Genomic DNA, 144,179 nt, shown 5'->3' on the forward strand with positions numbered 1-144,179 from the left:
TGCCCAAAATTTGAACACATGACCATGGAGATACTGTATGTGCTATAACTTCAGGAGCCAGTTACAGTTCATTCTGTGCGGCCATAACTTTGAACAGGTGCTGAATAACTGGTTGCAAGTACTACTTGTGCAGTATCAACATGCAACTTGCTGTCCCTATTGATCATTCCTTGCCTTTTGCCTGTTTTAAGTAATTAATGTGACTTCTTTTCAAAGTTTACATTCCTTGCGCCTCCTCTTTAAACCAAATTTGAGTAAGAGGAGATAGGAGTGAATATACAGCTTTGAGACTTGTGCAGCTTAGAATGACTTAGGCCTGTCTCACTCCTGGGCTGGATAATGTTTCAAGGACGTAGCAGTGAAAAATGTTGCCAGGGCAACCTTATGTTCTTGGCTGGGTGTTAATAAAGCTCCATTTGAATGTGTTTGGTTCCGTGCAATATTCTACTGAGATCTTGCAGATATTTTACAGTTCTTTCCTATCTGTCATTTTTCTGATTATAATTCTGGACTCAAAACATTTCCAACTGATGATGCCACGTATTTGAGTACACTGAAGAATTTGATGCTCTTTGTGCAGCTCTCCCAGACAGGTGTATAAAAATGAGTTCTAGTTTATGCTGTTGTCACCATACATTTTGGTGCAAACTTTCTATGTTCTTCAACTAATATGGGAGATGAAAAAAGCCAGAAAAAAATGGAAATTGCTTATTGAAGTACTTTGAATGGGTACAATTCTTGGTAAAAGTATTCAGAGTTGTCAAAATCCCATACCGCCATCTAGAGGATAAGGAATATAAAATCATGTTCTAGTTTCCGTATTCAATAAGATTAATCTAACATAATTCATTTAAAACACAAAATACTTTTTTCCCCAAACAGGTTCCATATTGTTTTACTGAACCGATTTGACATTACCCAGGTATAAATGTGTGTCTTCCATTTCAGTGAAGATATTTATCATCATTAAATACTATTAGTAGTCATTTAAAAGGAATTAATAAGAAATGTTCAATTTTCAGTTCAACTTTAGGAGATACTGTATATGTAGCATAAAAATCACTGAAATGCTGAAAAACTTTCCTCTTGTATCTTTACATTAGCATTTAGAAATAATGTCCTTGCTTGTTTTTAATCTTTTAATTATACAAACTAAATATACATCTCATGATATAATATACAGCAAAATACCAGTTAAGGTCATAATATAACAAAGTGAGAATGCAAAATACCCCATAAATCAGTGTTATGAAAACAATAATTAACTAAAACACTTTAGTTTGAGAAAGTTATTGAAGAGAGAAACTGCCGTTTCACTCCTTTGGATTTTTGAGACTGGAATTTTCATCGCTGAGTGAAACAGCTGTACACTGTGACATCATGTGACCATATTGATGGCAATTGCCACCCTTAACTGAATCCCATCATTCATTAACCAAAGTCCTATCCTAATCTAAGCCATTCTGGGCTTGGTCCCTCTCAGCTCCAAACTTGATTCTTCAAAAGAAAGTACTGATTTTCCTTCAATTCCTGCCAACTGTCTATTCCTCCCACCCCAGTCTCTGCTCTTTTGTGCCATCTTCCTGCACTCTGCCTTGTAGGGTGGCAAGTAGCCCAAGAACCATGCAACTCTGGAGATGCTTACCATCCTGCAGATCAATGGTTTCTTGGCATGCTATAGTTCTGGGGCTGCAAAAAGCCCTTGAGTTGCAGCACAGTAAAGCCCTTTGCAGCATGAAGGCCAACCCCAGCTGGACCCATCAGTGCACCTATCCCAGTCGCCCTCACCACCCTGCACACAACCACCCAGTTAACCTTTGCCATCTTCTTGCTCTCACAGCTACTGAAGTATGCCCTGTCTGGCTCTGTGCAAGGCAGCTGCTGGCCATGTGAGGCCATCTTCTGCAAATCTAATAAGGAAATCACAATCGCAACCTGGGGAAGAAAGTCTTGTAGAGCCAGCAGTTGCTTCTCCAAGACTCAGTCTGGATACACCTTGTCGGCAGTGGGAGCATGAATACAGCAAAGGTCAACTAGGGCACCAAGACCCATGGAGTGGAGGGGGGCAAAAGGTCACAGATGGGGGAGAGACAGGCAAGCCAGGGGAACTGAAGTGCCCCTTTAGTTGTAAGTGTGGGTGGGCTACCAGATGCCCAAAATTTGAACACATGACCATGGAGATACTGTATGTGCTATAACTTCAGGAGCCAGTTACAGTTCATTCTGTGCGGCCATAACTTTGAACAGGTGCTGAATAACTGGTTGCAAGTACTACTTGTGCAGTATCAACATGCAACTTGCTGTCCCTATTGATCATTCCTTGCCTTTTGCCTGTTTTAAGTAATTAATGTGACTTCTTTTCAAAGTTTACATTCCTTGCGCCTCCTCTTTAAACCAAATTTGAGTAAGAGGAGATAGGAGTGAATATACAGCTTTGAGACTTGTGCAGCTTAGAATGACTTAGGCCTGTCTCACTCCTGGGCTGGATAATGTTTCAAGGACGTAGCAGTGAAAAATGTTGCCAGGGCAACCTTATGTTCTTGGCTGGGTGTTAATAAAGCTCCATTTGAATGTGTTTGGTTCCGTGCAATATTCTACTGAGATCTTGCAGATATTTTACAGTTCTTTCCTATCTGTCATTTTTCTGATTATAATTCTGGACTCAAAACATTTCCAACTGATGATGCCACGTATTTGAGTACACTGAAGAATTTGATGCTCTTTGTGCAGCTCTCCCAGACAGGTGTATAAAAATGAGTTCTAGTTTATGGTGTTGTCACCATGCATTTTGGTGCAAACTTTCTATGTTCTTCAACTAATATGGGAGATGAAAAAAGCCAGAAAAAAATGGAAATTGCTTATTGAAGTACTTTGAATGGGTACAGTTCTTGGTAAAAGTATTCAGAGTTGTCAAAATCCCATACTGCCATCTAGAGGATAAGGAATATAAAATCATGTTCTAGTTTCCGTATTCAATAAGATTAATCTAACATAATTCATTTAAAACACAAAATACTTTCCCCCCCAAACAGGTTCCATATTGTTTTACTGAACCGATTTGACATTACCCAGGTATAAATGTGTGTCTTCCATTTCAGTGAAGATATTTATCATCATTAAATACTATTAGTAGTCATTTAAAAGGAATTAATAAGAAATGTTCAATTTTCAGTTCAACTTTAGGAGATACTGTATATGTTGCATAAAAATCACTGAAATGCTGAAAAACTTTCCTCTTGTATCTTTACATTAGCATTTAGAAATAATGTCCTTGCTTGTTTTTAATCTTTTAATTATACAAAATAAATATACATCTCATGATATAATATACAGCAAAATACCAGTTAAGGTCATAATATAACAAAGTGAGAATGCAAAATACCCCATAAATCAGTGTTATGAAAACAATAATTAACTAAAACACTTTAGTTTGAGAAAGTTATTGAAGAGAGAAACTGCCATTTCACTCCTTTGGATTTTTTGAGACATCCCTATTTGCACTTATTTTTCTAAAAAAACTGGAACAGCAGGAGAATGCCACTCAGAAATTACCATAATAGATATTTCAGTACCCCAGCTAAACTCCTGTTGGTTTAAGATCATAACCCACCCTTCTATTTTCTGGGTCCCCAATAAGGCATTTGGAAGGAGGCAATCTACTTCTGGGCATTTCTCTTGGTGCCCATCAGATGCCCTGCCTCCCAGATTGTTTCTGTTAAAGAAAACTAGTTTTACAATGGAAAGCTAGCATGCTGGAAAGCAAAGGGCCAGCTCCCTTCATTCTATGCTACGTACAACTTGTTCTTCTCCAATTTAAAAATCCAGCAGAATTTGACCTCTCTATCCTTTCACTACATGAATGTTTTCCTACCCTGGATAAGACAGAAAGCTCTGTTCTACATGTCTTGCAAAAATGTAACATTGCTGGAACAAATGCTCTATTTCAGGGGTGTCAAACTCAAGGCTCACGGGGTGGTTAGATCTGACCTGCGGGGCCACCCTGGAAACAGTGAAGGACTGGCCCACGGTGCTCCCGAGATCTGTTTTCGCTGGCAGAGGGTTGCAGGAAGCCATCCCAGCCAAAAACGGAGTTTGGGAGTCCATTTTCACTGGCAGAGCACTTGGGCCACCATAGGCACCCCTGACATGAGAATTGTCAAGCTGGCCATGCCCACCCCAGCCCCCCAAGGTCAAACACAACCCTGATGTGGCCCTCAATGAAATCAACTTTGGCATCCCTGCTTTATTTTGATTAACTGGGTTTCCATGCAGGTTGTTTAGGAAAGTCACTTTTAATGTGAGAAAGGGAACAGATTGCTTCTTGATGGAATAAATATTATTTCCCCTCCTCTCCAGCTCTCTCAGCAGGACTATTCTGGACTTTCTTCAATAGCCAATTTAACTTTTGCATTTCAGAGAGAAAAAGAGGCACATTACCACATTCCAGGTATTCTTTTCACAGTCCACTAACTGAACTTGTGCTTTCTAATCACCCATAACAAGGCTACCAGAAATATTTAAGACTTTCTTTGAGATGAAAATGCATATCAGTGGATCACATATCAATTATAATCCATGACATCTTTTGGAAATGCATAATGCCTCCTGATACCAGTAACTAGTCATGCACTTTGTGTTAACAGGGGACAAGAATGCTGTTTTGTGTTAAAAACTCAATATTTAAATTAATTCAGCCACATGTAAAATGATCTGGTATCTTTAAAAAAATTAATTTCAACTTTTTTTGAATGTTAGAAGAATCTGTCATTGTTGTGGTCTCCTATATTCAGGTTTTTAACCTCTTTAATATTTTCTTAATTTTTGGGGGGGAGTTTAGGTAAGTTCTTATAAAAAACAAAGTGAATTAAATTCTCATGCACACCTGTTCTCAGGTAGTTATTATGAAACAAATTCAAGAGGCTCACAAAATAGTTTTTTTAAATAATATGTTTAAATATTTGCTAACACTTTAATATTATGTACAAAATGAAAATAAGAATAAATAATATGTAAGAAGTGAAGTACTGAATTTCACTCTACTAAGAACTAAATTGCTTAGCCACTGTGATAGTTGTATTTAAACCTTTCTATTCCATTCAAAATAAATATTGCTGGAAGGCCCTGCCTCAGTGCCTCATACTAGTGAAATACTTTGAACATTTCCCAAATTTGGCTGGAGTTATGGCAGTTGCAATCCAACAAATCTAGACAGCTAAAGGAAGTCTGCATCAGAATTGCATGTTGGGATATCCTGTGCACATGACAGAAACACACACAGAGGACAAGGGAAGAACCTGCAATGATGCAATCCTCCTTGGTAAGTGCTTAATTTACAGGAAATAACTGAGCCAAAAAAACATCTTGATGGAAAGTGACCTGCTCAGTCAGATTTCAAAACATTGCTCTTGAGAAGAAATATGTATGCAAAAACAAAACACAGATCTGCCTGAAAAAATATACACTGAAAAAGTTCAGCCATTCTATATTTCAATTATCACTTTCTGCAAGCTTTCAGGATAACTACGCAAGCTACCCTGCACCTCATCTTGTACACCAAGCACTCCTGTGACCCTGTTTTTTTGAGTGGGATATAAACAAACCTCTCCATGAACAGGAAGTCTAAAAAGGATGGTCCCTCAAGATAGGAAGGCATCTGAATATCTTGAATTGAATTTGGCACAAATCTGCAGAGGCTGATTGCTCAATGCACAAAGAAATACAGATACCGTATACATTACAAAACACTGGAATGGGGGGGGAGCCATGTTTGTATCTTAGCTCCTAATAAAACAAAGTCTCTATTAGAGTGTTTGTCAAGCTTAGCAACTTTAAGATGTGTGGAGTTCCAGGAATTCTGGGAGTTGGAGTCCACACTTATTAAAGTTGTCAAAGTTGAAAAACTGCTCTACTGAATGTTTGCACAGATCTATTATCTGAGCCCACCAAAGCAGAGACTGCAACGTCCCCCGCCTACCCACCTTTTGGCCTGAGCAACATCAGCAACATTTACAGTTGTACCCTATGACCATCAATTGTGTTGTAAATGTTGTACCTTGATGAAGGTATCTTTTCTTTTAAGCATATGCACCAAGACAAATTCCTTGTGTGTCCAATCACACTTGGCCAATAAATTCTATTCTGTTCTATTCTAAACATGTGCAAGAGCCTTCCAAATTGTCTAAGTAGTCCTCGATTTACAATAGTTTGTTTAGTGACCGTTCAAAGTGACAATGGCACTGAAAAAAGTGACATGACCATTTTTCACATTTATGACTGCTGCAGTATCCCCATGGTCATGTGATTTACATTTAGATGCTTGACAACTGACTCACATTTATGACAGTTGTAGTGTCCTGGGGTCATGTGATCCCCTTTTGTGACTTTCTGACAAGCAAAGTCAAAGTGGAAACCACATTCACTTGACAACCGTGTTACTAATTTAACAACTGCAGTGATTCACTTAATAAATGTGGCAAGCAAGCAAGTCATAAAATGGGCTAAACTCATACTTAACAAATTTCTCACTTAACAACATATATTTTGGGCTCAATTCTGGTTGTAAGTTGAGGACTACCTGCATACCAATAATCCATAACTTGGCTTCCCTAACTTAATACTATAATAAGTAATCTGACATTTTACAGTGAAAAAAAATGAAGTCAAGTTTACCACAGATATAACAGAGAACAGAGAAGTATCAATACCAGATTCAAATAGCTCAGGGGTGTCAAACTTTATTTCATTGAGAGCCGCATCAGGGTTGTGTTTGACCTTGGGGTGGGGGTGGGGGCATGGCCAGCTCAACATCATTTGTGTCGGGAGTGCCTGTGGTGGCCCAAGTGCCAGTGAAAACGGAGCTTGGAAGGGCTGTGCAGGCCGGTCCTTCACTGTTTCCAGGGCAGCCCCGCAGGCTAGATCTAAGCACCCCTTGAGTTTAACACCCCTGACCTAGTTCATTGGATAGAAAAAATGGCTCAGTATGATATCAGAACAAATTGACAAATTCTCTGGAAAGTAAGCTTTCTTATGACATTGCATGGTGGCCAGGAACTACACCTGTTAGGAAACGGTTATAACCTTCAATTCAAGGGCTGGGGACTTCTTAATTTTCTTTTTCTTCATTATTTGGTGAGACAGTGTGCTTAAAAACCACTCCAAATCTTGATGGTCTTCTGGCCATCTCAAGTACTGCCCCCTTTTCAAAAAGATCCTAATTGGTTGATATTTCATAAGCTGATATTGAGAAAGAGATCCAGCTACCACCATTATAAGGATATCCTCCAGATCTGAGAAATACCTGCTCTGAGCAAAATTAAAGGCTTCCACACACCAGCCATCCTTGAGAAACTGTTTTGTGACCACGCAAATTGTTTTCCTACAATTCCAGACAGCATCATGAATATTACTGATATGATCCTCCCCAGGCAGGAAATCTCTGTCTTCAAAGCAAAGAGCAAATCTGTTCTTCTTAGAATACTGAGAATCTAGATGCTTTATCAAGGAATTTTGGACCCACTCAAAGTCTTTGCTGCTATAGCAAAGATAAGCATCATAATTGTATCCCTGTTGATCCAGTTCTGGTGGGAGCTCCTTCATGAGGAATTGTGTGAGTGTTTTAAACCAGAAGAAACAAACTCCCCTAAAACGAGTAAAAACAACTACTGCTACTAGAAACACAGTTATAGTAACACAGGTAAAAATGAAGAGTGACAGCTGCAGAGGCTCCATGAGCTTGTGTTCATTGCAATTCTCTGTATCTAAGTCTTGGAGAGGAACATGAGCAAACTCCGGTGGTCCAGAACAAAATATGTCATTGTGTGAGCCATCTAAAGTAACATTGGTTTGGTTTAGCCACATAATAAAGTTGCTTAATAGGCAGGTACAGTAAAATGTGTTGTGGGTGATATCCAGCTGGTCTAATGTTGCAAAGAGCTGAGGATCAGGGTAAAATAGCTGATTTGATGACAAATTAAGAACTTTCAGGTTTGTAGGAAAGGCATTTTGAGGAATGGAAGTCAACAGGTTGTTAGACAAGTTAAGTGTCTTGAGTGACATTATCTCACTAAACATACCCTCTGGGATGAAAGTAAGGTAGTTGTTATTGAGATAGAGAATTTCCAGGCGGGAAAGTGCTTTGAACATATCCAAGCATAAACCTCTCTCCCATATAAGCTTTAGCATGTTGTCTCCAAGGTCCAAGTAAATCAACTGATTGTCTTTTGCTATGTCTTTGTATTTGAAACAATAGGATAAACGGTTGTTTTTTAAAACAAGATACTCCAGGGCTGGAAATTGGAGAAATTCATAGAGATCACCCAGATTCCCCAGTCTGTTTCCTTTTAAGTTAAGGACTGTGGCATTTATAAATCCTATTTTCCAATAAGGTGTAGTCTCTATCCGGTTGTCACCTAACATAACACTGAAGAGATTTGGAAGAGAATCGATTACTTTTAAAGCGTTATCCTCGAGATCCACATGTTGAAGCTTTGGTAAGGATTTGAATGGATCTCTATCAATCACTCCAATGTGATTATGTTTTAGATGTATCTGAATCACATTAGGAAGCCCTTCAAAAGTGTCCTTATAGAGCTCACCAAGCAGATTGTTTGATAGGTATAGATACTGCAGATTCTGAAGACCAAGAAATGCTCCATTCCAAATTTTATTTATTTTATTATTGCTTATATTCAGCAGCTTCAAATCATGGAGATATTGAAATACTTGCGGTTTAAGAGTCGCAATCCAGCCTTTTGATATATCAAGCAAGATGAGCCCACTGTCATTAAGACCTGCAAATGTATTAATATCAGGATCAGGAAGATTATTAAATCCAAATGATGCGCCCATACCATGAGAGGACATCTTCAAACCAAACAGTGAGGACCCTCTGATAGCTGCACAGAATTGTTGTGTTAGAGTTGTACCCCACCAATTACATCCAATGTCCAGTGTTTCTATGTTAACATTTTTTAAAGGATTCCCACAAGTAGCCCAATCCACAGATCTTTTATACAGTTCAGTATAACGAAGAATAAACATTTTGAACCTTGCTCCTCGGAAACTATTAAGATCTCCTTCACAGATAGATTCAATAGGGTTTGATTCCAAGTCTAGAATGTCCAAGGATTTGATGTTATAAAATACACTGTGAGGGCGAACATGGGTGATTCTATTGTATCTGAGGTCCAGATATTCCAATGAAATCAAATCTCTGAGATAATCCTTTTCCAGAATGGATCCATCAAGATGATTTTGAATCAGTTGAAGAATACGGATTCTAGACAAGCCCACAAAAGCATCAGGGTCTAACACCATCATTATGTTACTACTCAAATCCATGTGTTGTAGGTTTGGCAAGTTCCTAAAAGCATCTTTTCCTATGGTTAAGGGAAAGCGCTTTTGTGATCCAAGGAATAAAATCTTTAGTTTCTCCCTCAGAGGGAAAGAGGTTGCATTAACTTCCTGGATGAAATTGAAGTTTAGGGATAGAATATCAACATGTTCAGGCACAGGGGGCACCCAAGTGAGATTGCAGAAATCGTAGTAGGCTATCGTGTTTTCCACTGAACAGCTACGAATTGCGAGTGTTTCTCGGCACACGAGCACTGTTCCAACAACGAATATCATGCAGAGATAAAACATCGTGCTTTCAATCTGTGCCTGGAAGAAAAGGATGGGAAAAAGAAAAGCATTATAATTTGCATTGGATCACAGAATCTGAATTAAACATAACAACACAGGTTATAGGGAGAGATCAAAACTCATCTAATAACTTTTTTAAAAATCTTATTGCGAATTGATAAAAAAGGATGCCGTGTTAGTGGTGATCCTGCTTGTTTTCCCTTCTCTTGTTTACAAAAGTATGGTGCTTTGGAAAATGGGAAATTCTGTATTTTCATTACATCCTAAGAAAACATTACTCAAAATGAAACTTATCAACATGGTATTTTCCTATTTAACACAGAAATAAACTACACTGCAGCTACCAGTCACACTTTTCCTGTCACTTTTACGAAAGAAGGCAGAGAAAAAAGATCTCAAACCATGGATGTGCCACTTTTTCGAGCTCAGAGCTTCATTTGTCTCTTGAATGTTATGCTGGAGCCTTATTTCAAAAACAAAAGGAAGGACAAAACTACATTTGATTTACTTTCATTATAATGTAATTTGAATTAGATGCAGCAGTTATTCTCCTCAAAAGTTTGATAATTTTTCTATTTCTGATGGACACAAAGTTGCACAAAACTGTTGACTTTTCAAAGAGCCTGGAGATCTATATTCGTGACTTCCAGGAGTAACATTTAACTCTGGAAACACAGATTGTGGACCTGTATTTCAAGGTACAGTTGTTATTTATTATGTCCAGGCTTTCTGAGCAAGTAATGCCTAGGAGAAAATGTAACTCCAGGATGTCCTAACTATAAATCACTCTGATGAATTTTCTAAGTTCGCAAAAAAGCCACTCAAGTCACCCAAGATTTATTAAATTGCATTTGGTTTGGACAATTCATAAATACTTGTACCTATCTAAACTTTATTTAATTATTTGGTGGATAAACAAGATAAATGGTCTTCCATGCAGACACCATAGCAGGTCGTAAAGCTAAAAAAACTTAGTAATTTAACAGAACACCACTAGGAAATCTGAGGGCTGAAGAGTAATTTGTGAAGTCATAAAAACATCCTAAAACACAGTGTCAAACTCACGGCCTCACGTTGCCGTCACATGATGTTTTGCGACTTTTTTCTCATTCATGGAGCTGGGGTGGGAGTGGCTTGTGCGTGATGCATTTGGCCCACGGGCCGCCAGTTTGACACCCCTGTAAAAAAAGGCAACAACAACCCACTTCTATGCTATTGCCAAGAACATATTCATGGAGCCACTAGGAGTCAGATTTTACTTGAGGGAAATATGGCATTTTTTTTTAACTTTTGAGGGCATCTGCTTTTTTGTTTTGTTTTGTATTTGAATAACAGAATAACAGAGTTGGAAGGGATGAGGTCTTCTAGTCCAATCCCTTGCTCAAGCAGGAAACCCTATGCTGTTTCAGACAAATGGTTGTCCAATCTCTTCTTAAAAACCTCCAGTACTGGAGTACCCACAACTTCTGGAAGCAAGTCATTCCGCTAATTAATTTGGTTCTTCCCTATCAAAGCATAATCCCAGGACTCCAGGGAGATTTCTAAATTCCCAATGCTTTCGCTGCTACCATCAACCCTTCCCTGATTTGAAAATAGTTTTCTTTTCTCCTGTGTTTCTTTCTCTTTATGAGATGTCATTTGTTGGAAGGTGGGAATAATCAGATTCACTTTTTATGTAACGACATTTGACAGTGAATCAAATGAACTGTTATATAATTTGAAAACAGAATTATTAATATGAACACCTAAAATTATAATTTAGGACACCTTCAGCACTCTGGAATTAACTAGGAGGGGGTTCCTAGTGACAGTTCTGATAACCCAGTCATCACAGAGCCCTTATCATATGGAATAATCATATATGATTATATTTTGCACTCTCTCAGTCTCTGATACAAATGAAAAGCACTTTGAGGCTTTCAGCTAATATTTCCAAATCTCCCTCCTTCAGCTCAGCCACACGTTTGCGTATACTAAGCCTCTTAACCAACTTTGCCTCTTTCTGAGTGCCCTCTTATCCATCTTTATTTCCTTGGGCAAGTTAGACAAAGACTTGCACAATTCATGATAACAACAATCAAGCCTCATCCGTGAGATTTACCTCTGTATGCAGGAAGAGACACAATTTCTTATCAGAGAAGATGAAGGGATAGAGAACTGCTATCTTGGATGCCTGTATGTGAGGTGAGGGACTGTTTCTCATGACCTACATTCCCCTTCTCCATGGCTGTTCTTAACAAAGCTTTGCCACCAGAAATACAATTCAAGATTCCTGATCCCCAATGACCATTCACACATGGAAGGTACGTGTGGTCTGAAAGCCTTCCTAAAATGCCTTAGAGATTACAGAGCTGAAAAAACGAGTCTCTCCTCTTCCAAAAAAACACCCTCTTATAAAAAGAGGAACATTTATGTTCTGCTCAGCATGCGTAACTGATAGCTTAGCAGAAGCCCACAACAGATATCCAGCGGTATTGGAATGCTACTAGCTTAATGCCCCACAGATGGGACTTGAGCAATCTGCAAATGGAGAGGAGAGGCACACCATACATAGCCAGTTACTTCTGTTTGTCCAAAGTCTTCAACCTTTGCTTAAGCAACAAGATAATGAGTACAATGTGCCCTCCTTGCTGATAGTGCTGTAGTTCGAATCAGAATGATAGAAGAATGACATAGGTCTACGTTATATGCAATATTTAAGAATTAAACACAGCACATTTCAAATCAAGGAGTGAGGTCATGCTATGTCACATCTGTGAGTTTCACTTTCTTCCACAGAGAATTGTTTTCCCAGTTTCATGTTTTTTCCATCGTAGTGAGGAAGAAATTTGCTTCACTAATATAGTCACTAAGCAGGGGGTTGGATTAGAAGACCTCAAAGCAGGGGTAAAATGCTCCCAGTTCAGACAGGATCGCCCGATCCAGTAGCGATGGTGGCAGGTGGTTCGGAGAACAGGTAGCAAAAATCCCTGCCCCCCTCCCATGCCCAGCTGAGCCGCGTGATCATCAGAGGGTTTTTTTTTCTTCGGCCGAAAAAATGCTTTTAAAAGGCTCCTCTGGCGATCCCAGCTGAATTGACTGATCATCAGAGGCTTTTTTTTCTTTTAAAGAAAAAAAGTGCTTTTAAAAGAAAAGAAAAGCCTCTGACGATCAGGCAACTCAGCTGGGATCATCAGAGGAACCTTTTAAAAGCATGTTTTCTTTGGCCGAAGAGTTTTTTGAAAAAATGCTTTTAAAAGTTAAAAAAAAAAGTTGGCCATGCCCACCCAGTCACATTACCACCACCACCCACCAAGCCACACCCACAGAAGGGGTAGTAACAAATTTTACATTTCACCCCTGCCTCCAAGGTCCCTTCCAACTCTGTTATTCTATTCTATATCTCAATTTATAATAATGCTAATCTCACCAGACTTTTTTTTATTGAAATCCCCCCTTTTCCTTTTTAGATTTCAAATAGGAATCACCTGTTTAACACATATATATGGGAATCTGCAAAGGGGGAAAAACATTCAAGAAGAACATGGAGTTGAAAATTGATCAGCAGGGAAAGGTTTAAGCAATCTTCACGCTCTACCCACTATGTTGCTTAAAAACCATAACCCGATAAGCTGATTTTCTAATAAAACAAAAGTGTCATTTGTATGTGGTATGCTTCAGGCTTACATTATAATAATCTTTTCGGGTAAGAAAGTGGTAATGAGAATTATCATTAAAGTGCTTAAATTTGACAATAAAAAAAGAAGGAACATAGTCTGCTTTCTCTCATATCCAAACAAATGAGAAAGAAAGTAATTTCTGTCTGAAAACTTGTAATTTAAAAAAGATGAGGATGGAAGAAGAAAGGCATCCCATGTAGAAAGATCCACGGAATGCATAATTTTTCTCATGACTGCATGCCAGGACACTAATTTATAATAACCAGGACTGAAATTTACAAAATTTGTTAATACTTGTGATCAAGATGGTAAGTCACTTCTTTATATATTTCTTTTTTTCTTTCTTATATTCTTTTATTTTATATTTCTATTTTCTCTTTCTTTCTTTTCTGTATTATTATCTCTCTCTCTCTCTCTCTCTCTCCCCTCCCTCTCCCTCCATGGCGGCAGGCTACTTCTGCTGACTGCCAGCTGCCAGCAAATCGGCAGTTTGAGTCTTACCAGCTCAAGGTTGACTCAGCCTTCCATCTTTCCAAGGTTGGTAAAATAAGGACCCAGATTGTTGGGGCCATATCAGAGGTGAAATCTACTTACCTTCCTTACTGGCTCGGGAGTGCATGACCGTGCAGACCTTCTGCACATGCGCAAAATCTTCTGCGCATGCGCAGAAGCTAAAAAACACATTACTTCCTGGGCAGGTGGGCAGAGCTTTGCTCCGCCATTGCTACCAGATCACCAAACTACCGGCCACGATCACTACCGGATCACGTGATCCAGTCCGATCTGGTAACATTTCACCTCTGGGCCATATGCTGAACATACACCGTAAACCACTTAGAGAGAGCTATAAAGCACTGTGAAGTGGTGCTATATCTATCTATCTATCTATCTATCTATCTATCTATCTATCTATCTATCTATCTTATCATCTATCTACCATCTATATGCCACCTTTATTATTTTTACGTATAACTCATGGCAGCGAACATATCCAACAGATTTTCCTCCTCCTATTTTCCTCCTCCCCCACCAGAACAGCTTTTGAGGTGAGTTTAGCTAAGACAATCTTACAGACTCCCCCTTTCTAGACTGGTGCCTAGACCAAATTGGTTATTCTTTCATCTTGTAAAAATCTGTATTATGTTTTACCACGGTAATAATAATCTTTGATAAAATAATTGTTATAAAAAGAAAATGGAAATATATTTTTGAGAAAGAGTATTCAACCTAGGTCAACTATGATAAAAAGCAATCTTTTATGTCAAGTAATGCTAGCAAACTCTTCCCAGCTGTCTTAAAGCAGTGGAAGTCAAAATCAAGCTAATACTGATCAGGGAGTTAATATAAAAGTTGCAATATGGAAAAGCAAAGTCAGCCAACAGTTCTTTTTAATCCCTTTCTAAGTTGGCAGATGATTCATAAACTGCTTCTGAGTTGCTTCTTCCTCACAAAGTTGCTCTGATAATCTAAGAGAGGAACAGGCAGCCATTTAGAAGGAGGACCAACAACTGGGAGTCAAAGCATTGCTTGAGATACTGTTAAGCAGTCAAAAATGTCACCCACATATCAGAGAGAAAAGAAGATGGACCTGCAGTGGGATTATGTTATAATGCACCAGAAAAAGGTTCTTTGACCTAACAATGGTTACTAGCACAGAATTTCAGCAGAGCTTTTTTTTGAAGTGGTTACCAGTGATGCAGGACTTACAAATCGTGGAGAAAAATATGTTGACCTTTTTATATTCTTTGTCAAACCAGCTTTTGCTGCCGTAACTTTGGTATGGTGCCTATTTTATTTTTATTGGTTAGAAACTTCTGCAACCTCCGAATGGCTATGTCATAATAGTCCAGGATGCGATTTCATGAACCAGACATGGAACAGAATAGTGATTATTTGGAATAGGTTATTTTTCTGCAGTAGCTTGATTCATATCCTTCTTCTCTTTATGAGGCAAACCCAGAGGGGGCCTAAATTCAAACAGAACTATGTGGGAAGCTTAAATTTTAAATTTAAGGCCAGTAGTATTATTAGAGGGGAGGCAAACATTGTTTATTAGATCAAACTTTGATAATTTTTTACCCAGAACAGAAGAAAAGTCTTTCAGACTGTCAATTGTTCACTGTTTTGCTTACAATAAATAGTTGAAATGAATTAGCCATTTGTGCCAGTTTAAACCTTGCCAAATTTATTTCTTTATTCTTAATAAATAAATAAATTTGGCAAGGTTTAAACTGGCACAAATGGCTAATTCATTTCAACTATTTATTGTAAGCAAAACAGTGAACAACTGACAGTCAGGGAGACCTTTCTTCTGTTCTGGGTAAAAAATTACATTTAATTACATTTAACATTCTTTGAAAGGCAAGTCCTCAATGATTAAGTGGCAGCTTTGATATTTTGCAAAAAAGGCCTAATATTTTGATCCCTCTCTAGCATTTTAGTTTTCTCCAACAATACTGTATCATTAGGCAATTAAATGAGGCCATTTAATTTATTTATAGTAAATAAAGTGACACCATTTTCCAAAACAATATCCTGATGTCATAAACTTCAGCAGTTATACAGAGTTAAATACATCTGAAGAAGAAAGCATCTATTAGATATAGAACAATGTGTTTTAGGATTATAGCAAGCAGTTTTATTTTTAAAGAACTACTCAATGTACAGTCTTGAAATTTAATCAGAAAGATCCACCAAAAGCTTAATTAATCCAGAACAAATATCTCCAAGTCAGAGTTATAGTCATGACATAGAATTATTGAACTATTATTAAAATTATTTGTGTATTTGTATATACATGCATATTCTCTCTCTTTCTCTCACACACATACAAGTATATGCCTTTGATTAAATCTTGACTCCTGGCAACTGCCTGAACAAATGCTGCAGTTTTCTTGACAAGAGTTTTGCAGGTAATTTGCCACTGCCTCTTTCTTAGGGCTGAGGGAAAGTGAATGGCTCAAGGCACAACTGGCTTTATGCCTAAGGCAGGACTAGAACTCACCCTCTCCCATGAGGAGGTCAGGTAGTAAGAGAAACAGAATGGCCCCAGTCACCACACTCCATATTACACCTTTTCAGAGCATATTGATAATTACCACTGAGGTGTACGTAACGGAACATAAACATTCCTAGTTTGATCTAGGAGGACTTTCAGGCAGTTTCTTTTTCTTTTCTTTTTTTACATTCACTGATTCTCAACCACTTGTGTGAGAGGGGAAAAAAATCTCCAAACCTCAGAAAGCGGGATGCTTCCAAGAAGAATGCTGAATGGCTAGGACAGAAAAGAAACAATCCTGGTTGTACCCATCATATAGTGACTTCTTCTGTAGCATCCCTGCCAGTTTTGGTGCTAGGCTTTAATATTACCCACCCTAAGGGGAAAAGAAAAGACAAGGTTAATTGCTAATGAATAAAAAACAAAAAAGAACATCTTTCAGGATCTATCTATCTATCTATCTATCTATCTATCTATCTATCTATCTATCTATCTATCTATTTTTGTCACACAGTATATATAAGCATAAGCATGAAATAGTATATTATTAATAATTAATAAATAATTAACATTATTTACCTGAAATATAACAACAGAGTTGGAAGGGACCTTGGAGGCCTTCTAGTCCAATCCCCTGCCCAGGCAGGAAACCCTACACCATCTCAGTCAGATGGCTATCCAACATTTTCTTAAAAATTTCCAGTGTTGGAGCATTCACAACTTCTGCAGGCAAGTCGTTCCACTTATTAATTGTTCTAACTGTCAGGAAATTTCTCCTTAGTTCTAAGTTGCTTCTTTCCTTGATCAGTTTCCACCCATTGCTTCTTGTTCTACCCTCAGGTGCTTTGGAGAACAGCCCGACTCACTCTTCTTTGTGGCAACCCCTGAGATATTAGAACACTGCTATCATGTCTCCCCTAGTCCTTCTTTTTATTAAACTAGACATCCCAGTTCCTGCAACCGTTCTTCGTATGTTTTAGCCTCCAGTCCCCTAATCATCTTTGTTGCTCTTCTCTGCACTCTGCACATCTTTTTTACATCGTGGCGACCAAAACTGGATGCAATATTCCAAGTGTGGCCTTACCAAGGCATTATAAAGTGGCACTAACACTTCACGTGATCTTGATTCTATCCCTCTGTTTATGCAGCCCAGAACTGTGTTGGCTTTTTTAGCAGCTGCTGCACACTGCTGGCTCATATCTAAATGGTTATCCACTAGGACTCCAAAATCCCTCTCACAGGTACTACTATTGAGCAAGGTACCACATATACGGTACCGGTGCATTTTGGTTTTTTTGCCTAAATGTAGAACCTTACTTTTTTCACTGTTGAATTTCATTTTGTTAGATAGCGCCCAATGTTCAAGTCTGTCAAGATCTTTCTGTAACTTGAGCCTATCTTCTGGAGTGTTGGCTATTCCTGCCAGCTTGGTGTCATCTGCAAATTTGATGAGTTCCCCATCTATCCCCTCGTCCAAGTCGTTGATGAAGATGTTGAAGAGTACTGGGCCTAAAACAGAGCCTTGGGGTACTCCACTGCATACTTCCCTCCATGTGGATGTAGTTCCGTTGAGGACTACATGTTGAGTGCGGTTGGTCAGCCAGTTACGAATCCATCTGGTAGTGATGCTGTCTAACCCACATTTTTTAGGTGTTCGGTGATTCGTTGCTTGATTATCTTTTCCAGAATCTTCCCCGGTATTGAGGTCAGGCTGATAGGTCTGTAGTTTCCTGGATCTGTTTTTTTTCCTTTTTTGAAGATGGGAACTACATCAGCTCTTTTCAGTCCTCTGGCAGCTCCCCTGTGCTCCAGGCTCTTTGAAAGATATAGTTCAGTGTTTCTGAGATCACGTCTGCCAGTTCCTTCAGAACCTTGGGGTGTAATCCATCCGGTCCTGGTGATTTGAACTCGTCTAGGGTAGACAGGTGTTCACTTACCATTTTCTTCCCTATTTTAACTTGTGTTTCTAATCTGTTTTTTGTAGTGCTGTTTTTGATAGGTTGGATTGTTTTTTCCTTTTGTGTAAAGACAGATGCAAAAAATGAGTTAAGTAGATCTGCTTTCTCCCTGTTGCTTGTCATCTTCTTGCCACTTTCTCCCAGCAATGGGCCAATTGTTTCCTTGACTTTTTTATTATTTTTAACATGTTGGAAGAAGCTTTTTTTGTTATTTTTTACTTTTGTCGCTAACCCTTGTTCATTGTGAGCCTTAGCTTTCCTCACTTCATCTTTACAGGCTCGGGCTATTTGCTGATATTCTGCCTTAGTTATTTGCCCCTCTTTCCACTTTTTATATTTGTCCTTTTTGTTTTTCAATTTGTCAGATAGTTCTTTATGCATCCATGCTGGTTTCTTTTGAGATCTATTATTTTTCTTCTTTGTTTGTTTGAAGTGCTTCCCAATAAAGCCAATCTGGATTTCTTTTTAGCTGCAATTCACAAATTTAATTATTTTTAAAAGGGTTTTTTTAATCTGTAAATGAGCTGTACTACATCTTCCATGGCTTTGCCAGTAAAACATGTATTCTTTATAATCCCTAAATTATTCTAGATCCCAAGAAAAAATGTCTTTTGCTTCAAAGATCTTCTTATTGATCTTCAGAAAATGTTGGAAAAGATTTCCACCTAATGTTGTTACCACTCTTCAGTTTCCTTTAAAGACAGCTATATTTCTATGATGTTGGCTTTTACTGAGAATTTTCAGAAGTGCATGAACATCAGGTCAAGAGCTTCTGAAGAGCAATTTGGGCAGCTACTCAACTTATATTTTTCATTTTAGTCAATATAGAGGGTTTTTTTGTCAAACAAAACAAAGAAATAGAAGGGAGGGAGGGAGGGAGGGAGGGAGGGAGGGAAGGAAGGAAGGAAGGAAGGAAGGAAGGAAGGAAGGAAGGAAGGAAGGAAGGAAGGAAGGAAGGAAGATTAGTATCTGAAAAGGCAAGTTAGATGTCTACTGTATAATAAACACAAATTATTCATGGAAATCTGACTAATTCACAAACTATATTAAATTTAGGATTACTCTCCAATTTAAGAAATCTTAAACTGTGTCAGATAAATAGACAGATAGAGAGAGAAAGAGAGATAGACAGACAAGACAATATTAAACTAATTCTGCATAGGAGTAAAACTACAGTTTTTCTGAAGTAAAAGGCAATTTATTTTTAGGTGTAGATTGGTAGCTTTATAAAATAGTCACTTCTTATACAAGAAGTAAGATGCCCTTTCTAAAATGCTGTCTATTGCAGCCTTATAAGCAATCAAAACCATTATCATGATTGTCACCAGTGCCAAATCCTTTTACCAAATATTAGACAAATGCAAGCCTTCTACTGCAGGGTATCTATACAATCTAACCCTAAGCAAATATAGAAGGGCCTTTTACAAAGCCCGCTTTGATGCCCTCCCATCAACTCTACTGGCAGGAAGATTCTTGACTCCTTATTTACAGAGACTTTGTGGATCCAGTGTGTGAGAAACTCTCACTCATGTCCTCCAATGGTGTTTTTTTTATGATGACCCAACATGTGCTTTGATTTCCCCAATCATTTCTACATTTGGGGGTCATATGTTTATTACTTTTTAAGGGATGCTAACTCAATGCTACTTAACAAGTGGTCAAATATTTTCATCAAGTAATTGCATACAACTTTTAATTATATAAGTTGCTTTATTTCTTGTTTCACTGATAATGAATTGCTACACCAAACTATTTCTCTTTTCTCTGTAAAGACCACCCCTGTAAAGGCTGGTCAAAGACTGCAGGAAAGATTTTGATTTGAAGCTAAATTTGTTACTTTCAAGATGCTATGGTGTCTGGCTTCTGTGCACACAGTACTCAGACATGAATCTACAGGCTGTTTAACAATCCCAAAGGTCTTGTGCCTATCAGTGGGAAAGATCCTGCTACAGAAAATCTGTTCACCTGGACATGCATATCAAGCTAATGGAAAATGTTATATTTGACCATAGCTGAAACACAATGATCAATATAATTTAAAAAGCACAATGTGATAAAAATGACAGGACTATAAAGCCAACCATCTAAAAATCAACATCACAATCAATTAAATGGGATTTGATATTTATGCAAACAGATTTACTACATTTCCAGTCTCTGCAATAATCTCTATCAGGAATGAGTATAAACACAAATACCACACACACAGAGCAACATGCAGGCCACACTTCTCTCCAATGTTTCTTTTTTTCTCAATCATGTTTTATTTAACTTAAACCAATTTCAATGTATATATTTTGGTCCCAGGTCCCCCTCTAATCCCTCACCGAAACTTAGATAATTACCTGTTCTTTATTACATTCATTGACCAACCAACATAAAATATATAAATACATCAGTTAGTCAATCGAAAAATAAGATAACATATAGTTTAACATTAGCTTATTAACCTTTGCCAAATTTTATAAACTATAAAAGAAAAAATCGCAACATTTAGCAAAATCAATATATTTTTCTTGGAGAATTAATAATTCAAGTAGAACAAATATAAGTGCCCTGAGAATATTATTATTAAAGGGGTTTTAAGTCAAGAGTCAATGTTCCTGAAAAATTGATGATCTAAACAGTGTTTTCAAGCTTGATAACTTTAAGGACTTCAGCTCCCACATTTCCCCAACCACACATATTAAAGTTGCAAAATTTGGGGGGAAAAATCCAATGATATAAAACAACAGTCTAGCCCTTCAAGAGCTCCACTAATATAGACACAGAGTCTAGTTGCATAAGGAATTTTCTTATATTTCCCTTCCACGATTGCCAGGGGAAGAACGTTAAAGCAGGGTAATTATGGTGCCCTTCTGAATTTTGGATCTGCACTTTCATATAAATATTGGGTTTGTTTGATGATTTGCAGAAACATTTCTAAGCAGAAAGGCCTACTCCCTATGTAGAACCTATCGCCCAAGGGCTTGGCATTCTCAACTTCCAATAACTAGAATGCAATTCCTAACTAAATAATATTTGCCATTTTGAGTTTAAATTATTGGTGAGATGCCAAGAAGACCAAACCTATCTGACCAAAGGACCATAAGAATAGAATAGAATAGAATAGAATAGAATAGAATAGAATAGAATAGAATAGAATAGAATTTTATTGGCCAAGTGTGATTGGACACACAAGGAATTTGTCTTGGTGCATATGCTCTCAGTGTACATAAAAGAAAAGATACGTTCATCAAGGTACAACATTTACAACACAATTGATGATCAATATATCAATATAAATCATAAGGATTGCCAGCAACAAGTTATAGTCATACAGTCATAAGTGGAAAGAGATTGGTGATGGGAACTATGAAACGATTAATAGTAGTGCAGATTCAGTAAATAGTCTGACAGTGTTGAGGGAATTATTTGTTTAGCAGAGTGATGGCCTTCGGGAAAAAACTGTTCTTGTGTCTAGTTGTTCTGGTGCTCTATAGCGTCGTTTTGAGGGTAGGAGTTGAAACAGTTTATGTCCAGGATGCGAGGGATCTGCAAATATTTTCACGGCCCTCTTCTTGATTCGTGCAGTATACAGGTCCTCAATGGAAGGCAAGTTGGTAGCAATTATTTTTTCTGCAGTTCTAATTATCCTCTGAAGTCTGTGTTTTTCTTGTTGAGTTGCAGAACCGAACCAGACAGTTATGGAGGTGCAAATGACAGACTCAATAATTCCTCTGTAGAATTGGATCAGCAGCTCCTTGGGCAGTTTGAGCTTACTGAGTTGGCGCAGAAAGAACATTCTTTGTTGTCCTTTTTTAATGATGTTTTTGATGTTAGCTGTCCATTTGAGATCTTGCGATATGATAGAACCCAGAAATTTGAAGGTTTCTACTGTTGATACTGTGTTGTCAAGTATTGTGAGAGGTGGAAGTATGGAAGGGGCATGCATAAGCGCACAAACGTGCCTACCATTTCTGTCCTATTGTTTTTCTTTTCTTCTTCCTATATATATGCTTATACCTCCTTATATTTACTCATATATGTGTTTATATACTATATAATCTTTTGTATGATACCTACATATACTGTTGTGACAAAATAAAATAAATAAAATAAAATAAATAAATAAAGGATAACTCTGCACAAGAAGCAAATAGTTTTTACAAGAGACTTGACCTCAACCTTAGTATTGCCACTTTCCTGATCTAATATCATATTTGGTACACAGCTGGCAATCTGGAATATGTTACGGAGGAATGTGAATTGCTCATCTTCTAAAAGAGACATCTTGTTATACAGACACAACTGAGCCCCATACAGTAATCAGATATAAGTATTGGCTGTAAATAATTTTAGTGCCACAGGTATAAACTCTGTGCCTCTGGTGATAAGAAAGGGGTTCTATAGCTGAGGCTGATTAGTTTGAACTTGTTCTCTGACATGACCATTTAGTTGCCATGTCCAAGCTTTGAGGCCTCTAGAAAATGGAAGGATTTTTGTCTTGGAAGAATCGATCTGTAAGGCTGCCTCTCTGTAATACAGGGCAAGAGAAAACAGCTTCATTTCAGTCAGGATTAACAACACCATTACTGTATCATCTGTACAGAGTAGGATAGAAATATATCTATTAACTGGCCGTAGGATAATGGTGAAAAACTTGCTTAAGTGGGCTCAGTCTGAGTTTATGTAATGATAAAAAGTCTGAGTTTATGTAATGATAAAAAGTACAGTATCAAGTTACAGTCCGTACAGTCCTGTCTGATGCCACCTCCCTACAAGAATTTATTTTGTGAGACACAAGGAACCACTGCATCCTTCAGTAGTGAGTTTCCAGGGGGTCTAAATAGTAAGGCTAAGAGTCATCCATCAGTAGAAGAGTTTTTCCATTTGCATCCTAGCTTGTCTCTTGAGATTGAATCAAAGGTTGAGACTGAGTCAAAGAACTGCAGAAAAAACAATTGCTACCAAGCTGCCTTCCACTGAGGACCTGTTTACTGCACGAGTCAAAAAGAGGGCTGTGAAAGTATTTACAGACCCCTCACATCCTGGACATAAACTGTTTCAACTTCTACCCTCAAAACAACGCTATAGAGCACTGCACACAGAACAACTAGACACCAGAACAGCTTTTTCCCGAACATTATCACTCTGCTAAACAAATAATTTCCTCAACACTGTCAAACTATTCACTAAGTCTGCATTAGTATTACTATTAATCTTCTCATTGTTCCTATCGCCCATATCCTCCCACTTATACTATACGATTGCAACTTGTTGCTGTATCCATACAATTTATATTGATGGTTTCCTAGTATGATTTGACTGCTTATTTGTTCCCTATGACTATCATTAAGTGTTGTACCTTATGATTCTTGATGAATGTATCTTGTCTTTTTATGTACACTAAGAGCATATGCACCAAAGACAAATTCCTTGTGTGTCCAATCACACTTGGCCAATAAAGAATTCTAATCTAATCTAGGTGAGCCTAAAGTCAATAAATGCAGCATGCAGTGCAGAACAGAGTCTGATAGGGTGTTTCTCAACTGAGTGCCACAGGGTCATAGTTTGATGCAAGGAGAAACAACCTGCCCTAAAACCTTCTTGTCTCTCCAAGATACACTCAGATTTGTACCAGTCTTGTAATTATCCTTCTTGAAGCTTTGCATACATTTTGCTAATTATGCTCAGGAGACTGACAAGGAGATAATCAAAGCTTATCCATTCCCCATGGCAGGCAGAAAAGATTATATCTTCCTATAACCTTCCTTCCCCTCTGCCCCATGAAAAAGAAAAGCAGTTTGTAAGACAATTAACAATTAATAAGGGGGGGAACTATTAGTAGAGAAAGGTTTAAAATCCTGTTCAACAGAAAATCATGTGATTAAAATCTACACACACAAACACAAAGAGATCGGTGAAAAGTCTCTTTAGATTTCTTTTTTTCTGGTGGTGGTGGGGGAAGCACCTGAGAATCAGCCTCACTTCTATTCTATGCATTAATAATACACCCCAACGCATCTGCCTTTCCCCCCATCAATAAAAATAAACATATCTCCTTTTTACTTCTGAAGGGATTGTTCTCTGGAGTCTAGCTGTTGATATAGCTTCACATTTTATTATAGTTAATAATACAGAATGTATTCCATTAAAAAAATATTATTATTATTATTAATTCCACGCCTAGGTGCAGTCTGCAAATATACATTATCTTTACAGAGCTATACCCTGTATTAGTATTCACTGACATTTTGAGGACTTAAAACAGGATTGACATTTTTTTTGGCCAGGGAAATAAGCTATATGTCAGGGGTGTCCAAACTTGGTCCCTTTAAGACTTTTGGACTTCAACTCCCAGAGTTCCTCAGCCAGCTTTGCTGGCTGAGGGACTCTGGGAGTTGAAGTCCAAAAGTCTTAAAGGGACCAAGTTTGGACACCCCTGCTATATGTGGTCAACCAACTTGGAGATGCAGGAGGCAATCTAGTGACACTGCCGGAAGAGGTTTCCAGGCCTGACACAGGGTTTAAAAAGACAGGCCTTTTGTTAATAGACTAGGGGCTGACAGGAGGAGAATGGGAAGATTAACAGCAGTAATGGGGGCTAGTCTCCTTCAAGGGGGCTCATCATATCCACATTATCACTTTTAATTTTAGGATCTTGTCCTGAAAAACCACATCACAAACATTTGGTTGTTTTGCTGCTGAATTCTGAAATCTCAATGGAGGGGGCTCCCATTTGGCCTGGTGTGGGAGTTACATTGAGTTGCTTTGCCAATGAGATGGGCAGTCTGTAAATTTGATATTATCAATAAAATAAATAAAAAAACAGAGATACTGAGAACAGGCTTCCACTTACCCCCAAGCCTGAAATGGCCAAAGCAAGGTGTCCATTAAGCCATTGGAAAGTTGAGAAAAATAAATACAAGATTTAAAATGCCTTGGCCTATGAAGGCACTGCCCTTCAACTCTTGGCTCTAGTCTTCTCTAGCTAAGCTATGCCCAGTGTTTTGGCATCTTCTGCTGAGTTCTGCCTGGAGAGTTCAACACTGTGGGCCATTAGACTGTTCACCTCTGATAGAAGAGGCAGAGGGAATGGCTTTAAGGACAGAGGTCAGATACAAGGGCCAAGCTTCTCTAGTTCACATTAAAATAAAAAGAGGGGGAAGGAAGCGCTTTCAACTTGTAAGATTCTGTTACTATAACTGTACAATAAAGGTATTACTAACTTACATGGTATTGTTTTCCTAGTCTGGTCTACACTGAAGGGCTGGCACTGACTCAAGAGAAATAGGAGAAGGGGATTGAAAGAAAGAACTCTTTTCTAATTTATGAATCATTTCCACCTATGCAGTTCCTATTAACCGCAGTAATCCATGAGAGCAAGTGACTAATCTAAAACCCAAACAACATGTGTTTTATACTATATGGTATTTAACCAAGCCTGTTCATCTTATAAAACACAAAAAACTTCCAATGCTCAGGCAACTCCTGGTAACTTTACTTACACATCACCTACTGTTCATAGCAAGGCTATATAAGAGACTTGCTATTGCTTATCTTATCTTATCTTATCTTATCTTATCTTATGTTCTCTTAACTAAAAAAATGATTTACAGGAACTTTCCATCAAGGTAATACTCTATGAGTCTATATCAAACGGGAGATGATAATATTTCAATTTTTGATAGTGATTATTTTTATATATTTGTTTTTTTATTTGATCGTTGTACACTGCCCTAAGTCACTTCTTGTAAGATTGGGGGTGAGGGAGACATAAACATTTGGTAAATAAATAAGTATCCTGGAAGTGCTAAACCAATGAACAGTTGATATTATCTTTCAGGATTCCAACATTATGCTAAATATTTAGATTTAAAAAGGACGTCAGGTAATCTGAGTAAGACCAGGATATATTATAATGTCAGAATTTTACCCATTTCATTAATAAAACCTGGAAATCTGGTTTTGTGGCGCTTATACAAAAGGACAAAAGATTGCAAAATTCAAAAATGTATACTTAACCCAGGCCAAATGACATTCAACTAGCAGGACAGAGTTAAATGAGAGTTTAAACTGTTGTGTTGCAATAATTTCCCTTTAGGAATACAGCACATAGTTGCAAAATAATTCAGTGATCATTGACTGCTTTTAAGAAACGGAACTTTGGTTTCTGAAGCTTCCTGGATCCCAGGGGTTGACATACCCTGGGCTCGCAGACCAGAATGAACAAACCATAACTAGCCAAGCATTCCACTCTATACAGCCAGTTAATGGTTCTGGGTGTAACTGTGAACCCCCCAAATTGGGCTAATCGATTAAACAGTGATAGAACAGGATGGAAAAATGCATTGTGTGAATAGTTGTGCTCTCACAGCCATACCCAAGTTTTTATCATTCATTTTTCCAGGGATGGATGGATGGAAGGGGGGAGGGAGAGGGGAGGGAGGGAAGGAGAGAGAGAGAGAGAGAGAGAGAGAGAGAGAGAGAGAGAATGAAATCAGAAACATTTTTAATATTATTGAGCAGGGCTCCAAACATAAAGTATTTTAGGTACGCTCAGAAGCACAGCTTACAAATCGTCCTGAGACTGTACTCTGCTCCCACTGAAGAAGGCACGGGAATTGGTATGGGCGCCTTCCAACAAGGATCTCTAATTCCCGCAAGAGATTGTGTGTGTGTGTGTTTGTTTTGCGATCGTTATAAATGTGAAATGTGACACACTCATGGAGAATGGAGCCAGAGACAGCCGATGGGCTCGCCTACCTGTTCGGGCCATTCGATCGAACAGAGGAAGGCTCCAGTTATAGTTCATCCATCTAGCACTGCCCGTACTCCCGGCCGCCCGTCCAGCAGCTGGCGTCTTTCTTCACCCTCCCGGTGATCGATCGGCTCCCCGGCCCACAAGGGTGGGGCAAAAGGACGTCTCACGCCCCCCTGAATTTGCATAGCGCGGCTCGAGTCTTCAAGCACTTAGAGCCGAGGTCTTCAAACTTGGCAGCTTTAAAACTTGTGGATTTCAACTCCCAGATTTGAAGTCCACAAGTCTTAAAGCTGCCAAGTTTGAAGACCTCTGGTTTAAGAGTTTGCGGCTCGGTTCTGGGGACGCTCTTGCCAGTCTTTTTCTTCCGCCCCAAGTCGAAGTCTTCCGAACTCTTCCGCCTCTCCCTGGAGCCAAAAGAAATCAAACCGCAAGCGCAGTTTAAAGCAGTTTTTTTAAAAAAAGCAATCCTCAGACGTGACTTTTCTAAAATCTTGCCCAACTGGTAACTTTTCAGATTACTTAAACAGTTCTTTAAAAAGGACATATTTCTCCATGCTTAGCAGAAACGCGTGATCTTTGCAATTGGACACTTGGTTTGTCAACTTTCATCCGGTTGGTTCCTATTTTACCTTGGTCTTCTCCAGGCTGGTGTTTTGCCCAAGTCCTCAACTTCCCATAATCCCCACAGCCAAGCCTATCAAATTAATGGATTCTAATTCTCATTAGACCGTACTAAAAACAAAGCAAACAAATACCTGCCAGATCAGATATTAAATTTCAGACTGAACTGTCTGATCCAGGAAGGGATGTTTAAAGCCTTTCTGGGAAGAAGCATCAATTTGTTCCAGAAAATAAAAAACAACAGAGTATCTGTACCTACTTTTGTGGTAATTGATTTTTTTAAAAAAAGGGATCCAGTTGGAATGAAGCAAGTAAAATGAAAGTAAATGAAAAGATTTAATTAACACATACCTAAAAAACTAATTAAATGCTTAATTGCAGATTGTTGCCTAGACATTTACCTATTTCGAATAAAATAAACCAGATCTTTGAAAAAATGTTTTTCTTCTGCTTCTCCTTTACTTAAATTTTCTTCATGCAGAAGTTATGGTGGACTTAGATTTTAATTTTGAGAAAAAAAGAAGCTATTGGAGATATGACGAGAAATTGTATAAAATTGAAAAGGATAAAAAATGGATACTTAAAAAATTGGAGGAAAGTTGGAGATTAAATGATAACGGGGAGGTTAAATTTGAAATTGTTTGGGATGCGATGAAAGCGGTGTTTAGAGGGGAGAGTATTAAATTATCAAGTAGGAAATATAAAAATTATAAAATTAAAATGGAAAGAGATAAAAATAAGATTAAAGAATTGGAAAATCAATTTTTGCTTACTAAAGAAAAAAAAATTCTTCAGGAGCTTAATATGTTAAGAAATAAAATGATAGAAGAAGATACAGAGTTAGTAAAAAGAAATTTGAGATTTTTAAATAGGAATTTTTTTGAATTTAGTAATAGAAATTCTAAATTATTGGCAAAGATGGCGAAAGATAAAAGAGAGAAGAGAGAAATTGGAGTTTTGATAGATGATAGAGGTATAAGATGTTATAAAAAATTAGAGAAATGTGAAGTGGTTAGAAACTTTTTTCAGAATCTATATTCAAAGAATTCAATTAATCGGGGAAAATTGCAGAGTTATTTAGAAAAGTATGTGGTGAAAATTGATCAAACATATAAGGAATTGATGGAAGAAGATATAACACAAGATGAGATTAATGGAATAATACAAAAATTAAAATTAGGGAAAGCTCCAGGTGAGGATGGATTACCTGTTGAGTTTTATAAAGAATTTAAAGAATTAATAATACCAAGACTGCAAAAATTATTCAATGGAATATTACATGGTGGGGAAGTACCTTCGTCATGGAATAGAACGGTGATATCCCTAATTCCTAAACCAGATAAAGATTTAGAAAGGATTGAGTCCTATCGGCCCATTTCTTTAATTAATCAGGATGCAAAGATATTTACTGCTATTATAAGTAATAGATTAAATAGATTTATAGATAGATATATAAGTTATAATCAAGTAGGTTTGTGAAGGGTAGATACATGAGTGATATTGTTAGAAGAGTATTAAATATTATAGATGTAGCTGAATATAATGGTGATAAAATTGGTATAGTATCATTGGATATTTTTAAAGCTTTTGATTCTGTACAATGGGAAACAATTAAAGTAATTGTGGAGGCTTTAGGTTTTGGTAATAAGTTTATACATGTTATTTCAAAATTGTACCAAAAGAGCAGTGCAAGAGTGAAGGTGAATGGAATATTAACTGAAGAGATAAAATTAGAAGCTGGTACGAGACAAGGATGTCCCTGTCCCCAACATTATTTTTATTGGCTATGGAAATATTGACAAAATGATAGAAAAGATGAAGAATTAGAAGGATATAAGGGTATAAGATAAATTTGTATGGATGATACTTTAATTATTTTGAAAATGTAGAGAAAGATTTGAAAAGATATATAAGCATTTGATAGAATTTGAAGAAATGACAGGATTGAAAGTAAATTGGTCAAAGTCAGAATTATTGATGGATAGTAATGGTAATGAGTCTGAGAATATGCAAGAGCAATTTGGGATAAGGATTTAAAACACATTGAAATATTTGGGTATAGTGCTTTCACTTAAGGTTAAAGAATTGAAAAAACTTAATTATGATGTGGTGATTAACGAAATTGAGAAGAAGATAGATAAATATAAAATTTTAAAGTTGTCTTGGTTTGGTAGAATTGCAATGTGTAAGATGATGTTGCTGCCCAAGTTCAACTTTTTATTCGAGATGCTACCACTAAATTTGACAGAGAAAGATATTGAAGGATATCAGAAAAACTGGATAAATTTTGCAATGGTGGCAAAAGACCCAGATTAGTGAAGAAAATGTGGTATCAAAATCAAAAGGAAGGCGGATTAGGAATCCCCAAATTATTTAATTATTATTGTGCGTATGGTATCCGGATAGTGGTAAAAATACTTAAAGGTGAAGATAATTATTGGAGAGATTTAGAGTTAAGGATATAGAAATTTGGATCAAGGTGGTTTTAGATAAAGCAAATTTAAAATGTGTAAGTAGAAGTTATTGGTTAAAGGATTAAGTAAAAATGTGGAACAAATTTGTTAAAATTTTAATTCGGATATAATCTTTTGGGGAGACAACTGAATTTGGCGATTAAAAATAATATAAAACGTAATGAAGTGATTAAAGAGGAAAATATAGAAATTATTAAAGATTGGATAAAAGTTATGGAAATGAAAGGAGGAATAAAGAAATTATTGAAAAATTAGGGTTAAGTTGGTTTGAAAAATACAGATAGAAAAATGGACAAAAAACTAAAGGAAAATTATTCGATAAATAGATGTGAAACTGAATTTGAATATTTAGTATCTCGGATTATGAAAGATGAAATTGGGCTAAAGGGACTCGTTAGTAGGGTTTATAAGATTATAAATTCTGATGAAAAATTACAACGAGTGCTGAGGACAAATTGGGAAAAAGATCTTAATATTGAAATACCAGAATCAGAGTCGAATGCCAATTGGAAGAGTACAATTATGAGAACTCTATCTATAAGGATTAAAGCGCACACTTATAAAGTTGTTTGAAATGGTATTTGACTCCAGTAAGATTGTCACAAATGGATAAAAAACTAGTAAAAATGTTGGAGATGTGAGATGGAATTGGGGACTTATGAACATATGTGGTATAATTGTGATAAGGTTAAAAGTTTTGGCAACAATTGGAGAAAATGATATTTGAAATGATGGGGAAAGTAATAACATTGAGAGTGGAAACTATATTATTGTTGGTAATTAAGGAAATAGAATTAACAAAATATGAAAAAGAATTGATTAGAATTATGATTATAATAGGTAGAATTATAATAGCTAGATATTGGAAACTGGATGTGATTTTTAGAATAGAAGAGTGGAATTCTGAAATGTGGAAATTAGCTTTAAATGATAAAATGACATGTGATATTAAAATTAGAAGTGGTGTGTATAAAGAAGATATTTTCTGGAAGACTTGGAAACCATTTGTGGACTTTGCGCTTGGAACATTGGACGCTTCAGTACCTGTACCTCGAGAACGTGGATTTTGGCAATCATGAGGATATATCCGAAGACCCAAATCTTCCTTTTATGTATAGCACAAGGGTGTAATAATGTATTTTCTTTTTGTTTGTTTGTTGCAAAAAAAAATAATAATAATAAAAAAAAAAAAAAATTTCTTTGCCCCCCCTCCCAAATTGTTAATTGTGAGATTGTAGGAAGATGCAAAATCCCAGTGTTCCCTACTCCAGCTCTTTCTCTCTTGTTGTGAAATAAACTCCAAGCTAGCGAAAAGGGAAGAACTTTGGTAATCTGAATTTGCACATAGCCCAATGTGTGCAACTGGCACTTATAAAAGATGTGAACTACGCGACGAGATGAATCAACATGTGCACAAGGTCCCTGCAAACTTCTGGGCATGCATGCAGCATGCAGTTTGATGTACTGAGGGTTCGGGGTGATTATACCAGGGGTATCTGTCAGAGAACCATTGCAATACAGTGGTTATAGTATTTGATTAGGATTGGGGCAGGAGTATTCTCTAGCTGCTTTAGACTGTATTTGCCCTACGTTAGAACAAAGCCCAAAATTCACATTTCCTGCTTTTTCTATCTGTAGAGATTCTCAATCAGCCAGGTCATGGTTATCCCAAAGGTACTTTTTTAGGTGACAACTGGATTTTCTTGTTTTTCCTTACTCTATGTACTTGGACAAACCAACAAGGGATAGCTTTGCATGCTTAGAGTCTGGACAATGAATGGTCCAGTAGTTTTTCTCCAGGTTGTTTGGAAAAGCTGAATGCCTTACATAATAAGCAACCTATGCACTCCAGTGAAGTATAGGTAGTCCTTGACTTACGATCACAATTGAGGCCAAACCTTCTGCTCTTAAATGAGACAACTAAGTGAGTTTTGTCCCATTTTATGATCTTTCTTGTGATAGTTACTAGTCGAATAACTGCTGTTGTTAAATTAGTGACACCGTTGTAAAGTGAATCTGGCTTCCCCATTGACTTTGCTTGTCAGAAGTTTGCAAAAGGAGATCACATGAGCCTGGGACATTGCAACTGTCATAAATGTGTCAGTTGCCAAGCATCTGAATTTTGTTCACATAACCAGGGGAATGCTGCAATGGTCATAAGTGTGAAAAATGGTCATAAGTCACTTTTTTCAGTGCCCTTGTAACTTCAAATGGTCACTAAATGAAGTCGAGGACTGTCTGTAGTGAAGAAATATGCTGTCGACTAAAATTTGGTGGAGTGGTCATGAAGGCCTTAGAAAACATATTCAAATAGTGTGCTGGGATCAGAATAATACGGGCAGTGCAATTTTCTGTGGCACTATGAAAGTGAAAGTTGGATTTTGAAATAGCAGGATAGGAAAAGTATTGAGGCTTTTTTTGTAATCTCTTTATTAAATTTCAACATCAGACATTAAAATACAAACTAACACAAAGAGAAAAGAATAACATTGAGGTCTTTGAAGTCTGATATTGGAGAAGACTCCTGAGAATAGTGGACAGCCAAGAAAACAAGCAAACTAGAAAAGAAGAAAAATATTTCATTATTTGAGACAATTTAAAAATGATCTTTGTTTACAAGAGACACATATTAAACTATCGGATCAAAAATACCTAATAAACTCAAAATTAGGTAAACACTTTGTTGCTTCAGCTTTGGATAAGAAAAATGGTATAGTGGTATATTTGAGAAAAGATATACCAGCCAAATTAATTGAAGCAGATATCCAAGGGAGATATATTGCTATTGAACTTGTGTTAGAAGGAAAAAAGACACTCTTGATTGGTATATATGCACCAAATCAGCAACAAGAAAAATTCTATAGGATGTTGCATGATAAACTGACTCTTTGGGATTATAAATCGTTTATTATACTAGGGGATTGGAATGGTGTAATAGATACTAGAAAGGATAAGAGAATTCTCTCTAAGAAAATTCCTACACATGCAAAGCTGCCCAAATCTTTTTTTGAGATGATGGAAGATTTTGAGTTGAGAGATGTATGGAGAATGCGGAATCTTGAAGATAGAGATTTTTTTTTTCTGATAGGCATCAATCTTTTTCACATATTGATTTTATATTAATCACTAATGATTTGCTTCTTAGGGTGAAGAAAACGAAGATATTTCCAACGTGTTTATCTGACCATAGTCCAGTATGGTTGGAATTGCAACAAGAAAAAGGTGATAGAAAATCCTGGGGAATAAATGAAAATTTGTTTAGATATGAAGATAATGTAAATCAATGTAAAAAACAAATGAAAGAATTTTTTGATGATAATTTGAATAGGGGAACATCAATAGAAATGGTTTGGGATGCGAGTAAGGCATTTATGAGAGGAGTCTTAATATATATTAATAATAAACAGAGAAGTAAACAACAAAAACAGCGTAGGTATTTAGAAGAGGAAATCCAAAAGAAATAACAATTATTAATACATAATCCACATGATCAAAAACTAAAAGATGCAATAAAGATACTACAGAGTCAATTTAATATGATAATGGCAGACCAGGTGGCAACAAACATACAGTATGCTAAACATAATACTTTTTGTAATGCAAATAGACTTGGTAGTTGGTTAGCATATATCTTAAGGAAAAGACAAAAAGCACGTATTATAGAAAAAATAGAATATAAAGGTAAAGAGAGATATCAACAGGATAAAATTAAAAAAACTTTTTTAGAATATTATACAAATTTATATGCTAAAGATACAGTCTTGAATATGGATATTGATAAATATTTGAAAGAGTACAAGGCTAAAGGTTTAACCTTAGAACAAAGGGAAGAATTGAATTGGCCTATAACTTCTGAAGAAATTATTTTGACAATAAAACAATTAAAAATGGGAAAAACCCCTGATACAGATGGACTTACAACAATTTATTATAAAAATTTACAGAATGAGATGGTAGGTCCACTTAAGGAATTATTTAATCAGATACAATTAGGAGGGGGAATACCCCCATCATTTCATTGATACCAAAAGAAGAACAGGATTGCTCTAAACCTGGGAATTATAGGCCGATTTCACTTTTGAATAATGATTATAAGATTTTTGCTAAAATAATAGTGAATAGATTAATGTTAGTTCTGCAACAAAGAATTCATACTGATCAATCTGGATTTATAAAGAGGAGGCAGATGAGGAATAATGTTAGACAGATTGTAAATTTATTGGAATATTTAGAAAAGAACAATCAGATTTCTGCAGCATTTATTTTTTTGGATGCAGAGAAAGCCTTTGATCGCCTGCATTGGGAATTTTTATTTAAATTAATAGATAAAATGCAATTTGGAGATTGTTTTATGAGAATAATTAGAACGATTTATGGAGAGCAAACAGCCCAGATAATAACATAACATAACATAACATCAGAGTTGGAAGGGACCTTGGAGGCCTTCTAGTCCAACCCCCTGCCCAGGCAGGAAACCCTACACCATCTCAGTCAGATGGTTATCCAACATTTTCTTAAAAATTTCCAGTGTTGGAGCATTCACAACTTCTGCAGGCAAGTCGTTCCACTTATTAATTGTTCTAACTGTCAGGAAATTTCTCCTTAGTTCTAAGTTGCTTCTTTCTTTGATCAGTTTCCACCCATTGCTTCTTGTTCTACCCTCAGGTGCTTTGGTGAACAGTCTGACTCCCTCTTCTTTGTGGCAGCCCCTAAGATATTGGAACACAGCTATCATGTCTCCCCTAGTCCTTCTTTTTGTTAAACTAGACATACCCAGTTCCTGCAACCGTTCTTCATATGTTTTAGCCTCCAGTCCCCTAAACATCTTTGTTGCTCTTCTCTGCACTCTTTCTAGAGTCTCAACATCTTTTTTACATCGTGGCGACCAAAATTGGATGCAATATTCCAAGTGTGGCCTTACCAAGGCATTATAAAGTGGCACTAACACTTCACGTGATCTTGATTCTATCCCTCTGTTTATGCAGCCCAGAACTGTGTTGGCTTTTTTAACAGCTGCTGCACATTGCTGGCTCATATCTAAATGGTTATCCACTAGGACTCCAAGATCCCTCTCACAGGTACTACTATTGAGCAAGGTACCACATATACGGTACTGGTGCATTTTGTTTTTTTGGCCTAAATGTAATAGTTAATGGTAGTTTGACAGAAGTTTTTAAGATTGTGAAAGGAACAAGACAGGGGTACCCCCTATCACCATTATTGTTTATTTTAACTCTGGAGCCATTACTGGATAAAATAAGAGAGGTAAAGGAGATAGAGGGAATTAAAATTAGACAACATGAGTATAAAGTGAGAGCATTTGCTGATGATTTGGTGATTATTTTGTCAAATCCTATAAACTGTGTATGTTTGTTGGAAATAATTGATCAATATGGAAAAGTTTCAGGGTTTAAAGTAAATCATAATAAAACAAAAGTGATAACAAAAAATATGACTAGACAACAGAAAGAAAAATTAGAGGAAACAACAGGATTTGAAATTGTAAAAAAGGTTAAATACCTAGGGGTTTATATTACTTCTTCAAATGTGAAATTGTATAAGAATAACTTTGAGGTATTATGGCAAAAAGTTCAGAAGGAAATGCTTGGTTGGATAAAATTACAATTATCATTATTTGGGAGAATAGCAGCCATTAAAATGAATGTTTTACCTAGATTTTTATTTTTGTTTCAGATGATACCAATAATTAAGAAAGATAAAAATTTGGAAGAATGGCAGATTGGAATTAATAAATTTATATGGGAAGATAAAAAAGCAAGAGTTAAAATGAAAATAATTCAAGACATACGGGAAAGGGGAGGTTTAAAAATGCCCAATTTTAAATTATATTATGAAGCAGTTGCTCTTTCGGTAATAAGTGATTGGTTTAACTTAACGGAGGAAAGGATTTTGAATATAGAAGGTTATGATTTACTATATGGATGGCATGCATATTTATTGTATGATAAAAAACTGGATAGAGCCTTTAAGAATCATGTGTTAAGAATTGCTCTTCTGCGTGTCTGGAAGAAATACTATTAAAAGTTGAATTATAAAATTCCTATTTGGGCAAACCCCAGGCATGCAATAGAGAATATAAATATAGAACAGAAACAGAAAATGATTACTTATAAAGAACTTTTATATTTTGAGAGAGGTAATTTACAATTAAAATCCTTGCAACAATTAAAAGAAGAAGGGAGAAACTATACTTAGTTCCAATATGGGCAATTACGAGCTAGGTGGAAAGAAGACCAGAAAATTGGTATCATGCAGAATGAAGAAAACTTGGTAAAACAAATTATAAATCAAACTCAGGCGCATATAAAGAGATTTCAAACTTTCTCTTCCTGAAACTATTGTATGTGATCTATCATCTAATACCGCACTTCGATTCATTCTATGCTACAGAGCCCCCGACTACGATATTACTCATGCTGATATTTTAACCTCATTACTAACTTGGGCTGCCTCTTGCCCATATCCACTCATCTTCCTGGGTTACCTAAATTTACCTCTCATCAACTGGATAACAAATGAAAGTACAACTGATCCAATCCACACAACAATATACAACGCTGTTACTAACCTAGGTCTTGAACAACTTGTAACCAATAATACAAGACTAAACAACTGCCTTGACCTCATCTTCTGCAACAATAACAATACCATTTATGGACTACAAATAAGAGAACCCTTTTCCAACAGTGATCATTGCATGATTGACTTCCATCTTAATATACGTTGTGACTTAAACCATCATATCAATAGCATTCCCATTTACAACTTCAAAAAAGCCAATTATGACTTTATAAACAATGATCTTTCATTTCTAGACTGGCAAAATCTGTTCTCAACCTGTATAACTGCTGAAGACCACTATAGAGTTTTCCTACTCGAAATCAACAGAGTCATCGAACTATACGTACCACTAACTACCATCAAGATTAGGAAAAGCAAACTACCCATATCAATAAAAAAGCTTCAATCTAAAAAAAGATCCCTCTGGAAAAGAAACAAAAAGGGCTATGTAGCTAATTTTAAAAAACGCTACAGAACTATATGCAACCAAATAAAAACTGAATGCACAAATTACCACACCAAGCAAGAAGAAGATCTTCTGCACAAATTCAATCGTGCCTTCTATAATTTTGTCAACAACAAGCTTAAAAACTCTAGACGCATGCCACCTCTAAAAGATCCTGATGGCAATGAATACAATGATGAAGAATCTAGAGCAAACCTCTTTAATAAATTCTTTGCATCAGTTTTTGTCAACAGTGATGGCACTCATCCCACATTCCCAATTTGTACAATCAATGAGCATGACAACTTAATAAATGTTGATTTTACAGAAGAAAATGTTGGTAAAGCTCTAAGAAAATTGAAGCCATCTCTATCCATTGGACCTGATGGTCTTTGTGCTTACTTTTTTTAAAAACTCTCTAGTAATCTAGCAGAACCCCTAAGTATAATCTTTAATATAGCCTTTAGAACCAGTTCCCTTCCCAGTCTCTGGTCGCTAGCCACAGTCATTCCAGTTTTCAAAAAAGGCGACCCCAGCTTAGTTGATAATTATAGACCTATCTCCCTATGTTGCGTCACCTGCAAGGTTATGGAATCCATCATCAACCAATCCATTACCTTACACTTAGAAATGCACAACCTTCTCTCAAATAAACAATTTGGCTTCAGGAAAAAATTATCATGCAATCTACAACTTCTCTACTGTAAAAACCTATGGACTACTAATCTTGAACTAGGTAAATCAATAGATGCAATATACATAGACTTCTGCAAAGCTTTTGACTCAGTAGTACATGATAAACTTCTCCTAAAATTAAAATCCTATGGCATTTCAGGACCCTTACACCACTGGATATCTGCTTTTTTGTCAAACAACCAACAAATAGTTAAAATTGGTAATGCTCTTTCAAATCCTGTTCCTGTCAAGAGTGGTGTTCCTCAAGGCAGCGTTCTTGGACCTACTCTCTTTATAATATACATAAATGATCTTTGTATTCATATCTCAAGTAACTGTGTTCTCTTTGCTGATGATGTCAAACTTTTCAACACCACTGACAATGCATCCACAATTCAAAAGGACCTTGATCATCTATCTGCCTGGTCTAAAATTTGGCAATTACAAATTTCAACCAGTAAATGCTCAGTCTTGCACATTGGAAGAAAGAACCCAATCACAAAGTACATGCTTGATGGACATTGCCTCGCAGATGACCCCCACCCTGTCAAAGACCTTGGAGTTTTTACATCTAACGATTTAAGTTCCAAAGCCCACTGCAACTACATAGCTAAGAAGGCTCTAAGAGTTGTCAACTTAATTTTACGTAGCTTCTTTTCAAAAAACACCACGCTACTGACCAGAGCATATAAAACATTTGTTAGGCCAATTCTTGATTACTGCTCTCCTGTCTGGAACCCTTACCATATATCTGACATCAACACAGTTGAGCGTGTCCAAAGGTATTTTACGAGAAGAATTCTCCATTCCTCTGAAACTAATAAAATACCTTATTCCACCAGACTTGATATCTTGCGTCTAGAAAACTTGGAACTTCGTCGCCTTTGACTGGATCTGGGTTTAGCATATAAAATCATCCGTTGTAATGTCCTTCCTGTCAATGACTTTTTTAGTTTCAATAACAATATCACAAGAGCTACAAACAGATTCAAACTCAATGTCAACCGTTCCAGTTTAGATTGCAGAAAACACGATTTCTGTAACAGAATTGTATATACTTGGAATGCATTACCTGACTCTGTGGTTTCTTCTCATAACCCCAAAGGTTTCACTCAAAAACTGTCCACGGTTGACCTCACCACTTTCCTAAGAGGACTCTAAAGGGGCGTGCATAAGAGCACAAACGTGCCTACCGTTCCTGTCCTACTGTTTCTTTCCCTATGTATATATACGTTTTTAGTACCTCATTTCTCCTCATATATACGTTCATATATTTATAACCCTTTATGCAACGCTTGTATATATATATTGTTATGACAAATAAAAATAAAATAAATAAAATAAATAAAATAGATTGTATAATGTGTTGATAGAAATAGACTCTGAAAGGGATTTAATAAAGAATTGTATGATAAAATGGGCACAAAATATTCAAGAACCAATATTTTTGGAAACTTGGGAAAAATTTGGGTTAGAAATCTTAAATTTACGCAAGCACAGAACTTGAGGGAAAATTTTTATAAAATGTTTTATAGGTGGCACTTAGACCCTAAGAAATTATCATGTATGTATCCAGATATGCAAGCGAAATGTTGGAGATGTAATTGTGATGATGCTACATATTTTCATATTTGGTGGACTTGTAAGAAAATTAAGGCTTTTTGGATAAGGATTTGGTGGATTATACAAAATGTTTTGAAAAAGAAGATAAAGTTCCTACCGCAATTTTTCTTATTGGGAATTATTACGGACTGTATAGTAATCGAGACTAAGTTGATTTTAAATTTAATAACAGCGGCAAGACTACTGATAGGACAATACTGGAAGAAAAAAGAGTTACCTACAATAGAAGAATGGATATTGAAAGTTGCTAATTTGGCTGAGATGGCTAAAATGTCAGCCTTTTTGAAAGACACTACACAAGAAAAATATCTAACTGAATGGAAAAAATGGATTGAATATACGCAAAATAGATATCAGATTGCTTTTGAATGATTAGGATGTATTTATCTTTGATTTGTATGGGGGAAGTTAGGATTTGAGAAGAAGGGGAGGATTATAATTTGTGTTAGAGAAAATTTAGCGAATGATTGTTTTTTCTTTTGAACTATATCTTGTGTTTGTTCTGGGAAGTTGGGGGGGAGGGAGGAGGGTGGTTTTGGAGGGAGGGGAGAGGGGATGGAGTGGGGGGGAGGGGGAAAAAAAGGGGGGGTGAAAATTTTTGTAAAAACTTTTTCAATAAAAAACAAAACAAAAAAAAAACAGGCAAACCAATCAACCTGGAATTCTCATTTGAGACACAAATGACCAGGCATCAAATATCATAGTTCAGATAGGTTAAGTGAATACCTAATTCTTTGGAGAATGTTCTCTTGTTTGGAAGAGTAAAAAAAAAGATAAGAGAATGACCAATAGCAACATGAATAAACTCAATTTCATTGATGCTAAGTATATTACTAGAAAATCTGAAGGACCTAGGTTCAGGGGGTGAATTGTTCCCGGTTCTGACTGGATCCACGGTGTGGCTCAGGCTGTAAGAAGCCTGTTATTAAACACAGCTGCCTGCAATTACTGCAGGTTCTAGTCCCACCAGGCCCAAGGTTGACTCAGCCTTCCATCCTTTATAAGGTAGGTAAAATGAGGACCCAGATTGTTGGGGGGGGCAATAAGTTGACTTTGTATATAAATATACAAATAGAATGAGACTATTGCCTTACAAAATGTAAGCCGCCCTGAGTCTTCGGAGAAGGGCGGGATATAAATGTAAAAAAAAAAAAAAATCTCGTGATCCGGTAGTGATTGTGGCTGGTGGTTCAGCGAACCACTGGCAACACCCGCCGCCCGGGTGTCATTACTTCCTGGTTTTAACCAGGAAGCAATGTGTTTTTTACCTTCTGCGCATGTGCAGGATTTGTGCATGCACAGAAGGTCTGTGTGCACATGTGACACGGCATGTGGACTTCCGAACCAGTAAGGAAGGTAAGTCGATTTCATCCCTGCCCAGGTTAGGGACAGATTGTCATGAAGAAAATCTATGTGTTCACTAAGAGTTGACACTGACTTAATGCCACATAATGAAACAAATTGCAGGTATATAATCAAAAATGGAGTTTCTAAATCTCAAATACAAATTAGGGATTTAAACATAAGGGTATCCCACTTTAATTCAGCTGAGTTCTCCATAAATAATTAGATTATTATTAAAAATAGCTCTTCAAAACAGATGCTTGCTATATTTTCTTTTCCCACAATAATGATAACCTTGTTACTAAATTTAGATTCTGAATTCTCAGAATTAACATTCTCAGAAAAAATGTTTTCCTTTGACGGTGTATTCTTCCAACATCCATCATCAAGTTTTTAAAGTTTCGGTTAATTTTTTTGTCCTGGAATATATAAATATATATAATCATACATGAGGTTAACCTACTCATATGGTTTATTTATTAATTAGTTTTTAAATAATTCATATGGCCACCCAACTCAAACATTGTGTCTGGCTGACGTACAATTGTTCAAAAATAAAGCTAACAATCTATCAGAGCAGTGGGCTAGTACATGCTATGCAAATACAAACATACTTGAACAGCATAAATGAGAAAGGAGGACTTCTGTGGAAATGTATGCTATATTGAAGCACATTTTTCAGACCAATGATAAGCCTCTGGACAAGACTTTGTTGGGTTGGTATCTTTTCCAGGAAGGTATAAAATACACCAAGAATAAAATTTGCCAGGCATAAAATTGCCCTGCTAAGGTGTTTTTTCTTCCTTCCAGGTTTTGCTGGGGACTACAACATAGCAAGGATTTTACTTGCTGCTTCCCTGGGGAATTTATCATGTTTTGTAACAACTGAACAGAGGCTCCATCTCTTTTCTTCCCCCATTCCAGTTACTTCTTCTGTCTCATTGCAACCTCACCCAGTTGGTCCCTCTCTTCCTCTTCCCTTTTTCACTGGTAACCAGTATCCTTCCCCTTTTCATATCTTGGTCAAGGTTCCGCTTGCTTCCAACATGTTGCAAAAGAATCTCAGAAGAGTGAGATCAGCATCATTAAAGCAACTTGGCTTGTTCAAGGTTTCTATCTCAACATAAAAGCATTGCTGCTTCCCAAATTGCATTAACCTTAATCTCTGGTTTACTTAAAATCTGAAGTACTTTATCCAAATAATTTTTCAAAATATGTACCATCTTAGTCTTCTATTTTTTTCTCTCTCTTTCTATTGGAAGGAGGAAAGGAAATCCATGTGTTTCTGTGTCTGTATATGAAGGTTTGTCTACCATAGTTATAAACTGATGGGAATTATTTTAAAAAATATTTTGTAAGCGATTAATTTTAATCAGGTTTTTTTTTAATATCCTGGTTCCACCCCTTGCTTTATTTTTGAGAACGTGTGCTCTAGAAATTGTTCATATACTCTATGCCCACTGCCCACGGAGAATTTTTGTACATTTATAATTCTATATTCTCTGCCCACAGAAAATTTTTGTACATTTATAATTTTCTGCCTAAGCATCCTTTTTAGGAGGTGTCAACTGATATTAAGGATTGACTTTCTTTCAGCTAAATATGGTAGCAAATATTTTTGAAGCATATTTGCAAAGGCAAAGGTTGCCTATTTCCAACCTGTCAACTGAAAGTCTAATTTGATTCTTGAAGATTTATTCCTATCTACAGCTTTCATCTCACCCACATTATTTCATGTTTTACACGGATAATACTATGCTTTAAACTCATGTACACATCAGTTTGAATTTTAACCTCTGCCTTATGTGACAGGTAGCAGATAGGTAGACAAATTCTAGTGATTTAGAATACTAATCAATATATTTAACCTATGTTTAATGTCACAAATCAACACTATACATCTCTAGGGTGTTTCACAGTACATTGGTCTGGAATAAGGACCTTGCTAAACTTGTATTCTACATCCATCAGATTATAAAGACAGGTATATCTTTAGCTCTGCTGGTTGATGGCTAAATTAAACTTTTAGTGTTGCAGTTTCTAAGCTATAAAGTCAAGTGCATTTATGTTACAGGCTTTGAAAGTCTGAGTATCTTCAGTTCTGATAGATGTTTTTATTTTTAAAAGGAAAATGTATTTAGTTTTCAAAAGCCATCATGTATGCCCAATCCAGTAAACAAGCTGGCTTTTCTGCAACAGAGTAGGTAGGGCTATTTGGTGTTCTTAACTAGCTGTTCTTATTAAGCTCCTCTTCCCTTTTGGTACTCAACTGAGAGTTTCATTGGATAGAATAAGAGAGTTGGAAGGGACATTGGAGATCTTCTAGTCCTACTCCCTGCACAAGCAGCAGGAGAGCCTATACATTCTGGAAAAATGGCTGTCCAATATCTTAAAAACCTCCAGTGATGGGGCTTCTTTAATATATCAGACAGCCATTTGTCCTGAGTGGTATTATGGTCTCCTGGTTGTGCAGGAGTAGAAGATCTCCAATATCCCTTCCAATTCTGTTATTCTGTCAAATGAAACTCACAGTTGAGTACCAGAAGGAAATAACAGCTTAATAAGAACAGGTAGTAAAGAGCACCAAATAGCCCTACATACTCTGTTGGATAAAAGCCAGGCTTGTTTATGAACAAATGAAGCTTCAGATATTGCAAATCCAGTTCATTCTCAGGCAAATTCATTTGTAATCCACAGCCCCCAGTGTAGCTGCCTGGGAGATTTGCTGAGTATTTTGTAGTTGACATTAACAAAGAAATTGCTGCTGGCACATGCTGTGCTGTTTCAGCTCTTCAGCACACCAGCTTGAGAGAAGTACATCACATCAGTCTACAGTTACTGTTAATGCATTCTTAGCTGCTTTAGATGTAAAATCAGCCATTTTTATGATAGCATTGGACCCGTTCTTAATATTAAAAAGAGAACTTAGTTAACTTGCCTGGTTAGTTTCTCCCTCAAAATGTATTTTAAAAACATTTTGCTGTTCCCCTATTAAAATGTGGAAATGAGTCATGGTTGAATGATAACTTATGTCCGCACATGCTACAAGAAAATCTTATTTTACGCATATGTCTATTCTTGTTAGACATTTTATATGGAGTCCTTGGTACTCTCTGAGCTTTGTTATTTGCTTGCAGATATTTCATTACTGACTAGTTAACATCATCATTGCTAGTGAGTGTGAGGTTTGCTCCCTGTTTATACAGTAGCTTGGTTTGTATAGTAACTGGCCACTGGCAGGGTAAGCTACCCTATATATACAGTACACTGTATATGCTGTATAGAAACAGGGAGCAAATCTCATGGGTAACCAAGCTCAGAGATCACCCAGGACTTCACACTTCAACTTGAGCTACATATATTATCTTCTATGGGAAGCAATGATCTATTTATATACAATATATGATATAAATATTAAACCCTATCAAAATGTGCCCAATACCAACTTACTGAAGAGGTTAATTAATAGGCAAAAAATGGAAACATCAAAGTGATGCAGTGCCTTATCAAACTGCTTAAACTCGTTAGAGGAAAAAGTAGAATATAAATTAATATTGTAAGTAATTGTGCATCCCATATACCTAAAAAAAAGTCCCATTACTGTATTTGCAACAAATGGCAAAGATGGCAACATAAGAGACATTCAAAAGTAGTCATTCAGAAGCACCAGATAATAGGTAACTATGTCTTCAAATGGCTTAATATTAGATACAGCAATTTGTTAAAGAGCAGCAATTAAAGTAGAGCAAGTGAAACTATATTCTTCCAATCTAAGGTGGAGTCAGCATAGTTCACAAAAGGCTCTGACTCAAAAGTGCAATATGTAATAAGCAACACTTAGTTAGCTACAAACTATTCACTGAAAGTCCAAAGGGTGCAAATACTGAATGCAAATACTGAAAGGATTTCTTCAGACTATTTAATCCAGTGTTTGGCTGGCTGTGTGGGGAAGCTGAAGTCTATATATCTTAAAACACTTAACGTTGTAAAACACTGATTTAAACTGAAAACAAATAAGGTTTAGAGTTAGTGCAAAACAATAACAACAACAACAATAAAATCCTAATTTGGAACATCAAACAGGGAACATAAACTAGAAGCAAGAAGCAGGAAGAATCATCAAGAGATTGGAGTATCTTTTGCAACTGCATTTGGGACCATTGGCTCCCATTCAATGGACCATTGAAATTCAGGGACTCACAGTTCCATTATATTTGAAGGAACCAGATTTTGTGCAGCTGTAATACAATTTTGCAGATGTAAACATTTTGTAAGAATATGAATAGAAAATGAAGAATGTATGTCCAGTTTGAATCTTAGTATAATTTGATCTGTCATTTGAGAAGGAAATTACTTTTTAAATTTAAAGAAGTATTTAAAGTGATATCATACAATCAAAGATATGTTGTTCCATAGTTCTCACAGTATCATTATATTTTTCTTAAATGGTCTGATCACTGATGTAGGATTAGATCCGGAAAATGTTCCTCTCAGTGTGTTTTTAAAAAAAGGAATGTATTATAAAAATGTATTCCATAAATAACAATTGTTCGATGTATATAGAACCATGTACTAATATATTATTTACTGCATAATAGAAAGTTATCTAAACATTCATGACTCAATAAATCTCAGTGACATAGTAATAGCACTTAAATCCCTTAGATTCAGTTTGCAAATTGCATACAATTATGTTTGCGGCCCTTTGAAAGATAACATTAATAAAGAGTTTGCATTTTAACTTCCCAGGGGGTGGTGGGAGGAGATGCTGGCTGTGAGTGCGGGAGACCGAGAGGGAGTACAGAGGACAAAGGTAGCAGCCCTATCATATCATATAACTTTAAACCAAAAATAGCAATAATACATTAGTGCGCTTGAGATTTATTTATTTTATTTCAAAATGACTGGCTTAGTTCAGTGTAATACTTGTTTTGCAGTTGTCTTTCACAGTACTCTTTTCAAAACTGGATACTGTCCTATTTATAAACAAATTAATAGTCCACATGGACAGATTGCCTATCTAGAATCTCTAATCTGTGCTCTCGAAGCAGAAATTAGATGCTCAATTCAGCCATTATTCTTACCTCAAGGATATCTACCTCAATTTACATGAGCCATTATTCTGAAATTTTATATCTGTCATTGTCACCTACATATCCTGGCCTGTTGTGTCATTTGTTATTTACACTGTGGATCCTTCAGAAAAAAAATGTTATCTACTGAGTGTTTTATTCCCAGAAATCTTAGACTAAACTGTACTCGTGATTTTATTAAATTTTGCAAGGTATTACTAAAAATTATGAATTAATTTCAAATAACCAGGAATGGTTATTTGAAAGCAAATTTAAAAGACACTAACAATTTATTTCTGTTTTGTCTAAAATAATCTTCTATATGATTTACTGGGTTGTTTGAAGGATTGCAAATGTTAGAGAAACATTTCCTAATACTATAGCTTGAAGAATTGAGACTGTTAGCATTATGTTTATTGCATACCCTTCTTGTCATGGTTGTTGTTAAATCAAAATAGCTCTAACAGTAAGCTATTTACTTACTTATTTACAGAAGTAAGATTCAAATGTACATAAAATGCATATAGCATGTTATTTTTAATGTTGTTATAGAATGAAAGAAAAATGATCATCAAGAGATGCAAGCTCTCTGAGATACAGAAGATAAAGAAGAAATAAGAGAGGTAAAAACAAAATCAACATGATTTGTGTGGCTTCAAAAATCTTTTATATCAATTTGACATTTACTGATCCAACAGTAAATTAACCCTGAAAATAATATTTGAGTTTCGGTCTCAATATCAAGCTTTGGAATCAGGAACCCATGTTCAGGGCAGTGGCAGGTTTCAAATTTTTTACCACCGGTCCTGTGGGTGTAGCATGGTGGTCATGGCAGGAGAAGGATACTATAAAATCTCCATTCCCACCACACTCCAGGGGAAGGATACTGCAAAATCCCCATTTCCTCCTGATCAGCTGGGACTCTGGAGGCAGAGAATAGATGGGGGTGGGGCCAGTCAGAATTTTTATTACCAGTTTTCCGAACTACTCAAAATTTCTACTAACAATTCTCTAGAACTGGTCAGACCCTGTTAAAACCCACCTCTGGTTCAGTGGCTGAAATGACCATTTGACTTGGTAGAGAAGACATTATCTATCTTTCTTTCTGCCCAAAAGCAGGTGGGTAGTGGAGGAATATATTTTTGATGGGATATGGCACAAAAATCGACCAACCTTCTGAGGATCCCAGGATACTTTAAAGCTGCTTTTTAACCCCCAAATGTGTGCTTAATCTTGTTGTCCTATTACATCCTAAATGTGGCTTAAATTGCAGCTGGATGAATACTTTAGTTGCTTTCTCACAATAGAAGCTTCTCTGTTCCGATTCTCTGTTCAGCAGTACTGTAAGGCTTAAAGATATAATGTCTATAGCAGGGGTGAAATTCAGCTGGTTCTATTTGGATCGCGCGATACAGTAGGGCCGACTGTGAAAAGCCCTGCCCACCCGCACGGATGTCATGACATTCCTTTTTTGCAACGATTTTCATACGTGTGCACATTTGCGAACCAGTAGGGAAGGTAAGTGAATTTTGCCCCTGGTCTATAGGCAACCTTATATAAAAAAGGAATCTTTTCAAGCCTGTATTCTTCTTAAGCATTTTATTTATTTTTTTACCCACATCTTTAAATGAAATGAAATGAAGTTACTTTCAGCTATAATTACTGCATTGATAGCTCATTCTTTTAAAAATTCAGTCATATCTTTACCCCATAGCACAATCCAAATGACTATACAGTAGAAAAATATATAATGAAAATTTATATATACAAAAGTTACCTGTATATGCAATCACTTCCTGATCAGTGTCACCCAACTAATAGCATTTTCTTCTGTGATATTCAGTCCTAAAGCACTCAAAACTGTTCACACTCAATTTAGTTTTCTTTTTCTTTCATGAGAATAACCATTCTATGACTCTTAGATGCTACTGAACCCAGGTCTCTTACTACGTATCTGAGGCTAAAGATTTCCCAACATTTGCTTTTTGGAATAAAAAATATTTTGTATTTTTATATGTTCCCATGTTCAATGAAGTATTTTAATGCCTCCCTTCCCCAGATCCCCTAACACAATAATTAGGAAGTATCAATATTTCATCATTTGCCTGTGACATATCGTATTCTTTAGAGTATCATCTACAGTACTTTTACTTAATTTCAATATAATCTTCAGGTTCCTTCATATGAGTTTCTACCCCCAATGATTAAGCTTTTCCTTGAGTCCAAGTGTTTTATTTGCTCGCAGTAAAAGTTTCCACCTTGAATTTCATGAAGAAATTTAGAAGTGACCCTCTTTGATTTTAATTTCAAACATTTATTTCTCCCTTAATAAATTAAATTTGTAAATTATGGTCCATCATAAATATGAAGCAGCTTTGATTAAACAGAATTTACATTATCTGAAATACTTCTATTATGACTTGCACTTGTACCTTTGTCTACTCTTCATTGGTGTTTTAAAACATCTGTTAAAACTTCCTGCGATGCAGATACACTTGTCACTATTTCACAAACGTGTAATTCTCCTGTAACGTTTAGTCTCATCAAATCCTCAGGATTCATTTTGTAAAGCTGCTGTTGAATAGCTGATGCTCTCAACCCCAAAGTTGATTTAAAATATGCGCACAAAATCTGATGACATTATAATGAGGAAGATTTATAAAAACAGAAAATATCCTTGCCTCCATCTGTAATCAGTCTTTATATAGAGATTCATATAGATAATATAGATATGTATGTATACATATGTAAATGATTTATTCCCCTGCCCCAATAAGATATGAGAAATATTTGTGCAGATTAAGGGTCTTCATCCATCAATGGAATTTCTAGAAAATAAAAGAAAGAATTAATGGGCTTTAATTGTGAACTGTCATATGGAATGACCTGCAATTTTATTGTGTTACAACATATCAGCAATAAGCCTGCCAGTTCTTAAGATAATTCAGTTATGCAGGAATTCAGGCAATCTTTTGTAATTATTCTCTGCACAATTACTTGTATAATCAGAATCAGTGACTTCATAGAATCAATTCAATTTATTCAAGGCACTTTATAAATGGCTGTGCAATGAAGCAGTTTTTCTGGCGAATGTGCCTTATGGCAGATGATATAGCTTAAATTTGGCATATAGGTAGTCCACACTGAGTGACCACAATTCAGTCATTAGGAAAAAGTCTTGACTGTGTATGATCTTATTTCAGTTTTGTTTGTGTTTTAGACTTTCAAAGGTCTTAAAATGTAAACTGACTATAAATCTACTTTTTTGTCACTGTCATAAGTAAGACTGGTCATTACACATGGTAATCACTAAACACGGACCACTTATAATATATATTTCAGTTGAATTTGGGTCATTTGTATAATTATGGCACTATACTATCCACTTAATTTTGTTGCATTCTGCTTTGTTCCAGAATGGAAGGAATTTCAAGACTAAAATGTGTTAGGGCTTTTAGAGTAATTCTGTGTCTTTAGGGAAATAGGATATGTTGCTGCTCTGATTTGTTTGTAAAAGAAATAAAGGCTGAAAACAAATAAATAAATAAGCAAATAAACAAAGGAGAATATAAGCAAATAAACTCTACAGTTTCAGGAATCGAATGTTGTATGCTATTCTCTTCATATACCTGTTTCAACTGGAACACACTGTGAATGATTAACTAAAGATTTGCAAGATTTGGTTCCCAAAACTTCCAGACTATTCCCAGAATGGCTGGAGAAGTTCGATTTAGAAGAACAGAATATTCTGCAAAACACTCAATTCCTGGAATGGTAGGTTTTGCATAATTTCACTGTTTCACTTATAATAAATTACAAACATTAAATTTGTACTTTCTTTGATATTGTAGAAGATGCTATTAGACTACAGCACAATTATATTCAGCATATTAGCCCACTGAAATGCACATACTGGTATTCAGAAAATCCATACTCAGTAAAAAGACATGATTTTTATAGGATCTTGAAATATTAATTGGTTAACTTGAAGGTTATAACAAAAAAAAAGAATAATTTGGGTGTAACTAGGATATCAGCATGACTTCTTTTTTCAGCCCGCTTCAAAATTAAGTTATAAAACCAAGTACCAGAATTGTCTTTAGTCACCTAAATCCAATAGAAGAGAAAATTTCTCCTGAAATTCTATTCTGAGTTGGGACAAAACTGGACATTCCATTTTGTTCTGAGTGTTCCAACATCCCTTGATGGGATTTAAAAACACTCCTCCAAGAAACGGAGTCTTAAAGACAATATTAATTAATAAGACAGCAGATACAGATTCCACCTCATCACGGAGAAAATCTATGTGATTGTTAAGAATCAACCACAACTTGATCAAGTTCTTTAAAAAATCAGAATGACTGTACAATACGTATAATATTGTACAATAGAGAGTTGGACTTGAAGACCTCCAAGGTCCCTTCCAACTCTTGTTATTGATAGCATGTAATTAATCATCAATCAATTGGTTTATTCTCTATTGGCATTGGTGGAGATAATTAAGTGACAGACACAGTGGGAGAGACTAAACATGGGCTTTATAGTATGTTCACTGAAGGTCCTTTGTGCACAGAGAAAATAGACTGCTACATTCCAGAGAGTTAAAATTATCATTGTATTAAATTCCTTGTTACATGAAAGTTAAAGATTATGGACTGTAACAAAAATTAACTGGCAACCTACTTTAAAAGAAAACTCAGCAAACACAAACACAAAATATACAGTAAGGCTAAGTATTCGTATGCTATTCAGCCAAACATTATCGCTTTGGATAGTAAGACAGGTGGCATTTAAATTTAATAAATATTTAGCTTCAAAACTGAATTATTGATTTTTGGGGTTTTGGAGTTTCTTGAGTTTTCAAGAACTCAACATTAAAAATGTTACTTTTTTCATTCTGTCAAAATATAGATTTTTTTATTCTGGGTTTGGAATTTTTCAAAAATTTGGGGCATTTACAGGATACCCTCAAAACTTCAAAAATGCACCTGACCAAAATAGATTGGAGGTTTTGGAATCTGGGCTCATGAGATAGCCATACATGGCTATCTTCATATTCTGTACCTAGATAACTATTTAAGTTCCCTAATTATTTACTGATTCTATGAATAAATAACTGTCTATGAAAACAAGCTAAACAGAGTCTCCAACAAATATTCTGTCACAACAAAAACATTAACAATAAATTTGGTTGACACGTAGTATTGATTATGAACAAAAATATTCGCTTTGCTTGTCCTGATTTTTTGAGATGAATCAGAACTGCATCTTATAACAGACAGAAATCAATATTAATAAAAGTATTTCAGAAACACAATCAGATATTCAGACTCTGAATGGCATAATTAACTGGTGTCCTCCAATTAACATTGATGATGAAGCGTACCCACCATCCACCAGTTCATTTCCTGCCAATAAATGACAGATATATACTTGCTGGATCAGCAGTAAAAAATTGGCTTGTAAAGAAGCTCTGCTAGAAAAAAAATGGGGGTGGGGAGGAGAGAGAGAGAAGCTAGAACAAAGAGACAGACCATGGATCTGAGGATAGTTTGCTTCTCCCAAGCACAATCTCATGGCTTTTCCATATGGAAAAAACTGACGCTAAAATAATCCTACATAAGGTTCAACATTCAAAATTACCATCAGCAATATCAATGCTTGGGCTGGTTGATGCTACTTCTTCAGTGGTGCTGTTGATAACATCAGTTCTGTCTGAGACAGGATGAGCTCCCATCTGACATGCAGAAGATGTGTATAAACTCTGGAGAAGTTCTGAAGAGCCTGAAATGCTGTCACAGGTGTCAAATTCAGCTGGCAACCTGTTCAAATCATCTGGTCCAGGATAAGCTGGAGGATTCTGATCATCGGCTTGAAAAACATATCCCTGGCCTGCAGGGGGTGCACATCCAGATGCCAACTCATTTATGCCACTACTCACAGCTTCATCATAAGAAGGAAGCATGACAGGAACACCATCCACCACCACAAAGTCTGGGCCATTGCTACAATTCTCTTGAGTATCTCTAGATCAGGGGAAAAAGAGAATGTATGTGTATAAAAATGATGTTGAGAATGACTGAACATCCTTTGCCAGAAACAGAGTTCTTCGAGAACAAAATTTTAAATCATTTGAAATGCAGTTATTGTTGGATAGGGCCCAAGGCTCAACTCTGTAAAGGTCCTTCTGAATCTTGAATCTATCTATCTTCCAAAGTGTTAGCAATTCCCCTCCCCCCTCCAGCTTAGTGTCATCTGCAAATCTGATGAGTTATAATTTTATCTTCTTGTCTAGATCACTTATGAAGATATTAAACAGTACTGGGCCCAAAACAGGACCCTGAAGTACCCCAAAGCTTCCTTTCATGTAGATGTAGTTCCATTAAGGACTACACACTGGGTATGGTTGATTAGCCAATTGCAAATCCATCTGGTGGTGGTACTGTCTATCACATCTTATCAAGATAGAAAAATGTAGAAAGTAAGTTCACTGTCATCTGCTCATCAAATGCTTTAGTGAAGTCCAAGAATACTATGTCCATAACATTTTGTTGGTCCACTAATTTAGTCATTTCATCAAAGATGGATATAAGTTTTGCCTTGTATGAACTGTTTTTAACAAACCTATGCTCCTTTTTTGTAATCACCTTGTTTATTTCTAGGTACCCACAAACCCTCCGCTTGATTATTTATTATCTTTTCCATGATGTCAGGCTGATTGGCCTATAATTTCCTGGATCCATTCTGGGAGTTGCAGCCCTAATGCCACTAGAGGAGTCCTGCTTAGGGAATGCTTAGGGAATATGCTATACATTTAAAAAACCAAAACAGATTTGGCCTTAAAAATGAAATGATGTAGTCAGTGAAGCTTTTTTAAACAAGACACTGAAGCTTCCCAGACATCCGTTTGTGTTTGCTAGCAGAATGCTTTACCCACTAAAACATTTCATGCTTGTATGGCTCTCCCTCCTTGTTGAACAAGGAAAAGCTATGTTTACCTTTGAAACTTGCAATTCACTTACTACATAGGAAGTCTACAGCTTTGCTTTTGCAGTCAATGAAAGCAGTCTGTTTTCCATTGCAGAAAATTCTTGCAGTGTCTGTTTCATAAGCCTCCCCCATCAAAGAAAACTAAATGAATGGCTAAGTAACTGATCAAGGTAGGTGGGCTTGATGGGGGAAGTACAAGCTGTATGTTAAACAGTGAAAAGTTAGAACAGGTAGATGAGTTTTGTATCTTGCTGGAATGTTTATTAAAGATGGAAAGATGAATATAATAGTTTTAAACTTACAAAATATGGTATTAAAATATATTAAAATAGGTTAATATGGTGTCTGTCACACAGAATAGGCGTTTGCTTAAAGAAATGAAAATGTCTATGTATAAATTACTTGCTTCTGTTCACTTTTGTTATATGAAAATAAATGTTTTCTAGATCAAGAAAAGTGAAAAAGCAAACCAATAAATGGAGAAAGACATTACTTAAAATTGTATAAAAAGAGATATGGTCAAAAGTAAATATGTATTGGATACAAAAGTGTATGATTAGTGCAGAATGAAATAAATATATTTAGATAATTTGGGAATATAGAATGAAGTTTTAATTATAAAATAAATATATGAAGAATGAGTGAAAGGAAGTGGGAATGCCAAAAAAATAATAATTGGACACAATTGATGAGAACATTTTACTTGACTCTGAAAAGCGCAATACTCCTACTTTAATATGATACATTGATCGTACTGTTTTCAGAAAACAAAGCAGGTTATTACAGTTATATAAGTTAATTGTAGTACAAATCAGTTGCAAATAAAATTCCTAAGAATCATTAACTGCTTTTAATGCAAAAATTAAACCAATACTAACCTTGGAAGGAAATGTGCCTTAAATTTGGTCTGGAACATTCTGGCAAGAATAACTAACAGAAGCATTAGAAGAACACTAGTAGCAGTGAATGCCACAATCTTCCATGTCCGCAAAAGAGTTTCCTGGTTATTTGGCCAGGCTTGTTCTGTGAAACAAAGAGTAATACGAAACACTAGATAATAATGGCCTTTTAGTATACACAAGAATCAGAACCCAAACTACAAGCTAATCTACAGAGCTACAAACACAACAAATATGATTGTTTACATTTATTTATGCTTTTACAAATTTATTTCCAATCTAATAAATGATCACATGTGAAAGCAGTGATATCTACAGTTCAAAACAGAAAGATGGTGGCCACGGCCATGGGAGATAAACCACACATTGCTGATATATTTATATATATATTTATAATATAGTCATATATATATGACTATATTAATATAGTTGTTACATACTCATACTCATATATATGCTTATATATTGTACAATTATTTCATGCTTATGCTTATATATACTGTGTGACAAAATAAATAAATAAAAAAAATAAATATTTATTGACATTGCACATATACAAAAGGAGCAGGGTTTGGATTGGGACACCTCCTGTGGATATTTCTGTTTTGAAAGCAAAATAAATGCTACAAGTAATAAAATATTATGGAGGCAGTTTCAATTCAAAACATACTTTTATTTGAAAAAATTAATGTTTAAACATTTAATATCCAGATTCCATTCTTACCTGTTTTGATACAGTATACTTGATATGATGGAAACCATTTTCCATACTGGCAGGTGATATATTTGTAATCATTACTGAGAGTGTAGCCAGGATCACAGTAGAACTCAACCACAGTTCCATGATTGTAATGTTCACAAGGCCGCGGATGGCAGATATAATCTCCATGAGTCACCATAGGAGGTAGTGGACAAACTTGGACATAAATAAAATAATTTTTAAAATGTGAGTTAATTATAGTAACACCCAGCATCAACAGAAATAAGAATGTACCAATATTTCTATATAATGCTACCTCAGTCAAAACATAAACATATCCATAATTTTACACCACAGGTACCAATATATTACACATCAACTGATTAGTTTCTGCACAATGGCAGGTTCAATGCTATGAATAAAAAACAATAAAACAATTACTGTTGCTGAAAACACTGTTGTGCAAACATTAATGTCAGATTTTATTAAAAATAACCAAAATAAACTTTACACAATTATATTCCCAGTATTATGCCTCTATTTCATTCTTATAATTTTATAAAGTACTTTAAGCATACTTCATATTTAGTCAATGAAATATATGCTAGAATCTACAACTAACTGACAGTATAACATTTCAACAGGAGCATAAAGATTGAAAAAAAACATCCCTTTTATTGCAATAAACATTCCTGTATCTACTAAAACAAGCAATTTAATTTAATTTAAAAATTCTTAATACAAGATATATCAAAATAGTTAATTAATAAAAATTCTTAAACAACCCTTAAATTTCTATTTAGAAAACTACATAATGAATGTGATCTACTCAAATATCTAAATTTCTCTGAAGTCAATGAAATTGTATTGCCTGGTGTATTTGTTCAAATCTAAGATACAAAATAGACTTTGGTGAAAAGGCAGGAGTGTTGATTTCTATTAGTTGTTTTTTTACCAGTATAACACAAAATAATCATCAATATCTACATATTAACACAACTCCATTCCAGTTTCTCCAACCCAATATTCTGCTATTTTTAATATTCCCAGCTAGCACAAACACAAATTGCCAGCAGTAACTGGCAAAACCTTATATTCGTTTTTTGTGGCCCTACATTGAAACTTCAGAAACCTGAAGGGAGGAGTCAACAGAAGAAATGAAGGAAGAAGAAGACAACGAGGCGACAACAATGGAAATAACAGTGATTGATGAATTAAACCAGGGGGAAAATGTATTAAGAGAGTTGGAAGATACAGTTGGAAGGGAGATAAGGGCTTGGGCAGAAATTTTGGAAACCAGGCAGAGGAAGAGGGTAAAGGTGGGAGAAATACCTAGACTGAATAGTCAAGAAGCAGTTTCAGATAGAGATAAAGATCCTAGAAAGGAAGGTGGGAGGCAAATTAAAAAAAACAACAACCCATAGCAACCAAAGTATTGAAGCGGGCAATAGACGATGGATATTTTTTTTCTTTGTATTGATTTCCTTTTCCTTTTCTCTCTCTCTTTTCTTTTTCCCCCCCTTTTTTTTGTTTCAGGTCAGTGACACAATTAGAAGCCAGGTAGGATAGAAAAAAAATGTTTTTCAGTAAAAGGTGACATGTTTAAAAGTTAGACTAAGCGATAGAAAGAATAGAAAGGGGAAACTTCAGAAACCTGCTATACGACCTTTAGAATGAAACCAGGAGTTATTCACACAAAGCGTATGCAACACTGTAAAAATTGTTGAAATAGCAATAGCATTTATATACTGCTTCAACCCTCTCTAAGCGGTTTACAAAGTCAGCATATTGCTCCCAACAATCTAGGTCCTCATTTTATCGATCTCAGAAGAATGGAAGACTGAGTCAACCTTGAACCAGTGAGAATCGGCAGTCAGCAGAATTAGCCTGTAATGCTGCATTCTAACCACTGCACCCCCATTGCTCATATATAACTCTTAACTTTTTTTTTATTAAATTATGTCTGGATCTGGCAAAAAGGTTCTTTGTAGCATAAATAGTTCTCAGTACCTGCAGTTATTATTCTGTGGTGAATGTCTGCTTGGAGGGTAGAATTCATAATCAACAATAGTTACAACAAATCGGTAATATCAGGTTTGAAGCAGTTTCAAATTGTGATGTCACATTCATTCTCAGTATAATTGCACTGATTATTATCTTTGTGGCCTATGCATCAACAGTAGTGAATAGTGATGACAAAAAAAAAAACTTTTTACATTGAATCATACAGTATTATAAACAAAGGCCATAAAGAGGACCCTTCATGTTGGCAGGTGATCTAAATGCACCGATTGGTAAATTGCAGCTTGGCTGGGAAGATGCCTGGAAGCATGAATAATAATTGGTACAATTAAACTCACTATTCATTTGCAACAACCTATTTGGGGACAGGCCTGATCATCAATTAACTTGGTAGTCATGAGCACTAAATGTTGCTTCTATGATCAATTATTTCCTAATAGGAAGGCACTTTAAGTCTGCTGCTAATGATGTCAGGGTATTGAGAGGTGCTGAAGTATAGCAATGTCTAACCATTACCTGGTTCAATGCAAGATCAAATTGAAATCTGTGCTACCCTCTGATCTGCCCCTGAGTTTCAGTTGAACTTACTGATCTGAATAATGTCAAGAAGCCACAGACCTGACACTCTGCAACCAAATCAGCATTATGTGTGTAGAGAAGCAGCGATTTGAAGTTGGAAACACCATCAATGTGGCAATAAGAATTATCTGCCCTTGCACACAGAAAAGATCCAGCAAAATGGATAGCAAATTATCCATTGATACAAGAGATAATAGCCAAGCTTGCAAATCTGACAGTTGCTAAAATGCTGACAAACAATTGTTCAAGAAGCTGAAAAGAAGACCTTTTGAAAGGGGGTAGCAGCAGAGATTGGGACAACAAATGTTGTTGTTGTGGCCTGAAAGCTGCCAGCAGAGCTAGCAACAGAGTCGGGCAAGGAGGAGGTTGAGAGACAGTCTGGGCAAGCTTTGGAGCCTTTGGAAGGCTCTGATGAGGAAACAGAATCAGAGGCAGATGCAGAGCCGGAGCTTTCTGTCCACCTTCAGGTGGAGAGGTGGCTGTCTTCAGGGACTGAACTGAATGAGGGGGAGGAACAGATGGGGCCCATCCTAGATGGGCATATATGTAGAGAGGAGAGGAGAGCAACGGAAGGCAATAAGCTGACTCTCTGGCCTGTTGTCACAGAGAACCATTTGTTTTCCAGTGTACATCAACCAAGTCTGATTCCTTTGCCAGAACCAGGTTTGTTGGGACTAATTGCTCTACATTTGAGATGCTATCCAAGTCCTCCTGCTGGGAAATAACAGGGAATGAAGTTGCCTCAGCCGGTGTGAACAGGGACTGTTTCTGCTTGGCTTAATCATTGAAAGGATTTCTTTATCTTGAGTTTTCATGTGAACAGAGACTGTTCTTGCTGGTTTCAGAAGGGAAAAAGACTTTCATTTGTGACTAATTACTTTTGGTTTTGTTTATCCAACTTGAACAAAGACTGTTCCTGGCCTGTTTTAAAAAGGGGGGGTTGTTTTACTTGTGAGTAAGCGGTTTCTCATTGCTTGTGAAGGCTGGGCCAGAACACTCTTGTCAATCTTGAAAGCGTTGTCAGGCAAGCAGAGTTGACCTAGCATAGGCATCAGTAATGATAACTGTGAGTGAGTGGCTAAAATACTAGCCAAGGTGCTACAAGACTGGAAATAACATGTTGACTTGCGTTTAAATTGTGAAGCACTAGCCGCATTAGATCAAGACCAAGGATTTAGATGAATTCTCTAATATGTGAAACTACTAAACAAAGCGAGATTACTGCAGTTACAGTATCAAAAATGGAAAAAATGGAGAAACTGCAAGCCTTGACCAAGACACGGAAGGCCTGTTGTGATTATATTCGCAGACTCTATTGAGGTAGAAATACTGTCAGGGAAATGGGTGTGAACATGTCACTTTAAAACTAACACTCCAAACTTGAGGGAAAATGAAATACTCAATATTCCATTATGCTTTATGGCCATAACATTTTTTTTATATCTTGAATGTGTGTGAATTATACAATAGAGAAGACTATATTTTAGACATGAAGGTCAAATTGATCTCCGCTTAGAAATTAAGCAACTTCTGTTGCCTATTATACCTGCCACTTCCATCATATGATGAAAGCAAATTCAAATGGCTGTCATTTAAAGAAAATGAATGGAAACGTAACAAATCTTCTATACTGAATTTCTGTTACAAGAATCTATTTCCATAGGCTAACTTGCAAAAATCAATTATTCAACTGCCAGATGTCAAATCTCCAGTTTTAGGTTTGTTAAAACTCCAGGTTCCTTCCCTTCTGAGGAAGAAGCAATCTTGTCCCTTGTTCTCCCGTAGGCTGCTATGCTTATTTCATGGCTCTGTTACACAGTAAAGACATACTGCATCAATATAAATAATGCATGCACCAATTCACAACAGTATATTTTTCATAGAAATCACAATTCAGTAATTTTTCCCCTTCCACCAACTCACATAAATGATGCATTTCAAAAGTAATTCCACTCCTCCCTCTGAAAGAGTACAATCAGACACTAAATAAATCTTCAAAAAGAATTGATTGTAATGTACAACACTCTCCCACATACTTTAAAACATGGTTTTCTTTGCATTTTACTGGTTAAGGCTTTATAAATGATAATACTGTATATACAGTAAAACTAGAGCATATAATTCATACAGAAAGCTTTTCCAGCAACCTAAGGGAATGCTAGAAGTTTCATCAGGAAGTCTGCAGAAGGTCTTAAACACTTTCCTTGTTTGGCTTAAAATAACTCTGTTAAATAGGAAATAATTGTTGGTATTAGTCAAACAGATTTTTTTCAATAAGCAAACCACAGAAATTAACTATAGCTGCTTAATGGACATTTTATCATTCTAGCTATGGTCTCTAGCCATTTCTCCTCTGTTATTTTTACATATTTTTTCTGCTGGTTGCAGAATTCTAACATAAGTAACTGTTAAGTCTTCCCAGTACGTTGATTTAACAGCAAGCAAAATGAAAAGATTTTCTATCGCAGAGATTAATTGCTCTAAAAAGAAAAGTTTAAGCCAAAGTAATGCCATCTCTAAACATCCATAAATATTCAATACATTAGGGGGCATGATTATTAGGCCCCCCAAAAACAATATTAAGAAAGGAAGAAAAACAATTCTACACAGTTAACTTGGATCTGTAATTAATCTAACAAATCAGACAGGCGAGGGAAAAGTTTTTCTTTAGAAATATAGGCCTAAATATGATAGATACATTGGAAATTTACTAGAAGTTTTAAAAATATTAAGGTGATATCATGTCATATTGTAAGCATTCAGTATCAAATATAAAAATACCAAGAACATAAAGCATTGTACAATGCTTTAACACAGAAATTAAATATAATGTTTTCTGGCCAAGGAATTATATTCAATCTATCATAGGAAATAGAAATATGTCCTAAAGCGTAAAAATAATTAACATCTGGAATAAGATTGTGATCCACTGTGAATAATGGAAAGTGTAACAGAAACAAAAAAAAAGACAATGTAAAGTCATTATCATAATGCAAAACCCACGTACAAGTTTTTGTATTACAACCTTTGGAGATTACAAGTTAGCTTTAAAATCTGTTTTTTAAAAAACATACTATGTTGCTTTTGGACAGAACAGCTGGATTTACAAATCATATTAAACTATGATTAAATATTTGATGTTTCAGCATGTTAACATAACATAACATAACATAACATAACATAACATAACATAACATAACATAACATAACATAACATAACATAACATAACATAACATAACATAACATCAGAGTTGAAAGGGACCTTGGAGGCCTTCTAGTTCAACCCCCTGCCCAGGCAGGAAACCCTACACCATCTCAGTCAGATGGTTATCCAACATTTTCTTAAAAATTTCCAGTGTTGGAGCATTCACAACTTCTGAAGGCAAGTTGTTCCACTTATTAATTGTTCTAACTGTCAGGAAATTTCTCCTTAGTTCTAAGTTGCTTCTTTCTTTGACCAGTTTCCACCCATTGCTTCTTGTTCTACCCTCAGGTGCTTTGGTAAACAGCCTGACTCCCTCTTCTTTGTGGCAGCCCCTAAGATATTGGAACACAGCTATCATGTCTCCCCTAGTCCTTCTTTTTGTTAAACTAGACATACCCAGTTCCTGCAACCGTTCTTCATATGTTTTATCCTCCAGTCCCCTAATCATCTTTGTTGCTCTTCTCTGCACTCTTTCTAGAGTCTCAACATCTTTTTACATCGTGGCGACCAAAACTGGATGCAATATTCCAAGTGTGGCCTTACCAAGGCATTATAAAGTGGCACTAACACTTCACGTGATCTTGATTCTATCCTCTGTTTATGCAGCCCAGAACTGTGTTGGCTTTTTAACAGCTGCTGCACACTGCTGGCTCATATCTAAATGGTTATCCACTAGGACTCCAAGATCCCTCTCACAGGTACTACTATTGAGCAAGGTACCACATATACGGTACTGGTGCATTTTGTTTTTTTGGCCTAAATGTAGAACCTTACTTTTTTCACTGTTGAATTTCATTTTGTTAGATAGCGCCCAATGTTCAAGTCTGTCAAGATCTTTCTGTAACTTGAGCCTATCTTCTGGAGTGTTGGCTATTCCTGCCAGCTTGGTGTCATCTGCAAATTTGATGAGTTCCCCATCTATGCCCTCGTCCAAGTCATTGATGAAGATGTTGAAGAGTACTGGGCCTAAAACAGAGCCTTGGGGTACTCCACTGCATACTTCCCTCCATGTGGATGTAGTTCCGTTGAGGACTACACGTTGAGTGCGGTTGGTCAGCCAGTTACGAATCCATCTGGTGGTGATGCTGTCTAACCCACATTTTTCTACTTTATCTAGTAGTAGGTTATGGTCTACTTCATCAAATGCTTTACTGAAGTCCAAGTAAATTATATCGACAGCATTCCTCTGGTCTACTAATTTTGTCATGTTGTTGGAAGCCTAGATATTATTTTATCATGTTGTATGAATTAGTTTAATACATGATTCATTACATTACAGAATACAAATTCCTTTGTTTGAACTTACAACAGCAAGTTGTATGAACGTAGCAATTATGTTTTGTTAACCCAGGTTTATGGGTTAAAATATTCTAGGCAAGCAGCAAAAATCATTAGATTAGTTGTAGATAGATATGAATAAAAATAAAGATTAATGAGACTATTGCCTTATACACTGTAAGCCGCCCTGAGTCTTCGGAGAAGGGCGGGATATAAATGTAAACAAAAACAAAAACAAAAAAAGTTCACAGCAGCAGTAGAACTTTTTGTGGGAAGAAACATACTATATTTCATACAGGTAGGTTGAAGGTTTTTGTGCAAAGAAAAATTGTATTTTTAAGAAAAGATACTTTTCCTGAATGAGATGGAGCTATTTATCTCAAGGTAAGACTGAAATAAAAAGAGGGATATGCAAAATTTTGGTGCTCTTTAATAATATTGGGGAGGGATTAGGTATTCAAAGAAAGGATTATCAGTGAGGAGAGGATTGTTACACATAAAGGAAGAGCCAGAATTTTAATTCCCCCACCCCAAACCTTTCTTTAACTGTGTTAAATGTATTTCATAGCATACAAGATGGGGGGGGCAGTTAGTTCCCTGCCACAAAATAGCAGAAACAGCATCAACTATTTTTGATACCAGTGATATATAGAGATCATGAAAGCAGAATTAGGGGACTGCAGCTTGTCAATGAGTCTTGTACTTATCACAATGCAGTTAGACTTCTGCGATAACATTTATTTGATCTGCTTTAGAAAATCACTCAGAAACTACAGTTGATCCAAAATGCAATGACCCATTTATATTTCTATAATCATTTCACGCCTATTTGCATGTCTTACGTTGTGGTCATGAATAAAGAAAAATAAAATAAAATAATAATAAACCTTAAAAAAAAACAGCAAAAACCCTACAACAACTTATTGCCCTGAAAATGAATTTCAGGATAAGCGCAAAATAGGAGTTCTACACAGCAGTACAATAAAATACTGGTCTTCATTCTTATTATTTCTGCTGCATCAGGAATCTCTTACACTTAAAAAAATAAACTAAGACAAATTACTTAAGTATCATGAATAAAAAGGAAATTAAAACATGGATAGAGTATAGAAAAAAATGAGGTGAAAACAAATTTTGAGGGGTCTTAGGATGCATGCCATCATTGTTTCTAAAGGTAACATTTCAAATAAATAAGAAGCATGACACTCTGCTCCCAAGCAAACTTTAGTAGGTGCTAGGGAAACTTTCTATAATTTAAGACTAATTACACAGCTCCAGATTTCTAATTTAAGGATAAATAACAATTTAAAAAATAGCTAGACTCTAAGTCCCCCACTTCCTATATACCGGTATTACTTTAATAACAGAACAGGAGCGGGCTTCAAAACCCATCGCTACCAGTTCGTTCGTCGGCGCGGGTGGTCTCTTTCTCACACACAACACTTCTGCACATGAGCAGAAGCATCCAGGTGGTGGGCAGAGCCTCCCGCTGCCATCACCTGTTTGCCTGATCTGGCCCAAACCAGTAGCAACCCACCTCTGTAACAGAAGTATCATTAACTCTTCCCATTCACCAGTCTCTCTCAAGAACAGCTAACAATGGGAATAATAATTGTATATTTGTATCCTGAAGACCAAAATGATCCCAACTGATTCTGAAGAAACTAAATCAGGTTAAATTTGGAAATTCAGGTTATTGCTGAATAATACTTCCTCTTCTTTGAAAGAAAGGAAAGCAAAGCACCCCACTTCCACTTCTCCCCACTTGATAACTTGCATGGTCCTAGGATCAGCCACTGGATTGCTGGGACTGACATCCCTAAGCAATGGAATCATGTGACATCACACTTTATGAACATATCAATTACCAATGGATTCTAGGCTCGATCGCCATCATAATCCAAAGGCTAACTGTACTGCCATAAAGAAATCCATGTCCCATATTTCTATCAAGGATAGTTACTGCTGCAACCGCCTGATGCTTTTGTCTTTGATCCAGAACTGCGGACTTTCACAAGGTGTGGTGTGTTTTGTTTTGTTTTTTGTATCCACTGTCAAAGTGAAACAAGGCAGTGAAACTGTTGTCAGGACAATGATAAAGTCCATCTTGTTGACCTCTATTACTTCAGTGGAGATATTTAGAAAAACTAAATTCAAGATAGAGTCCCAGGACCTCAAAAGTTTAACTGCATGCAACAAAGAATTGTCTTTCGTAAATTTCAGAGTAAGACAAAGAAGTAACAAAAAGAATAATCCTTCTCCTTTTTGCTAGTTCTATTGGTTGTATTCTTATACTTAATTCACTTGTTAGCAAATATAATAATTTGCCCTGGAGGCTATTCAATACTATACTTAGTCTCAATTTTTTTCCTAGTGAAGCATTCTAGGAGATATTACACGAACATTCTCTGCCCGGAATTTAAACTAAGCAGATGGCAATGACATCCCCTCAACAGTTTTGTAAAATAACGGTTTGCATTGGTTTGAAAGGCGGAAGATAATCTTTTTATTTTAAGAATGTCAGAAAAAACAGAGAAGACTTTGAATTTATGTGCCTTTTCCTTTCTTGAAGATTACAAACTTTAAACGAATATAAAAACTACAAATAAAATGTTATATTCTCCTCAGATTCACATTAGAAATGTCATTACAAAGCACTATAAAATTTCTATTTGCATATACTCTGGAAATTACAGGATACCTTTTAGTACAACTCTTGTATACGGAATTGTCCAAAGGACAAACAGCATTTTCTGCAGCAATTTGACTTTTTATTTTCATTTGCCAGTTTATGGTGCCAATCGATTTCATTTTTCAAACACAAATGTACAGAAAATCCTGAAGAACAATAATTTAAAGGAAAAAGCAGCTTTATTTCTTAACAATACAGAAGGAAGAATGTAGTTGTAAATAGAAACATTTTATTGGGCAATGTGTTTTTTTCAGATCTCACTTGCAGTTAATCAATTGTTATTTCTTCCTTTAAATAGCTATATGTCTATGAGAGTTTATAGCAAAGGACCAGCTTCTTTTCTACAATTTTTATTAAAAGAGCCTGGGAATAAACAGCCAATGTTTTGAAATAAGGAAGGCCGAACTTTCCTCCCTCCCTCCCTCCCTCCCTCCCTCCCTCCCTCCCTCCCTCTATCTTATATGCTGCCCATCTCAGCAAAGCCAACTCTAGGCGGTTTAAAATCACTCAATAAAATGCTATATAAAATATTACAACAATAAAGATTTTAAATTTGAAATTCAGTTAAAATTAAATTGACCAAGAAGGGAGCAAATGCGCAAATGGAGGAAGTTGAGTGTTATCTAATCCATTAACAATCTCCAGAATGTCATACCCCCACAGGGGCCCCAGGCTACTTGGCAGAGACATGACTTCAAAACCTTTCAGAAGATCAAAAGGGTAAGTGTGGCTCACCCCTTGGGGTTCAGATATTCCAGAGGATAGGTACCATGGCAGAAAACGGTCTGTTTTGGATCCCGCCAGCCGGAATTTCTTTGGAAGCATTCAGAAGCTTCAGCTGTTACAGAATGCAGCTACATGGGTTATAAATGATGCCAGTTATTTGGCACATATAACACTGCTGCTTTGGGAGCTGAATTTGTTGGCAGTGTGTTTCTGAGTGAAGTTCAATATGTTGGTTGTTACCTTTAAAGCCCTTCAGGCTCGGGACCGGCTTACCTGATGGACCATCTTTTCCAGTTATTTCTCCTATCTAATCCAGTTTGGCAACGTCCTGTCTCAAGCCAAGCACAGACACACACACCCAAGAGGCAACTGCAAACTTACTTATAACGATCAACAAAAAGCCAGGTGCCAACACACTTGAAGTAATCAAGTTTCCATCAGTCTAGCAATTTGCATTAATAAAGAGTTCCAAGTCCAGGGAGTCAGGCACAACAGTGGTCAAATGGTTCCAGAATCCAATGCACAGAAAGGGTTGTCGATCACTTGTTAAGGCAAGACTGGCAAGCAAGGCAAGGCACAGAAAATTGGAGTAACAGATTGTTGTTTCCACTATCAGTCTTAAGTCAAAGCCCCTCTTAAGTAAAAATATCCTGGTGTTTCTCATTTAGGAAGGCAGGGCTGGTTCCCTGCATCATCAGACTCAGATTCCAAAGCCTCCATGACAGGCGGGATGGCCACGCTCCAAGTCCCATAGGTCAAGGAATGTTGACTGCGGAGACCAGGAGATGTGGCTTTTCTGCATAGCGCATCCCTTCTAGAATATTCTTCCTCTGGGATTAGGATGCCCCATCCCTGATGGTCTTTCAAAAGGCCTTGAAAACCTACTATGTGCCCAGGCCTGGGGTTCTGAGTGTGGGAAGGACAGTTTTCTGGCTATGGCTATGTTGAAGCTGACAGGTTATAGTATCGCTTGGTTGCTATTTGTGTTTAAATGTTTTTGTTCTGTGTTTTAAATATTTTAATTATTTTTATGATTGTTTGCTACCCAATGTTACTCGTTTTAGATGGGTGGCCTTACAAATCAAATCATTCAATTAATTAGTAAAGTCAACTTCAAAAGAAGCCCGATATTTGCTAGCTTACACTGATCTATTTATATAATCCAAAAATTATAAAAATAGGAAGGAAATAGGTCAAATAGAGTAACCTTCTCAGTGCAGAATCTGCTAAAATATTTTGCAGAGATGGTTATCTCATCTCTATTTACAGATCTGCAGTAAAATGCAAAATATTGCTTCACAAAGCAACCTGTCCCACCGACTGATAGCTCTTACAATCAGAAAATGCTAACATCTAAACTGGATCAACTTCCCTGCTGTTTCAACTCATCAATTCAGGTCTTGCCTTCTGAGCAAAATACTCGCTCCCTGCTCTATATGATCATCCTGTGGATATCTGAAGACTGCTATTATATTTCCCTTCAACATTTGCTTCTGCAGATAAACTTATCAGGTTTGCTCAACCATTCCCCACAGGAGAAGATTTTTAATTCTCGGTTCACTTTTGTTACACCTTCTTTGTACTTGCTTTAGTTTGTCAATGTTCTTTTTAGACTGCTATGTCTAATGTCCAATGGAGCTTGACCATAATTGATTCAACTGGTCAGTCTTTTTATAATGCATGTTATTAAAAATGTTGACTAGTACAGAAACCAGGACAAAGCATGTGGCACTCCACAGTACTACTCTTGAAGCTGATGCAAAGCCATTTATGAATATTCTCTAGGTGTAGTCATTCAATTATGAATCCATTTAACAGTTGCATCTACTAGTCCATATATACCATTTTACTAATGAGGTTATCATTCAACAAATAAGAGGAGGAGGAAGAAGAAAAAGAAGAAGAAGAAAGCTATGGATGAATAGAGTTGATGAGATCTTCAAAAAGACGGAGATGAAAAATTTAAAGAACAAAAAGCAGCGTATGGAAGTGATCTATGAATGTGGTGGAAGCAAGGATGGTTTGCAGGTGACAGAAGATACAAAAGGCATAATGAGCAGTGTAGGTATAAACTAGTTAATTATATTACCTTTTCTTATCTTGTGCCTTCAAATACTTCAGTTTACTATTTCTTATTCTTTTCTGCCCCCTTGCATAACACTGCTTACCCTGAAAATGAATAGCATGATGGATAGATGTATATGTAAATTTCATTTAAAAGCCTGATTAAAATTTAAAGCTTTTTCAAGGCCAGAAGTGAATTATCTGTATGATCCTCTAAAAAGGGACTATTATACAACTTAAAGACCAGAATGGAAAGAGGGCTCTATTATTTTATATTTATACTAAGAGTTATTTTGAAAGAAAGGGAAAGAAGAAGGATGTTTTTGGCAAAATCAAGATGATGCCAAAATGATACACCTTTAATGACATACTCATACAAATGATGCTATTACAAACTTGCATCTGAACATCTGACCCAAGAACATATGTCACAGAATTCACATGATTATATCATTACACAAATATTATCAGTACCCTACTCTCATGGGTGTTTATCAACTTATGCAAGGGTGCCTAGCGAACTATAGGAGGAGGGTAAATGATGAAACGTGTTGTAACACAATTTCCTTTTTTTCTTGTGATGGCATAACACAAGAATGAAAGGATAGAACTGCAGTTGTGGAGTCATAATGCATGTTTTATAATTTTGGTACTGTTATGATTAGGAACAAACATTTTTGTCCACCCATTTCTGTAGAATTCTGTAACACATTTCTTTTAACTCTGTTCCAAAAAGTTTCCATATCTTCTTTCCTAATGTTCCCTTTTCATTAACCTATTTTCTAATACATACTGTGACTTCCTAGTTTCTCTCTACATTATTTGAGTTATTTGCCTTTTTCATCTATTTTTCCCAATATCCATTCCTGATACTAGCATATAATAGTTTACCCAGATTCAGAAGAATTAATCATCTTTGTATCCTTTACGAATTCTCTCAGGCTTTTATCATAAATAATTTAATAAATTGTGCTTTTACATTTATATTCTTATTTCCCATGAATGCATATTAATAGGCTCATATTTGAAACTAACATGCTTTTTTAAGCAAATACTTACCAAAGAATCACCATTCTTGTTTGTTCTTGGATCTCTGAATGCCCTGATCATCATTTCCCCCTACTTTCTTGTTTTAATCCTGTCCATCCATTCATATCATCCAGCAGAATATTTTTCTCGCTAAATGACATTCATTCAAAATTTTGCAGTGTTTCCCAAAAATTACCTGTGATTCTTCTATATCCACAGGTTACTATAGGTTACTATAACCAATCTATGAATTTTTACTTCAATATGTGCCCCATGATAATTGGGATTACACCAATTCATACTTTCTGACAATGATTTTATCCTTTCATTCCTAATCAAACCTAAACCTTAGCCTTCCTGCATCTATTTATCAACTCTACTCCACAAAATCAGACCACTTTTATTCAGATATATCATGTCCTTCTGCTTTCTTTTAGTTTCACAGACATACAACATCCCTATTTTCCTTTCATTAATCAATTAATTCATGCAATATACATTTAATTAATGCATATTGTAAGCAAATACTTTTACACAATATTAAACAACCTAAAATTATTTTTAATAATAAATATATACAATAAGTGTGCCTGAAATTTTATATTTATTGAATTGAATGTAGTACTTCATTCTAAGCAGACATGTACTATATATAATTTATCTGTAAAACACATTGTTTATGTACCAGAAAAAAAAGACTAAGATCAAGTAAAAAGTTACTAGACCAAGTACAACTATACTGAGACTTTACCAGTATTTGTCTGAACATAGATGTTTTACCTTCCACATCAAAGCACCTAGGTGGATTATCTGACCAGATAAGATTATACATGCACTCAAGGAACTCTGCACCTTCTAGTTTATATCCAGGAAAACACTGAAAATATATCATTGATCCTACTGGGAAGGAAGACTCGAACTGAGATATATTAGTGAAACTATGAGGAAGCAGCAGTGGTCTCAGGCAACCTGAAAATTAAGAAGAAGGAGGTGTCTTATTATGAGGTATTTATTTTTTTAAGTAGTTACTTAGCAATAAATTTAATATAGATATTCCTTCATCTGAATAGCAAATTTACACTTCAGCTGATTCATTCTTGAATTCCCTCACTCCCATATATGCTAGATCACAACTTCTACTTTTTCAGCATACACTTTGAAACAAAAGTACTAAATTCGGCATAGGATTATTTTAGTGTGAGATTTTCTAGATTCTTTATTCTGGCCTTTATTTTGTTTTTCATTTAGATTTCTGAGGTCTCCCAATCATCACTGAGTTTGGTGGCCTTAGTAATCTAAATTTAAAAAAAAATAACAGAACCTATTTGAAACAATTGTTCCTTTCTTTTGAAATTGTTATGCTAATGTTTTACTGTATTTATTGTTACTAGTATTATTAAAATATAGACATAAATAAATGTTTTTTTAATTTATTTTAACAAATTGCAATGGTTCTGATAGTCAATATAGAAGCTTTCCAGTTATTTATTACTTACAAAATTGCATAATGAGTGTTTCTAGGAGAATACATGATTATTCCAGGAAATACTACAGAAATTATGATAGCCACATATTGTCTTCCAAAACTGACACATGTTGCTATTAATGAACCGATAGGTTTTTGTTCTGGGAAAAAATAATCCAAATCCCAGGCTATTTTATACATATTTAGATCTAAGTAAAATCTTCCCTGCCACTAAAAAACACAGTGTTTATTTAACATGTTTGGATATTTTATTAAAAATATGAACAAAAATAATCTAGAGCAGAAATCAGATTTGCATTGCAGTGAGCAAAATGAATCAGATTTACATTGATCTTTAATTTATTAAAAGCAAGATATTTATATGTGACCTCATTGCTCCAACAGGAATTCCCCAGTGCTATGAAAATGGAAGTTATGTGAACAAAAGACTTTTCTGGCAGATGAGTTTATTCTTACCTTCCTTTTAGATGCTAAATAAAACTACAATAAAATATTTAAAAATGCATGAAGGCATATTTCTGAATCAAGTTACATTATAATTGTTTTTATCAATATATTTTATATTAAAATAATTTAACAAAAGTTTACAAAGAACAAATGCTTCCATGTAGACACTAACAGGATGCTTAGCTCAAACTTCTAACTTTTTCTTAAAAGGAATTTGCACTGAGGATATTTCAAAGAGGAGTTTATAAAAAACATCTAATATGCCAGGTTGTCAGTTGTGCCTTTTCCTGCTATTGTTTTTATAAGTGTTCTTTATTTTGCAAAATAAACACTAGGAATTAATAACAAATTAATCTCTACCATGTTAACTTCTAATAGTAAGGAAAAAAAGTCTGTCATTCTCATGTAACTTCTCTTAACTTTTCAAGCATTCCAGTTATTGCAGAACACCCTGGCTGGCCATTTGTCATAGATGAGAATAATAGAAGCCTGTTATGCTATAGCCTTTATTGAAGTCCTCCCATTTAAATTTTGTCATTTTGTGGGATTGAAGAAGCATACTTTATCTTTGGCAATTTCTGCTCTCTGGAACAGCTTTCCCCTGTGTACCAATCTCCAAGGATTCTGGCTTGGGAACAGGTTACCTGAGGGACTGTCTCTTGCCAGTCACATCCCCGACCCACTAGTGCAGGAAGGCAAGAAATGTTGCGGGTCCTGTGCCCTAAGTAGGTGCATCTGGTGGGACCCAGAAGAAGGACCTTCTTCATAGCGGATCCCTTCCTCTAGAACATTATCCCTCCAGAAATTAGACTGACTCTCACTTGTGATACTTTTTCATAAGGCCCTAAAGATGTGGTTTTGCCAGCAAGACTAGGGAACCGAGAGTGAGATGGAGCCCATTAAATGGCTGATTTGAGTGTGTGCTGTCGCCAAGGGGAGGGGGAATTGTTATTTTATTGTTGGTGTTATTATTATTCATTGTGTGTTTATCGCCTGTAAGCCTAGAGTCGCTGTGAATGAATAGACGCCTATATAAATTCTCTAAAATAAATAAAATAAATTTCCTTAGAAGTTGGCTTTGTTTCCAAGCCAGGGGTTAGGATGCCTCTGGAACCTTTTTTTAAAAAAAAAATAATATCAGGAATATTATTTTAATCTGGGCAACCATGTTGTGTGGGTTGTGTTTTAATTTATATAATGGATATACTATAAGACAGTTATGGTGAACCTTTTCGGCACCAAGTGCCCAAACTGGAATGCACGCCACGGCGCCGGAAGACCAGCTGGCCGGTGCGCATGCACGTATGAAACCTGGTCTTTGGGTTTCCAGCGCACCAGCTGCTCTTAGCGTGCGCTGGAGCGCCAGAAACCCAAAGACCTAGCTATCTTTGGGTTTCCGGTGCTCCGGTGCACAAGAAGACCATCTGGTCAGCGTGCTTGTGGGTGCCAGAAACCAGAAGAGCAGCTGGTGATGGTGCACATGCCCCAGAAGGGGCTCTGCATGCCACCTCTGGCACACGTGCCATAGGTTCACCATCACAGCTATAAGACATAGTATAAATCAAATAAGAAAATAAATCAAATAAGAAAATAAATCAGTGTTGTCTTTCAATCTCTTCTTCGTAGGAATAACGTCAAGCTACATAGTTTTATTTTTAAAATGTTAAAAGTTGCTACAGAAATAGTTCTCTGTTAATGCCACATAAAATTATTTAAGGCCATATAAAAGTGGCAACTTACCACAATTCTAGTTGAGCAGAAGCTTTGTATTTAGTAGGAAAATTAGACAAAAACATTCTAATTGACTGATTTACAAATGTACAATTCGCTCCTTATAAATGATAAAGATTTTTTGAATCAATTTTGACTCCTATGGACATAACCATGAATTTTTCTTGGCATCAGGATAGGCATAGCTTATTTCTAGGGTATTTTCCATAATTCCCAGCATAGAATACAGCCCAGATATTGCTTGTGATCTCTCATCCAAATATCAATAATCTCAACAAGATTAGCAACCTGTTGCCATCTAAGAAAATCTTTCCTCTTAGTTATCCACTAATAGTCAGATCTTGGAAAAATATGGGAAAAAATATGTCTTCTTAATCCCCATTCTTTTTATGGTTTTGTATTTCCTGCAAAAGACCATAATTTTATTCTAGTGTCAAAAGATAATGCTTCTCTCAAAAGAACAGTCTTCTAAATCAAGATTTTACATTGATCATGATAGTTCAGCAATATCAGTCTGATTGTCCTGATACAGATTTTTTAGAACTCTATACAGATACAGGTAGCCCTCAATTTAGGGCAACAATTGAGTCCCAAATTTCCATTGCTAAGCAAGACACTTGTTAAATGAGTTTTGCCCCATTTTATCACCTTTCTTGCCATAATTGTTAAGTGAATCACTGCAGTTGTTCAGTTAGTAACGAGGTTGTTAAGTGAACCTGGCTTCCCCATTGACTGCTTGTCAGAAGGTCACAGAACGTGATCACATGAACCTGGGATACTGCAACCATCATAAATACTTGGCAGTTGGCAAACATCCAAATTTTTCACGTGACCATGGAGAAGTGCAATGGTCATGTGAAAAATGTCATCAAACACTTTTTTTCAATACCATTGTAACTTTGGTCACTAAATGAATGGTTGTAAGACAAGGACTATCTGTAATCCTCACTTACCAACCACAATGGGAATCAGATATTCCATCACTAAGCAATGTGGTCAGAAACTGAAATTTCATGTGACTATGTCTAACTTAAGACATCAATTCAGGTTGCAGTTGTGAAGAAATCACTTGTGGTTATTAAACACGTCATGTGACTGTAATTTATGATATCCTGCTAGTTTCTCCATCCCCACTGACTTTGCTTATCATAAGACAGCTTTGAAATGACAAATGGCAATCATGTGACCATGAGATACTATAATCGTCATAACTGACAAGTACCAAATCACAATCATGAGACCAGGAAATATTGCAACAACTGAAAGTTTGAGGACTAGCAGGTCTATTCAAATGACACCTGCTAGTCCTCAAACCTAGAATAAATTGTATTCTAGCAAATGCTATTTTACATGCCCACATTATATACAGTATTAGCAAGAACTGAAGCACCTATCCACTTATCTTTTAAAACTACACATTCATTCAGTAAAATTGTGAAAGAAAGCTATGGCCAATGCTAAATCTTGCTAAATCTATACCACAAAATTTAGTCATAGTCAAATAATGCATTAACCACCTCTGTGTTACAACACATTTCAAAAGAAACCAGAGTTCATCAACTTCACATTTTCACCATTATGCTATTAATATGAGAGAAGAGGGGATTCAATTATAGAAAGTGTTAGTGAACTAGAAAGATTAACCTACCTATCCACTGTTTCAGCTAAAAGTATTTCTGCAATAATTAGGGTTTTTTTTCCCTGAAACCAGAAAAAAATCTAGAGAAAAAATAAACTTGTGAGGAATTTGGAAATAAAATTGGTTAAATGGGGCAGCATCCCTGCTTTCTGATTCCCCCCAGGATTGGATCCCACTTCACTTTAGTGTTCCCTACATTAGAAACAGAAAGAGATCTGAATCTTTGCTAATCTCCCAATGAAGTCTGTAATTCAGGATAAGTACAGAGTGATACATATTAGGCAAAACATCTTAACTCCTGTGTTGAAGATTGGCTTCAACTATTTAAGAAAGCAGTTCTTGATGAATGTTCAATGAAATAATGAAATGCACATTTAGCAGGAACTGATACTTAGATTTTGTTAGGAATTATTAGAAAGCCCTACATGGCATGCGCCAGGATATCTGAGGAACTATCTCATTCCAATGGGACAGGCCTACTCTCCCCGCAATGGCAGATTGGACATGCTGTGAATCCTGCAAGTTAAGGAATTTTGGCTGGTGGGGTCCAGAAGATCCTTCTCTGCCATGTCTCTTGCCATTTGCAACATCTTATCCCCTTCTTGGGGTGAGATCTCTCCCACCTTCCTGATCTTCCGTAAGGACCTGAAGACCTTGCTGTGCACTAGTTGGTTTTGGGCCCAATGGAGGAGTGTCACACTGAAGATGGTTGATGGACTAATAGCAGATCTCACCTCATCCCCTGCATACTCTCTTCCCTCCCTCCCTCTCTTTTTACCATAATTTATAATTTTATTCCTACTAGATAGGGAAAACTTACAGGGACATTATAATTTTGTAACAAGGTATGCATTCTGTGGTAGAGACAATAAAAGTTATCTTTAGCCAACTGAGTCTGAAGTCTACCCCTAAAGTAAATCTAACATTTGAAATAGTTGCAGTCAAACTGTAATTTATATTCCCATGATTCATGAGAAAAGAAAATTAAGAACTTCCTTATTATTTCCCACCCGAAGAATTTAAGACCTAAAACCGATTGTTTTCTGATCTTCAAATCAAATGTATTCGTCCTGTTGTTGTTAGTTGCGAAGTCGTGTCCGACCCATCGCGACCCCATGGACAACATTCCTCCAGGCTTCCTGTCCTCTACCATCCTCTGGAGTTCATTTAAACTCATGCCTACTGCTTCAGTGACTCCATCCAGCCACCTCGTTCTCTGTCGTCCCCTTCTTCTTTTGCCCTCAATCTTTCCCAGCATTAGGCTCAGTTAAAACATAGCAGAATTATAAAGGCTGATAATTTAAATTTAAATTTTAAATTTTAAAATATTAACAAAACCCCAAAATTAAAATTCCACACTATTTGTGTTTTGTTATTTATATTGTGAGCTGTCCTTTGCTGATATGGGAATGGGTGCTACCGAAACAAAATTAAATTAAAAATGTTATTATTATGGATGTTTATTGGTTAAAAATGATAAAAGTAAGAGAGATGGAATTCAATGATAAAGAGCTTATTTCCCCTGAAAAAAATAGTTTGTACCATACATTGATGTATTTGATGGACTTTCTTTCATATAATTGTACAGCTGTATCTTATTCAGGATTTCCTTATTTCTGCAAATGAATGAACTGGATCAAAGGCAGAGAAATTTTGAACATGATGACTCTGGAAGATGTAGGATAGCACCTTCAATGAAGTTTTATTTAGGATTAAAGATGCAAGAACAATTTGTAACCTGCTCTTAATGTCAGAAAGTTTCTATCTGACACCAGAACCAAAGAAAATAGATAAGGTAAAATCCCTGTTGATGCTGATTTTAATTATTTTTGAATTAAGTAATTAATTAGTTCTTAATTGAAGTAAAGGATTCAATTAACGTGACAACCTAATTACTTACATCGACAAATTTAAAAAGAAATTAAAAATACAAAACATTTAATTTTATCTCTCAAATGAAGCAAACAATAGACTAATTATATTAAAATTCATTTTGGCCATTTTAATTGCAATATATCTCTAATAAAGGTAATGCTGTACTAGAAATTATAGTTAATTGTTATGTCCTTAAGATGCAATCCTTATGCCACCCTCCCAATCTGTCACTACTCAAAGTGTTAAGATCTATAAGATAAGATGCTCTAGTGTACTAAACCTTGGCAAATGGGCAGATTATCCCATGTTCCATCATCTTGACATACTGATACCAGGTTGTCTAAATCAGAGAAATGGATCTGGAATCCTTCGTGACAGCTGATTATTAATTTATCTCCAGTTCTGTATGTCTTGTTCTGAATCTCTGCATCTTCAACAGCTGGAGCAAGGCAATCTGTAGCTTTATAAAAAAATGTTGTATTATTATCTTAAATTTGAAAACGGTGGCTAATGTAATGCAAAAAATTTTATATGTATACAGGTAGTCCTCGACTTACAACAGTTCGTTTAGTGACTGTTCATTATCTATAATGATGAAATCATAAACATTGTACCCAGTCACCCCAGTCAAAATGACAGCAGAATTCTGCATTAGTTGAAATTTCCTAGTAGTTATCAAGGGCAGCACCAATTAGACCATTTACAGCGATCTGTAACTGAATTTATGCCCCATGTTTCTTTTGAGTAGCTTGATGCTTTAATAAGCTTACAGGAGGACAATTTGTTGCATTTGCTAGGATATACAAAAGATAGTACAGAAGTGAGAATTTATGAAAAAGATACATGTTGGGAAAAGCCAATCCATGCTTGTTTTCATTTATTTATTTATTTGGCAGATTGGTTGGTTGCCTCAATTGTAACCAGCTCTAAAATCATTGGCTCCTGTGTTATTCTGTAATAGTATTGTTTTGCTCATATGTTTTTACAGAAACATTCATATTTTTCTATACAAGTTGCATATTTGATATTTGTATGAGATAAAACGAAGAGGTCCCAATCAATCAGTAATTTGATTATTTTTTTCATTTATCAATGTTTACAGTTACTCTGATGCATATACAGATTATTAAATAATAAAAATAATTAATGCTTGATCATTATAGCCATTTGGATAGTCAGACAGGCTGAAAGTAATGTAAAAAACCAAATTATAGTTAAATGTTTAAAAAGAGTAAGATTGCATTTTAAGGGATCAATGGATGATTTGTTCTCTCTCTCTCTTTATAAAAGCCCAACTATTAAAAAGAAATTAGTAGTATGTTTTTGTTAAAAAGGATTCAAATAGATTTTACTCCCTGCTGAACTATCTCTGATCTATCAATTATTAGTTTCATATTTCTCTTTATTACCTTTCTCCAATGAGTAAATAGTAGATCTTTGTGGAATAGTGTCCAACAATCTAGTAAAATTATTTAAGCCAAGAAGTGATAATTTTGCCCAAAGCATTCAGTATTTTTCTCAGTTGATTGGCAATTATAACCCAGAATTATCCAGGTTTTGCATGAGGAAAGTCTCTCTCCTCTCCTCTCTTCCCTTCCCTTTCCCTCCTCTATGCATCTATGATATTATTAAAAGGATAATAAATAAATAATTAATTAATTAAATAATTAAATAAATAAATAAATAAATAAATATATTTGTGTATCTCTGCCAAATGACAGCTGCATGCATGTTGTATTGTAAACAGAACATTTATAATCTCAACACTGATGAATGTGAGGTAATAACAGCAAGCAAAATGTTAGGTGAGTCATTTTTAGAACCCAGGAAATAATACATTTAAAGAACTAATTCAGTCTACAAGTATGGGAGAGTGTGTTTTTTTAAACTCTAGCTAAAAATACTATTTTGCCCCAGTCAGATTTGTATTCATAATTGTACATTACCATTTCTAGGCCTCCTGCTTGAAGAAACCAGAAAGCAAACTTTTAGTTTATAGGTTTGCCCAGAATTTATGCCATGATGCAGTTAGAGATTATGCAATGTGTCTAGAATAATTATTTGCAAAAAGTATTTCACATATTACAAATGTGTATATAATTACAAATTATATCTGCCAAATTCTGTCCATGGGTCAGCAGAATTCACCAGACAATACTTATGCTGGTAAAAATAAGGATTCATACCTCATGATTTTCTTAAAAATCAATGTTTGCTTTGATCAATTATTGCAATACTAAATTTGATTTGATAGAAACAGCAACTGATTATAAAAGCTAAAATATAATAAAAAACAATAAAGTTAACTAAATACTTCCTGGAACAGTAAGTTTTTATAAATAACTGGGATTAAAACCTGTGACTATAACCCATATGCTGTTTCAAAAAGAAGACCTAAAACAATGCTCTTAAACGATGATGAGAACAAGTGGGAAAATTGCTATTTAAGAGGTCGATTTTTAAAGTATTCAGGCCCCGAGCCATGTGATCCTTCCAAAACTAAATAGCAGCAATTTGTATGGAGCTGAAAACAGATTTAGTGTGAGTAAACTAAAATAGATATAATGTGGTCATCCAGTCTTTGGCATCAAATATCAGATTGTTTTCAAGAGAAATCTCATATAAAGTGAGACGCATCAAATCTGGAAGGAGCTATTTCAAGTTGAGTAACTGTGAAAGATGTGCCTTTGTCAGAATGGCAGCAAATAGGAAACCAGGTGAAGGTGTCAAAGAGAAAGAATACCAGAACAGAGCAACCTGAACTACTGTACAAATCTGTTATTTTAGAAATGTGACTCCTCAAAATAAATTGACTTAGACAACTCATTTACAAATGGTATTTTCATTTTATGCTTATATACTTCTTTCTCTGAGATCAGATAAAGTGAATGAATAGAGCTTGTATCATCTCTACGTTATTAATATCAGAGCCTGAATTCCACAAAACTTCACCCAGCAGTTTTATGCAGATGATAAATATAGGGAACTGTGGAACTTTTTATTGATAAAGAGAATATAGTCCCTCCCCAACTTCCCACCTAAGTAACCTTGTCTGTCAAGAATGAAAGAAATAACTTACACAATGCCACCACCTATCCCTCCAGCAATACAGAACTGTTGAGTGTACAGAATACAACTGAAATATTTAGCAAAATCAATAGGATCCCACTCTTAGCTATTTCCAAAGACAAGTTATACACAATAAACTTCAAGGCAATTTCTCTGTTAATCCAGAGCAGAAAAGAATCTGCTTTTATTCTACATCTCCAACAAATTATTTACTCTTACTTTTTCCTTTGCTAAAAAACACGAAAAACATGTGTAGTTCAGCTTGCTTTTAAACAACTGTTGCTAAAGGATGACCCAGTAAATTATCATTATTTACTCATCATTGGGCTGGAATAGCTCAGGCTGGTAAAGCCTGTTATTAAGAACACAAAGCCTGCAATTACTGCAGGTTCAAGCCCGGCCCAAGGTTGACTCAGCCTTCCATCCTTTATAAGGTAGGTAAAATGAGGACCCAGATTGTTGGGGGGGCAATAAGTTGACTTTGTAAAAATATACAAATAGAATGAGACTATTGCCTTATACACTGTAAGCCGCCCTGAGTCTTCGGAGAAGGGCGGGGTATAAATGTAAACAAACAAAAATAAAAAATAAAAAATGATGGTCCATTTCCTGGTGAGGCTGAGCTATATTCACTGATGACCATATATATATTGTAGATAAAATTGTGACAGACTCTTGAGGAGAGAGAATTCAAAATGGAAATGCATAAAAATGAAGAAGCTTATGGCACCCATTTTAGAAATAATCTTGCAGAATTTTGTGAAAATTTCACATATAAAAATATGCTTAATAATTTTATTAAAATATGTAAAATATATAATTTGCTTATGTGATAAACAGATAATGCTTATTCTTATTTTATATGGTTGATGCTAAAAAAAATTGGTTCATGATATATTTAGGCTCACTTTTACAACTAAAATATCACACAATACAGATGAAGTAGTATTTTTCTAAATCAATTTATATCTGATGGGGGATAAAACACATTCAGTCAGAATATGATTTATGCCAATAGCAAATTCATTCTCTTCTAGGGTCCCCTCATACCTCAAAGACATGCTGAACTGGTATTAATGGTCACAACTCTATTCATAGACCAAAGCCTGAACTTCCTTAAAGTACTGAAATACACTGAAAAACAATTCATCAGCAGAACTTTCAACAGAGCAGAACTTTCAACGGAGTTTTTTCTACGTGCAAATAAGCAGAGTCTTTCTTTTCTGTAATCTTAATCTTAGCAACACCACTAATATTAATACAGAACACAATGTTTAATAGATGTTGAAAATTTCATTTCTCCTTAGACTGACATATATTGATAATTTCCTTGTCTAACTCTGCTCCTCTCAAAGATTCCATAATTAAAAATGCATGTAAGAAATAATTACACAGAAAACAATAGATGCATTCCTAATATAGAAATAATAGTTTTAAAACAATTGCATGTGCCATTCCTTTTCACTTCCAGTTAAATTTACAACCTTCCAGTAATACATAACAGATTTTATATTCTGATTAACATCTACCTTTATTATAAGTTAATCATCCTGCTCTTAAAATAGAACTTTAAAGTAATACAAATAACATCTGAAGAATAATTAAATACTAAATTTGTATCTATTTTATTTGGATGTACCACCTGCATCTTTAATTTATAATTTTCCTATTAAAATGTATCACATTTGTCACAAATATTTTTAAAACAGCTTTTTTGGGAATATCAGCTTCTGTTCATGGACAGAGTATTTAATGAATTCTGATTTTTAGTGTCAAAAGAAATGCATATTTTTATTTGACTCAGCGATGCCACCTTTTTCTTTGTGAATATGCAGTATTAAAATAAACATTGTTTTAAAATCATCTCAGAAATTATAGCACAATCTCATAAACCAGAAGCACAGAGATAGTACAACCATGGAGATTTTTTTACAAGTGAAATTTGTAAGTTAGACTTACCTTCTTGTAGGCACACAGGTTTATCACTTGGCTTCCAGCTTAGGGAGCCATTAAAATGTCTTTCACAAAGCTTTTGGGATGGACCCTTAAGCCTGTATCCTTCTTGGCAATGAAACCGGACAACTGAACTTTCAAAGAAAACACCTGTGCTGGGCATTTTATATCCATATTCAGGGAATCCAGGATCAGAACAAGCATGGAGTTCGTCAAAACCTACATCAACAAAGATGTAAAATATTTAAGTTCAGTCAGACAGTTATATCTTATTCTTTCTATCTCTAGTGTTTGCTAAACTGAGCTGAGATAGAGATTCCAAAACATAACTTGCATAGAGTATTTCCAAAGCTAATGGGTAGAGTCTGAAATAAGATATCTCAGTTGATTCCCAAGCATGTGTTTAGCTTCCCTTTTGCACACACACAACACACATCAAATCTTTATAGCACCAAACAGTGCTTAATATTATTAGTATTTCTTATTTTAATTATTTTAATCTTAACTTCTTGTGACCACATGAAGAAGTCCATCCACATTGTAGGCAATGCTTTTGGAAGTGATTTGCATCACCTTCTTCTTAGGACTGAACATCTGGTCCCAAATCACCCAGTTGGCCTCTATTCTAAAGTAGGTCTATGATTCAGGTCTCCATGCTCCTAGTCTCGCACTTTAACCCCTAGTTTACAGTAAACTGATTTCGAACAATAAAATACAAAATAGCAAATTAAAAACTTAACAGACACAGACAATATAAAACCAGTAAGTTGATAAAGTGCAATGCTTTTTACACTAATCATGGAAATTTAGTTCATCATGACAATTTAGCCATTTCTGAGCTTAACTCTTGGTGACTTCATGAAGATTCTTAACACAGCCAGTTTGCCATTTTTTTCTCCTGAAATGCTTTCTCTATTTCCACCCTAGACTACTTCACTAGTATTTTCCAAGGCCTTTCCATTCAAATAGTAACCAGGTTTGATTCTGCCAAGCTTTTTGAAGTTAGCCAAGATGAGGAACCAAGAGTTTCTATCCATCCGGCTATTAGAATTGAATACCATCCAGAGTCACTTGGTTGAGTTGAGCAGCTATTGAAATTAAATGAATGCATGAATGAATGAATGAATGAATGAATGAATGAATGAATGAATGAATGAATGAATGAATGAATGATACAGCCTGCAATCTAAGTGGACAAATAAAGGTCTGTTTTTAAAAATATTTTGGCCAGAAGTCATTACAGAACACGTTAAATAGCTTTTAATTTGCAGCCAAAAACTCGTTAACTTCAAACAAATCTTAGATTTAGATAAAAAGAAGAACTTCTCCTGAACACCTTAAAACTGTGTTAAGTTCCTGTGGAATGCCATTTTTAGACAGACTAGAGCACGGGTGTCAAACTTGATCGTGTCATATTGAGCTTTTCATTTTTGAGCTTGACACTTTTTCCCTTTGCAGAGCTGGGGTGGGCATGGCCTGCATGTGATGCATCCAGTCCACAGTCTGCCAATTTGACGCCCCTGGTCTAGAGTATTTTCTGAGTTATAACTCTGTTCATGACAAAAAGTAAATGATGTATTAAAGAGTGGATCCCTTTCTTAGGGTGGGTACCACTGCTCCATTAAGCATTTAAATCTTTATTATGTGCAACAGTGAAAACAAACATCTAAATGACAATTAGAAAGAAAAAGGAAGAAGAAACAACTGATTTCTGAAGAAGTTGATCTTGGTCACTATCAACTCAGAGACTAGTTTGTCCCTCAAACCCATGTTCTCAAACAAACATATATAAGCCAAAACACGTTTATACATCTTAGATCTCAATCCATAATAAAACGGAATATATATTGCAACTACCAGTAGCTTCCTGTCTAAATTCACTATATATGATGCTATTACTATTGGCTGAGGTGGGACTTTTCCCTTTAAACTGCTGTCAGCTAGTCTTGGAGGAGAAATAACACAACTCCCAAAAGACAAAAGCTAAATGAAGATTACACTTCCCTTTTATAAAAGCCTATTTGTCCCTAGCATTTGATTTTTTTCCCTAGGCTTCAGTTGTTTCCACCCAATATCTAGATGTAGAGGTCAACTAGTTTTCTTTTAGCCTTTAAATATTTGGCCCTTTTGAGAAGAATTTTCTCTATATGGTGGTCCCAATCTCAGATTTTATCTGAGTTAATGATTATGCTGTTTCAGCTACATTAAGTTTTGCAAGTCAACCGAGACCCAATTTTTTAAACTGATTTAATTCAAATCAATATTGTGATGAATTGTTTATTCATAAAGATGACATGCAAAAATCCAAATCAACAAATCAATTTGAAAACATTCAAAGAGAAAATTTTATTGTATTGTATTTGAATCAAATGTTTATACAGCCTCTAAGTTTCACAAGTATTTTATGGATGTTTACATTTTATTCAAATGCTATTATACTTATTCACAACCATCTTATTATCACAGAGTTACAACAAGTGTGTCATGGGGCACAATCATGGAAAACATGCAAGACTTCACTTCCATACAGTAGGAAAAAGAGACTGAGGAAATTATCTTTCAAACTGAGTCAATTATCATTAATGCCAGGTTTCATTTTCATGTATACAAATATTTATTTAGCAATTATGTATTTATGAAACTTATTAAAATATATATAATGCTGTTTATAAAAAAGTGTAATGCAAAATGGAAATAAGCATTCCAGAAAATGAGGCTATTAAACTTGAACATTTGCTGAATACCAAAACAATTTCTTAGCTGACATAGCAGGAGAGAGAAACCTAGAATTTTTTTTTTTAAAAAATCAAATGTGCAGTTTACCATTTTAATAATATCTAGAAAAGTCTGCACACTAAGCATAAATATTTTCCATTCTGCATGTTTGTGCATTTATTACTATGTTGGTATTATTGCCTGATGAAACATTTCAAATAGTCTGTATCCCACTGTTCAAATATGAAAACAGAAATGAAGCAGTTACTATTCATGTTACTATTCACTATTAATTCCTACAGACCACACAGAGCAAATGATCTAAAGATATTTGCATATACATATATTGGAATATATAACAATCTACCTGTAACTAGCAGGTGATAAATAATGGTAATACAAAGTATATTGGTAAGAGCAATATATTGTTATTAGCACTGGTTATCACAAACCAGTGCATGTTCACCTTAGCTTTTCCTCAAATCTAATACTTGCAACCTAAATTATATCAATTTATGACTTAAGCAATATGATTTGCTATTTAACTTAGTACTATCACTGTGATCGGTCTGAATATTTGTAAATGCAGCAGATCATGGACAAAGCCATGCTTCAACTTTTTAAAATATTTTTTATTACAAGAAGATTTTACAAAGATTTTAAAAACTACAGAAACATAGAAAAATAGAAGAAATAGAAAAATATAAAAGGATGAAAAAAGGGAAAAATAAGAAAAGTATGAAAGAGATTAAAGATTAATTAATTCTGCTCTTACAAACATAGCAATTATTTCCATTTCTACTCTTCCATATTGCATATTATAGTTTCCTTCTTCCTATAAAAATATTTTAAATTAATAAATCCTGAAATCAGCAGTTCATTTCTATCCATTTTCAGAAAAAATCTATAAAGGCGTTTCCAGTCTTTTATAATTGTAATTCCCTTCTTGATCAAATAAGATTATGGTTTGAATTGTGGGTTTTAGTTAGACTATGACAAAGTAATTGAAGATTTTTAAACAAATCATTATATCAGGAATACCACACTGTGAATACACTATATATGCAAATCCATTCTAAGCCCAAAAATACTTTTGTTAGCCTGAGGCTCAAGCATGCTTTATAGAAAAAAACAGAAGGCAAACTCAAATGGTTAACATATAACAATTTGCTAATACAGGAAACTGGAAATAGAATGCAATAAAACAGAATGAATTATGTACATATGATGAACATGTGATTGCTAAAATATATAAATAAAGATTTGAAACAGAAGAAGAGCAAGTTAAAGAATATATGATGAAATGGCAAAGAATTTTGATTTCAAATGTATCAATGGAAGAGAATGCTGTTGAAAAGTCAGAAATGCACATTGTCTTACAATTTAAAAAGAACTTTTTCAAATATGCTATTAGGAGGAAAACCAATAATCAAAAACACTTTGCCAATGTGAGCCTAGGAAAGAAGTCAGAAAGATCAGACTAGTAATTTCAAAGACAAAGAACAGGCAAAGTGAAAGACAAAAGGAGAACACAAGAATCATTCCTAACTATCTACTCTACATATACCTTAATCAAAGGAAGGACAGATCTTGCCTTTAAAAGTAGTAAATATAATGTTGGAAGTTAAAACCCACCCCTCTCCTAGAAAAATGAAATATTTTAGGATATACTAAAAAGGCAGAATATTTCCGCCTTAAAAGGGCGGCAGAAACTGATTCCACACACCTTTGTCAATGGGCCATTAAGGCCTCAGCATCCCATCTACAACACAAAGGACCCATATAGCAACAGAAACTCACCGGATTGCACCTGGGAAGATTACATCAGCCAGCAAGGTTAGCTAACACCCCACCCCCTGGGAGTCTGACAACCAATCAGGATATTCCTCCTGTGCCCCAGGAAGTTCAAAGTCCAGAGAGGGCATAAAACTCAGGTGATCCTATCCACCATTAAACCATCTTTCCAAGCAGTCTCCCATGTTTCCAGAGTCTTTTTCCCCACTTGGAACTGAACCCAGAAGGACATTTCTTCCAACAATAACAAAACAGATAAATAAATAACCATGCATGGGGCAAGACAACCAATTCAAAAAGATTTATAACCACTAGACTGGGTCACCAAGGTACAGAACCTGTTGGAAGAGCTAAATTCCCACAGCTTTAAAAAAGCTCAGCAAAACTGAGACAATATGAATCTCGGGAAGGGGGAGATGCTCTTTCACAGAGAAAGCACATCTCTTGACCCAATGGGCAAGATGGTTATGCTTTACAGCAGTGGTGGTGAACCTATGGCACACATGCCAGAGCACTCTCTATGGGCACGGTCCAGCCCAGCTCCATTTCGTCTCTCCCACAGGGGGGAGAGAGGGAGGGAGGGAGGGGAAGAGAGGGAGAGAAAGAGAGAGAGGAAGGGAAAGAGAGAGAAGGAGGGAGGGAGAAAGAGAGAGACAGAGAAGGAGGGAAAGAGAAATGATATTACAAAAGTTTTTCTTTTTTATTGTTGCTAAATGTAATATTTCAAAAGCAGAAAAAAAATGAAGGGGCATAAAAGTGTATTTATCACATTTTTCTTAGAACATTTAACTGAACTCTGCCTTGTTTATCATTATTTAAGGTAGTAAAACCTCATTATTCAGCTTAAGTTGCCGTGTTGGAACTTTGCAATAAATAAGTGGGTTTTGGGTTGCAGTTTGGGCACTCAGTCTCTAAAAGGTTTGCCTTCACTGCTTTACAGCCATGAACTGGAATACACCTACTTTCTCAGATGTTACAGGTTTGGCAGAAGCAATAAGAGGAAAACTATCTTAAAGGTGCCCATTCCTAAACCATGTAGGAATCCATACCTTGAGTTGCTTCTTTAATCCCACTGGTAACCATGCACCTCAAAGAGGAGAAGAGTTACATGGACTGTAATTGCCTGCATTCTGGAATTAATAAGGGTACTATATTGTCAAACAGGAGGTGATTAGGGTATGAGTCCTTCTGAGAGAGATCTCCCAATCCAGCAAAGTAAGCAATTGGCACACAAAATAAATTGGACCTTAAATTTTACACCAGGTCTGCCTGGTGCAATCCTATCCTTAAGATGCTTCTCAACCCTTAGAAGGACAATTATATTTTACTACTCATTACAAAGATTTTAATTTGATCTTGTACAAGGGTTCAATCAGACTTTATTTCAGACAGGGATAAACAGCCTTAAATTGCACTCCTGCCTAATATTAAGTTAAAGACTAAATAAAAGACAAAGCCAGCTGCTTACATACTAAGACCTGAAGCATACTCCCCGAAATAGCCAAAGACAATACATGAAGCTACAGGACAGTCTCTGATCCTGTAATGACTTTTTAAAAAGCTGGCATTGCATCTCAATGGTCTGCACTTTAAGATTTTCTTTCTTTAAAAAGCTCAGCAAAACTGAGACAATATGAATCTCGGGAAGGGGGAGATGCTCTTTCAGAGAGAAAGCACATCTCTTGACCCCATGGGCAAGATGGTTATGCTTTACAGCAGTGGTGGTGAACCTATGGCACACATGCCAGAGCACTCTCTATGGGCACGGTCCAGCCCAGCTCCATTTCGTCTCTCTCTCACAGGGGGGAGAGAGGGAGGGAGGGAGGGGAAGAGAGGGAGAGAAAGACAGAGAGGAAGGGAAAGAGAGAAAAGGAGGGAGGGAGAAAGAGAGAGACAGAGAAGGAGGGAAAGAGAAATGATATTACAAAAGTTTTTCTTTTTTATTGTTGCTAAATGTAATATTTCAAAAGCAGAAAAAAAATGAAGGGGCATAAAAGTGTATTTATCACATTTTTCTTAGAACATTTAACTGAACTCTGCCTTGTTTATTATTATTTAAGGTAGTAAAACCTCATTATTCAGCTTAAGTTGCCGTGTTGGAACTTTGCGATCAATAAGTGGGTTTTGGGTTGCAGTTTGGGCACTCGGTCTCTAAAAGGTTTGCCTTCACTGCTTTATAGCCAGGAACTGGAATACACCTACTTTCTCAGATGTTACAGGTTTGGCAGAAGCAATAAGAGGAAAACTATCTTAAAGGTGCCCATTCCTAAACCATGTAGGAATCCATACCTTGAGTTGCTTCTTTAATCCCACTGGTAACCATGCACCTCAAAGAGGAGAAGAGTTACATGGACTGTAATTGCCTGCATTCTGGAATTAATAAGGGTACTATATTGTCAAACAGGAGGTGATTAGGGTATGAGTCCTTCTGAGAGAGATCTCCCAATCCAGCAAAGTAAGCAATTGGCACACAAAATAAATTGGACCTTAAATTTTACACCAGGTCTGCCTGGTGCAATCCTATCCTTAAGATGCTTCTCAACCCTTAGAAGGACAATTATATTTTACTACTCATTACAAAGATTTTAATTTGATCTTGTACAAGGGTTCAATCAGACTTTATTTCAGACAGGGATAAACAGCCTTAAATTGCACTCCTGCCTAATATTAAGTTAAAGACTAAATAAAAGACAAAGCCAGCTGCTTACATACTAAGACCTGAAGCATACTCCCCGAAATAGCCAAAGACAATACATGAAGCTACAGGACAGTCTCTGATCCTGTAATGACTTTTTAAAAGCTGGCATTGCATCTCAATGGTCTGCACTTTAAGATTTTCTTTCTTTAAAAGCTAAGAGAAAAAGCTCACAGTTCAGCATTAATTATTCCATTTTACTCTATATTGTTTAAAACAGTTCTCCATTATGCATGCTATTATTATTATAATAATATAAAAAATAATATAAAATAATAAATATATAAATAAATATAAAATAATATATAAATAAATATAAAATATTTATAATATAAAAATATTATTATAAAGCAAACTACCCATACCAAAAAAAAAGCTTCAATTAAAAAAAATCCCTCTGGAAAAGAAACAAAAAAGGCTGTGTAGCAAATTTCAAAATCCGCTACAAAAATATATGCAACCAAATAAAAACTGAATGCACAAACTATCACACCAAGCAAGAAGAGAACCTTTTGCGCACAAATTCCAATCGTGCCTTTTATAATTTTGTGAACAATAAACTTAAAGATTCAAGATCCATCCCACCACTAAAAGATTCTAACAACAAAGAATACAATGACGAAACAGTTAAAGCTAACCTCTTCAACAGTTTCTTTGGCTCAGTTTTTGTTAACAGCAATAACACATATCCGACATTCCATAAACGCACTAGCATTGAATATGATGACTTAACCCATATAGATTTCACAGAAGAAAACGTTGAAAAAGCTCTTCAAAACTTGAAACCATCGCTATCTATTGGACCAGATGGACTCTGCGCATACTTCTTAAAAAAACTTTCCACTAATATAGCAGAACCCCTAAGCATAATCTTTGACAAAGCTTTCACAACCAGTTCCCTTCCCAAACTTTGGTCACTAGCCACAGTCATCCCTATCTTCAAAAAAGGAGACCCCAGCTTAGTTGAAAATTACAGACTGATCTCTCTGTGCTGCGTCAACTGCAAAGTCATGGAATCAATCATCAATCAATCCATTACCTCACACTTAGAAACTAACAACTTACTCTCCAATAAACAATTTGGTTTCAGGAAAAAATTATCATGCAACTTACAACTTCTTCACTGTAAAAACATATGGACTACAAATCTCGATCAAGGCAAAACAATAGATGCAATCTACATAGACTTCTGCAAAGCTTTTGACTCATTAGTACATGATAAACTTCTCCTAAAACTAAAATCCTATGGCATTTCAGGACCCCTTCACAAATGGATATCTGCATTTCTGTCCAACAGACAACAAGTGGTCAAAATTGGCAATGCTCTATCAAATCCTGTTCCTGTCAAGAGTGGCGTTCCTCAAGGCAGCGTCCTTGGACCAACACTCTTCATACTATACATTAATGATCTTTGTGACCATATCGCAAGTAATTGTGTTCTCTTTGCTGACGATGTCAAACTATTTAACACCACAGACAATGCATCTATCATCCAAAAAGACCTAAAACTTGGCAACTCCAGATCTCAACCAGCAAATGCTCAGTCTTACATATTGGAAAAAAGAACCCAAACACTAAGTACATACTTGATGGACATTACCTTACAGATGACCCCCACCCCGTTAAAGACCTTGGAGTTTTCATGTCAAATGATCTAAGTGCCAAAGCCCACTGTAACTACATAGCAAAAAAGGCCCTAAGAGTTGTAAACCTAATCCTGCGTAGCTTCTTTTCCAAAAACACTACACTACTAACCAGAGCATATAAAACATTTGCTAGACCAATTCTAGAATACAGCTCGCCTGTTTGGAACCCTCACCACATCTCTGACATCAATACAATTGAGCGAGTCCAGAAATATTTTACAAGAAGAGTTCTCCATTCCTCTGAAAACAACAAAATACCTTATCCCACCAGACTTGAAATCCTAGGCTTAGAAAACTTGAACTCCGTCGCCTTCGACAAGACCTAAGTTTAACTCATAGAATCATCTATTGTAATGTCCTTCCTGTTAAAGACTACTTCAGCTTTAATTGCAACAATACAAGAGCAACCAACAGATTTAAACTTAATGTTAACCGCTTTAATCTAGATTGCAGAAAATATGACTTCTGTAACAGAATCATCAGTGCTTGGAATACTTTACCTGACTCTGTGGTCTCTTCCCATAATCCTAAAAGCTTCAACCAAAAACTTTCTACTATTGACCTCACCCCATTCCTAAGAGGACCATAAGGGGCGTGCATAAGCGCACAAACATGCCTACCGTTCCTGTCCTATTGTTTTTGTTTTTGTTTTTCTTTTCTTTTCTTCTTCCTATATATATATTGATGCTTATACCTCCTAATATTTACTCATATATATGTTTATATACTATATAATCCTTTTTATATGATGTTGTGACAAAAATAAATAAATAAATAAATAAATAAAATTATTCATGCTATGAATCTGCAAATATCTTCTGAGTTTAATTCTGTGAAGATCCTCTTGGGGTCCTTAAGGAGTAATCATCCAAGAAAGGAAACTTAGCATGAGAATAAGATAAATATTTTTTTTTACCTAGCATACAGAATAGCATTCTGAAAGATCATCCCTGATCTTTTAATTATTTTATGTTATCGTTATATGTTATAGAAACTATCTATTTATAATGTATATATTTTTAAATATATATTCTGGCAGGTCTTTCTCTAAATGCAAGCAGTTTATTATATCTCAAGTGAATTCATATGGATAAATGTGAACAAAGGTGCACAGGGATGCAAAACTCCCAACCTAAAAACATAAAATTGGCTTCGGACACAGTGGTGATAAGTGACAGAAGAATCAAGTGAACTAGCACTTATTGTTCAGTAAAACGTATTTTGAGAACTTCAATTTTTCAACAGGGAAAATTGGAGAAGTAACTGTAAGAGGGAAAGGAAAAAAAGAAAAAGCAGCTGTTATTTTCCTCCTCGTTTATTATTTTTTAAATTTTTTGAAGAGGTTTAGAGGCAGTGGTGTTCCCTGAATAAGAATGGTATTTCTTAGAATGCAGAAAAGAATGTATGTTCAAGGTATATTATCTGAACAAAAAAAATATCCATCAAATCATTTTTAATGATTTATCCTGCCATCTTTATTGTTAAAAATAAAGTGGTGAATATAGGTAATGCTCCTTCCTCCTCCCATTTTCAGCACAGCAACAATCATGTTACAGTTTCCTGATTTCTAGCCTGATGCCTTCACCACTAGACCAATGCTTTTCATATTACAAACTATATACAGTCAGAAATTTGTATTTTTATAGTCAAAATTAATTTCTTCATACACTGTCCCAATTTCCATGCACATTAGAATCCATACTGTTGATGGGTATCCCTCAGCCATTCACCCATTTTCTTTCTTGCTTCTTGCATGCTGGGATCACCCTTCAGAACATTATAGCAAACAATTACAATATAGCAAAGCCCAATAAGCCTAACCATTTAGGTTATGAAGTAGTGGTTATGAAGTTGGCTTAGAAAACTAGGAGACTAGTCCTGCCTTAGGGATGAAAAATTGGCTGGGTGACTTTGGACCAGTCATTCTCTCTAAACACACACAACTTAAGATAGTAGAAATGCCTAACATTTCTTCTTCCTCTTATTCTCTCTACAATTTAGGGAGCATTTTATACAATTGGGGTAGATACCACTGTACCTTGGGCTTCAACTTTTCAACAGTATAGTTCACCATGAAGACATAGAAAAGATTTCCCTATATCACGTGTGTCAAACTTGCCGCGTCAAGTTGCTGTCACGTGATGTTTTGCAATGTTTTTCCCATTCGCGGAGCTGGGGTAGGCGTGGCCTGCGTGTGACACATCTGGGCTATGGGCCACCAGTTTGACACCCCTGCCCTAGATTCTAAGCTTGTTATGTAGAAAAACATTCTATTTCCAGCATCAAATCATTATATTTCAAAATTTTGAAGAATTATTGAAGAGTTATTAAGTATCACCAGAGGCAGCCTCTTTTTAAGGAGGGAGAAAATTTGTCACACAGTGACTTAATTATCACAACAATAACAGTGACGAAGCATATTTCTTAAAGGCCATTTGATACAAAGTGGAAACAAAGTAACACAGCACATTAAAATCTAATGAATTTATTGTCATATAAAGTTCGTTATTTTCTTTGAAGTTCTTAGAAGATGTGCAGACAGTATGATAGGAGAAGGAATAGTAATCACTGCAGGCAAAGAAAAATGAAATGTACAAGATAGAGACAGTTATAATTAACTTTTAACAGCAATCATTTACAAAGAAATGCAAGATAGGATATGCATTCTTACCCTGGTAAAGTGATTAACACATGCTTATAATTCTTTCTCCCTACTTCAGGAAACAAAATTGAACATTTTCTTGAATTCTATTTTCTGAATTGTTACAACATCTGTCATTTTAAAATGTGTTGCTCAATAATTAGCGTGCTTATAACAAATAGATGCTGCTGTTATGTACTTAAAAAGTCATAAATGCAACATAAGAATGTATTTTTGCTGGAGCATATTACCTAAAATATATAGGACATTATCATACTTTTCAATGAATTCCAAGGCCAGTGCAGTCATTTTGACACAAATTGTTTGTTATAGCATTTACAATGTGATCTACTCCAAATTGGCATCATATTTTGAAGACACCATATTAGGAAAAAAAATTAGCTAACATTTATTAATCTATCCATCAAATTTTGCACATCATACAAGACATAATTAGCCTTAAAACACACTTCACAGTGAAAATGAGATATGCTAAGATATGATAATGAGATATGATAACGAAATAGTAAACAGTTGTTGGACAAGACTTCGCAACTAACAAACAACAAAACAATTGTTTACTCTATTCTGCAACTAAACCTATAACCACTCAGAGGTCTTTGTGTATGGAGGTGTATAAATAATACAATCACATATTATTTGCCTGCTTTTTTCCTTTATGCTTGTCTCTAATAGAGTTAGCTCAAATTCAAAAGCAGAGTGAGTTCACATCTCAAGGGAAATGGATGATCCCACTGAAGAAGTAGCAAACAAATCAAGAAAGCAATTTCTCAGATCCTGAAATCAGTAATACCAACTACTAGAATGAGGACTCAAGTCCTGTAAGTTGTTGCATATAAACAGTCTGGTTAAAAGCTAAATCTTCCAACACTGCTAGGGATGTAATGCTATGCTCTTTTCATTAAGACTTGTACATAGATGCAAGGATCAATAGCTCATTTAAGAAGAGAGCAATTTAAAATAGGCAACCAGAGTGGGGGCTGGGAGTGATGTTATTTTGTCATCCTTTCCCAAGTGCCACATGATCTACATAAATATATGCCAGTTTGCATATTATATGCATTATCTGATTAAATTTGGAAACAATCTCTATATGAAGTTTGATGAACCTTGTTCTCCTGAAACCAGCCTTATCTGAGCTTTCAGTCTTCCTTCCTACCTGGTCCATGGCATATGTTCTACAGAGATAAACCTGAAGGGCAACTCCTAACAGTTACTAATAAATACTATCCTTCCAGCCTTCCTATTATGCTAATCTAGTATTGACACAAACAAATCAAAACAAATACATATATATTTAAATAGCAGCAATAGTAACAATAACGAAGTATCAATTAAGGATTACTACTTTATTTTAATATCTTGCCCTTTAGTGTTGCTAACACATGATATAAATTAAAAAGGAATACAGGTAGTCCTTGATTTACCACATTCATTCAACAACCATTTGAAGTTACGATTGAATGGTGGTTACAACTAGTCTTCAGAATCCTAATCCCAATTGGTGCCTTTTGTACACTCTCGCTGTATTAGTATTGTATTTAAACTTCAAATTTCTAGGTTCTATCATATCGCAAGTGTTATGTTCGGGCAATGAAGAGGCAGGAGACCAGTGAGTGACAACAGCTCTTTAGTTTATTGTGATCCCAGCAAGGACAACCGGCAAAAACCCCTCTTTAAATACTCTTTTGGTTGAGGCTTCAACCAATCAGCAACGTGCAATTTTCCCGCCCAAAATTCCCTCTCAAAGTTCAAATACATTACACTCCTTCCCTCCCACAATGCTTTGTACCTCTATTTACATAATATTTGCATGCTATTTCTCTACGTAGTCATGCAGGTAGACAGGGCGTCTCCTAACTCTTTCTGACCTGCGCAGTTCATTCTCTGGGAGAGAGTCGAGCTGGTCGGAGGGACTGTTTGTTCCTTCCAGCTCCTCCTCTAGGCCGTCCGGCCCTGGATTATTGGCTGAGTCGTCCCTGCTGTCTTCAGGAGGAACCGGTTGGCGTCGCTGGACTTCATCGGAATCAGATAAGTCCTCCGCTCGCCTCGGGTTTGAGTCAGTTGCAGATTCAAACAATTGGTAGTCAGGGCCTGGTTGTTTGGTTTCTAGTTTGTTTGGTATACGTTTTCTTAACTGGTCTATGTGGCGTTTCCATACCCGGCCGTCCTCCATGTCTACTACGTATGATTTGGGTCCGGTTATGCCCAGAATTTCCCCCTTTAACCATGTTGGGCCCTCGCTATAGTTGTGTGCCCATACTGGGTCACCCACTGTCATTTCCCTGGTTTTTCCTTGAATACCCTTGTACCCGTCTGGGGTATAAGTTGGGTTTAGTCGGTCTAGTGGGCACCTGAGTTTCCTGCCCATTAAGAGTTCCGCTGGGCTGCGGCCAGTTGTTACACAAGGGGTCCTATGTTGGACGGCCAGGAAGGTGTCTATTTTCGTTTGCCAGTCGCCTGGACTTATCCTAGATAGCGCTTCCTTGGTGCTCCGAACGAAACGTTCTGCAAGTCCGTTCGTTGCCGGGTGGAAAGGCGCCGAGAGGACATGTCTGATGCCCTCTCCCGCTAAATACCCCTCAAACTGGTTTGCCGTGAATTGCGGGCCGTTGTCAGAGACTAGGGTGTCGGGCAGGCCGTGTGTTACGAATAGATGCCTTAGGACTGTGATTACTGCTTCGGCCGTTGTGCTTTTCATGAGGATGATTTCTAACCATTTTGAGTAGGCATCTACTACAATTAAAAAGGTCTGCCCATGGAACGGCCCCGCAAAATCTATGTGAATCCTGGACCATGGCCCCTGGGGTTTCTCCCACTCTCTAACTGGGGCTGTAGGGGGTAGTGGCCTCGACTCTTGGCAGGATTGGCATTTCCCTACCCTGTCGCTGATGTCCTTATCCATTAAGGGCCACCATACATAACTCCTCGCTAAACTCTTCATCCTCACAATCCCTGGGTGGCCCACATGCAACAGTTCCAACACATTTCGTAATTTTCTGGGATAACCACCCTATCCCCCATAAGAGACACCCCCCTTGAACAGACAGTTCTGATTGTTTTTTCGCAAAGTCTTTGAAACGCTCGCCCGGCGCAGCGGGCCAACCCCTTTGCACCCAACCAATTACAGTCCGTATTGTAATGTCCCTGTATGATGCCCTAGCCACTTGCTTGGATGTGACTGGGCCAGAGTCCAAAGAGTCAATTAGCAAGACGGGTGTCCCCGGGGTTGGGTCTTCAATTGTCTCTGGTAAAGGGCATCTGCTCAGAGCGTCCGCATGCCCTAAGTCTTTTCCTGGGCGGTGGAGCAATTTGTAGGAGTATGCCGCTAGGAAAATAGTCCATCGGGTCAGCCTGGGAGAAAGTGCCACGGGTGTTGGGCGGTCACCCGCTAAGAGTCCTAGAAGGGGTCTGTGGTCTGTGACTATCTCGAAATCTCGCCCGAACAAGTATTCGTGGAATTTCTTAACCCCGGAGACTATGGCCAATGCCTCCCTATCTAGCTGGCTGTAGTTCCTTTCCGCAGAGGACATTGTCCGGGAATAATACGCTATAGGGGCTTCTGTTCCATTCGGTAACCTATGGCTGAGCACAGCCCCCACCCCATATGGTGATGCATCGCAAACTAGTACTAGTGGCAACGTGCCATTGTACTGGATGAGGAGGCTATCGCTGGACAAAAGGTTTTTTACCCCCTCAAATGCCCTAGCCTCTTCTCTGCCCCAGGACCACACAGCTTTCTTTGCTAGCACTTATGTAGCGGTTCGGCTACTGTTGCTTTATTCTTTAAGAATACCGCATAGAAATTAACAAGCCCCAAGAATGCCTGTAATTCTGTTTTATTTTGGGGGGCTGGGGCCTTTCTAATGGCCCGTACCTTGCTCTCCGTGGGGTGGATCCCTTCCCTGTCTATTCGGTATCCTAGGAATTCTACAGATTTCACCCCAATGTGGCATTTGTTGAGCTTAACTTTAAGCCCAGCAGACCTAAAAATGCCCAATACCTTCCTTAGTTTTACCCCGAGTTCCTCTAAGTTTTCAGCTGATACCAATACATCGTCGAAGTATGGTACCACTCCTGGTAGGCCCTGTAATAATCACTCCATTAGGTTCTGGAAGAGCCCTGGGGCCACGCTAACTCCGAACTGGAGTCGCGTACATTTGAAAGCCCCGCGGTGCGTGACAATTGTCTGCGCCTTGGCTGTGCTGCTGGTAGCTGCTGGTAGCTGCTGGTAGGCTTGAGCCAAATCGAGTTTGGCGAAGACCTGCCCTTGCCCTAATGAGTGCAGCAAATGTTGCACTACTGGAACGGGGTATGCGCTTTTCTGCAATGCTTTGTTAAGCGTTGCTTTGTAGTCAGCGCAAATCCGGACCGATCCGTCTGGTTTGACTGGGGTCACTATGGGTGTCTCCCATTTTGCATGATCGACAGGGACTAGTATTCCCTGGCTTACTAGCTTGTCTAATTCTCGGTCAATTTTGGGCTTTAGGGCGAATGGAACCCTCCTAGCCTTTAACCGGATGGGGGCGACTTGGGGGTCAAGGTTGAAAGAAATAGGGGTCCCCACGTACTTGCCCAGGCAATCCTTGAAAATGTCCTCGAACTCCTTCAGCAGTTCATCTTTGAGGATGACATCGTTCCTGTGGACCCCGGTCACTCCCATGCCCAAAGCTCGGAACCAGTCCAGCCCTAGCAAGCTCGGTAGAGTTCGGTATGGTGATTGGCAGGGTCTTTTTGAATTGTCCATATTTGACTTGGACGGATGTGACTCCTCGAACAGGGATCCGATTCCCTTGGTAGTCTTGCACTCTCAGCTTCTGGGTTTGTAGCTGGCGTTTTGCGATGGCTGGCAAGTCTCTCACGATGGTGTCCCAGGACATAATTGTGATTGACGACCCAGTGTCTACTTCCATTTGGCACTGCACCCCTTCAATGTAGACTTGGGTAAATATTTTCTTCTCTAGTCGTGTCGATGCGTGGCCCACTCTCACAGTGGTCTGGTTTAACTTCACGCCCTTTTTAAATGGACCAATCCCGGGCCGCTTCGCTGCTCCCGCGCTCTGATTGGTTGGTTTGAATTTTTGGCGGGAAGGTTGGTGGGCTCGGCAGGCCCGAGCTATGTGTCCTTTTTTTTCGCACCGCCGACAAACCGCGTCCTTGAATCTGCAGTTTTGCCATTGGTGTTGGCCCCCACAACTCACGCATTCGTCCCGGTCACCTCTCTCCAGCCTCCCGGTGTGGAACACCTCTTCCTCTTCCTCACGTTCCGATTCGGCCTGAACTTCCTCGCTGTGGACCGGTGTAGTCTTTGTCCCGGCACCCTGCGCGTTTGGCTTTTGCAAGGTCTCCGCCGCCTTGGTGGACATCTTGCGAGCTCTGGCTTCATCCAAGGCTATCGCCAAAGTCAGGTTGCTTTTAGACAGCAGCCGCCTTTGTAGTCTGATGTCCCTGACCCCACAAATGAGTTGTTCGAGTAAGGAATCCTCCAAATCTCTGTACTCACAGTGGTTTGCGGCTTTCCTCAACGCAGCCATGTACACGCTTATCGATTCGCCCTCTCGCTGTACCCGTTGCCTCAACTCGAACCGTTGGACGAACTTTGAGGGTACCGGTGCGTAGTGCGCTCGAAGTGTTGTTTGTAGTGTTTGCCACGGTACCAATTGTACTGGCGTTGGCTCTGAGAGTGACTCCGCGGTATCGAAGACCTCTGGACTGCAGTGGCTCAGGAAGTACGCTCGCTTCCGATTATCCAAGACTCCCTGTAGTTCGTTTGCTTCAAGGAAACACGCGAAACAAGCCATGTACGACCCCCATTTCTCCTTTGCTGGGTCAAATGGCACTGGCGGCGTGTAGCTGGACATCGCTATTTTCCGCCCTTGAGAACTGGCTGGGTTCGCGAATTCCTGGTTCCTTCAGCTCTTTAACAATCTCACTGCCTCAACATCCCATCCTCGTCGCCAATGTTATGTTCGGGCAATGAAGAGGCAGGAGACCAGTGAGTGACAACAGCTCTTTAGTTTATTGTGATCCCAGCAAAAGACAACAGGCAAGAACCCCTCTTTAAATACTCTTTTGGTTGAGGCTTCAACCAATCAGCAACGTGCAATTTTCCCGCCCAAAATTCCCTCTCAAAGTTCAAATACATTACAGCAAGATCTCAAATGGACAGCTAATATCAAAAACATCTTAAAAAAGGACAACAAAGAATGTTCTTTCTGCGCCAACTCAGTAAGCTCAAACTGCCCAAGGAGCTGCTGATCCAATTCTACAGAGGAATTATTGAGTCGGTCATTTGCACCTCTATAACTGTCTGGTTCAGTTCTGCAACCCAACAAGAAAAACACAGACTTCAGAGGATAATTAGAATGCAGAAAAAATAATTGCTACCAACCTGCCTTCCATTGAGGACCTGTATACTGCACGAATCAAGAAGAGGGCCGTGAAAATATTTGCAGATCACTCGCATCCTGGACATAAACTGTTTCAACTCCTACCCTCAAAACGACGCTATAGAGCACTGCACACCAGAACAACTAGACACAAGAACAGTTTTTTCCCGAAGGCCATCACTCTGCTAAACAAATAATTCCCTCAACACTGTCAGACTATTTACTGAATCTGCACTACTATTAATCGTTTCATAGTTCCCACCACCAATCTCTTTCCACTTATGACTGTATGACTATAACTTGTTGCTGGCAATCCTTATGATTTATATTGATATATTGATCATCAATTGTGTTGTAAATGTTGTACCTTGATGAACGTATCTTTTCTTTTATGTACACTGAGAGCATATGCACCAAGACAAATTCCTTGTGTGTCCAATCACACTTGGCCAATAAAATTCTATTCTATTCTATTCTATTCTAAAATGTAGTGCAGCCATAGTAAAATAAAACAACAACAAAATAAATTAACTGATCTGAAATTGAAGCGCAAAACAATAGTTGACGTTATCTGCATAGATAGATGGAAGAGAGAGAAGAAATCCCCCAAAGATCCTAAGGTGTGTCTACTGCCCATGGCCATAATAAGAATGAATGGTGTGCCAATCCTGATATGGCTGGATTTACTCATTCATTATACTGGTGAATTTGGATCTAGAAATCAAATTTTCACACTTGGAGATGATATGAAAACATGCCCTATCATTACTGTAACAGTAGCCACTTACGTTCAAAGAATTGTTGGGTCAGAACATCAAATGTGATTTGCAAGGATGACCGGAGTAAAAGCATATATCATAGAAGAAAAACTCAGCAATAACATAATTTCAAATGGATCTATGTCATGTGTGACTTTTAAAAGCTAATGTACAGATGATGCTTCTGAAAAAAAATGAAATATAGCATAAAGATAAGGTAGTCCTCGGATTACGATGGAACCTTGAATTGTGGTTGAAAGTCATTGCGATCATAAGGTGATGCACCACATGACCATTTTACAATAGTTTTTACGATAGTTGTGAAGCAATTCACCACAGCTGTAAAACAAATCACATGGTTGTTAAATAAATCCATTCTTCTGAATGGGAAATTTTTATCGGAAACCTGCAAAAATGTCAGAAACTGACAAAAAACATTTCAAATTATGATCACAAGACTGCAAGATGCTGCAACCAGTTGACATTGCCAAGTGCCCAAAATGTAATAATAAGACCTGTAGGGATGTCAGCAGTTGTAACTTTAAGGACAGGTCATAAGTAACTTTTTAAAAGTCTGTCATAATTTAATTGTCATAAATCGAGGACTATTGTATTGCACCAAGTTCTTACTTTCTGGAGTATGAAGAACACTGTCATATATAGAGAAATAATTGGATTCCTCACAATGTATGCATTTCTATTTTAACTATCTAGTTTTTAATTGTATGTTTTAGCCTATTGTTCCACATCCATAATCTGTAAAAACTGGGATGAGCTATAAATACTGGGAAATAAATAAATATGAGAGACCACACTGCTTGTTGACCTTGCTACTGATGCAGAACAAGGCCTGCAAGGTGGGTAGTGCAAAGTATACAAGCCTATGCCTCATGGACTGGAAAAAAGGCATTAAAAGCAGCTGTCAGGAAGAGCCTTTATGCTCTTTAAAGAAGAGCATAAAGCTGATGGGTAGAGATTCCAGTTTAGTGTTATGGCTTGGATTCAGCGCTTTCATATCCTATATTGTTAATTATTAAAATCCAACTGGTTCTTTCTCCTTTATACCAAAATACTGATTTCTACTTAGATTAGTAGAAATACTGATTTCTACTAGAATCAAAGTCATGCAGAACTTGGAAATTTTTAGTCAGAACTGATAATGCCAAGTAAAGGAACTAAAAAAGTCTGAACTAGTGCAAGGAATTTCCTATGCCCCGGTCAGTCTTGTTAAGGAGGGGAATCTGAGAAGTACCCACATATTTTTATTTTGAGCAGTTTCTTTAACAAGCTAATATATATATAGTGCAAATTAATATGGTTATAATTATATATTTGAGAGTTTCTCCAATAGGAAGCATTTAAATTATTTCAAATTCAGTTTCCTAAACTGATGCCAAACACAACTGGAAGGCATCCTACAATTCTAGTGCATAGGATTAGCTTTAATGACAGTGTTCTTCAAAAGTTCAGAAAGTAAACCTATTAAAAGAGAAATAATGAAGAACAAACCAGGTTAGCTTTGCTTTGTGAGAATTAGAAAAACAGATAGTCAAATTGACATATATGCATATGTGCATATATGTAACTGTATCAAATCTTGTATCCTCCATGTTTTCTACATTGTACACAAAGCTGTGAAAGTGAATGTTAATTCTGGTGATACAAGAACCAGAATGGATGCTTTCCTAACAGTATTCATTGTTCCATATACAAACTAATCCATAGTTGTCATCAGTTTGAATTATGGTCAAAACATGAAACTGAACTGTTTTGCAGTCAGAAAATGTTCTGATCCACCTACAGAGAAATGACTCTAGTTCTACTCCTACAGTAGTGTTTATACATAATTCTAAAGAGGTAAGAACAATAAAAACATGAAGTGAGGCAGCAAAGAACACCTACAGATGGCACATTTAGCTGCTGATTCACTATATTCCTTCATAATAATTAGGCTTCTTCCCTGCAGAGGAAGCTTTAAAAATAGCATGGTTATAGTTAAACCTCTTCAACTTTCTGCTAGAGTCAATGCACATGAAACTTCCTTTTTTTTGTTCCTTATGTAAAAGTTGACTTTTACAGATACTGTCTAATCAATATTTGGGGGGGGGAGAGATGGAAAAGGTTCAGTATTTTTAAGCACCAAAAACTACATTCATTTTTAGCTTGGGCCATACATTTATTTATTTATTGCTTCTAAGCACTACAGAGATAGCAGTGATAGAAGGAAAACAATTTTTTCCTCTTATTTATATCTTAGCCTATCAAGGGAATAAATAGTATTTTATAGTTTAGTTAAGTTGTCAATACTAATGAAATGCTCATTACTTGATTTACATGCAACAGTCTAGTGATATTTTCAAAACATACTGGACACATAGTTTTACAAATGGAAAGATAATAATTAGATAAATGTTATCTATATGTATATAAAATATTATTATATTTTAAGCTCTTTAAACATCTACCCAAATCCGTTAATCTTTTCTATAAGGTCATGGTTTCACATATTTTACTTTTCCATAAAAAAAAACATATTAGTGAAGAAATAAAATTCTAGCACTGACAAAATCAAACAACTGGCATTGACAAAATCTTTACCAGTCAATCGCAAAAGTCAGCTTTACTTGGAACAGCTTATATCCTGTGACGATACCTTTAAATCTATCAAATAAAGTATCTGCCTTTCCCAGATCAATTAAAAATCAAATCCAGTCTAAACAACCGAGAGTGCAACCAACCATAATAATAATTATGAGCTGTCAGGATGAAGTCTACAAGTATCTGGGTATCTTAAATTGGATAATATCAAGCATGGGCAAGTTAAAAATGTGATTACTAGAGAATATGTGCAAAGAGTGAGAAAAAAGCTAAATGTAAAATTGAATAGTGCAACATTATCAAAGCTATCAATACCTGTGACATATGTATGATACAATGCACTGTTGGCATTATTAACTGGATACAACTGAACTGGACAGTTTGGACTAAAAAATAAGAAAACACATGACTGTTCACTATACATTGCATTACTATAGAGTTATTGTATATACAAACTGATGAACTTACTAAATTTGGCTCATAACATACTAAATTTGACTATGGTTGAAAAGTAGAAAATGCAGATAATTGTTGTAGCAATATCAAGACATATAGAAGAGAAGACAAAGAACTGGAGATCACAAAGTATCTGAAAAATGAAGTTGAAAGATAATGGCATAAACTGGCCATGATCATCCCAGTGGTTATGGCACACTGAGTGCCATAGCAAAAAAAAATTCAATTTTTAGAAAACGTAGAAAATATCTTCGCTGACAAAATTTCCATCTATTTCTGTTTACAGCGGTTTACAGAGTCAACCTATTGCCTCCAATTATCTGGGTCCTCATATTTAATCTCTTAAATTTTAATTATTTCTCATACTATAATTTGAACAGAGATACTTGTATTCCTTCCTTTAAAAAAGGCACTAAATCCAGACAAACAAAAGCAATTAGGAAGTGCGTTCATATGATGCTGGGTCATCATTGAAAAGATAACTTTTTCAATAATATATTTGAAGGCATGGCATTAAAGAAAAAGACCTTGATAAAGAAACAAGTAATTGGGTTTTAAATCAGGTATGGCTTTAAAGCTGCTTGCTGATAAGCTTAGACACATACTGGAAGCCAATGGTGTATGATTATTAGGAAGTTTCATAATGCTCTTAATTAAGTAAAATCAAGGAAGTCTAAATCTAAATATGAAAATGCAGTATCTTAACAGCTGAATGGTTTTGTAGCAAAATCTAAATTTAGATGTAACTTAATCATGCACTGTCATTACACTTCTTTAATAAAATGTACTGTTTATCATAAATATTGGTGCTTCTGTGAATAATTTATAGGCAGATTAGGTAAATGGCTCTTAGCATAGTAAATAATTCCCTTTTGACAAGATACACAGAACTAAGGTATGAATGACATTCATTCCAAATTAAATATTCTTATATCAGCTAGAAAAGTCTTGTGCCTTATGCGACAGCATAAGATGTAAAAATATGCTATTAGCATAATAATTCAAAGGACCAACAGATTTCTCTTAAGTAACATAGTTATATTACTTTGTAACATTTTCTCTGCTTTCATTATTTTACTTGTAGGAACATCAAATCCACATATCCTTTTATTGCAAGGATGGCCCACTATTTATTGAACATGTCTGCATGTTTGTAATCAATTTTAAGCAGCCGTCTTGCTCATGTGACTCTGTGCAGCTTATAATAAATATATAAAAACAGATAATATATATTACAGATAGTCCTAGACTTACAACCACAATAGGGACCAGAAAATTCATCATTAAATAGTATGGTCATTAAACAAGACATCATGTGACCACATCCAATTTTATGACCTTTTTGCCAAGGTTATTAAGGCAATCACTTCAGTTGTTAAGCAAGACATTGCATGACTGTGACTTGTGATGTCCTGCCACATCAAGTTTGCAACTTTGGAAGCCAGTTGTGAAGGTCACAAATGATAATCACATGACTGCAGGACTCTGCAAATGCAGTATAGGTAATCCTTGAGTTACAACCATAATAGAGCCTATCCATTACAGCTGAAAGACAGGAGGGCTTTCAGGAATCAGAAGTGAACGCTCTTAATGAGTCCCCATCCTTGCTCTCCCAAATGCATTTGTTGCCTCAGGAGATCCTGGGGGGCTTGTGCAAGCACAAGTCCATCTACCTCTACTAGACCATCTATGGTGATAGGGAGTGGGGAGGAGCATGTGGAACCTAGTGGGCTAGCAGAGTTGGCCCAATGTGTATGGGAAGGATGGAGGGAGAACAGATGGGGGCATGCTACAGCATCTCTGGTCAGTCAGTCATAAGGGCAATCCACAGGGAAGGAAGGAAGGAAGGAAGGAAGGAAGGAAGGAAGGAAGGAAGGGAGGGAGGGAGGGAGGGATTTGCAACCTACATCCCAAGAAGTATAAACAATTTTGGCAATTTTTCATCTCTTCTTAATTTGAAACCAATGAATTCTTCATCCCACATCCCAACTCTTATGTATAAACATATCCACAAAGCATCATCATTTCAAACCTGGTTCCAGAAAGTTCATTAAGAGTTGTCAGTAATAACACATATTTTAACTTTTATCAAATAGACCAATTTTATATTCCTTTCTTTTACTAGCAATCTTACTCTCTAGCCCATTCAAATAATGTCATATAGAACTTGATTACTTTTCATTTCTTTTTTGCCCCTTCTCACAAGATGCACCCAAGCTTTAACAAATATCTTTTGCAAATCCAACATAAAACTATTAAGCAAATCATTTTTTGATTTATTATTAGTAATTCCTTTTTGATTTTTTAAAGTATCAACTGATTTCTTTTGTATGCCCAATGAAACATGTTTTTCCATATCATCCTTGCAGCTTGTGATTTATAGATCCACTTTCAATGCTGGTTCTTCATTCCACTCAGTTTCTGTCTTGTCAGATAAGTTATTCCTCTTTTGCCATTTCTCACAATCTATTTACAGAAGCAAACATTGCAAGTGACATGTGATAATAACTTCTGATTCCATTTTTCCAAAATATCAGTCAGTATTTCCATTGTTATGATATTTAATCAGGTTTATGTATTCTTCTCCTTTAATTAAAACCTTTAATTCCCTCTAGTGTTCAACTTTTTAAAAAATTGTTTACATCTTTTTTCTGTTACAGAAAAACATGCAAATAACCATGGAAAGAATTCTTTATAATTAACTCCAAGATCTTATTTAAACTTTATCTGTGTGCCCAATCCATTTATAACTACATAAAATCAAAGTCTTAATTGCCCTTTTTATGCTATTTATTTCAATTTTTTAAAATTCTTAAGCTTTTAGTTAAAATTTGTTTCATTGAAGTTTGAAAGTATTTTCAACCTTATCAATCCAAAAGTTTCTAATAGCTGAAAAAAGTTAGCAAGCAATTTCCAAATGAGATTAGAAAAGGAAGTATGGAAATATAGTGTCCTTTTAAAGGCACCAATTGTGGTTTGAACAGGATGGCTATTCCAACCACTCCCAGTGCTCAAAACTGGTTGGAGATTGCTGTCTTGAGGTCTCCACATGAGTAGCAAAGATCTATAGCACGTCGTGGTGGCTCAGTGCTTAAAGATGCTGAAGATGGTCTCTGCTCCAGCAGTTTGAATCCTAGAATTATGTAGCATGGTGAGCTCCCATCACTCTCCTCAGCTTCTGCTCACCTAGCAGTTTGAAAGCATGTTCTGTACAAGTAGATAAATAGGTACCACTTTTGTGGGGAGACAAGCCAGTGCTTTGTGTGGCAGTTAGAAGCCGGCTGTCACTGAACCTTGCTGGTTGTGATGCCCATTTGTGGGGCAGTTTTCATGGAAGGAGGAGGACCTTGGATGATGCTGCAGGAAAAGCCACTTGCCTTTCTCTCTGGTGCGAAGTTAGCTTGCCTCTTGTGGTGCATGCTGGAAAGAGCGTAAGCATGTACCTAACAGAGCTGGTAAACAGGCAGCCAATTATTATTCTGCATTAGCATTGTAGTCTCCTGGCTAATATAGCAACACCATATGCTAAATAAATAAATAAATAAATCCCGTCCTCTCTTTGTCAGAAAAGTATGAAGAGCCAGTCTACTCACCAGCTCTTCATTCTTCACAGTCATTGGCTCTGCTTTTCACAAAGCTGTCTTCAGTCCACAATTTCTTCCTCTGGAAGCCCTGTGTTACAGTATCTGTCTGAAGCTGAAATAACCCAAGAATAGCTTAAGGTGCTCCAGTATGAACATGAAGTTTTCTCTACTTTTTAACATGTGCAGAGCAGGAAACATAGGATGTGTTGATACACTCCAGGGAGGTAGCTGGAAATGATGCATTCTAAGCTAGCAATCTTGTGGCTCCAAGTAGTTCTGTTAGTTTCCTGTGGGCTCACCCACTTCAGTCTGGTTCCTGTCCCTCAATTTTCTTTTGCTGTAAGAAAAACAGGATCTCTTGCTTCTGCAGCTGTTGTTTTAAAAGAGTGGATTTGTGAAATCTACAGCACAAAGTCTAGAAAACTGGCCAGTCTGTCTACAATGAATTATAATTGAAAATGTAAATTGAAAAATTCAGATCTTGTACTTCTTGCTTCCTCTCCTCTCGTTATATTGTTAGGATAATTTACAGCTTCTCCACCAATCCTCACAGTAAATCCCTTTTCTCAACTCTAACACTTCAGAAGCACTTATTCATTGGCTGTATCTTGTCTGCACAAATATGGAGGGCCACTAGATACCAGCAAAGAAATAAGTCAAAGTTTCAAGGAATAGCAACAAATCATTCAGCAGTGCAACAGGAAAGAAAAAAAAGCACAGTGCATACAATGTAGGGCATGGTTGGAATTTCAGTTGAGAAAACCATCTTCCACAACAACCAGCCCTCAAAATGTTACACATTAAAGTTACATAGACAGCAGTACAGCACGAGCCCATTCAGAAGATAAAGTACGGCCACCCTTTGGGAAAGCAAGATTTAGGGTGACACAAGTTCTTGCTGACTCCAGAAAGGGAGGGGAACATATAAGCTAGCTGTATAGATGTGACCAGGATACAAAACTAAGTGGCTCATTTCATAATGAAATTTTATTTGAAAAACAAATGCCAAAACAAATAAGCAACTGCTATTTGATACACAATTTATGTATATTTTCTACAAAATATTCAAAAAGCATTCCTTTACAGTCTATCGCACTTCTTTATCAAATCTGAAGGCCAGGAATGTTTCCACACTGTGACTTTTTCTAAAATAGATCCAAAAATCCACAGTAATAATAGTCTCTCACACTTCTCAAATACCATTCCCCCCCCTTAGAAATCCCAACATTAAGGTACTCATTTCAAAGATTGTCACATTGGTATGTCTCTAAAGAAAGTAGGTTACTGGATAACTAAATGCAAAGCACATTATTCACAACAGCTTGCAATGTTGTGGAGCACATTTACTTCTGTATTAGCAGTAAAACTAAGAATTTGTACAAATAAAGTGATGAAGAAGAACTATAAAAAGGTCTGTAAGAATATTTTCCACATGCACTGACTTGCAGTGAGCCCTATATACACATATAAAGAAGAAAATTAATTGCATTACAGAACTTACATTATGAAAGTATGTTTTTCTACATTTTTAAATAGTTTGTTCTGAAATTTTCCAGAACATTCTGAGTATAGTGTATGTACACATAATTGCAAAAATGTTTTACTTGTCATGGAACATCACTCCCTGAGAACATACATGTTTGGTTTTGTTAATAAATCATAGTTTATGTGTTTAGGATTTATGAAAGACCCTGGCAACTACAGCTTCTTTAACACAGTATCAATGCAATGTCCAAACAATCTATGGGGTAACCTGATGAATAAAATTGCCCTGATGCAAAATAGTATATTACAGAAATTTGTTTCCATCCTGTATTCTTGATACTCATTTTGTATTGTATAAATACAATGGCAAAAAGGTTAGCCATCACTGAAATACGGCATTAAAAAAACCCACATGATTAGATGAATCCTGAACACAGTTTCAAAGTCATACCCCCCAGCGCACCCCAAAGAACAACATATTTGTGCAGGCACCTGAAAAAGACAGGAAAATAAGAAAGGCTTGGAACTGCTTCTATGATCCAGCAAAAAGTTAGCTGTACTTTCTGATTCAAATGTAGGAGAGAAGGAAGAACATGAATGATTTTGGAAAAGGGGAAATGTCTGAGGCAAATGAATAACAAAAAGCCAAAAGAAGTGAGATTATACCCTGAACAAGCAAATGAGAGAGAAGCCAAAAGCATAAATATAGAAAGAAATGGCAATGAGAGAAAATGAGAGGTTTTGGAACAGGAAAAAATGCTCCAAGTTGCAATTAATGGATTCTGTATGGAGCTGAATTGTTTAATGCAAACAACATTCAACTGGTGCTTATATCGATACGTTCAATGCAAGAGATGTTCTGAACACATACACCATCTTACTATGGTACCCTCTGCATTTTTGTGCAGCTGGCTGGTCCAAAGAAAACCAAACTATATCATAACTAACCTCACAGTTAGTCATGGGGGACTTTAACCTGCCATCGACGGGCTTGTCATCGACAGCGGCTCGGGAGTTCCAGGCTTCCATGACGGCCTTGGACCTGATCCAGGTAATTGATGGCCCCACGCACACAGGGGGTGGCACACTGGACCTGATTTATATCTCTGGTCAGTGGCGAAATGATCTGGTATTAGACAACTTAGAAACAGAACCGGTGTCATGGTCAGATCATTTTCTCCTTTGCCTAGACTTTCGGACCGCTATCCACCACTGCAGGGAGACGGAGCCAATGCGTTGGTTCCGTCCCAGGCGCCTGATGGACCCGGAGAGGTTCCTGACGGAGCTTGGGCCGTTTCCTGAGGACCTGGCCCACGGCACGGCTGAAGAGCTAGTTGCGGCCTGGGAACGGGCCGCGGCTGGAGCTTTGGACCGTGTCGTGCCCTTGCGACCTCTGACCCGGCGAGGCCTCGCCCGGCCCCTTGGTTCTCCGAGGGGCTGAGAGAGATGAACGCCGGAGAAGACGCCTAGAGAGCGTCTGGAGGTCCAGCCGCTCAGAAGCTGACCGAACACTAGTTAGATCCTATTCTAGGACCTACCTAGTGGCAATGAGGAGGCGAGGCGCCTATGCTTCCACCCTCATTGCGCCGGCAGATAACCGCCCGGCCGCCCTGTTTGGTGACCGCTCCCTCCTTCATCAGGAGGTGCGGGATGACCCGTGCAGGGCCGTGCCGAGGAGTTTAGTGGTTATCTATACGACAAAATCGCTCAGCCCGGGACGGCTTGGACCGAAATTGGGATGATCCAGGTGGGAGGGCGGAGTCGCGTCTTGTGGAGGTTATTTGGGATGAGTTTGACCCTGTGACTCTCGAGGACGTGGACAGGTTGCTGGGGAGGCTGCATACTACGACATGTTTACTGGACCCGTGCCCTTCCTGGCTGGTGCTGGCCTCCCGGGAAGTGACACGAGGCTGGCTCCAGGGGATTACCAACGCTTCTTTGTTGGAGGGAGTTTTCCCTGCTGCCTTGAAGGAGGCAGTGGTGAGACCCCTCCTCAAGAAGCCTTCCCTGGACCCAGCTATTTTAGGTAATTACCGTCCGGTCTCCAACCTTCGCTTCACTGCGAAGGTTGTAGAGAGTGCTGTGGCACGGCAGCTACCCCAGTACCTGGATGAAGCCGTCTATCTAGACCTGTTCCAGTCCGGTTTCCGACCCGGATACAGCACGGAGACAGCTTTGGTCGCGTTGGTGGATGATCTCTGGAGGGCCAGAGACAGGGGTTATTCCTCTGCTCTGGTCCTATTAGACCTCTCAGCGGCTTTCGATACCATCGACCATGGTATCCTGCTGCACCGGTTGAGGGATTGGGAGTGGGAGGCATCGTTTATCGGTGGTTCTCCTCCTATCTCTCCGACCGGTCGCAGACGGTGTTGACAGGGGGGCAGAGGTCGACCGCGAGACACCTCACTTGTGGGGTGCCGCAGGGGTCGATTCTCTCACCCCTCCTGTTCAACATCTATATGAAGCCGTTGGGTGAGATCATCAGTGGCTTTGGGGTGAGATATCAACTGTACGCTGATGATACTCAGCTGTACTTTTCCACCCCGGGCCACCCCAACGAAGCTGTCGAAGTGCTGTCCCGGTGTTTGGAGGCCGTACGGGTCTGGATGGGGAGGAACAGGCTCAAGCTCAATCCCTCCAAGACGGAGTGGCTGTGGATGCGGCACCCCGATACAGTCAGCTGCAGCCGCAGCTGACTGTTGGGGGCGAGTTATTGGCCCCAAAGGAGGAGTGCGCAGCTTGGGTGTTCTCCTGGATGCACGGCTGTCGTTTGAAGATCATTTGGCGGCCGTCTCCAGGAGAGCCTTTCACCAGGTTCGCCTGGTGCGCCAGTTGCGCCCCTTCCTTGATCGGGATGCCCTATGCACAGTCACTCACGCTCTGGTTACCTCCCGCCTGGATTATTGCAATGCTCTCTACATGGGGCTCCCTTGAGATGCACTCGGAGGCTTCAGTTGGTCCAGAATGCAGCTGCGGGTGATAGAGGGAGTCACGCGTAGCTCACATGTGACACCTCTCCTGCGCAGACTGCACTGGCTTCCTGTTGCCTTCGGGTGCATTTCAAGGTCTTGGTAACCACCTTTAAAGCGCTCCATGGCTTGGGACCTGGGTACTTACGGGACCGCCTTCTGTTACCTCATGCCTCCCACCGACCCGTGCGCTCCCACAGAGGGCCTTCTCAGGGTGCCGTCCGCCAGACAATGTCGGCTGGCGGCCCCAGAGGAAGATCCTTCTCTGTGGGGCCCCACTCTTGGAACGAACTCCCCTGGTTTCGTCAAATTTCTGACCTTGGACTTTTCGCGAACTGAAAAACATATTTGTTTGTTCGTATGGGCTTTCTTAAATTGTTTAATTTTAAATTTTAAATTTTCTCTCTGGTTTTAATTGGGGTTTTTAGATTCTTAATTCTTAATTATTTCGGCCATACTGTATAATAAGTTTTTTAATTGTATTTTAACTGTATATTGTTCTTTTTTATCCTGGCTGTACACCGCCCTGAGTCCTTCGGGAGAAGGGCGGTTTATAAATCCAATAAATAAATAAATAAATAAACAGTTGCTAATGCATCCTAACTTCACTTTTCTGTAGGCTGAAATGCATGTGATTTTTTTTTTTGTTTATTTCCTTGGATATGCTGTTGAAATACCCAAACAGCTTTTGAGGATACTTTGGGTCAAAGCTCAGCTGACTTTACAAAGCTTAAACTCACTTAATTCAGTTTTAGGTTCAGGACTCATTTCACTGTGATTTCGTCAAGAAACATACAAAAACTCTAACTGAAAAAACATTATAAATGAACTTGACTATCAAACCTTCAGGCTGCTGTTAAACAAAAACCAGACTATTTAATTTTAACATTAAAAACTGCATCTGTGTTAACCTACATCACATAAGAAAGCTACACAACTCCTTCAACTAACAATTTTCTTCTCACTAAATGAGAGGTTCAACATGATCCAATTAGGAAATGGTTTATGGTAGAATTGTTCAAAGCATTTTATTGCACCGAAACTAAAAAGGGTTTTGTTTTCCAAACAATCTATTTCAAATTAAGGAATGCATTTCATTTTAGTTTTAAAATGAACATAGGAAGAGCTGTGTTCACATACTATTTCCCTTCTGAGTAGCTCACAAGAACATAGGCAACCCTAACATTTCAAAAAGAGAAGTCTGCAAGTATAATATCTAAAAGCTAAAATGCAACTATCAGTTTATACTACTATAAATAGTTCTATTTATCTTCAAAAAATATTGCAGACAGAGGTCCTCCAAAGTGGCTATCAACAACACAATAAAATGAAAACACATAGAAAAGCCAGCATTGATCAATTTAATCCACATATTAAAAATAAACAGTGCAATTAATATCAGAACAGCTTAATTAAATCCACTTAAGGAAAAGACCAGAAAGAACCATACAGTATTTAGGACCTTGGACATATGAAGTTTCTATAGTAACCTCTTATCCTCTTGTGAGGACAAGACATTCTTTTGATCAGCTAAAGCAAAGATAGACAAGTAACAGCAGCTACAGTTATTGAACTTAATAAGCAGGTTGGTTGGCACAAATAAAAGCAGTCCTTGATACTGATTGGACAAACACTTGGACAGTTGTACTTATGACAACTGAAATCTCCTAATTGTCTTCACTGTAACTCCAGGTAGAATGAACTGCAGTACTATATGAGCTATCTTTATAATATGGATAGGTAAGGTATGTCCATCCTTACATCTGGGACATTTGCCAACATCATTTTTGGAAACTAAAAACATTCCTGGATGAATATTTTCTCTTTAGAAATAAAGAGAAATAGAGAGAAACCCTTAGAAACTCAGGACAGCATGATTAAACAAAATGAGGGCAATGGTGTGATGTCCTTTTTCATTTTATAAAGTGGGATCATTCAACTTCCAGGTCACCCAACATGCAAAGGCTGCCCAAAAAGATACAGTTGCTACTTATCTCTGTCTGGCCAATTAAAAGAGACAACCACTAACTCCTAATTTTTCTCAACATGTATGGGTGCCTTTATATAGCCTTTGCCTTTGGAAATGGACAATGTACCACAATATTAAAGCTTAGTTTTAAAAGAAACCCAAATCTAAAGAAAACTTTGCACATGAGTGTGTCCCAAATACAATCTTAACATTAAGTGGAATTTTATAATCATTGGAGGATTTATTAATGTGGATTGGAAGGTAACTTTTCTGCAGCATATATAATCTAACTTTTTAATATGTACTTAGGAGAGCAAGGAAATTGTTCCAGAGATGACTAGTATATATATATCTCTCTAAAATAGAAACAGAATAATTGCACCATTTCTTACTTTCTAGTTAGAAGCATAAGAGAAGAAAATTAAGATGCACTTTCCTAGTCCTATTTTCAGTATCTTTGAAGGGTAAGAATTCTTTTACTGCTTTCTACATGAAGTCTTCTTCTGCGGGACTTTATTTATTTTAAGGAGGACCCCTTTTAACTTACCTGGGTAGGATGTAGCCATTTAAGAGGCCGCTCCTCTAATGGATTTGAATGAGAGGAAAACACGATTTTTACCTTCAAGCCTTTCTCTTTTCACAATCCACTGACTCCAGAAGCAGCAAGGCAGGCAAGGCTGTGGGAGGATGTTTTCCCGTTTCAGCATTTTGTGCCCATCAGATCAATAGCCAGAGGCTGCCTCCTCCAGCGCGAAGGAGGACCTGCCTGTCAGAAGCAGCCTGAGCTCTCTCACCCCTCCTCCCTTCCTCCCTCCTCCCCTCCCCATAGCTGGGCGTTTGGGGTTGGTTTTTTTTCTTTGCTACCGCTTGTCACACGAACCAGCCGCTCACTCACCGCCTGTGATCTGTGCTGGGCCAAAGCACAGCGCCAATTGGAACCACAAGACCACCAGGGAGAGTTTAGACTGGCAACGCTGAAACAGCGGTGGAGGAGGAGGCGGCGGCGGCGGCGGCAGCGGCTGCTCTAGGAACGGATCCCGGCTGTTCGGGTTCATTCCATGATACATCTTTCATCCGCAAAGGGCATCCGGATTGAAACGGTCTGCAAACAGAGCAGGCAATCTGCTTTAGCGTGGGGCGGGGGGGAGAGAGAGAAGGAGGGGGCGGTTTTCTCCGCGCAACTCCCCCCACCCGCTCTGATCTAGACATGGTGGGGGGGAAACACTTTTCTTTGGGCTTCTTGCCCGCAAATGGAACCGAAGCCATCCCCCAGCCCAGTTACCCCCATTCGGCTCTTCTGCGCTCCCTGCTGGCAGGACTGGAGCAGTGCGGTACAAAAAGAAGAAGAAGAAGAAAAACACCGGTCTCCTAAAACATTTCTTCCCCCGGTTTTCGGGTCTCTCCGGAGATGTGACGGATCCACCTCGGGAAAACGCAACCCTTTGGGGTTTATTTGTTTTTGCTCCCGGCTCAGGAAAAAAAAAAGAGCCCGGCGCTAATCGACACGCCGGACCTGTCTCCACGTCCCCCTGGCTGGCACTCGGGTAAACGACAACACGACACAGTTTTTCTCCAACTGAACCCCGCCCCCTCCCACCTCCCGGTCCTCCGAAGATCCGCTTGGTCATTTGCAAAAGAGCACCTCCGAGTATCTCCTCCTCAGGCAATATCCCCCCCCCAAAAAAATAAAAAAAACAAACAAACCGGGATGGGGGTGGAAGCATCACTGTAAAGTTATTTCCCTTCACGTCGCACCTTCTTTTGCTCCCAACCCTTCCTTCGCGACGAGCCCCAGGATTCGACTGTGTTTTTTTTCTTCGCCTTCCCTCCCCGCCCCCGCCGGCTCTTACAGTGGATCCTTTAGGCTCGAGAGTCCTTACCTTGAGGGCTGCTGCCTGCCTGCATGGAGCCTCCGTTGTTTCCCCAGCTGGGCTCACCGCGACTCCCGCCCGCCTCCGCCGCACTGCCCTCGGCTGCTTAGCGGAGGAGGACTGACAGACACTCGCGGCGCGCGCCACCGCTCGCGCTCATCCTACCTGGCTGCAGGGGTGGGCGGGGCGAAGAGCCAAAGGCCCGCGAGGCTCCGGCGCCGGCTGCACCAGCTGCTGCCAATGAGAAGGCGGAGCGTGCACCTGCTTTGTGCGCGAGCCGCTTTCCACGCTCCTTCCCGGGAGGCCCAGGTCTCTCCGCCAATCTGGCGGGCGGAGCGCAGCAGCAGCGCCGCGTTTTCCCGGTGATAAATGAGCCACGGCTATGGCAGCGGCAACACCAGCAATGTTAACCCCCCCCATAAAAAAATAAATCTTTACCTCAAAGCATGGGCGTTTGGGATAGAAGTACAATATCTGGGCTGTAAAATAATAATAATAATAATATATCCGGCCATTCCGTGTTAGGCAATAGTATCATTGGCTGCGCTTTAACGGTTGTCCGGATAAAGACAACCCCAGATAGGGTGACCCGAATTACGGAAAGAGTCTCGTCGTCTCCCCTTCTGCTCTGGAGGCTGAAACCTGCATGAAAGGGTTGCATCCGCCTCTTTTGGAAAGCGCAGCAGGATCCAGGTGTGCGCTTCTCTTGAGGTAAAAAAATAAAAATAAATCACACTTCTTGGAGGATCGTAGTAAGATAAATGGACCCAACTGGAAAAATGGAAGGGACGGCCATTTTCCAAAATTGCTACGCGCTTGAAAAAGAGAAAAATTGAATACGGTAGTTTTTATAAACTTGATTAGATAATAAGTGCCTTGGAAGTAACCTCCGTCTTCGGTATTCCCGAAAAGGCCTTAGGAGCGCTGTTGCCACAGTTCCCCAATTTAATAGGCTGATGCACAAGGGCTGGAAGTTCGGTGCTAACGGAGTCCTGGGATGTACATAATGTGTTTATGTAAATAAAGTATTTGGTTAAGCATCGAAAAGCCTCAAGATAAAATGACTTCATAATCAGAAGTGCCACTCTTGTGGGAGGGACTTCATTTGTTGTATAAACAAATCTTAATTTTAATTCCCCAAATTAAAGAAGAAAAGGTGGAAACTAATTGTATACATAAATCCCAGCTCTTGATCCCTTCAGTTTTACTCTTTCCATCTAAAAAGAATAGCCACCTTACAGGCCTAGAAGATTCTGCAATCTGGTGGCTGAAAAACTGTCTCCTGATTTGAAGTTAATTTTTGACTTGTAGTATTTATGAAAATTAGACTTAAATGTAGTATTTTGCCTTTAAAGATATGCTGGCAGAAAACTCTTTCCCTTTTTGAGTAGTTAATAATGTTTATTGCATATTAATCATACATAAATACACTAATCATTTTGAAAAGCTTTTTATGATGTGTTTGTTAATTTAGGGTTTTTTTTACAATTTGATGTTTACAATTAATATGTGGGTTTTTAATGAGTACTATAATGATTATCTGTGCAGTGCTAATAACATTCCAGGTATGAAAAGGGCGGTGAAATCTTTGAAATCTCACAAAATCAAATTGTAGTTATCCAGGTTGAGATTCTGGTGATGAACGGTTGCAGCCCAAATTCTACCATCTCTTATCTGGAAATGCCAGGAACTGACCCTTAGGATCTTCCTGCAGAACATCTGATCTTCTCAGTATTACCAGCTGTGATTTCTACCTATTCCAGCTGTTCTCATCTCCCCACCTCAAATATATATAGCTTGTTATTAGGTTTCAAAACATGAGCAATTCTAACATTACTTCTCTCACTGAAAAACTGAAAGTGAACATTCCAGAACTCAGAACCACAGCTTCTGATGTAAGAAGAGGCACAAGAGAAGCAATTTAAAAAGTGTGGCACAAAATAATGAGAATTTGGGAGAATGCTAGAATTCTTGATATTAAGGAAAGCAAAACAAATACAGTCAAATGCATACTTTGGACTTGAGTAATGTAAATAGTAACAGATTTCATATTAGGAGAAATTAATAGGAAAAGAAGCCCAAGTTGGAAAAATAGTAAAAAAGAGAGAGAGAGAGAGGGAAAGAGAGATATCAAGTAAAAAATAATAATACTAAGAATAAAGTAAAAGAAAACAGCTTTATTGTGGTTTGAATGTTGATTCCTGATTTTATAGTTATTGGCAATGTATGGTGTTAGAAATACCATATGTTAATACTTAGTAAAGTATCCATCTGTTTTAATCACAAACTCTAAATTTGGAGAGTTGTATATCATTCAGAAATGGTTGATTGAAGCAGCCCATTCAATAAATGAACATGTTCTAATAAACAAAAAAATGGAATAAAGTAGATAAAATCAATGTGATAATGCCAAAAGTGTAATGAACTTCTGAAAATCATAAATAACATATACAGAAACTGGAAACAATGAACAGAACTCTTTCTAAACAATATAGTACAGATATAGCATTCCCAACCAGCTGATGCTTCTAAATACTATACCTGAGCATGACCAGTTAGCTATTAATTTGAGTGCAGTTGAAAAATGTCTCAGATTTTCATGGGTAAAGAAGAACGCGGATTTACCATAGGATCATGGTAAACATTGTCTGTACAGAACATCAGCGAACCGTCATGGCCAACCCTGGAAGCTCATGCTGCCTTCAACTCTTGATCTTCCAGGCAGCATCTTTGCATTTGAACCCCAGTACTTCCCCCCTTCCATTCCCCCTCCAGTACCATAGCTTCCCTTTTATTTATTTATTTTTCATCTTAATCTGAAATTTTGAACATTACTACTTTGTTCCCATGCTTTCTTGTTACAGACTGAAAGAACCACCTGTTGCCTATTGTTTGGATTATTGTAGCATCAGAACTATAATAGATCATCAGAAAAAAAGTGTGTGTGGGGGGTCTATGTTGGCATCAAATGAGTCACACAGTTGGACCACAGATTATGCATGAACCAGCAATCCTGGGTTAGATGAACAGAGGAAAAGTGTCAAGAACATTGGAATGAATTCAACTCTAGACTGCATTTTCAAACTACAGGAATGGAAAGAGCAATAATGTTGCCCTGGTCAGGCTACAGGAATGAGCAAGCCAAAAAACAGGGAAATACCAATTAGTTCTTGTGGTAGCCATGTCTAACTGAGCATCAGCTTGGCCCTGTTGCCAACCCATCACAATCCAGACTGGAATTCCTGAAGTTTAACAGCTGATGCCATTATGGTTGTCAAGCAACTTAGGCTGAATTGCAGAATAAACCCAATAAGATGCACAGATTTCTGGAGGAAAGACTGGGAGTGCATTACCTTTAGGGTGCATTACTCTGTGTTGAACCTAAATAGGTAACATAGATTATTATTATGCCAGACAAAACAAGAAATATAGCAGTGCAGTACATTTTCTCATATGTATATGTGGACATGTAAAAAAAACCCATAAAGTATAGTATAATGTAGTATTCATAGTATAATATAATATAACAACAGAGTTGGAAGGGACCTTGGAGGCCTTCTAGTCCAACCCCCTGCCCAGGCAGGAAACCCTACACCAGGGGTGTCCAAACTTGGTCCCTTTAAGACTTTTGGACTTCAACTCCCAGAGTCCCTCAGCCAGCAAAGCTGGCTGAGGAACTCTGGGAGTTGAAGTCCAAAAGTCTTAAAGGGACCAAGTTTGGACACCCCTGCCCTACACCATCTCAGTCAGATGGTTATCCAACATTTTCTTAAAAATTTCCAGTGTTGGAGCATTCACAACTTCTGCAGGCAAGTCGTTCCACTTATTAATTGTTCTAACTGTCAGGAAATTTCTCCTTAGTTCTAAGTTGCTTCTTTCTTTGATCAGTTTCTACCCATTGCTTCTTGTTCTACCCTCAGGTGCTTTGGAGAATAGTTTGACTCCCTCTTCTTTGTGGCAACCCCTGAGATATTGGAACACTGCTATCATGTCTCCCCTAGTCCTTCTTTTTATTAAACTAGACATACCCAGTTCCTGCAACCGTTCTTCATATGTTTTAGCCTCCAGTCCCCTAATCATCTTTGTTGCTCTTTTCTGCACTCTTTCTAGAGTCTCAACAACTTTTTTACATCGTGGCGACCAAAACTGGATGCAATATTCCAAGTGTGGCCTTACCAAGGCATTATAAAGTGGCACTAACACTTCATGTGATCTTGATTCTATCCCTCTGTTTATGCAGCCCAGAACTGTGTTGGCTTTTTTAGCAGCTGCTGCACACTGCTGGCACATATCTAAATGGTTATCCACTAGGACTCCAAGGTCCCTCTCACAGGTACTATTATTGAGCAAGGTATCACATATACGGTACCTGTGCATTTTGGTTTTTTCATTGTTGAATTTCATTTTGTTAGATAGCGCCCAATGTTCAAGTCTGTCAAGATCTTTCTGTAACTTGAGCCTATCTTCTGGAGTGTTGGCTATTCCTGCCAGCTTGGTGTCATCTGCAAATTTGATGAGTTCCCCATCTATGCCCTCGTCCAAGTCATTGATGAAGATGTTGAAGAGTACTGGGCCTAAAACAGAGCCTTGGGGTACTCCACTGCATACTTCCCTCCATGTGGATGTAATTCCGTTGAGGACTACACGTTGAGTGCGGTTGGTCAGCCAGTACAATTCAGAATTTAGGATTTAAGTTTGAAATGAAATCATATCTTTCTTACAGGTATAATATCAGAGGGAAATCAACAAGAAATATCATAATTTAATGAGATGGCTGCTCAGAGCAGCAAGAAATTTTTTTTGCTCAGCATTGGAAGAAATGTACAATTCCAATAATATCTGATTTGGAACTTAAATTTGGAGAATACACAGCAATGGCAAAACTTTGATACAATTTGCAGCAGTACTTTTTTCAATGTTATACTCAATTTTGGAAGAAAAAGTCAAATAATTTTATGCTTGTAATATCACTATCCAAAATTGTAATTAATATTGATATAATATTTTTTCTCTTGTCTATTTTTCATATTCTAAATTTTCTAAATAGCAGGATATCAATGTTCTCAAAATTAATATCTAAAAACATCGCTGTCTTGAAACAATACAGCGTATCAAGATTTGTTATAACAAAGGAGGAAGAAATATAGCATTTATAGAATAGAATATAATTTTTTATTGGCCAAGTGTGATTGGACACACAAGGAATTTGTCTTGTGCATATGCTCTCAGTGTACATAAAAGAAAAGATACGTTCATCAAGGTACAACATTTACAACACAATTGATGGTCAATATATCAATATAAATCATAAGGATTGCCAGCAACAAAGTTACAGTCATACAGTCATAAATGGAAAGAGATTGGTGATGTGAACAATAAGAAGATCAATAGTAGTGCAGATTTAGTAAATAGTTTGACAGTGTTGAGGGAATTATTTGTTTAGCAGAGTGATGGCTTTCAGGAAAAAACTGTTCTTGTGTCTAGTTGTTCTGGTGTGCAGTGCTCTATAGCGTCGTTTTGAGGGTAGGAGTTGAAACAGTTTATGTCCAGGATGTGAGGGATCTGTAAATATTTTCACGGCCCTCTTCTTGATTCGTGCAGTATACAGGTCCTCAATGGAAGGCAGGTTGGTAGCAATTATTTTTCTGCAGTTCTAATTATCCTCTAAAGTCTATGTCTTTCTTGTTGGGTTGCAGAACCGAACCAGACAGTTATAGAGGTGCAAATGACAGATTCAATAATTCCTCTGTAGAACTGAATCAGCAGCTCCTTGGATAGTTTGAGCTTACTGAGTTGGCGCAGAAAGAACATTCTTTGTCGTCTTTTTTTGATGATGTTTTTGATGTTAGCTGTCCATTTTAGATCTTGCGATATAATAGAACCTAGAAATTTGAAGGTTTCTACTGTTGATACTGTGTTGTCTAGTATTGTGAGAGGTGGAAGTATGGAAGGGTTTCTCCTAAAGTCTACCACCATTTATACGGTTTTGAGTGTGTTCAGTTCCAGATTGTTTTGGTTGTACCACAAGGCTAGTCGTTATGGGATTTATGACAATATTTCAACTGTGCAGTGTTCTTGGATTTAAGAGGGAAAAACTGCTGGAAGCATGCAGAGATCTGGTATAACACCTATCAGCGTAAAACAGCTGCAGGGTTTTTTTCTACATCTGCAACACAACCCCAGGAAGCACACATCTGATTTAAGGAGTTGCCAACAGGTGCTACAAGTGTTGCCATGCACAATCCAAAGAATTCCCTTTGAATCTGAAGCATTGCACAGCTCTACAGAACAAATGTCAAAAGTCATAAATTGTAAGGGATTTAAAATTTCTGATGATAAGATGCAGAATGCCTATCTTCCAGACACAGGTGCTTTGTGCAAATAGTGAGGATGGGGATGATTGGTCCAGATAAATGTAGATTAAATGTATACACTTGAGCAAACATTCTCTGTACAGGTTCTAGAGTAAAAAACACACTCAAAATATAGGGTAAACAATAAACAGACTATACTGTATAAAAGTGTCTTTTTATAGAGACAAATAAGACTGCTAAGATCTCAGACTGAAATGCTGCACTGAAACAATGATATCTCAAAATTTACCAAAAAACACACATTTATGTAAAAGGAAATAATTCCTTCCTTCCTTCCTTCCTTCCTTCCTTCCTTCCCCAAAAGAACTGAGCTTGTGAGATGACAGTCGGAGATCTCAACTCTCCTCTCCCGCATGTCCTCTGAGTCAGGGGTCTCCAGCAAAGCTGGCTGAAGAACTCTGGAAGTTGAAGTCCACAAGTCTTAAAGTTGACAAGGTTGGAGACCCCTGCTCTGAGTCATATATACAAAGCTCACTTTCCTCTTTTAGTATAGCTACTTGCTAGTTACCATTGCTATCATCTATGTTCTAGGGAGATACCTTTGGAAGATGGCCTCTACTTTAATCATAGAATGTGATGTAGAGATCCTGCAGTCTAGACTTTTATTGGCACAAAGCAAAAAATAAAGGAGATAAAATTGTAGTCAAATTCTATAGCTCCACTTCCTAGATCTAAGGTGTGAGGCATATAAAAAGAAAGTCAGCCCTCCATTCTTTGGATATTGGACCAAAATCCTAAGTATAAAATATTTGTATTAAGGAAAAAGTGGATGTAAAATTATTTTTGTGATTTTAATTCCTTACATGCAAAACAGTAATAATAAACATGTAATTGAATTAAAATCACCACATTTCCAAAGACTCTTTCATCAAAATGCTACAAAGGAAAATATTAATTTGGAGCAGATCACTGAGTGGAAGCAATATATGAAACTGTCACACAGAGCTCCAATAAGCTTCAAGCATACAATACTAAATTTCCATATATAAGATAAACATTAGAAACAATAAATATATTGACTACCACTCAAAAATAAACAATAATCTTACTGTGGTATTAACTAGATATTTACCTATGTCTATCCAAGTCACAGTTCCTTTTGAATCAGAAGTCTCTTTCTCATTCAATTCTAACTTTACTTTTATTTTCTGGAAATTCTGGGAACTGAAGATGGGTAGCTTCAACTTTCTCTTCTTTCAATCTTGGCACTTTTATCCTTACAGCCTCTCTGCTTAAAATCTTCAATTTCAAGCAGAGAAAAGCTCTTTTACCTGGATAAGGAGAAATTGATGGGGGGAATCTCTTCCTCTCTAGGTGAGAAGAAGTATATCACACTCAACCAGATCCTGATTTGGAACAGCAACAGTATCTCTTGGCCATTTGCAATAAGCCTGGGAGAGTGCTACACTCACACCAGTTGTCCTGGGTGAGAATGTTTCATGTCTTACTTTTCCTTCCTAATTCTACTCTATGCGAAGAAAGGGTTATACAGAATAAGCCTAAAGTCATAGGGAATGCAGTCCAGTGGCAAGTGGCCTGGTCAAAGCTTGTAAACTTTTTGTGTTTTTAAAGCATTGCTGAAACACTAAAACCCCAAGTGGAGGCAAAGTTAAGCATTCAACTTGCAAATATAAGAACTGATTTATAGTGACAGCTGGTCATATTTAATTTTTGGCATGTGATGAAGTCAAAACATCAGAGAGATTCATAGCACTCCTTTTTTCCTCTGGATGTTATGCAGAGATAAACTCTGGAGATGGAATTAACCTGATACACATGCAGTGAACATTTGTAGATGCAGAAAAAACTGAATATTTTAGCCAGGAATAGATTAGGGATGGGGGAGAGATTCAGATGGTTTTCATGAACATAACAACGTATTTCATTTTTTTCATTTATTTAAAATATTTATATATCACTTGTTTTTTTAAAAAAAATCTCAAAGTGGTTTACAATAAAAATGAGAAATGCAACTTAAAGACCTTATGTGGAAGTAAGTGTAAATTAATAGGATTATTATTGTCCATATGAGTCTAAATCAGATTTTGTGTATATTGTGCAAAATTTTAGAACATATGCAGAATGGAGAAGCTTAAACCTTAGTATACCTGCTCTAACCCAGGACACTTAGATTGCCCCTCCCACACTTTCACTGTCTAAAGTCATAGAAACAGATTGAAGGCAATCTCTTATTTCTTTTGCTTTTTCTGGTCTAAAATGTTGGAATCCAGAACCCTGACCCCAAGGCTGTGCAGCCACAACATTCCTCTTAGCCTTATTCCGTGTAAAAGAAAAAAAAGGGGGGGCGGTAAATGCAGATTCTGGCACGTTGCAGCTCCATGGCCCTAGCTGAAAAGAAAAAAAGAAATGGACAAAGCGTACCTACTGGTTAACTTGGATTATGAAGGTTACCTGCAAAGTAATCAAACTAACATTACATGATCTGAAACTCAGGTATGAGAGGGGGGAAGAGTGAGGCTGGAGCTCCCTCCATTAGAAAAACAGTCAGATTCCTCAGTGCTCTTTAGAAGGTTCTACCACCACCATGCATACATTTTCTGCATATAGATGTACAAAGAAATCAAAAGTAGAAGCAGTGTATAATTACCCACCCTCAGAACCTGTTAATGCTTAAAGATCAAAATATGGGATTGAAAATGTCTAATGAGTTAATAAACTTATTAGTAACCTATGAATATCACTAAGTGTTGTATCTTATGATTCTTGATTAATGTATTTTATTTTTCTTTATGTACACTGAGTGCATATGCGTCAAAGACAAATTCCTTGTGTGTCCAATCACACTTGGCCAATAAAGAATTCTATATTCTATTCTATATTCTAACCACAAAAAGTGCCAGCTCCAACATAGCAATGGAAAGTAGAAAATGCTTATGGAGAGAATTAGCAGTAAAGCCCTGAAATAGTTTTTGAAGCAGATTCTGATACTCAGATCTGAGACCTAAAATGACGGTAATATTTCATCACACCTTGTCCAAGATATAGTTATGAATAATAATTATCCACAAGCTTCTACTGAACTCTTAAAAATAAACCAGATTTTTCTAGCATAGTTCCTCAGATAATGCTTACTTTTTAAATATCTCTTTCTCCCCCCCCTTTTTTGTTGTTGTTGTAAATCACATTTTTCTAATAGAAAAGGCTACCTTTTTCACAGAAGCTGAAATGCATTTTACTTTTGCAAAGAAGAGTTCTCTTCCTATGCTGTTAATTATTCCTTTTTATTAAAGACTCTTTGTTCTTCTTTGCAATTAGTATTCTGGTCTGAATATTTATATTACATTGAAAATGGAATCTCATTTTACATGAAAGAATTCAATCACAGAAAAAGGAAGCAATATTAAGCCAATTTTTTTCCCTTCTTTATTTGCATAGGGCTGCATTCATGTGTGTTTGAAAATAAAAAACATTTATCTTCTTTGATAAAGGTGATCAGGTCCTATAGTTATGACACTCTTTACACAGTATAATAATCAGGTAACTCCTGGAAGCTAACATAAATTTTGGAATAAATTTTTGGCTTAGTATTGATCTTTATTCTTTTTTCCCTCACCTATATACAGTATTTGGCACCATACAAGAGTTTCTGCAGAGAGGGCATCAAAAAGGCAAGATGGTAAGACACAACTGCACAATAGAAGCCACCTTTTTTTACATATATGATGCATATAAGGATTTCAATGACATATTCACACCTACATGTTAACACTCCCCCCATCCTCTGCAGATCCTGTATATCACACAGCTGGCAAATTCATGCAGCAAGGTATCTTTAATGCCAGTCATGAGAAAAACATGTTCTTGAAAGTAGGCACCAAGATGATTAAGGTAGGAATATTTCCTTTTCTTCTCTCATAGCCATTGTGTCCTCCTCTGCCTCCTGGTTTCTATAATCTCTTACAATGCCTATTTCATATACCTAAGTTTATATTTCTTGAAGATTTTTTTTCCAAATACTGTAAATGTTTTGCAGCTGGCTGACATTTTGATGACAAAATATTGTATCTATAGAAATCTAGGTATTCTAGGCTATACCAAATCCTAATGCCTCAATCATCAGCAACTGAGTTTAAACATGCTTGGGATAAACTCATGTCCATCATCTGACACAAAAAAAAAACACTTCAAGGGGCAGACTTGATGGACCACTAGGTCTTCTACCATCAGTTTCTATGTTTTTATATGGATGAAGGTGGCAAAGATATTGGCCAATTTTGTCTAATCTGCAGTCATGTTGTGATATAAAATTAACTTGCAACCAACATTGGAGAAGCTGGCCAAGAATGATGGGTTCTATTCCAATATATTCAGAAGGATTCCATAGACATTGCATCTTTATAGCTCCCAAAAACAACAATACCAATACTGCCTCCAAAGCACTAGCAACAATTTTGCAAGCATTCTTAATTGGCCTGATTGATTGATTTTAATAATTGGGGATTTTAGCGGGCTTTTAACAGGGGTTTTATCTTCGTATTTTTATCTAATAGTTTTAAGTATACAGCAGTTTAATTAGATTTTTAACTTTGTTATGGTATTTTAAATGGTTTTTTGTATTATTGTCGTTTTATTTGCTGTACATCGCCCTGAGTCTTCGGAGAAGGGCGGTATAAAAATGTGAATAATAAATAAATAAATAAATAAATAATAACATGAAATCTATGTTCCTCCTATGCTCCTATTTATTTGAAAAGGACAACATTCATAAAGTGAACACTGCAAAAGAAAATTCATTCTCAAGATTGCAACTAACTGCATTGCTCTTTTAGCAGGAGATTGGTAAAACACTCAAACCAATTTCTAGGACAAGGATTCAAGATGCAACAACTGAGAACCTGTTTGCTTCACTAAGCAGTGCAGTGGGTGGGGGGCAAGATGTCCAATAAAAAATTTACAAAATCATACACCTAGAAGAAGAAGAACAATTTGGAGAGATTCATAAACTAAAGTAGGAATGGAATCTGAAAAATAAGAGATACTTTAATAGTATCACATTAAGGATAAATGTAAAATGTTCCTACTTCTAGAGAAAGAAGCAAAACTGATGGAAAGGAGAAAAAATATTCAGAATTCTTAAACTCTTCTCCCCATGCTACAGTAGAGTAGTTCTATAATGAAATTGTCAGGGTTCCAAGTAACACCCCCAATGAAAAAAGACTCCAAGGATTGAAGTTCCTCAAAATTCCATTTTATTAGAGATGTCATATTGGCACATCTGGGAAAACCCGAATCTGAAAGTTTCCAAATTTTCCCCACCCAAAGGAAAGTCCAAGTTCCCGCCCAGCACCCACAAGTTCATCACATGGTCCAATCAAAGTACCATCCCAACTGGAGATGCCTCCCAGCCACACTCCTCCAGGTGCAGGGCAAGATGTCCTTGACTCTTTGAGAAAGGACTGTTATTATGACTACATACATGGGATTGCTCCATACAATTCCCTCTCCCAGTTTCCCACAGCAGTAAATGTGGCAGGCTTGAAGATCCAACACAAAAGATGGCTTCCAGGCCTGACAGGAATTATTTCATAATCCAAGAGACCTCTTTGGGTAGAAAAAAAGAAATGAGTCTTGTGGCATTTTGCAGATTAACCCATTTGATCTTATTATTTTATTATCACATCTGTGAATTACAATCAACCTCAGGGCAGCTGAATGTTATAGCTGCTCTCTGGACAGCTCAAGATGAACAAGGAGAGGGTAAAAAAGTACTTAGATAATTTAAATGAATTTCCAGAGTAAGATTAACTACATCCTAGGGTACTGAAGGAGCTAGCAGAAGTGATCACAGAGTTGTTAACTGTCAGAACTTCTGGAGAAAAAGTAAAATTCAAAGAAGCAAAGAAAAAAAGTTATTCCTCTCATTGGTGGGGGGGGGGGAAAAGGAGGACTTGAGAAATTACAGACCTGTCAATTTGACATCTGTATTGGGCAAGGCCCTTCAGCAGAGTATTGAACTACATGTTTGTAAACACTTGCAGAGAAATGCAATAATTAACAAAAGTTAGCATATCTTTCCAGACTAACTCAGATGGAAAATGAAGCTCTAGTTGGCCCTTCAGTGGTGGAAGGAGGAAATTACAACTCAGGATAGATGAGAGGATGAAAGAACACTTAGCAATTTAAATGAATTAAACCTCCAGGGCCCAATGAATTATATTCCAGTGTTCTACAGAGAGAATCCTAGAAACATAACTGATTGCAGTAATCTTTAAGAAACCATGGGAGAGGATAGGGCTAGAAACAGTGGACTGAATATAGGGAAGTAAATTCAGGTCAGGGTTAATTCCCTGATGATAAGAGCTATTGACTAGTGGAATATGTTGTCTCACATTAGTTTCATTGGAAGTCCTAAAAAAAAGCTGGTTAGTCATCTGTCTAGAACATTTTATCAGATTTTTCACCAAGCAAAAGTTAGATGAGGTGACTTCTGAGACAGCTTCCAACTTTATAATTCTATAAATCAATTGATCAGATGAGACAATGAGTTACATAGTAGGAGCTAGATAGCTTACTTACCTGCCATCATGATGTTCCTTGACAACTCCAAAAGAGATCAAAGAGGTCCAGTGGAAGAGTCATTTTGAAATCGCTCATCATCTCTATCCCTGATAGTAATCAGTAGTCACAACCAAGCCTGCATGTTCCACTGGTGTCTTGAATTGTTATCCCTATTATGAAAACCTTTCACCCTGCTTTCCAGTTTCGGGGTTTCATCATTAAATTATTTTTCTCTTACTTCTATTCTTAAACCAGTCTTTTCCCACTTCTTTCTTTCATTTTCTTCTTTATTCTCTTTTAGTTTAGTTTACTTTATTGTCATTGCACCTCGTATAACAAAATTAAATGCCATCTTCAGTGTACAGTATAGAATAGAATAACAGAATTGGAAGGGACCTTGGAGGTCTTCTAGTCCAACCCCTGCTTGGGCACAAAACCCTGCACCACTTCAGACAAATGGTTTATCCAACATCTTCTTAAAAACTTCCAGTGTTGGAGCATTCACAACTTCTGGAGGCAAGTTGTTCCACAGATTAATTGTTCTAACTGTCAGGAAATTTCTTCTTAGTTCTAAGTTGCTTCTCTCCTTGATTAGTTTCCACCTATTGCATCTTGTCCTGCCCTCAGGTGCTTGGGATAGATCCTAATATGTTTATCCACAGTGATAGTATCTGTGCAGTTGATATAGCAAAGAAGAGTTGCAGTGTGCTCCTCTAGTTCAGGGTGGTAAAAGATGTTTCATCTTTTCCCATGTGTTCTCAAAACAAAGCTGAAGTTGTTGGGAAGCATCTTCTGGCCAAGGTTTTATTAATGACCCCAAACTTGAGCAATCAAACCAGTGGTGGGTTTCAATTTTTTTTACTACCAGTTCTGTGGGTGTGGCTTGGTGGGCATGGCAGGGGAAGGACTGTAAAATCTCCATGCCCTCCCCACTCCAGGGGAAGGTTACTGCAAAATCCCCATTTCTTCCTGATCAGCTGGGACTTGGGAGCAGAGAATATATGGAGGCAGGGCCAGTCAGAATTTTTACTACTGGTTCTCTGAACTACTCAAAATTTCTGCTACCGGTTCTCCAGAACTGGTCAAAACCTGCTGAAACCCACTTCTGAATCAAACCCTTTATATATTGGTTTGGAGATAATAAAAAAAGCACCACTACCTCTATACCTTTGTTGAAAGATATGATTTACAAGCCCCAGATTTAGTTAGTATTGGAAAAGATTCCATGGAAGCTATAGCACAACAGTGAAAGACTTAACCATGTTCAAATGTATTATTTTTATTCCAGCATTTCCCAGAAACACAGCTTTCTTAACGGGCATTTCTTAAAACTGTTTCTGGACAATGAAAGTAAAGTAAATTAAACATTTGAATTCACTTACACTTTATTGATTTCTATAATGGAATGTATGGATGATCTTGGTTGATGAGGAAGCAAGAGCCCCCAATGGAAAAGGCTTTTGATTCCAAGTTCTTCCTGAGATCCACTGTCCCTGAATGGTATTATGGATACCACAGATTAAGAAAGTAAAATGTTTCCTCACCAAACTGTGTTATCAGGGGCATTTCTCTCACTCACTCCAGTGTAATACATCCGTTTCCGCAAGCAGTCATAAGATAACTATGCAAAAGAAAATCAATGAATTGGATTGGGACAGTAAATAGTTGAATGTTATGTATCAAACATTATTTTATCAAACATTTATTTTATGAAGCCGCTAGGTGAGATCATCAATGGTTTTGGGGTGAGGTACCATCTGTACACTGACGACACGCAGCTGTACTTTTCCACCCCAGGCCATCCCAACGAAGCCATCAACGTGCTGTCCCGGTGTTTGGAAGCTGTACGGGTCTGGATGGGGAGGAACAGGCTCAGACTCAATCCCTCCAAGACGGAGTGGCTGTGGATGCCGGCACCCCGGTACAGTCAGCTGCCGCTGCGGCTGACTGTTGGGGGTGAATCATTGGCCCCAGTGGAAAGGGCGCGCAACTTGGGCGTCCTCCTGAATGGACGGTTGTCTTTTGAAGATCATTTGACGACCGTCGCCAGGAGGGCTTTTTACCAGGTTCGCCTGGTTCGCCAGTTGTGCCCTTTCCTCGACCGGGATGCCTTATGCACGGTCACTCATGCTCTGGTTACCTCGCGCTTGGACTCTGTAATGCTCTCTACATGGGGCTCCCCTTGAAGAGTACCTGGAGGCTCCAGTTGGTTCAGAATGCAGCTGCGCGGGTGATAATGGGAGCCACACGTTGCTCCCATGTAACACCCCTCCTGCTCAGTCTGCACTGGCTACCTGTGGTCTTTCGGGTGCACTTCAAGGTGTTGGTGACTACCTTTAAAGCGCTCCATGGCTTAGGGCCAGGGTACTTACGGGACCGCCTGCTGTTACCGAATGCCTCCCACCGACCTGTACGCTCGCACAGAGAGGGACTCCTTAGGGTGCCGTCCACCAAGCAATGTCAGCTGACGGCCCCCAGGGGGAGGGCCTTCTCTGTGGGGGCTCCCACCCTTTGGAACGAACTTCCCCCCGGACTTCGGCAACTGCCGGACCTTCGGACTTTCCGCCGAGAGCTGAAGACCTATTTGTTTGTTTGCACAGGACTGGCATAGGATTTTAATGGGATTTTAATTAGTTTAGTGTTTTAACATTTTAAAATTTGGGGTTTTATTCTAAATGTTTTAATTCGGCCATTTTTATAATAAATTTTTTAATTATGGTTTTATGTGTATATTGCTGTTGTTTTTTTATCATGGCTGTAAACTGCCCTGAGTCCTTCGGGAGAAGGGCAGTATAAAAATTTAATAAATAAAATAAATAAATAAATTTTAGTAGAGAAAAACATGGGGAAAAACCATCATGTGTACAAATTATCCTACATTTTCCCTGCCAATTCTCATGCAATTTGATGAAATAAATTTAATTTTGAAATTGCTTCCAAAGGAGAAACAGGTATTGGTGAAGTTCTTATACATGGAGGTGGTGGGGTGGTTTTGTTGCACTTTTTAAGATATGAAATACCTTGGGGTAGGTTGAAATAGAATCCAATCCTTTTTTTCCCCTGTGATCTGTAATTTCCCTGGCATCTCAAAATTCAGTTAAATCAAAGGGAAAGCTTCATGAGGATGCCCATCCCATTGTGCACTTTTTCATTATGTGATAGCCAGAAAGGCTCCAGAGTAATGGAAAAATGCAGACAGAATATCAACAGGAGCACTGGGTTGCCTGCCTCTTCTAACAATAAACAAAGCTCTGGAAATCATTACAAGACATCTGAAAGATAATTGTAAGGAACTTGCAAATATATATATGTGTGTGTGTGTGTGTGTGTGTGTAAGAAAGCAAACTCAAACCCAGACCGATGATGATGAAGCACAACCACGGACCAGAAGCCAGACCACAGCTGCATCATTAGCCATTTCAAACCCCTCCAATCCATACATGCAGCAGACTGACACCCACCATGAAGATGTAGCACGACCACGAATGCAAAGCCAAACAACAGCAATGCAGCTCACTAACTCAAATCCCCCTGCATCTCAGACCAACCTGAGCACAATGAAGCCCCCCCACAACAGAACACACCCCCATCCAATCAGAGCACAGCCAACCCCACCATCCAATCAGAGCACAGCCAAACCCCCAACCAATCAGAACACACCTCCACCCAATCAGAGCATAATTTGGCTCTGAACTTGGTGACCTCCTTACTCTTGATAAACCCACTGACTAGTGTAGACCTTAAGGTCTCTTTTGGAAGTCTCCTTTCAAAGAAACCTAGTGGCTTGCTTTGCTATGCAAATTGAGAGGAAATAGTCCATGGTAGCTATTTATTTTGATAAACATGGGATGGAAGAACACAAGACTATGTGCCACCAAGAACCACCAAGAACTATGAATTATGAGAAACAGCAGCTGTCCTTCAAATCATCTCTTCCCACAAGGCAATATTATTGTAGATTCATTCTCGCTTCTGTGATTAGCATAACCCTCTTTGTGTATATCTAAAGGGAGTCTGCATGGCTCCCTGAAGATTAGCTATGGTTTTATATGATGGAAAGAATCAGTGAAAGTCAGAAAAGGTTTCTGTTTCTATGCCATACATGAATACCATTTTACTGTTACAAGGTATTAGCATTTATAAAACAGCTGGTTCCTCAACATCTTGCAACCATTAGCTTAGGTATTAGTGCTATTTTCTGTTTTACAAATTGAAATCTGCCACAAAGCTAGCTGCTTTTATTCCCACTGAAAGGTTGTTCTTAGATGCATGGCAGTTGTGACCAGGAATAGGGACCATTTGACACAAGGGTTTATGTGTATGGCTGAATTTATAGAACATTCTAATGCTGCTGCAGCTTTTGTGGGGATTCTGAAACCCTCCCAAAATATGCCAATCTGCTGTGCCATTTTTTCATGGCCCTTACTCCAGGGGTGAAATCCAGCAGGTTCTGACAGGTTCTGGAACACCAGTAGTGGAAATTTTGAGTAGTTCAGAAAACCGGCTAATACCACCTCTGGCTGGTCCCAGAGTGGGATGGGAATGGGGATTTTGCAGTACATAAATAAAGACATGCTACTAGTTTTAGCCCTTAGAACTAATTATCTCTCTATATATAGTATATAAAAAGAGAGAGAGAAAGTTAGGTCTTGGAATTAGGGGAATTGTGTTTCTGAATAGGTTTGTGCGCTCCATGCGGTAACATAGTCATGGTTTGCAGGTACTCCTGGATCCATAATTAGAAATCAAGATTACCTACATGGATAGAAGTATCTATTACTACAATATGTTAGTATACCAGCAATTCCTTTTTGGATCTGGTTAGTCAAAGGAATATGACATTCAGTCATTCTGCATTCAGTGAGGCTACTCATGAAAGAGTAGCATGAAATCAAAATCTATCATTTGTGCAGAATGCAGAGGCTCAAGCTACTGATTAGAATGTCTTCATCCATAACTGATAAAAGATCTGTGCTCTCTGCCAGTCTGCTACCAAGCAACATTCAAAATATAATTCTAAAGCTAGACAGTCATGCACAAGCAATCTTAGCATTGCTGCTTTTAGGATCATACAATAGAGTACTGCTAGATCAGGGGTCTCCAACCTTGGCAACTTTAAGACTTTTGGACTTCAACTCCCAGAGTTGAAGTCCACAAGTCTTAAAGTTGCCAAGGTTGGAGACACCTGTGCTAGATTACTTCTGCAACACTCCCTGTGACGGACTTTTTGTGTACCTATAAAACTGCAGAAATTGTGCTAAAATTTGATTGGTTCCCTTCTCTAGTATCTGAGCAAAGTTTATGTATTTGCAGATTACTTCAAAATATTAATCAAAATATTCAGTTATAATTTTCTGTGGCTGTATGCAGTTTGAAAGAAAAATTACCTGGGAACATTGTCTATTAGCAGGACTTATTAAAAAAATATAATGTATGTTACATTAACAGCATTTTCTACAAATGATCCCAAATTGAATAAAAGCAGGTGAATCCCTTCAACCATAAATACACTTTGGACTGAAAATCAACACAAAGGCAGCAGCTGCTGCTGCAAATCTCCAACAACTATAATGCACATGAAATGGCATCATTTGCACTACAACCCCTGCTTCTGCAGGGTTCATGCACCAAAGACCTCACACACCATTTCTAAATCTCAGATTGTCTAGTTCCAGAGAGTTGCTGATACCACCATATCTTGTACCAAAAGGTAGGCTCTCTTCTGGCTTGATTAGGAACAGAGTCACTTTTCCTTCACTCCTATATGTTATCTTGTTCCAGAGAAACAAGTATATTCAGCCACCCAGTTATCTTTTGGGGGGTTGTTTGTCAGCAGAGAAGAATATATTGGGTTCTTCACATTGCTAAAACACCTGACTCTTTTAGCTCCAGCAGTGAGCGGCCAGATGGCGGATTCTGATTAATTGTCACTCTTGCAATCAAGCCATTAATCAATTCATTCTGTTTTATTTTCAGACGGTCTTCGTTTTAATTCAGCTTTTTCTATAATTTCATATCCAAAGTTACGTCTGCAACTGAACTAATATTACTTATTTATCCTATTTATTTTCTTATCTTTTCATCAGACTATTTTCCACTGATGGTGAAAATAGCTTACAAGGAGACAGATGCAGCTCTGGAGAATAAAAGCAGTATAAACAGAAAATGCAAGCCTGCATCTCCCAGGCGTAGCAAAGCATATAAGTATAAAAGTATAGCTATGCTGAATCAGGCCAAAGCTGATTGTAATGCAGAATTTGTTTCTTATAGTGGCCAAACAAAAAATATTCTACTAGGTATTCTACTCAGAAGCAGAAAATGGACAGATACCTTTGTCCCATCTGTTGTAGAAAAGACAAGACACAAGCCAGATTCCTCTCCACCGGATACTCAGAACCGTAACATTGGTCCAATAGTAACATTGGACCTTCAAGACCAATAGTTCTCTGACAGAACTATTCTCTATTCCAGTGCCAGTCAAGCTGGCTGGAGAATTCTGGGAGTTGAAGTCCAGATATCTTAAGGTTGCCAAGGTTGAGAAACACTGTTCTATGCATATCGTCAACCCTATTATAAAGCCATCCAAGATATTGGCTAACATTATTTCTTCTAATGCACTATGGGAAGACTTTGGGGAGGGAGAGATGTCTTTCTAAATAATTATTTATTATAATTATATAATTATAACTAATAATTATAATTATTATAATAATTATTATAATATAATAATATTATTAATATATTAATATTAATTATGCCTTCCATTGAGGACCTGTATACTGCACGAATCAAGAAGAGGGCCTTGAAAATATTTACAGATCCCTCACATCCTGGACATAAACTGCTTCAATTCCTACCCTCAAAACGATGCTATAGACCACTGCACACCAGAACAACTACACACAAGAACAGTTTTTTCCCGAAGGCCATCACTCTGCTAAACAAATAATTTCCTCAAATAATTTACTAAATCTGCACTACTATTAATCTTCTCATCGGTCCCATCACCCATCTTCTTCCAATTATGACTGTATGACTGTAACTTTGTTGCTGGAAATCCTTATGATTTATATTGATATTGATTGCTTCCTGATTGTTTATTTGTACCCTATGATTATCTTTAAGTGTTGTATCATTAAGTGTTAAATTTGTACCCTATGACTATCATTAAGTGTTGTAAATGTTGAACCTTGATGAAGGTATCTTTTCTTTTATGTACACTGAGAGCATATGCACCAAGACAAATTCCTTGTGTGTCCAATTACACTTGGCCAATAAAAATTCTATTCTGTTCTGTTCTGTTCTGTTCTGTTCTTCCAGTCAGCTTTATTGGATAATCCTGATCCTGATGTTCTAAGACAAGGAAAATATCTTCTCCCAGTCTACTTTCTTCATATCATACATTTTTAAAAAAATAATTATTATTAAACTTTTTCACCCTTAAAAACAAAATGAAGAAAAAACACAACCAAATAAAAAACAAAAAACAAAAACACATTAAAACACATCATGAACATACATTATTTTATATCGCTTGATCATATCCTCATGCCTCGTTTCAAAACTGAAAACTGCGAACTAAACAGGTGAGCCCCTTGATCATTTTGTTTGTCTTTTCTTCTTCTGTACTTTTTGTCATTTTATTCTATTTTTCAAACAGTCACCAACTCTAGGGACCAGAACTGTACATAGTATTCCAGATATGTATGTACAAGCAGATATGAATAAATTCATAACAATAATGGCAGCTTTATTTTCAGTCCCTTTCAAAAAAAAACCTAGCATGGAGTTGGTATTTTTCACCTATCTTTTTCCTGGACAGTTCCAAACAAAAAAAAAAACCAACTATCCCATATATATGTGAAGTTTGAGAAATTTGTCCTAATGTCTATCAGTTTATCCTTACTGGGATCCTAGGGATTCAAAATCAGGTTCTTGTTTCTCTATAAAATTACAAAAATGCTTAAAATTAGGAGTCTGGTAGCACGTTTTCTGACTTGCACATTTTATTAAAAGGTATATATTTTGATGAACTGCAACTTACTTCATCAGATACATAAAGTGAGTAGACTGACTAAATTGGGAAGACACGAGTTGGTTATGCAGAGAAGAGACAAATTATCTCATCAATTAATAATTGTAATGGGTTAAAAACCCATTGTATTTATTGTGACCTTTTGAAAATACCTGAAAGCTTTTGATATATGCAGATTCAGCAATGTGGGGATTAAAGTTCCTTTAATCAGACTATGCAACAAATTGTTAATGCTTGGAATATACTACCTGACTCTGTGGTCTCTTCTCCAACTCCCAAAAGCTTTAACCATAAAATGTCTACCATTGACCTCACCCCATTCCTAAGACGACTATAAGGGGCATGCATAAGTGCACAAAAGTGCCTACCGTTCCTGTCCTATTGTTTCCTTTCTATATATGTTCTTGTATATAATGTTATGACAAAATAAAAAAAAATCCAGTTAACTACATCATGAGCCTCAACCAGTACAAATACAAGGTCAGAGGAACCTTTACATACTATCCCTCTGTTGTGATGCAAGCCATTATTTACCAATGTACCTCTCTGGATTCTATGTAGGGCGAAAAAGAAAAAAAAATCCTCAAAAAATGGACATATATTTAACATCAGAACTCAAAATAAGAATAAGAATCAAAATAAGAATAAGAATCAAGCATTTCAGTTTTTCAAGTTACTCTATAGCAGATCTCAGGTGATTGTCTTGGAAAAATGGGATTTTATCTTCAAGAGGGAGGTTGCTGAACTTCAGACAATCTCAGTTAGTTTCAATTACAGTGGGCTTTTAAATACTAAAATTACTAATTGATAAGGTACTGCTAATCAGTTTCATATGTAACCTCTATCTGCATAAACAATCTGCATAAACAAGCCGTGATCGCTCAGGCTGTAAAGAAGCCTGTTATTAGAACACAGCAGCCTGCAATTACTGCAGGTTCAAGCCCGGCCCAAGGTTGACTCAGCCTTCCATCCTTTATAAGGTAGGTAAAATGAGGACCCAGATTGTTGGGGGGGCAATAAGTTGACTTTGTAAATATACAAATAGAATGAGACTATTGTCTTATACACTGTAAGCCGCCCTGAGTCTTCGGAGAAGGGCGGGATATAAATGTAAATAAAAAAAATAAAAAAAATATCTGTCTTCCTCTCACTTCCTGTCCCCCCCCCACATCTCACCCTAATTTAAATCCTATATCAGTCTAGCCTCTCTAGACATCTGATAGAGGGAGCTTCAGTTTACAAAATCTCAAGCCTTTTAATAAAATTTGTTAGAAAAAAATGCTATCAGACTTTTCCCTTTTTTTTGCTACCACTAACTAACATAGCTCTCCTCCTACGAAGTTAAGTAGTGCTTAAGCAATTGACTTCAAATGGCTGCTATGGGATAATAGAACATAAAATAGTCTAACAAAGAATACTCTAGAAAAGCAGTTTGGGGTACTGGGAATCAATTACAAAACAGAAACATAAAAGCCAGAAACTCCATGTTTTACACAGTAATATGGAGGAATTAATGTTTTGTGACCCATTTAGCCACAGACTGCTTGTATTATGGGATAATCAGAATTTAAAAATAACATATAAATCTGTTTTGCGGATAAACTGGGCCTCCCAACATTATTACTTTGGATCAACTCCATTTTCAACGAAATTGAGTTTTCTTGTTTTTAAACTATTCCAAATTAAAAAGCAAATTTATACAGTACATCTGAGATGATTTCATGGACATTTATTCCATTTAAGTATTTATTTAGGTTTATTTAGGATAAATAATACTGCTGCATCAAAAGTTCCATAGAGGCTGGAGTTTTTTAAGAATTGTGGAAATGAAATCCAGTTCTCTCTTTGTACAAACTTCTTTTGCAATTCAAAAATCACAAATTAAAAGATTCTGGACAAAAATCAAAGTGGAACAAGAAATGCCAAAATCAAACTGATTTTAACAAAATCTTTCTGTCTGAAATTTAATGTGCTCTGTTTGATCAAATAAGAAAAAAAAGTTATTTCACCCAAAGATATTGCTTTTCCAATCTACAACTGTAAACAAGTAGAGACCACAGCTCAGTTGGGTACCTAACTACAAATGATGTCACTTCTTGTAAAGCCATTAAATACCGTATATTTTCTTAGAATTCCTAGAAGGTGTGGTTTTGCGTGCTTTCAAGAAACTATATAAAGAACTATTGAGAGAAATTTAAACCATGGCCATATCTGACAGCTAATTCTGGTGTATTTTGCTCACAGAATAAACCTCACCTCTGATTCAGGTAATTGCCTACGTTCTTTATTCCCAGCTCAGAATGAACCTGGTGAAGATTTCTTTCTAACAAAATTAACTGTGTGTCATAATCTTGTTTGTAGAAAGTTGAAGGAAGAGATATATGATATCCAGATAATGAGCTTGAATGTTCTTTCCTCCCAACCTGATGAAGGGTCACCTTAAATCCAGAAAGTTAATTTCCTAGAAAGTATAATGTTTTACTTACATCAACATTTTTGTCAAACTTTGCCTGCTCATTTTCCTTGGAAAAGAACCTACAGTTTTTATTTTTGTCTTCTTCCAGTTGGATAGTTTTTTTAAAAAATGCTACAGCAGTTTGTTAATCCAAAGGAGGTCATCACCGAGACTACTAGACTGCTTACTAAATTTTAGCTTTTCCTGTTAAGAAAAAAAAATCCTCAAAGCTATAATAGTGCGTCTATCAATGCCTGTGACATTTATATAACTACATTTTAAGTAGCAATCACAGTGCTTATAAAATACAACTAAGGGAAGAACTGCAATTTTCCCAAGGATAAAATGTAGCTGTGAGTGCCAAGAAAACACTATTTTGCTGCATTAAGTTTTTACTGAGGAAAATTTCCTAAATTGTGGATTATATATGAATACTTACAGCAGTGGTTCCCAACCAGTGTGCCGCGGCACTAAGGGGTGCCGTGAGATCTTTTGAGGGTGCCGGGAACTTTTGAGCTACGGAGATTTTAAATATCTATTTCCTTATAAGGGTGCCGGGAACTTTTGAAAGGCTTTCCAAGGGTGCCTCAAACAAGAAAAGGTTGTGCCTCAAACAAGAAAAGGTTGGGAACCACTGACTTACAGCATACGTTGAGCATTACAAAGGGCTAGGCCAGAAGAGGCCATCACTCAAGATAGACATATGTTTTCTTGCAGAAAATGCCAATTTACTCCCTAGTACATATCTTGTCTTCAGATGATAAAGTGAAGGATCAGATGGTAATATAAAAGGCTCTTCTGACAATATTGAGCTACATGAATAATGATTTTGATTTAATGTACCTTTCTTTGATCTTAAAAGAAGGCTTAAATATACACAAATGAAAAAGCTGGATTTCAAATCATTCGAGAGATTTTATTTCATAGATATTATTGTAGAACTAAAAACAGAATAAAAATTCAGTGAAAATAATCAAGGGAGTTGGAAGAAAGGTTATAGCATTTGCTTAGGAAAAAAAGGTGTAAATTGAAAACATATTAGAGATGCACAGAAGCACACATAGTATGAAAAAGTTCATACTAAAGTTCATTTAGTGACCGTTCAAAGTTACAACATCACTGAAAAAAGTGACTTGTGACCATTTTTCACACAGCTGTTGCAGTATTCCCATGGTCATGTGATCAAAACTCAGACAGTTGGCAACTGACTCACATTTATGATGATTGTAATGTCCTAGAATCATGTGATCAGCTTTGACGACTTTCTGACAAGCAAAGCCAATGGGTAAACCATATTCACTTAACAACTGTGTGGCTAACTGTGACACAACTGTATCAAGACAAATTGTAAAATGGGGCTCACTTAACAAATTTCTCACTTAGCAACATAAATTCTGGGCTCAATTGTGGTCGTAAATCGAGGACTACCTATACATGATTTTCTTCTTCTTCAGTTTCCTCACTGAAGTACAACCGTGAGGAAACTTCCTTTCTTTGTACAGCATTTTCTTTGACATATTCCACATATTAAGACAGGAAGAAGAACATCACTTGCTGGCCTTATTATTGAGAAAGGAGGGGACTTGGCCAGTGGTTTAGTAAATTTTATACTAGTGATACTTCTCTGCCATATCAAGGAATAGTGGATTGTAGTTCACTGCACTAGTCTGACTGTACCCTGGGGAGCTCCAGTTTTTAATTTTTTTATTATTACATGTGTGTACTTCCATTTCTGTAGAAGCTGCATGAGCTGTGGTAGCTCAGTGGTTAGAATGCAGGATTGCAGGCTAATTCTGCCAACTGCCAGGAGTTCAATTCTCACTGATTCAAGGTTGATTCATCCTTCCGAGGCTGGTAAAAGAGGACCCAGATTTTTGGGGGCAATATGCTGACTCTGTAAACCACTTAGAGAGGGCTGTAGAGCCCTGTGAAGTGGTATATATGGTAAGTTTAAGTGCTTTTGCTGTATACCTGTATGCAGACGTCTTTTTCATTTTACCCTCAAAACTATCCCAGGATAGTGGTTAGCCCAAAGCCACACAGTAAATTCCATGTTTGGGTGAGAACTTTCACAAATTTGTCTCCCTGCCTAATACCATAATTTGTCCTGAGTTTGGGGTACTTTGGGGTCAATCATTATGTCTACATTCACCCATCAAATTAAGCCAGAATATGTTAGCCTTATTTTGGAAAAAGCTATCATGGCCAGGTTTAGACATAATGCCATGATGGGTGCATTTACACATAGTATTATGGCTTGCTGAAATGACCCTCTGTCCTGTTACCCAGAGTGGTTGCAAAGACACCATTGCAAAAAGGATTATACTGCTTTCTCTCCTGGAGAAAAGATGGGTTATAAATATAACAGTATCAAATGAAGTTATTAACAACAGCCATGGAAGATAATAGTTGTGCATTATGTAACACTAATCCAAGGCTCTGGGTCCCATATAAGAGTAAATTCACACTGAAGTTAGCTAGTGTGTTTTCCATTAGAGTAGCCATTTTTGCATTCTGCCTGCCTGCTTCCTTCACAGTAGGTCAAGGTGGTTACATTTATCATTGCTTTGTCATCAGAAATGAAAAATGAGCAAGGAGGAAAGAGTTGAATAAGGAAGAAAAGCAGGTGAAAAGAGTTACACACACACCCAATTCCAGAAACAGATTGATTATTTAGAGAAATCAAGCATCATAACTGCCTGGCAACTTGCATTGAAGATGCAGATATTATTGCTATATCCCATCCCCCCACCCCCAAATCATAATGATAAAACTGGAATTTAGATAGAATACTTGGCAGAAAGATTTTGGAAATGGATTGTTTGGTATACAATGAAGGTAAAGTACTGTAAAATGAAAATGAATCATTGAACAGAGAGGAACAAGGGTAAATTAAATAGGTAAATTTCCTGTTTGAGGTCTAAAGATAGACTAGTATTTGCCTCCAAGGTATCTTGTGTCAGCCTTCTCCATCCTGGTACATCCAGATGTGTTGCAGCTACAATATTGTAGTATTTGCTGGGATTCTTCAGCCTTCCTATAGGGAAAGAGCTGCCTCACAGCCCACCTGAAGCCCATTAGGTTGAGAAAGGCTCCAAAATTGGCAACATAGGTCCCATGCTCTAACTGGACATGCCCAGTGTCATTACCACTTATACAAGACTATCTCTGTGGGGTTTTTTCCCTCCACTTGCTTCAAGAAGAGAGATTTATCAAGTTTCTCCCACAGTGTTTGTCAGAATAATGAACTATAAGGAGATGTGCCTAGTGATGCAGATGAGTATGACACTCTTGACAAGGATGATATTTCATCCCTGGAAGAGTATGTGTTTGTCACATTGCTCGCCATCCTCTCTGCCAGAAAGCTCAACCTGAGTCCTTTGGATTGATGCTGCTTTGACAGTGATGTGCCCAATGAACAGTGTGACTGAAGAGACCTCTTCAGTTAATGTTTGGTACTCTGGCCAGTTCCACACGCTGGCTGGGTTCACACTTCAGATTAGGCAATGGTTCACTTACATTATAATTAGTTGAATAAATCATAATCAGATCAAACACATGAAATCAAAAATCAAACAAGCCATGTTATGAGCCAGCTTCATTGCCTGTTATATGTGATTGGAGCATTGCTTCCTGCTAATTTAGCCAAGGCAGTTTCAGGGCTCGTACAAGGCAGTCATCATTCTAGAAAAATGAACCTACTGAGAGGCAAACAGGGAGAGCAAATGAGAGTTTGGTGTGGGACTTTGATAGGGCTTTGTGAAGGAGAGTCTTCTAATAAACTCTGATAAATTTGGACTGTAAAGGAAACTTAGTGACAACCTTCAAGGTATAGGCAAGTTGGAAGGGACCTTGGAGTTCTTCTAGTCCAACCCACTGCTCAGGCAGGAGATCCTATACCATTTCAGATAAATGGTTGTCCAATCTCTTCTTAAAAATCTCCAATGATGGAGCATCCATAACTTCTGAAGGCAAGCCATTCCACTGATTAAATGTTCCAAGTGTCAGAAAATTCCTCCTTAATTCTAGGTTGGTTTTCTCCTTGATTAGTTTACGTCTATTGCTTTTTGTCCTGCCTTGGAAGAATATATTGACCCCCCACTTCTTTGTGGCAGCCCCTCAGATATTGGAACACAGTTATCATGTTACCCCTAGTCCTTCTTTTCATTAGATTAGACATGCCCAGTTCCTGCAATCATTCTTCATAACTTTTAGCCTCCAGTCCCCTAACAATCTTTGTTGCTCTTTTCTGCACTCTTTCTAGAGTCTCAACATCATTTTTATATCTTGGCAACTAAAACGGGATGCAATATTTCAAGTGTGGTCTTACAATGTTTGTCCTCCTCCCTTAAAATTACCCCTGTTGGGAGTGTAACCATTTTTCCTCATTGGACAAGGTAAAAGGGCTTGAAGAAAGGGTTTCTACAATGTAATATAGCAATAGCACTTATATACTGCTCCACAATGCTTTATAGCCCTCTCTAAGCGGTTTACAGAGTCAGCATATTGTCCCCAACAATCTGGGCCCTCATTTTACAGATCTTGGAAGGATGAATCAACCTTGAGCCGGTGAGAATCGAACTGCTGGCAGCCAGAAGAATTAGCTTGCAATACTGCATTCTAACCACTGCACTACCATGGAATATATTGGGGAAGAGAAGGCCTCCTGGAAAGGACAGGTAAATCTACTCAGGAGGGACAGAAAAGGGAAGTAAGTGCCAGAGAAGAGACAAAAAAAAGTGGAAACGCGTAACTCAGAAAATCAAGAGGCATTCAATGCAGATATGTTCAGCTTTGGGTTTGCACTATTACATGAGGGACTCCTGGAAAGAGATGGGGCTACATCTCACAAATATTGGGAAAAATGCATTGGGTTGTGCCTCACCATTCTCATCAGAAAAGTGTTAAAGTAGAACAAAAAGTGTCAAAGTCCAGGAGAAAATATAACACCAAACCATAACACAGCAAATATGATGTCATAAGCATCAGTAAAATATAGTGAGAAGACACACGAGATCTAACCATGGAATTTATTCAAAAGGAACATTCTATAGAAAAGAAGGGAGTGCTGGGCTTTACATAAAGAAAGCATATGCCAGCATACAAATTCACCAATTCATGAAACCCTGTTGAGAATAATTGGATTACAATAAAAGGAAATAGAAACTTGTGAGAGTTTATTATATAATATTTTAGGGAAAGCAGAAGATATGGCGACCCAACTTTCAAAGAACCTTTCAAGAATGACACTGGGAGATTTCAGCTACTCTGATGTCCAGAGCATATGGTAAAAGATGGCAGCCATGATGGTGTGATTGAAGCTCCATTCATTCATGTGCATGATACAAGCACACCCATTAAAAATGGGACAAGCTTCAATTGCACCATCGTAGCTGCCATCTTTACTCTTTGATTACACCTTGTGGACACCCCTGCTGACATCTGCTGGAAATCCCTATCTTTCAAGAGCCAGAGGTCCAAATACTCATTTTCTTTATTGCCATTTATGAGAAGGTAGAAGAGAAAGGAAGGGATGGGTAACGACCTAGTCCTTATCAGGGAGAAATTGGCAGAAGAAAATAACTGGAGCATTGTGAGAAAGTGATTTTGTTATCCTTAGTTTCTGATACTAAAGAAAATAGTGAAGAGTCAGACTTGAATGAAGAAAAATGTATTTGAGTGCTTGTCATTTGTATTGGGCAAAGTTCTTAATCGGATTATTAAACAGCATTGCTCATGAACACTTGGACAGGAATGTAACAATTATCAAGAGCCAGCATGGATTTATCCCAAACATGTTATGCCAGAATCTCCTTTATAGACAGATTTATTAGCCTAAGAGCATGGGAGGATTCTATGGACTCAGTATACCTAGAGTCCAACAATGCATTTAATAAAATCTCTCAGTGTATCCCTATTACTGCAGTAATAAAAGAACAGCTAGATGGTAAAATTAGCTCCATAACCAGCTGAATGACCACTCCCAAGGAATATTTTTCAACGCAGGTTTCCTGCGTGAGCAGGGGGTTGGACTAGATGACCTCCAAGGTCCCTTCCAACTGTGTTACTGTTATCTAAAGGATTATCATGTAGACGAGGGAATGGACTTTTGCTCTGTTGTTCCAGAAGGCAGGACCAGAAACAATGCACTGAAACATTGATTCAGATTAGTAATTACCGGTAGAAAAAATTTGCTGATGATAAGAGATGTGACCTAGTGCAATAAGTTGCCTAATGAACCTTTCCCCTTCCCTGGAAAGCTTTCACAGAGAGGTTAAATAACTATTTTGCCAAACTCTTTCACAGAATTTGCAGTGAGCAAAACCTCTGTGACCTTTAAAACCATTTTCAATTATATGTTTCTATAATTCCATAATATATAAATGAATTTCATTTAAATGACAAAACTCCGTTTCTCAAGTTGTCTGATTCTCTTTGTAGCAGCATTCCATACTGTCCGAGACTGTCCAAAAGTATTCTGCTGCTTGAAGCACAGCAATAATATACCTGAAACCCACCCACCCCCCAACTCCCTCTTTCCTTTCCTGGCAATACAAAGAGCAAACAATTTGTTGAAGTTGTATGATATCTTATAACAGTTGTTTCTTCCTAATGATCAAGTTTTCTTTTGAAGGAGACTAAGGCCACAACGGGTATTAAATAAGCCCCCTAACATCCTATCCTAAAATAATAAACCAATTTTGGATGAATCCCACTTCCTCTTACGATGCTGCTGTCCATCAATTATGTCTTTAGGAGAGTCCTTTTCAGACACCAAAACTTTGCCCTCTGTTACAATAGGTTCTCACACCAATGCACTGTATCACAAATCCTGAACACAACTGGGATTAGAGAACCAAGCAATGTTGTTCAGTTTTGTTTCTACAACTGGAAAAAAAAACTAGCTCAGTCTGTCATAGATTTCTTCTTCACACTTTCAATGAGAGAAATATTTTTCAATCTCCGTAAAGTTCCAGCGAG

The 144,179-nt window shown here is 37.2% G+C and overlaps 2 protein-coding genes across 9 annotated transcripts; both read right to left on the bottom strand.

The window, feature by feature from the left end:
- Positions 1-3,275: 3,275 nt before the first annotated feature.
- On the bottom strand, positions 3,276-27,281 carry TLR5 (toll like receptor 5). Of its 2 annotated transcripts, XM_058165486.1 has the most exons (3): positions 27,006-27,281; positions 16,537-16,675; positions 3,276-9,660 (listed from the first exon to the last, which is right to left on the bottom strand). In XM_058165486.1, the coding sequence occupies exon 3, from the start codon at positions 9,640-9,642 to the stop codon at positions 7,060-7,062; it is 2,583 nt and encodes an 860-aa protein (XP_058021469.1). In that variant the 5' UTR covers positions 9,643-9,660; positions 16,537-16,675; positions 27,006-27,281; the 3' UTR covers positions 3,276-7,059. The 2 variants fall into 2 exon arrangements, with proteins under 2 accessions (XP_058021469.1, XP_058021470.1); XM_058165487.1 differs by lacking the exon at positions 16,537-16,675.
- A 5,381-nt stretch (positions 27,282-32,662) lies between these two features.
- Positions 32,663-113,977, bottom strand: SUSD4 (sushi domain containing 4). Of its 7 annotated transcripts, XR_009152980.1 has the most exons (10): positions 113,825-113,977; positions 112,840-113,046; positions 80,231-80,443; positions 75,483-75,662; positions 68,805-68,993; positions 54,453-54,644; positions 53,708-53,852; positions 51,483-51,865; positions 48,272-48,667; positions 32,663-33,333 (listed from the first exon to the last, which is right to left on the bottom strand). XR_009152980.1 is itself a non-coding variant. In XM_058165492.1 (9 exons), exons 2-9 carry the CDS (start codon positions 113,009-113,011, stop codon positions 48,639-48,641), a joined length of 1,497 nt encoding a protein of 498 aa, XP_058021475.1. In that variant the 5' UTR covers positions 113,012-113,046; positions 113,825-113,977; the 3' UTR covers positions 47,430-48,638. The 7 variants fall into 7 exon arrangements, 6 of the variants coding, with proteins under 6 accessions (XP_058021475.1, XP_058021473.1, XP_058021474.1 ...); XM_058165492.1 differs by lacking the exon at positions 32,663-33,333 and having other exon boundaries at positions 47,430-48,667; positions 75,483-75,656; XM_058165490.1 differs by lacking the exon at positions 32,663-33,333 and having other exon boundaries at positions 47,430-48,667.
- Positions 113,978-144,179: the final 30,202 nt, after the last annotated feature.

Source organism: Ahaetulla prasina, chromosome 1 (assembly GCF_028640845.1).
Source record: "Ahaetulla prasina isolate Xishuangbanna chromosome 1, ASM2864084v1, whole genome shotgun sequence".
NCBI classification, from domain to species: Eukaryota; Metazoa; Chordata; class Lepidosauria; order Squamata; family Colubridae; genus Ahaetulla; species Ahaetulla prasina.

Excerpts from the sequence above, each read along its gene's own strand:
- TLR5 (XM_058165487.1), bottom strand. The coding sequence starts at position 9,642 with ATGTTTTATCTCTGCATGATATTCGTTGTTGGAACAGTGCTCGTGTGC.
- SUSD4 (XM_058165490.1), bottom strand. The coding sequence starts at position 113,011 with ATGTATCATGGAATGAACCCGAACAGCCGGGATCCGTTCCTAGAGCAG. Across the intron at positions 68,994-75,482 it reads TAATCTGCCCATTTGCCAAG|GTTGCCTGAGACCACTGCTG; the intron begins GTTTAGTACACT and ends CTTAATTTTCAG. Across the intron at positions 51,866-53,707 it reads AAGGCACATTTCCTTCCAAG|AGATACTCAAGAGAATTGTA; the intron begins GTTAGTATTGGT and ends CCCCTGATCTAG.